The sequence below is a fragment of the Ambystoma mexicanum genome, chromosome 5p (genome assembly GCF_040938575.1).
Source record: "Ambystoma mexicanum isolate Mex_15411 chromosome 5p, UKY_AmexF1_1, whole genome shotgun sequence".
Lineage (NCBI taxonomy): Eukaryota > Metazoa > Chordata > Amphibia > Caudata > Ambystomatidae > Ambystoma > Ambystoma mexicanum.
Window position 1 is genome coordinate 512760815 of NC_090930.1, and position 144179 is coordinate 512904993.

Below are 144179 nucleotides of genomic sequence, written 5' to 3' on the forward strand. Positions count from 1 at the left end.
GGAAACAAACCTTTCAAAGGACATAGATTGACATTATACCGCTAATAGGACAGCCCAAGACAAACTTGATTTGACTCACTCTGCCACACACACTCATGCTCCACCTCCCCGACAGAGCGGGCGAGACGCGCGTCGACAAACACACTCACGCATACTCAATAATGCAGAGGACAATTGCATAGGGGTGGTGATAGGTATCAAAACATTTTCTTTTCTGGGTGACAGTGGGGCGACTAGGCCATGCATTATGGAAGAGAGATTTGTGACATCATGAGCAATGTGGATATGACCACCTTATTAACAGAGAAATCCATAACTTGTTAAACACCAGGCATACACATGTTGAAAGTAAGGAAGATTGTTTAAGCATAATGGGGGTGCACGGTACAGAGGGGGGTGCATAATGATAGCGCATCACAAGAGAGTACATTTAGCTACATTTTGAGCACACATCTTTCAGCGAGGAGACTGGGCTCATGAATACACGAATAACACAGAACAATTAAATGAGACACACAAGGTGGAAGAAGGTGCGCTTGAGGGGGGAGGCCTACATTTCATTGACAGTTCACCACGGGAGGAGAGAAATGGAGGTAAAGGGTGGATGATCCATGTTCCCAACAGAATGAATTTGGCGACACAATAACAGTGCAAGTGGTAATGCCACTAGCGCTTTTGAAAACAGCACTGGCACAAATGCGTTAGCCAACACACATAGGGAAAGAGGTCATTGCTGCACGAACTGGAGAATGATGGTTGTATTAAAATTTGAGAGCAGATAATGGGGGGAGAAATATATTGTTTAAATGTAACAGTAATTACAGTAGTGGAGTAATAAAGTACTAGACTAAATGAGTAATTAACAGAGTAGGTAGGGTTTAACAAGCGGACATGGGGTGGGATAGAGAGAATGGGAGTAAATTGTGAGGGTTGGGTTTGAAAGAAAAGAGGAAATAAATAAATAAATAACTAAATAAATACAAAGAGGGGGGAGAGACAGGTAGCGAATAATTGGTAGCGAATTTCATTAGTACCAGTTTAAAGTGCCTGCAGTTCACTGCGAGGCACGCCCTGAGAAGTGAGAGAGGAGCCATAGAAAAAAAAAAGATTTAAAAACCCTGCAATTATCTTAACTAAGTAACATGGTGCACTTAATTTAGAAACACAGCCACCCTATATGACAAATTTACCACCCTGATGTTTCCCTATTTAGCTTGTCAGTGCCTGATGCCCCACGGGACAAAGGCACGCACTATAAATAGCCTACAGCAAAAGCACAGTAAATATAAAGATCCAAAGGCCCATTTGTACACTAGCACCCAAATTGCATATATATGATCCAAGTGTGTAATGAGTATCTTCACATAAATTAAGTGCCTACCCATTTTCTGGGTACATTCTGAATTGTGTAATAATTTACAGTCAGACCGCCATTGAACGCCACCAGGTGGTGACAGGATGGTGCATAGGTGTACCATTGGCTCCTCCCACTAGGACACTGAATAGTGTGAGAGTAGTGAAGAGAGGTTAGGTCAAGAAATTGAAGAATATGTAAATTCTCAGGTCTCAAGCGCTTCCATTTCATTTCTCGCCAGATATAAAGGACCCAGGGCAGGCCTGAAGACAACGGACAACCAACACCCAATGGCTCTGGACTACAGTGGGACATTTTCCCCTCCTGACAGACTTTGTTAGAAGTGTAAGGCGTCAAGCCCTACAAAGCGGTGGCCACCCTGGCAACGAGGGAGCAACGATCAACAGGGCCAACGCAAGAGATTTTCATGAACTGCAAAATAGCACGAACACTCCCGAGTTAGGGAAACATGGCCATCCTATGGTCCAACGCACACTAGCAACTAGAATAGGGACTGACTCACGCATTCCCAAAGTTTAATTGAGGTCCATATTACATTTTGTGCACCTACAGCTGTAACACTGTTTTGTTTCTTCTCTTTTCCCCGCACATGCAGGTTGTTGCGTATGTATGCTGTTAGAAATGTGTAGGAAATTTCCTTAATGTTATCTTCCATTAGAAATTGTGAGGCCTACTGATTAAAACATCGTGTAGCATTCCCCACTAAATTGCCCACCCTATCAAGAACCTCAGACCCCTTAGAGCATGTTTCCCTGAAGTATATTTCCTTGCTTCCATTGAATAAACAACCCAAGATTTTCCCTACCCATATTGAGAAATTTTGAAAACACAAAATGTCCAGGGGGAGGTTTGATTTTTGCCCTTAGTGATTGTTTAGTTCGTGGAGCTTGAGGTTACTAACAAGTACTAACTATTAACGCCTTTCTTGCGATTTTCAGGCGGGCAACTTTATCATCTCATCAGCTGCAAGGACCCAGCAGCGTAAGTGGTTATGGGCACGCAAATAAGGACTTTTACCTTCACGATGGGACTATTAATGATGAACGAAATAATGGGGGTGGTAATTTGAAAATTATTTGTAATAGTGAGCATTACCGCTGTATCCCCTGCTAACATTCCCTAACCTAAGCAGGAAGAGTTACGGCGTCAGTGGGTGAGGAAAAGCTGCTGCTAAAGTAAGGAGAGTTAAGGGCAGACACAAAGGGAGTAAAACATACACATAACACACATATCAGAAGTGACCAACAACATGCACACATGTACAAAATTGGTAGGGACACCACTGGAGAGAGCTGTCCTGACTGTTCTTCAACATATGCCGGAAGAGAATTGATTACAACAGAAATTACTACAGCAGAGCACGACGCCCATGTATGACAAGGTGCGAAGAACATTGCATGGGAAGACAGCAACATTGAGATTGAAAAAAAAAAAGAAAAAAAAAGGGGGGTAATCCCTTATGAAAGATGATTACATAAAGCAGCTAATCGGAGAACAACTGTATGTGGAAAGTGACCAGAGAGAGAAGAAACAACGAGCAAATGCACAAGTGAGCAAGCTGCAAGAAAATAAATAAATAAATAAATAAATAAATAATAAAAGAAGAAAGAAAAACAAAAAGGGAGAAGAAAAAATAAAATAAAAGAGACAAAAATATGATAAGTGCCTAACGGAGTGAGAGAAAAGAGCAAAGATGGTCACTTGGGTGGAGAATGAAGAAGGACGTATACTGTTAAGGTACCAACGTTATGTTACCAGCACAACAGTGACAAGAAGTGGACAATAATTCTGGATGCGAGAAGGTCGAGAGAAGTTGCGAGATGAGAGCAGGAACATCACTGCTTATGGACTACTATTGAGCACATGCATCCAAAGATCAAGAGAAACCACCACTGAATTGGGGAGGAGAGTATTCATTGGTGCGCATCAGCATGCCCTTGTTGGTGATGACCAAGGAAGATGTGAAGAGTGACATATTCACCAAGATGGAAAACAACGGAAGAAGAGAAAAAGACAGAGGAGTAAAAAGAGGGGGGAATTACTTCTCGAGCGAGACGGAAGAATGATTGGGTGAAGTACCAGCATACCAAAGAATGATCAGCAAAAAACTGCATCTGAAAAGAGAAAGCAAAGAACTAGCTAGTGCTTGCATGGTAATGGAGGACATCATGACTGCCTGGTTAATTGAAGGTGATAACGGAAGGACTAGTACCGAGCACAGCATCATTGTGCAAGATAGAGATACATTGCAAGAGAACAACAGAAGAAGACATCGGAATGCAAATAAGAGACATGGTGAAAGGAAGAGCCGGACTAAGATAGCGGTGTGCAACATGGTTCCAGCAGTAATAAAGGTGGCCACTCCCTGTGATCAGAGGAAGTACGAAGGGAAGTGAGTGTGGTGGAACACAGAAGGAGAACACTCCTATATGTACTGTTCATCAACAACAATGCAGAAAATTATGGACACTTCAAGGAATTGACAAAGATATGCAGACCGGAAGGAGGTGAATGTTGCTTGGTGGTGTGGTCGACAAAGTCGACCAGAGGGGGGACTGAAGAGGGAAAATCGAGACCAAACCCATGCCCCCTCACCCCAAGCGCATATATAGAAGAACAGCAGGAAGAACAAGGAGCGCACTTATCATTTGAACCAGGCCCCAGCGCACCCATGGGTGACAAATATGCTGAAACACACCCACTTCACCAACAGTGCAACTTCCATGCTACATTAGAATCAATGCTGCAATATCAGAATCTACAAACATAAAAATCCCTGTTTAAAGGCTTGCAAATGCCTATATGAATTAACATGGTCTAATTGCACAGTGTAAAACCATGTTTCAGGAAAATTACAGCCAAGTTCATTTCCCTCACTGAACACTGGCTGCAGAAGCCTTCAGCAAAACATCCGACCTGCCAAGGCCGCACATTCAAGATAAGATTGCTGTCTGCAGACAGACATTTTTTAATTATCCACAAATGCGAATAAATCACGGCAACCCAGTGTGAAAGAAAGACATTTTTTCAAGGACTCGCACAACATTTGAAACATAAATTGTAACAAGAACGGCGCAGCCCAGCCAATCTGCGCCCAGAGCCCAGGTGCGAACTGCTTGTTCAGCCAAAAAGTTATGGGAACAAGGTCATATTGCAACAAGGTAGAATTAGGTAATGGGGGCTGGCACAGCTAAATCAACCCACTGACGCAAAAGGTTAATATCCAATTGTCAGTCTCCCTATAAGGGCTACATAGGTAACCTACCACTTAGCAGCCAATAGCAGGAGGAGATAGGTTTCTGGGAGCTGATCCAATTCTGTGAGGTCAGCCTGCAGTGTGATTACAAAGCTGGCTTGCAAGCCAGCCCCGGGGGAGACGGCGCCTGAACTCGCGATGTGCACGATGCTCTGTGTGTTTTTTCTTTTTTGCTGCCCAGAAATAAATGCGGTTTGAAACATGCTGCTGCCTGCTTGGGACTCTGTTGCATTTCTGGGGGCCATATGGGTGGTGTTGGGGTCTCCCATAGCTGGTGAGGGTATGGCTGCTGGCCCCCAACTGCCCTGGGGGGGTCCAGCTTCTCCCCAACAAAACGAAAGCAGTTCAGAGAGGAAACTGGAGTTTCAGTGGGCCCCAATGTTTGGTCCGCTCTCTTGTAGGCAGCTGATTTAATCTAAATCCCATATAAAGTGATCGATGTTTGCTACGAGGGAAACAAATCAAATGAAGATAGAGGTGGTCCTTTTTTCTCGTACATTTTGCATACTCTGTGTCGGAGGAATAGGATTTGATAGCGTCCATTATCACCAACCAGTCATGCTTAAAAGTTTCAATTTCACCCTTATTGGATGATTTAAAAGTTCCTCCTCTAAGGAGCTGATGAATACAATTAGATCCTACATCCTTTGAATGTATATGTTCATGGACTGTGAAAATGTATCTCTAGCCAATTAGCCCAAATCATAGTAAAGTGAATTTTCCAATGGCCTAATGTAGCTTGTAGAGATGTAAGTTCCAGCTCATGACGTATCAGCACATTGGGAATAGACAAAGCAAGATTGTGAACCTGCTTCCAAGGATGCTCCTGCAATACATTCAAATAGTTACACAGACCCAGAAGGGATAGGTCAAGCCCATAGAGTAGAAATGGTTCAATCTTCATGTGGTAATAACGTATGCTTGGAAGGATAGAGAATCTACACACTCTAGACAATAAACCTTTAATATCTGACATGAGTGGACGCAGCTTAACCTTCAGGGAATCCTTCCACATAGCTAGGGAAGAGGAGTTTGAAAGATTATACCCAAATACCTAATGAAGGAACACGCTCTATCCTCTCATATCCCAAGTCCCACATCATCACCTTAGGTTTGGGGCTGCTCGAAAGGACAACAATTTTAGATTTAGATCCATTTGCCTGAAGATTATTCTTTCCTGCATAGTGAAGGAATATATCTAATTTTCACTGCAGGCCAATAGGCGTATGATCGAAAAAAAATCAGATTGTCTGCTAATGCAAGCCAATGAAGCTTCAACTGTCATATCCTAGCAGGAAAGATGTTATCAGCATGCTACAAATTATCAATGTCAGTCAAATAGTCATTGAAAAGTGTGGGGGCTAAAATGCAACCCTGCTTAAGACCAACTTGAGAGGGGATGGATCTTGAGAGAGCACCTTCCCGCGTAAGACTGATTTTCATCAATGTATTCCTATGCAGGAGAACAATTAGTTGCAGCAATTTAGGAGGAACTCTGCAACTTAATAGTTTGAACCAGAGATTTTCACATACAACACAGTGTTGCAGGCATGATCCTTAGGAAGTTCCACCATGAAATCTAGACTCAAGGCATGCCATTAGCAATGGCCACCTGCAACAATGATTGAGTAGATGTATGGTCTTTTGTACACCTGGATGACCGGGTGTTTTATGATCATGGCACAACTGCAGCCCTTCTTGTTGCATAGAGTGCACGGGTAAAAGGATCCTATCTTAGTAGTACGGAATATTCTGAAAGAATTGGAGTACTTAATATTTGTTTTGTACTCCCTGTCTCTAGTCGTTGACAGTGTTTGGTGGGTACTTGGCACAGACAAATGACACGCTCAGGCAATACTATCATTACTGGTTCTTCGTCATGAGATGGTGTGTCCTCCTCAATAGAAATGCGTGATAAGGCATCAACCTTACCATGTCCAGAGCCTGGTCTGCAAGTGATAGGAAAGTCATGCTCTGCAAGGAAAATGTGCCGTTTTGCTAGTCTGGCACATGTACATTTCAGACCACTAAGGGCCAGTACGTTTTTGTGATCAATATAGACCACAAAAGGATGGTGTGGGCCGAGTAGTAAATGATGACATTCTTTAAGTGCATCCTTAATGGCTAGTAATTTATGTTCTGTAATGGTATCATTATGTTCAGCAGGATTTAATTTCCTTGAGTAGCAGGCAATCAGATGTAGCCAATTGGTAACCTCACATTTTTGTGACAGTATAGCACCTAGAGCATACGAAGAGGCATCAGTCTCCAATATATACTGTTTTTTAGCATCAGCTTGTACTAATACTGGACCAGTGGTAAATGCTAATTTCAGTTTCTCAAATGCTTTTGATGCTTCATTTTACATGTAAAACTTAATGTAGTTTGTGTCAGATTAGTGAGAGGGCGAGCTATTTCCAAAAATCCTTTTATGAACTTGCGCTAATAGTTTGCAAAACCTAAGAAACTCTGTAGACCTTTTAACAAGGTAGGTTGTGGCCATTCCAAGACTGCCTTAGCCTTCTTATTGTCCATGGATACACCTTGTGGGAATAGGAAACCCTAGATACTCCACTTTATTCTGGTGGAACTCACATTTTTCTGGTTTGACATATAATGTTTACTTCAAAAGGATATCAAGCACCCAAAGGTCATCGTCTCTTGTGTTCTGGTACTGTTTGTGAATATAGCAATATGTTGTCTAGGTATATCAACATGACTCTATCGCGTTTCTCAGAATATCTTGTTAATTAATAAAGAATTGAAATGTGTCTGGGGCATTACACAACCCGAACAGCATTACTTGAAATTCAAATAAGCTGTATCAGATGCGAAAGGCCATTTTCCACTCATCACCCTCCTTAATACGTACCAAATAATAGGAACCTCTAAGATCCAGTTTGGTATAGATCTGAGCGTGATGTACTTCTTCAATTAGCCCTGATATTAGGGGTAGCGGATATCAATTTTTTATGGTGATGTTGTTCAATGCACTATAAGCTATAGATGGTCTCAATTCTTTCAGAACCTTTCTTGGATACTACAAATAATGATAGTGATTTGGATCGGCGCATAACTCAGTTCTGTAAACATCTGTTCAAGTATTTCTGAGATAAATGTCTTCTTTCTCAGTGAGAGCATAAATACGCCCACAAGGTATTTGTTTTCCAGGTATAATGTCTATGGGGCAATCATAGATACAATGTGGAGGTAATATGGTTGCTTCTGTCTTACTGAATACTTTCTTGTATTGAACATAACATGGTGGAATTACAGTGTGTATGGCTGCTATATGTTGAATGAGATAAATAGCTCAGGAATAGTAGACATATATTTGTTTTTATTGCATACATGTGTCTGTAAATATTCAGGACAAAAAGTCAAGGATCTTTATACCCAGTCTACTATGGGGTTATGTAAAGTGAGCTAAGGGATACCTAATATGTTCCCGAATAAAGGAGCATCAATTAGAGCAAAGGCTATGGTTTCAAAGTGTTCCGCTTTACATACCATGTGCAGATCTGTTGTATTTTCCAGAAGAGGGCATGATGATAAATCAGTTCAATCCACTCCTTGTATAGGTTCTGGTGAAGGTTTGACTATAGTAGGTATGTTTAATGACCTGGCATATCGGATATCAATATAATTGCCTGTGGCTCCGGAATCCAATAACGATATGGGTAGTGTAACGTGAGGTACAGAAGCCTGTAAGGTGTTTACGAAATAGTGGGAACAGACAATGGAATCGTTCGTACCTTCAGTTCCCTTTAAGGGGGGCATCCATTTACCGACCTCCTAGAAGGACCTCTGCAACATAGACATAATCCTGTCGTCAGCTTTCTCTCTCTTAGTTGTGTGGACAAGGGACCCCAGATTCCTTCTATTTGCATGGGTTCCTCTGCATCATTACCAGGTCTTTTTTCAACTCAACTTTCATGGTAAAGAGGTCTCATGCTAGTAAGTTCTGGGATTCTACGTTCTACACGTCTGTCCATCATACGTTTATTCATTTGCAACACTAGGTTGAGAAATTCTAGGAAAGATTTAGGCATAGATGGTACCGTACATGTGTTCAAGTTCATCTGATTGAAACAGGCTTAGTATTGCTATTTGTCCCGATTTTTTTGTTTAAAATCCAGTAATTCCATGTCTACAGCCTGATGTATATTATGGGTGTCGAAAACCCTCCTTAGTGTTTTAGCTAATGCTTCAAAGTCGTAAAGTAACGGATCGTTGTTTCCCAAAAGGGGAGTAGCACAAGTAGCTGCAAACTCCACCTGGGTATGAGAGTAAAGGCGGCTTTGGATGCTGGATCGGTAAGTGCTGTGGTCCTACAATGAAAGTGTAATTTACATTGGTTTATGAAGTTTCTAAAGGTTTTTGGGTTCCCCATATGACGTTCAGGAGGAACTAAGGGGAATGGAATAAGAATCACAGGGTTAACCCCCCCTGCACCACCCATAGGAATAGGTTGGAGGGGCAGGGCACCAGCCCCATCGACATCTAGATCAGGTGCTGCATCAGGGAGTGGGTAATGGTGGGCTTGCATCTAATCCAAGCAGGTGTAAATAGCATTTAGATCAGTACACAAGGCTGTTAAGGTTTGCGTGATAGCTGCCACTGGGTCAGGGACTTGCACTATTGGGAAAAGGAAGACAGTCTCCTCAATTGTCCGGATTTGGAGGGCCACTGCTATTCTCCTCAATCCTCAATAGAGCCAGAATACCATTCCAACCATGTATGCACTTGTATTGAGAAATGGCTCTCCAAATGTGGGGAGGATATTTCCCCTTGCACCTTTTTTGCAGGAAGCGGAAACGATTAAGTGAAATATACTAGAATAGTGCAATTGTGTTATTATTTAGATGAAAGTACAGAGCATGAATTGTGGCCAACACTAACCTGTTGTTCTGAAGGTATGGATGGAAAGAACAGCAACACAAGTAGTTTGAATGTCGCATAGAGCTCTCTTGGAAGTATTGTGATGAAGCATCAATTGCAGTCCAAAAAACACCCCATACAATCTACAAGGAGAAAAAAGAAACAGAAAAATCCAAGACTGATACGAAAAGTGACAAGCAGGGACAAAAACAATCTAAGGAAAATCTATGAGGAAACAAACACAAGTAATCAAGTGCAGCTAACAGGAACCAAGTTCAGTCTGTAAAAAAAACAGAAAGATAACTAACGTTTAACTAGCAAAGTTGGCTTGATAAAGGACATAGGAAGTGTAACATTGAGGAGCACTGGAACAAATGCAGTTTTCACTAATAAACCGTTTGTTGGCTTGTGTCTACAGCGTGTAGAGTTGCATTGTGAGGAGACGAGCCTATGCCTGTCATCTTGTACTGAAGTTTTCTGGGAAATGTAGCTTTTATTTATGTTGTGAAAAGTCTCATCCTACGTCTGCCAATTTTCCCTTTCCACGGGGAAGCATTGATGGCCTTAATCCAAAAAGGGTAATCCTGGTAGGGATCCTGTGGCCTTGTATTCTGACACAATCACATGATCTTGTCAGTTTCTGAATTCCATAAGCTCCCTCTCTTCGCTGGATACTTCCCTGCCTCCTTCAAGTCAGCATCTGTCTTACCCCTATTGAGGAAACCTTCTTCTGATCCAAACATCCCAGCAAACTATCACCCAGTTGCTCTGCTTCGCCATTATTAAAAATATTGTTGAGTGGGTGGTCTGAAACCAGATCACTAAGTTACTTGAAGATAATGGCCTTGGAGATCCACTTCTGTTTGGCTTCCATGGTAGACACTCCACAGAGGCTGCACTCAAGAATGTATCCAACTATATCTCTATAATACTACCCATCCAAACTCTTGTATGCTCTTCTTTTGGACTTTTCTGGTGCTTTGATACAGTAAATCACTCCTCCATCCTCCTCATTCTCATTTGAAACCCAAGTACCTTGGGTTTCAAAAATCTGCTCTTGCCTGGATCACCTCAAACCTGAAACTTGCAAACCTCTGACCCCACACCTCTGACTGTAGGAGTTCCCCAAGGATCAGTGTTCCATATCTCTGCCCTAGGAAGACTTATCTCATCCTTTTGCTTTCAATATCACCTTTCCGCCAATAACACTCAAATATTTGTATCCTCTCCCTCCTTCACCTCAGTCATTTCAGAACAGATTGCAAATTGTCTCACTGTAATTCTTCACTGAGTGGCTCTCCGCTGCTTCATGCTGAACTCTTCAAAATCCAAGTCATCTTTCTCCCAGCTTCCAATGCTACTGCAGCTCTCCTATCTCCTTCCTGTCTGACCTTCTTGCTCCCTCACCCAAGAATTGCAATCTTGGGGTCCTTTTTGATAGCGATCCCTGATTGCAACAATTCATCACTATCATTGCATCTGTTGCTCATATTAACCTCCTTAACATTCGGAAAAAGTGTTCTTTTCCTACTAACCACTCTAGAAAAACTGTAATCTCCCCAATTGTGCTCAGCAAACTGGACTACTCCTCAAGCCTACTCCTTGGTCTTCTTTTCTACTCCTTCCTCTCTGCCTGCACTTTCTACAAACTATCCACATCATCAACCACTTCTACCTTCCAACAGCATTCTGGTTGGCTCTTAATATACAGCCACTTTTTTTCAAATTCCTTCTCCTAGTCTACAAAGCTATGAATGGTCTTGCTCCTCAGTACCTGTCTGAATTATCGATGTTGACCTCTTGTGCTTATACCATTAAGCACCATGTGCAGTTGTCAACTTTGGCAATAACTGTTCTAAGCCCTCACGAGGCCCCACTGATGGTTACCACCCGAGCCCACCCTAAAAGCCAGTTCTTCATGCTATAGAATAACAGCTGCAGGTGTACAATTAAACAGGAAACATGTTCACAGTAACTCTAAACAGACAAAATCTATGAAATATCCAATGCTGGACAAGGATAAGGCTGGACTTGAGCTCTGGCGGAGGTAGGACTGTGTTTTTAAATAACTATGGGTGACTCTAGAGAAATACCTATAAGATATCAAAGTTGATAGCCGTACATACTTATGAGACCAGTCCCATTGTTCGATCTTCCTTCTAAACAAAGCTTTTATGACCTCATACTTTGTTCCCATAAAATTGGGGTGCCATTCTATACTCTTGCATAGCTGATTATTCATGCGAGTAAACTCATCTCCACAGCATTTCCATTTAATCCCCCTATCAATCCCCACCATCAACAACAGTTGGATTTTAGGGTAAGAATTATCCTTTAGATGGAGCCCACCTTACATAGCAAGCAGCTGGCCCCTCAAGGATACCAAACCCAGCTCCAGTCTTAAGTATTCCACTGATGTATTATTTGTTAATTTCAGTTCCTGTTTCCAGAAGTATCCCTCAAGTCTATCCAGCCACCTCAGATCCATCATTAATAATGGCTATTGGCCATATAAGAGCAGGGCGCAAACACTTTGCTGCTAGAGGGTAAGTATCCCCTCCAATGAGTAAACGGATGTTGTTGTGCAAATCTTTCTATCATATTGGTCAGCCATCAACCTGTAGTCGTTTTGGCCTCAATTATATGAATGTAAGACAGGCTCGGGCTAATTTCAAGGCCCAAGTAAGGGTACTTACTGACATAAATTAAGTTTCCCAGGCTAGTAGTAAGGGTAGGGCTATTAACATTCTGGGCTGAGACCAACATAACCTTTGTTTTGGTCATGTTGAAGTCCTTTTCAGCAGCATATGGGACCATGACTTCAAACATATCCTTTATTCCACTATAGGTGTGGTTAAGAATAACTAAGTCATCAGCGGACAATATTCCCGGGATAGGAACTCCTCCTATTCTAGGGCAACATCCAAAACACAGCGGTAGATCTGCCAAATACAAGTTATACAACAGGGGAGCCAAAACAAAAACTTGTTTGACTCCCCTGTTAAGAGGGACTAGGGAGGTTGTAGTACCACAGTCATCTAGCCTTACACAACTCGTCTTGTTCTGATGCAGATCCTTCAAAATGCATAATAACCACCTTGGGCAGCCCCACCCCCCCAATTTGCTAATCATTTTGTACGACAAACACAGTTGAAAGCTGCCTGAAAGTCAATAAAAATGACATGCAATGCTGGACATCACTTGGACGCTGCACTACGGAACAATATATTTGATGTGTGTTAGCAGCCAAGATGTCAGATTGCTGCTAGGCACTGTCATTAACATCCTTCACATCCTTCAACAGTTCAATTTGAAATTAATTATCCACCATAACATGGCACACCAATGACACAGCTTTGTCTACTAAGTCCAAGCATAAGCAGAAATCATGAGAATTTCTACACTGAAAAATATCATCAGCAATTGCCTCCGGGGTCAGGGTGTTCTTCCTTAGGGTTAGGGTTAGGTACACCGAGTCGGGTGGTCCTCCCCCTTTTCATGTGTTTTGAGTGTGAGCACTCTAATTGATTCATTTGTTTTGCATCCCTTAGATGCACCTTGAATACCTACCTTCCTACAAAACCATTGTTGTTGTGTTACCTCCGTTAATTGCTGCCATTGAGCTGGACCAAGAAGGTCTCTCTGAGTAGGTTGCTCACCCTTTAAGCCCTCAATATCCAGAGGTAATGCATTAACGGTCTCCCCTTTGTTATGGTCAAGCTGAGGAGACAGCTGCCTCTTCTTTATCAGAAGCATGCTGTGGGGATGAAGACACCAGAGAGGGTGCAAACTCAGCACCACCCACTCACCTTACAAGTATGGTCAGAATGTCCCTGAAACATGGAATCTTCTGAGGTAACATTGCAATTATCATACTCAGATGAACTTAATTTAATCTCATCGAGGTCTCTTCCTATGTGCACTGGCAGCCACCACATCTGTTATTCGATTCCTGTGAGGTATAAAACGTCACACGTGCGGTGCCCAGTCATGTTGTCACCATCTCAGGGAATATAATGGTGCAGTATAAACACCACGATCCACTTATGCAACTCTCAGATACCAATCACGGAGTCCAGAAGAAGCAATGTACAATACTGAAAAAAACAGAAGGTAGGTAGCCAGACAAAGCAAAAGAAGGATGAAATTTGCTCCCGCCCAACGAGGTGAAAAACAAGCCCTCGAGACACTCAGGAGAGTGGAAGGTGACGAGGGCAGCTGAAGGGTCAGAGGAAAGAATGAAATATGCAATTGATCCATAGAGGTAAGTAACAGTACTGGGGAGACTCACAAACTACATAGTCCCATAGGCATACAAGACACACTAGGGGAGCTGCAAAACCATACAAGGCTCAGAACTACAATATTTCTATATTTCCAAAAGAAACCAGAAAAAAATGATTTCTACTAATCCTCTAGAGCTCCTCCAAATGCCACTCTTCAGACTGTGGGTAAGCTTGCAACATAACAACTTGGAGAAGGGAGGCATCAGCTGCAAAGGCAGCGTACAGCAGAATGATGAGAGGAAAGGACCTTCAAACGTGGGGCAGCATTTGGAACTCAGCAAGCCATCAACCGCACCCAGAAGGGCCACATCCCTTACCTACAGTTCCGGCATTGAGCATTGTTGGGTTTGATATTGTTGGGTTATCAGACCTCAATTAGGGTTCAAAAGTTATATCATTCTTAGTTATTGAGTAGTAATGAAATATCTGGAATGTGGATGAAATAAAAAGAGACAACATGGGAAATGTTCAATGTATTAGGTATTTTTTGGAAACATGACAGTGTTTCAACAATATATGCCTCCCTAAAAATTGGAACATCGGGCTGTAGGTGCTTTGTCAATTTGTATATAAAGTATTTGTATGAATTCTATATATCGGCAACCATCTACAAGCATCCCTTTAAATGATTGACAATTTTAAAATTGTATCTACACATCATTGATTACAGTTGCATGATGTTTCGTCCTTGTAATTTGTGCTACATGCCCTCCAGCTTTCTCTCTGAATATGTGGATAAAAAGCAAATAAGTTTTACTTGACGTATAGAGGTAACCAGAAGGTGTTCATTGTTAGAGTTTAATCCAAATACTTGTGGATCACCACGCAAGTTTGAAGATAGGTCACTCACCAGCTGTGCTGCAAATGCATTGTCTGCAAAGTTCTAGCCCCTCACCATTTCGGACAGGTTCAGCTCAAGCAGTAATATGAGCGAGAGAATCTCTTTAACGGATGCATTATGATGGCTATCCCAATTAATAGCCTCCTCCAAAGAAAGGTCATTGTGCAGAACAGACATTCAACTGCAGTTTTGACTGACACATTGTTAGAACTGCCCCATCTAGAGTGCTACTGTGTGTTTTACAGTAATCTGTGATGATACTTCACTGCTCACATAGCATGTCCAAAACATGTGAAGCACAGTCCTGCAGGTGGAGAAGAAGCAACTTGTGGCACACCTGCAAATGGCATAGTGCATCTTTAACACAGTAAATCCAGCTGAAATGTGAGATTATCTTCTGAGCAACAGTGACTATTTCTTGTACCTGGTGACCATTGATAATTAAGAGTGTAATCATAAGGTGACAGATGTGTTTAAATCAGGGGATATACATTTTCTTGATACTTCGGAAGGCAGCAAGGACATATAAGTCCACTTTCTCCTGTAACAAAGCCCAAAGGCCTTAGCTGCTGTGCCTCCATCTCCTTCACCTTCTCCCAGTATCAACATTCCCTGTGGTTCCTGCATGAATCCCTTGCCTGCTGAATGTTACCGGATGCTTAAGTGACTACACCTGCTCCCCCTTGCATTACTCTGGGCCCTTCCTGACTGGTAGAAGAAGGAAAGGCCACCCAGTGTTCTGTGATGGTCATGTACTCTAAGCTCTAACCATTGGCATACATATCCATGGTGAACTTGATTTATTTTGGCTCACAGACTTCAGGAGGACCCAAACCATTATAGCCATATCCTCATCAAACAATTCCATTACCACATTGTGAGTGAAAAAAGAGCAGCTAGACACATCCCAGCAGTGATCAGCTATTCCCACAGGCAGCTGGTATCCAAGGTTGTGCAAAAATGAGAAAGGCAATAGGTCTATTATCAACATTAAAGCCAGGTTAGCATGCTCGTGATATTTTTGTACACATCACACGCTTCCACAAAACTGGCCTGAGGCAATGAGCGATCACTGCAGGATATTGCATGGATAAGGGGTGATTGCTGTACTAATCAGTTACACAACTGCAGTCTTTTCAGGAGTAATTGGTCAGAATGCTGTTGGTAAGCTGTTTGTCTGATGGTATGATGAAGGATTCAATTCCGATCTGTTGTCATATCCACATGCCTGCACATAGATAAGACACCCAAGTTGGTCCATGCTGTCCCATAGCATAGCACACCGCTGTGGGGCAGACTTTGCAAGTGGCTTGTTGCTGTTTATTCTTGGTGAATAACTGCCACATGGCTACATCTCTGACTTTTGTTGTGAGATAACAACACACAAGCTGGGTTCATCTGGGTGCAATGGCTCTGGCAGGGGTGGTGGTGGTTTTGTTGATGAAGAAAAAAGAGGGTTTCTGCACCCATCTATTACAGCGCCACACATAGATTTATCTTTTTTGGTTAAGATTTATTAGGTAGCCCATAGTGAAGTGGTTTTGTTGATGCCACATAGTGAAGTGATGTACCTTCTGATCTGTGACACAGAGACTGTACACAGGTGGGTAATCTATCATTACTACAGCAGCCTCTATATTGGTGGGGTTATTTTCCTCATCCTAGGTATGGCATCAAACAGAAGTGTACATTCCTACCTGCACTCTGATGGATCACAATCTTTGTCTTCCTCATCACCCATGTCTTTGGGCCTCATTACGAGTTTGGAGGCAGCCATGGTGCTATTAGCACCATGGCTGCCTCCAAACCGGGCTCCATTACCGGGTTCCTGCAATGGGGACTTACTGGGTCATTCCAACATAGGGGGACCCGGTAAGTCCTCCTTGCAGGAACCATCCCCTTCCCATCTGAGCCCCCACAGGTCTCAATGGGAATGGGGAGGGAGGTAACAACGGGCACATTACAAGTGTCCCATTGTTACCTCTCTCTTCCCCTCGCGGGACCCGGAAAAGACGTCTGGTTTTACGAGACGTCTGATCAGGGTCCCGCAAAGGCAACCTCGTTATCAGCCCTGACGGAATGAAGGGGGCCAGCCCCATACTGACCCCCTTCCTTCCGTCAGCGCCAGGGTCGTAATGAGGCCCTTTGTCATCATAATATTTTCTAACATATCAATAGGTGGGAGAATTGGAATTGTAAGTCTCCTCCTACAATTTAACTACACTGTGTGTGAAGTCTACAGTAACACAACCAACACCTGCTAACTCCCTGGTGCAGTTTATGCTCAACTGAAGAAGATCCCTGTATTTGACCACCATTTTGCCTGGCCTTTCTCCCTTCAGTGACTATTTTGGAAGCAGGCAACACTCACATTGTGCCTTTTAGCCCATGTGCCATGCAGTAAATCCGGTCCAGGGGCTTACAGTTGCCTGCCATTTGCGTCAATAATTGCACAGAGAAGACCCAAATTATGCACTACTAGCAGGTGCAGCCGTGCTTCGCTCAGTAATTCCTACTTCAGTCCTAGTTTGAAGTTTATTTAATGAACTAAACCAATGCTTCTTTGTAGACAATATTGCTAGTATTTCCTGTAGGAGCTAGTGTGAATAAATTGTCTCTGTTTCCAATTCAAGGCTCTTTAAGCTGACCATGAATCCCATAAATTGGTTCAAGCTACTTTGAGTTGGAGCATTGAGATTGCGCAGCAACATTATTAATCCCTCCATTTTCCCATCAGTGCAGACCTACCATTTGCATACAATCACTGTTCTGAACATCCACCGATGCATGTACCAGCTGCACTGTCTACACTTCATTTCTGGGTTTCATACGATCACACGATTTCCTGTTCATCCAGGACCCTCAGATTACTGAGTTTGCTTTTGTTGTCACAAGACACAGCAAAATTATCAATTGTATGTATTGGTAGCCTAGTAACATTTCATTTTTTAGATTACATGTCTTGCTTGCCTAGAACCCTGTTGTTTCTTAAATTGCATTTTTGGTTTACTAGGGCACTTTGATTTCTTAAATTGCATTTTGGTCACCAAGTATCTTAGGGTCTCCATTTCATCCAGCACAATACTCCCTAACTACCATGCAACTGCCAGTCCTTCAATACACTAAGTTTCCATTCTTGGTCCCCTATCATCCTGCGATTTCTAAAATGTCAGTTCTTTGTCACTTATGACCCTCTGGTGTCGCCTATGAACTCACCATCACCCCTTGCCTTCTCGGCTCCTGCCAATCTGGCAATGTCTGAAATAGCATTTTGAGGTGCCCTATGATGCTGCGATTTGTTCAAATGCATTTTTGGTTTGCTGAGTACCATTTGATTTCTTAAATTGAATGTCTTTGTCTCCAAGTAATTTGTGATTGTATTTAATTTGTTTTTCTTTGTCACCTAGGACCACACGCACAATGTCTTAAATTGCATTTCATGGTCACCTGGGACTATGTTATTTCTTGAATTTCATTTCTTGGGTTGCCTAGGACCCTGGGATTTATTACATTGCAGGTGTTGTCCCCTAGTAATGTGTGGTTCCATCCCACAACCCCCAATCATTACTCACAATCCTGTTCCTCCTTCTTAATGCTCTTTCTCTCTCCTGGGGGCTCCATCCACACACTCTTTTCCCTTCCCCCACAGCTCCGCATTGATGGACTCCCTATCCCCAATTTTCCATCACCTCCCAAATTCCACTCGGACCACTTATCTCTCACCTATCACACCCATTCCGACCTTATCTATGGTACCCCATTACCTTTATTTTCTCCAACTACTACCACCTCTAGATCTGCTCTCCTGTAGTCCTCTCTCAGGTTCTGTGGGTTGCCTATTTCCTGTGCCTAAAACGCCTTTCTCACAAATCATTTTAATTCACATCAGCCCAAACTCTTGATAATGGCTATCACTGAAACGTGGTATACCCCCCGCCCCATGACACTGCCACCCTGGTAGCACTTCACATTGACTTTGCCCCTTTCTCTCGCTCCCCACATCCCTCCAAAAAGGTGGTGTTGTTTGTCTTATAATCAGCAAGGACACTCAATAATCACCTCTTCTTCTCTCTGATTCCACTCTCTCCTCCTTTGAGTATATCTCAGTATATCTCAGTCACTACCACCCAAATAACTATCCTCCCTATATACTGACCACTAGGCACCCTCTCCAACTTCTACCCTAAGCTTGACTTCTTACTTGAAATGGTCCCAGAAGAAGCTACTGTTTTCACAGTGGATGACCTCAACTTCTCCAGTATGACTAAGGACCAGCCTTTTCCAACTGCATTCATTCTCTTTCACAACTCACTAGTCATCCTGCATAACCCTCCAAAACACAGCCAAGGCAGAACTCTTGATTTCCCATTCCTTAATCCAATCCTGCTCCCCTCTGCTCTCGTAATTGGCTCCCACCCCACTGGCTGCTCTCTCTTTTGCTCAACTCTCTCTATTCATCTCCCACTCTCCCATCTCCTTGCCTCCTCTTTCACCAAATGTTAATTGTAGTACAACACCATGGAACCTTGACCAACTCACCATCGTGCTCCAAGCTCTCTTTCCTCCACTTGCACACTCCATAGAACTTGTCTTTACCAAATTAAAACTCCACTGTCTACCCACTCCAGCCTGCTCCTTCATCCCTCGTGCTTGGTCCCAAGCCATGGATCTCCTTCATAATCCTGCAGCTGAGGATAATAGTGCATTGCTGCTTACACTGCTTGTGCAAATACCAATATGTAACTCTTCTCACTGCCTACAAGTACACTTTACTGGCCATGACTACTGCTCTCAACACAGCCAAATCCCCCTAGTTCCCTAATCTTGTTTCCTCTGTCCACTTGCACAATTCCAAACTATCCATGGAAATTGAGCCCATGCTTTCCAACCCAGAACTGTTTCTTTTCCTCCTATCTCTCCACCAATGCCTTTTCCTTCTAATTCACTAAAATCACAAAAATATGGCGCTCTGCTCTCTTATCTTCACCGCACACTCCTCTCTATTTTGCTTGTCCCTCAACTTTGGCACTGAACTTCTAACCTTTCATTGATCTGCCAACCCACCACGCCCTATAATTGACCCCTTGCACCACACATTATTAATATCTAGAAGGTGTATACGAAATGAATGTGCGGGTAACAGAATCATCTGGGGGAAAATAAACATCAAGTTGGACGGCCGATTTGCATGAAAATATTGGCCAATGTACCCGATTGGATGATATCGACACTAACACAATTATTCATAAATACTCTAAAGCTGCACAACATTTGGTCGCCATTGGTAATAAGTGGGTGTACACTTATGCCGAGGTAATGGTCCCCAAAGTCATTATCGCTGAGTGAAAACAAGCATTGAGGGGACAGAAAGATAATGTTATGCCTGAAAATGATATGGCTAATATAGTAAAATGGGATCTAAAGCCCTTTTCTGAAAATATATGGACCAAACACCTGCAATATCTTTACTGTGGGGCCAAATATGGGGACTCAGATCAGAATTGGGGTTTGACATCGCTGATTGCCATGAAGAGAATAAGGCGCAGCTATTAAAGATGATTACTATGAATGACAACTCCGTTTTGGGCTATTTTGGGAATCTTATCGCTCAGTGAAATAAAAAGTGCAGAACTCTTGGTATCTTTTTTGACTCTTGCGGGCGATCCCATTAACAAATCAACTGGAAGGCTGATTTATCGCTGCATCTCTCCCAATTTAGGGCTCAGTTTAGGAAAAAAGTCCTTTCCTTGAGATTGGTTGATAAACACTGACTATATATATATATAAATATACATTTAAAAAAGTTTCTTTGGATACTGCAAGCAAAAATTCAATGACCTTGCCCCTGCACCTGATGTATTCCGCAGGAGTGATATTTCATTGAGGCGATTCTTAATGCCACTGCGTTTCAATCAGCTGTCTTGGTATATGGTAACTGGTCCCAGACAAAAGATTCCACGTAAAATGCAGGTTATGTCACTTGTCCTTAGAAACAACACGCCATCTGTTAAGGCAGTGTACAGGCATGGATATCCTGCCCACATGATTAACATGCTGCTGCTGCTGGACACGGAAGAGCATAGGGAGCACATTGTTTCCAGGAAATTTGTTACGCTTTCACGCATAGTTTGTGAATTAGTCGGACAACATCATGTGTATAATCGACAAAAATGAGGACAAAGTGTGCTCTTTTACATTGCCTTTTTAAGGTATCAGGTAATAATATCCCTATATATATATGGTTGCTGTGTATAATGTTGCTGGGAAAAAGTTGTGGCAACATCATATAGGTGACCATCTATATATAGGGACAGGAGGAGTGGAGGTTCAGGGGGTGTCCCTCCGCTCCCCTTGAAAAAAAAAGGGGTTGTGAGTTGCGGGGGTGTCCCCTGCATGTTCCATCTAATAATGTCCCTGGAAAAAATGGCAATTTTTCAGTGATTTTTTTGCATGTCGTTATTTTTGAGGGGACATTATTACTTGGAACCCTTTTTAACGATGTATGTACTATTTTCAGGGGCTAACTTGTAGAAACTGTGTGGGTTTCATTATTATATTTTAATACTTTTTAGGTATTCTTTTTTTAATTGGATGCCTCTGATCTATTGTTTATGTATTCACATGATTATTACATTATCATGTGTAATGATTTGATGTTTTACCAAATCCTACTAATAAAAAGAAATAATTGTTAAGGAATCTGCACCTGTCTCCTCCACTCACCTCTCCATCTTATTCAACTTCTCCCTCTCAACTGGCATCTTCTCAGCCTTTTATAAAACAGTGATAGGAACCAACCTCTGACCCCCACCAAGACTTCATTCTACGGATATGTCTCTCTCTTTCCCCACCACTCTAAAAATCCTTGAGTGGGCTGTCTTTCACTGCATAGTCGAATATATCGAGGGACACTCAGTGGCACATTCAAATCTGGATTCTGGCCCTAAACCTCCACTGAGACTGTGCTCTCCCGTGCCATTAACATCCTTACCACTGTTTACCACTCTCAGATCTCATACAGCTCATCCTACTATATCTTTCAGCTGCCTCTGACACTTTTTACCTCCTTGGGTTCAAGGACAGCCTTCTTATCTGGGTGTCCTCCTACATCTCTGACCACTCCTCCAACTCATTGCACTCCATTATCTTCTCCCCAACACATCTTTCCATGGGTGTTCCTCGAGGATCAGTAGAGTGCCTGGAGACAGTGGTGCACTAAAATCAGTCTGAGGCCCACTATGCTTTACACAATATATGTCCGCCGTTGGCAAACTATTCTCCTCCTTTAGCGTTAATTATCACATCTTCACTTATTGCACTCAGATATGTGTCTCCTTCCTTGCTTGTGTCACTACAGCCTGCAAGCACATAAGAAACTGCCTAACCACCATCCAGCACTGGATGTGTCTAAAATGGCTCATGCTAAACTATTCAAAGATAGAAGTCATCTTTCTCCTTTTCCCAAATATCAAACCCACTCTTCCCCTCTACCCCTCCATGCCCAACCTCCTCACCACTCTCCCGTGGCTTCAAACCTTGGGCTGCCCTTTGACAGCATTATGATATTCTACCAATGTATCATGGCCACTGCCCCAAACTCCTAAACATTAGAACAATCTGGCCGCATCTCACGCACCATTCAACTAAAACCTTTATTACTCCTCTTGCGCTCAACAAACTAGACTACTGCACACAAATACTTCTTGGTGTATCCCTCTGATATTTTGCTCTCCTCAACAAAGACCTCCACTTTGTTACATGCACCCTGTAAGGAACACATGGTGGCAACAGTAAAGACAGACACAAGTGATCATAGTTCAAGGGTGTTTATTGAACAATGAATGCAGGGTGGAAAAACTCCTAACCTAAACCTAAGTCTAAGATGGGAGCAAGCGTTGACCATCAAATGAAAAATAAGCCAGTCCTAGTGGCTTTGTGTCAAATAAAAGGGCCTATACGATAAAAAAAAAACTATTACCAATCCTTACAACTAATTACAGAAACAGTGTGGGATAGGGTTCCAATAAAGAAAGAAGTGTTCTCAAATCATAAGTCAGGATGGGGACAAGGTGGGACCCTGGAGCACAGCACACGCTCGAGCTTTCCCAGCACGAGCCGACAGTTCCGCATCAGTTGGGTTCTTTGAGGGACAATTCTTTTTTCAATAAAAAAGGGGGCTGATTCATGGAACATGTTCCTATGTGATTGCACCATTATTAAACTGTTCCATGAATCAGGCCCAAAGTATCTTCCCTTCAAAGCCTGATGTATCCAACAAACAAACAAACACAAAGTTCTGCTCCAGGTATACCTTGGGTGATGGTTTCACCCCTCGGTACCCCTATTTCAGCCGGAGACTCTTCATGGAATCGCATTCAACAGTTCCTTTTCAATGCACTTTGGGTGTCAACCTTCCACAACAGATCTCTCTCTTTCGGGCTCAGACCCGTTTCTTACTTTCATGAATCTTAATGTCTTTTTAAACAGCTCTTTGGGCTTCACCCCTTTTGTATTTGTAGTTGGTTATTTATAACACGCTTAATACCCAGAGGTTTCTATGCGCGGACCCGGGGATCGAACTGTTTTGCTCTGCGTTGTCTTGCTTCCAAGGCTAGTACATGGCCCCTCAGCTATCCTCCTGATACTTTTGTCGGCTCCTCGGCTGGGCTCAATTTCTCCATCCTTTACCACAAAATGTTCAAATACTAACATTCACCATGCAGGATTCACTTCACTTAGCTTTCGTAATCATCTGCCGGTCAAAGACTTCCGATGGCACCGAGGATTTTACAAGACCCCTGTATGACCACAAGATGATCCTCTCCTTCCTGCATCTTCTGTGCCATTATAGTTCCCATATCTGACGTTTCTGGATACTGCACTCTAAGCCCTTTCCAGGCTGCTGCTCTACAGTTATTAAATGGTGATCCATCATGAGTAGGGTTTTGCGCAGTAACACGTGTGTATCCGGCTCTCGACCAAATATCATCAGCCATTACCCCAAAAATAGCGGCTAGAAGACCTTTAATGTCTCCTATAGCTAACGTGTTTCCTCGTGTCATTTTCTCTAACTCGTGTTTCCATTTCCCAGCACTGGAAGTTAAACTCTGAAGTTTACATCTTAAATCATCCTTAGCCATTTATCACCATAGTATACACTGCAGCCTTTCTCTAGTAAATGAAACTGTGGGATCCCAAACTCACATTCATCCCCCATCATCTGTCTCTCGATAGCAGGGACAATGGTTCCACACCGCCTTCTTCCAGGTAGTGACCTTAGCCTGCTCACATAAGGTGGCAAGTCCCCCCTCTCACTATGGGGTCACCCTCTGGGTCGATCTAGCCGTGCCAGAGATTCTGATGTCCTAGATTTAGGTAGGTCTAGATTTGACCATCTCACTTCTCTGTCTGACGGAGAACATCCTTCAGGACCACATGCGTTATCTCTCTCCTCCCCATGGAAGGCTTCTCTGTCTTTGTCTGACATATCCTGTCCCCAACTCGTACGACTTCCCTCTTTTTCGTCTCTATACAAAGTTAGCCTGTCCAAAGACAACGTTCTATGCTCAAGGTTGTACAAAATTCCCTCATTGCTGTGCAACTGCTACCTTCAAGCCGATCAGCTTTTCCCTTTCCTTTCCATTCTTTCTTGGCCCTCATCTCATGATAGACCTTATCGATTGTATCCCCAGTGCTTCTCAAATCAAACTCATCCTCTAGATCTGTTCTAGACGGACCTGGTATTGGTTCATATGTTGGGAAGAATTCTTCTATGTCTTCCCATGCTACGACTGAATTAGGCTCCAATAATTATTTCTCTATGTGATTAATGTTGCGTACCCTCTGTTGTCTATTGCGTTCTATTTCTTCATCAAGTTCTTTTAGCTTCCTTGACTCTTCTCTTACCCTTTCCTCTTCCTGTCTTTTCACCTCTCTTCTCTTGTTTGCCCTATGCATCTCTTCATCTCTTCGTCTTTGAATTATTGTATCTCTTAATTTATGCTCTTCCTCTCTCTTTCTTTCTTGCTTGTCCCATTCTTCAATTAGCTTTTGTCTATTATCATACATTCTTTGTTTCTCTGTCCTTTCCTGCTTTTTCAGCTCTTCATTTTGACACAGCTGTTCGCGTATTTGTCTTTCCTATTTTTTAGCTTCATCTCCTTTCAATGGTTGCTATCGTTTTCAATCTTTTTTATCTTGTTTGTCTTGATCTTCCCTTTGCCTTACTTCCTCAATGCTCTTTCCATCAAGTTTGAGAAAAATCTGACCGCCCATCCATTTGTTCTGTATAAGTGCTACCTCTTCAGCCTTATCTTTCTCTCCTTTCCATCTCCTTATTTCCTGTCCTATATCTAAAGATGTACTTGGTCGATCACTTCTCTCCTTGTCCCTTCTCTCTTTGTCCCTTTTTACTTTAGGAATCACATCTCTTTCTGCAGTCTTTTCTGTACTCTCGTCGCTGCTATGAGCAGGCGACTCATATGCCGGATTGCTGTACCCTATTGCTGCCTTAAGCTCTCTCGATGGGTACACTCCGTCATCCTTCATACCATCGCCATTTACTTCAGGCGCGGCGGGGTACCAGAAGATTCCTCACCCCCCCTTTGCACTGGTTAAGCACCCAGTCTTCAGGACGTGGCTCTTCCCTATCCTCCTGGTACATTTTAGAGAGCTTTAAGCTTGCTAACCTCTTTTCTAACTTTTACCCTGTGTATGATGCATGAAAATATGCCATCATGTGTTGTAAAACTACCTTTGATAGTGGTCTTCCTTGTGGCGATGGCTTGAACATTTTATCTGCCGTGCCTTTAACCCATTCCGCACGGTACTGTTTAAGCTTGGGTGCGTGTTTTGGCAACTGCTTGCATAGATGCAGAAGCAGAGTAATATCCTCCATTTTGACTCATGACAGTTGACTGTCAATACTCACCGTTGGTTTACACTTTATGAATATGTTTTTTTTTAAAACACAATATGAGCGTGCACCAGCTGTCGCAGCTCCAAGCCATTTATATCATGTTCTATTTCAATCTACTTATTCACTAAACATCATCAATTCAACTAAACAAATAAATAATACATTTTCAAATCTCTGTGCTTTCTTTTCATGTCTCTTAAATGTTCACTATTTCTTCACCACATATATATCTAAAACACATCAAACAAACAGACCAACTGACAGACTTGGCCGGCCTACATATATCTCAGTCTACACTCCTCGTGACTATTTCTTCATTCATGCTCTTCGTGACTATCCTTGCCCCTAAAATACTCCTATGAAGTTTGAGTTGTTCCCTTTAGACAATCTTTAAATGTGTCCATAGTCTACATCATCCACTATAGAGACTCTGGATACGGCTCCTTCTGATAACTTGCTGTGACGCAGGACTCTGAGCTTAATCTAACTGTGACACTCCTCCTCTCACAGTTTCTTAATTGCTTGACACTCCTCGTCTCAAGTCAATTACTTAATAACTTGACGCTCATCATCTTGAGCTATTCCCCTATTAAATTGATGTTGGTAATCTCAAGTTGTTTACCCCAACCACCCTCTGTTACTTATTTCCCCTTATCACTCTCTCCACTCAACACCCATTCATGTTTTGCCACCTCACTCAGTCTACTCACCATTCGCGTTTTTAACTTCCGACTCTCGGTATCGTTGCCTCCTCAACCAGCCGCTTCAGCCTTCTGTCCACTCAGCATACTGTATAAATCGGGAGGGGATTCCATAGAAACCGAGGGACACGTCCCACTTGCACTTGCAAGATTATTTAAGCTAATTTCTGTCTATCTACAGGGAGCTTCACGTCCTTTCGGCTAAATGGTGGAGGACGTCTGATATTACTGGGACCCCAAAGATTACTAGGTCCACGGTTCTTTAACCATCATCTCCCTGCTACCACGTAAACCAGGATTATCGACCCAGCCCTTTAAGATGAGGTAGCAATGCTTTGAGATGGATGGGGATGGAGAAATACTCAAACATCAATAATCAAAATAACTCAGGAAGTTGGCACATCAAAATCGTTTTATTTGCAATTGTCTAAAACTGGGAGTACAGCAGACATCAATGTACGTCGCAAAGCATGATCTCTCAAAAAATCTTATAAAAAAAGCATCTTATTTAATAAAAACTCGTCATTACTGACCTCAACCTAAGTGGCAAACTACAAAAACCTATTGGGGAAAGTGATTGGGTCTACGGGAACATCTAGGTATACGTTTCATACTTGTCTAAGAGAGTGATAGGGTTTCTAGTATCAGGTGGGGCAACTAAGCCCTCCCCTCAAACAGGTCACTATGAACGTCATTAAATACATGACATCCCATTGGCTACACAAACTATAGGGCTCTTGACTATGTGGCCCTCTATAATTGGTTGGCACCCTTACATCTGTCAGTACTTTTCCACTTACGCCAGCAGCACGCAGGCTGACCTCCAGGTGCTGGTGGGTTTGTTTTGACCATAGCTTTCCACTAATTAGCAAATCATCTATAATCACCTCTTGTGGTCTGCACATCAATTAAGGCTTTGAACTCGGCCTTGGAAATGTTCCTTGCTCTGGAGAATACGATGGAGTATAGCATGCTCTGTCTCCCTGCGTAGGTGTGGTTCGTCACGATTACCCATTTTCAGCCATCCACGTGACTGAAGACCATGTTTGTAGCTACACTCTGATCATACCAGCCTAGAGCGGCCTTGTCTTCTTGGTGCTGATCCAGCCTCGCCCTTCTTTGATTCACCTCTGTAATTCAAGTGTTTTTCAACTGCAACATACTGGGAAAGGCATTCTTTTTTCTGGTCCAGCTCTGCTACAATGTGTGGCGGGTTCGTCCATAGGTCACACACTCTTATATATACATGTATGTTGGTTGCATGCCGCAATCTATTCACTACATAGCTAGACTTAAGAATACATTGTCTGCTTGTGTTTCTTTGCATCTGTAAATGTGTAAAATGACTTAATGTCTTCATCTTTTCTGTAGCATAAGCATCTTCATCTCAATCCCAAAATGTTGCTTATCTTGGATACTTTCTTGACGCCTATAGAATGTCTATGTTCTCTTACCTCGGCATCTCTTCTGGGTGCGTCAGTCTTGCTTCGTATGATGTCAGCAATCTGCTGTTTTGCAAGTTTTTCACACTTCTAGTATCTCATTCAAATGGCCATCATATTGTCGTGTATGTAGGTATGGTTTTCGCAATTAGAACCTTGCTTCCAGGATTCTTTTTGATATTGGTATCTTCACTGGTACTGCATGTGTTTCCCATTCTGGTTCCCAGCAAAAAGGCAAAATGGGTGCGATGCTTGAGGTGGGGATACTTATCTCCTTCGCTACACTATGGAGAATGATCTTAAATTAACTTTGTTGTCATAAGTGGCCTTATAGTGGCTGTGAGCTATTTCCATATGAGTGCACACTAAGTCTCGGACCATCTTCATATGTTCCTCGCATTCGGGTGGCTGTTTGTGAGATGGGAATAGGGGCCTCCTCTCGTTCTTCCCAGGTTTCTCAGAGCATGTCCAGGACATGTCTCGGCTCTCTTCCATAGAGTCATTCAAAGGGAGAGAAACCTGTGGAAGCTTGGGGAGTTTTCCTCACTGCAAATAGTGTACATGGGGTCATTTGGTCCCAGTCTTTCCATCCTTGTCTACCAGTTTTCTTGTAATGTGGAGTAGTTTGTTGACTTAGGCAGTTAGCTTACTCATAACAATCGAGCCCTGGTCTGTTAGTATTTCCTTTGGGAAACCGGCCCTAGAGAAATACAGTAGAAGATGTTTAAGGATCTGCGGGGTGATATTATTTCGCATTGGGAATGCCTCCGGATATCGCGTTACATAATCTACGAATACAATGACATATTTGTTGCCTTATCTGGAGGTTTCAAGTGGTCCAATTATGTCCATACCAATTCTTGAAAATGGGATTTCTATAATCGGCAACGGGTTTAGATGGGCTGGTGATGGAATGTGCGTAATGGTCTTTTGATATATTTTGCACGTTTGTACAAAGGTTTTTACATCAACATGGATACCTGGCCAGTAAAACTTTCCACCAATATGTTCCTGGGTTTTAGACTGTCCTAAATGCCCCCCAGTAAGGTGGGAATGTGCGATTTCTAATGCAAACATTCAATGGCTTTTGGGTATGGTAAATTGTGTTTTTACCATACCTTCTGGGGAGGTTTCTTTACAGTAAAGCAATCCTTGTTTTAGAAATAAAAAGGGACTCCCCTTCTGTAAGCCGCCATCTTCTGGAATGCTTGTAAAAACGCATCAGCGAGAACTGGATCATTTCACTGGGCGAAGGCTAGGTCGGGATAGATGGTGCGTTCCTCTTTCTTCCTTTTTTCAATATTAATTGGTTTGTCACCTTCCCCAGAGCCAAAGTTACCTCTTTCTGTTTTATCTGGTGCACTTTCTATAAACTGAGGAAAAAGAGATCTTTCTAAAATCCCCTGGGAAATTTGATCTCCCCGACATACCTCAAAAGGGATCTCGTCATGGTTTTGTAAAAGAACTTTCACGTCTCCCCTAAAGTCAAGATCAATGACGCGTGCTAAGATGTCTATACCAAATTTCCACGCTAGGCCAGATTTTGGGGCCAATCGAATATAACACCCCAGAGGGGGTATCAAAACCAAGTCAGTAGTAATCATTCCTCTTTTCCCAGGAGGAATGGCAGCTTCCCTACTTCTACGAATATCAATTGATATTGATACCTTGGTGGCAATGGAAGGGCTAGTATCTCTCTGACTAGGTTTTTGAAATTGTAGGGTTCCCCAATTAGTTTCAATTGTGTATAGGCGTGTTATAAATGCTATATCATATCATATCATATCATATCACATTGCTAGCACCATATGTAAGGAAATCATGGTGAAAACAGTAAAGAAAGACACAAGTGATCACAGTTCAATGGTGTTTATTGAACACTGAATGCAGGGTGGAAAAACGCCTAACCTAAACCTAAATATAAGATGGAAGAAAGCGTCAACCATCAAATGAAAAATAAGGCAGTCCTAGTGGCGTTGTGTCAAATAAAAGGGCCTATACAAAAAAGAAAGGACTGGCAATTCTTACAACAAATTACTGAAATAGTGTGGGATAGGGTTCCAATAAAGAAAGACGTGTTCTCAAATCATATTCAGGATGTGATTGCCAGGGGGTCTCACTTCCCCGCATTTTCAGCACGGGACAAGTTGGGACCTTGGAGCACAGCACACGCTCGAGCTTTCCCAGAATGAGCTGACAGTTCCGCATCAGTTGTTGGGTTCTTCAAGGGCCAAGACTCTTTTCAATAAACTAACTTTGAGGCCTGATGTAGCCACAAACAAACAAACACAATTTCTTTTTTGTTACATGTAGTTTTTTGCAAACTTTTATTACAACATTTTTTTAATTACATCACCATACTTAGTTAAATACACTTCTGGTTGTTGTTTCTTGCAACCATCAGCCTATGATTTTGTCAAGGAAATGTATTACTGAGCAGGTTAAATGTACCGAGCTCCCACTTAGAATGCGAGCCCAAAAATCATCCATATTGTCAGTTTTAGGCACAAATGTACTCAAATGTAGAGATCTTAAGTCCTTGAGCAATGGACATTCAATTAGTAGATGTTTAACCGATTCAGACTGTGATAAACAGTGCCTACAAGCATCGTCCTTTGCATTTTCGATGTGTCTCATGACCATCATTTGTTTCAATTTGTATGCATTTGTTTGTAATTGAAAGAAGCCATCACAATGGTATCTAGAAGGAAATTGTCGTAGATAATTAGGCATTTTGTCCACTTTATTCATTGTAGTGCCCAGATCTAAAGCTGTGGGTAGCTTTCCGTACTTACCGAGATTTTCAATCCATAGCCACTGTTTCCGTTTTTTTCTCGTAATTTGCGGATGTTCTAACTGCATGTCCTTCGAAATATTGGCTGCTTTCATACTAGCTTTCACCTTTTGAGACCAGGACAAAAGTAAACCTTCATACGGATGATTATCAGGAGGTGCAAGTATTTTAAACGCTGGTTCAGGATTAGAAATAGACATCTTTCTCAACAATGCCATCGACTTCCATATCAACACTCCATATAAACCGTCCAAGGCTAACTCGTGTCGTATTATAGTCATGGATAGATAATTCGGCAATCTCAGGACACGCCGCAAAAAAATTCCTTCAAGTTGAGGCCTGATCTTATGATCGATGTTCCATCCTGCTTCTACCCGAAATGTTATTGCAGGTACTACCTTCTGCAAGTAGAATGTGTGTATTGGGATTAGCGTGAATTTTCCAAACAGAGTCTGAATTCTGGATCATTGCAAAGCAAAGGTTCGAATTCGCTGGTATAGGTCTTTCACCCAGCTCCATTCTCGTATTGAAGTATTCACCATTATCCCAAGGTATCGGATTTCTACAACTTCATTGATCTTTTCCTTATCTAATTGCCACTTGAAGTTATTGTTTCTACTGCCCTTAGAGGGGCCAAACTTCATTATTTTTGTTTTTTTCACATTTATCCTTATGTCATTATTGGCCGTATAAATTTCCAGTTTTGTCAGGAGCCGCTATAGCCCTATTTGGGTGAGGTCAACCAAGACCAGGTCGTCAGCATATGTTGCACAACTTATATGGGTTCCATTGACTTTTTGGGGAAAACAGTTCACGTTGGCTAAAGCAATTGGAACATTGGCAATATATAACTTAAACAAGGCCGCTGCCAAGGGACTGCCCTGTTTCACTCCTTTATTTGTGTCAATGGCTTCCGATAGATCTCCCTTTTCATTTAGCCTGATTCTAACTGAAGTTTCTGAATGCAATGCCTTTATTGGCTGCAACAAGGCATCTGGACATTTCCATTTTTCCAGTTTCTGTCATAGCTTCTCCCGATTTATGGTATCAAATGCTTGTTGCATATCAATAAAGGCCAAGAAGAGGTTGTCCTTCTTCCTCAAGGCTTCCAACTTCAGCAGATTCACCAGCGCCAGATTGATCTCAGTGCAAACGCCCTTGGTAAATCCTGTTTGCCTTTCATCAGATGTATCCGTTTGCAAAGCCCAAGCTGACAATTCTTTTTGCAGAAACGTGGCAAACACCTTTCCGATCGTGCCCAGAAGGGCATTCGGGCGATAATTAGCAGGATCGTCCTGACTGCCCTTCTTGAGGATTGGCACTATTATCGCCTCAGTCCACAAGGCTGGTATTCTCCGTAGGTCCGCTCTCACCGAGAACAACTTCTCAATAAATATGGACCAGTCATGTTTATGCTCCTTCAACATCACATTTGTGATGCCGTCAGGCCCTGCAGCTCTTGAGTTCTTTAGCTTCATGATGGCATTGCAAATATGTTCCCTAGTCTCTATTATGTCAAAGCAGGTTTCATCTTGTACAATTTCCTTTATCATGGGCCTTGAAGTCGTTGAGATCACCTTCTGAAAATGCTTTAACCAATCGCCCTCAGCAACACCATTCACCAATGAAGCTGATTGATTTACGAATCCTCTATTCAAGATATACCATATCTCTCTTGTGTTGTTCGTTTTAATTAAATACAGCATCTCCTCCCCACGTTCTTGATCCCGCTGGTAGGAGAAAGCTTTCAACCAATTTCGATATCTTTGCTTTCTCTGTTTGATCAGTCTAGAAGCACCAGCACCAAAACATGATTTCAGGTCGCAAATATCTTTCTTAAACTGCTTCTTTTCCTTCTTTAGACTCCGGCTCCAGGTATGCTTATGTTCTTTGTCATTAGGTTGTTTCGGTGAATTTCCAACACTCAGGCATGGCAAAAGTGCAGAGTAGTTAGTCGGATCACAGATTTCTTTATTTGCAGTCTGCAAAACTGCAGTCAGTTTGGATATTTGTTTTGCTTTTAGCCTAAGCCTATTTTGCCCATAATTCACTTCCAAAGCTTGACTTGCGTCACCGGACAAAAATGTGCACCTTTACAACCACGACATTACCAGTAGGTGTTTTCAGTTGGTACAATGCACAGTTTGTTGATTTTATTCAACACATTTCCTGAGGTCCAAATATAGTCCAAGATCTTATCATGCCGCATATTATGCCAAGTGTAGTTTGGTGGTATGTCGCCATTTACATTTACATTTACCATACTACAGTCACGTGCTTCCATTTCATCATTCCATTGAGATCTTCTAGAGCAATGACAGTGTAAATCTCTAGTTTGGTCCTCTATTAGCTCCTTATTTTTGTCAAAACAGGAAATGTTCATGTCCCCACACACGATGATCGATAGATCTTGACAACTCCTTTGATTGTTATCGATTATCCTCATCACTGATGATATAAATAATTCAGCAGAGATCTTTACTGGATTCCAGTAGACATTAATAAGGAGCAAAATGTGCGCCTTAAGTTTTGGACCGATTGAATGTTGGAGCAGAGTTGATTGTACGTGAGTGTTTGGGTTATTTTCTTCGATTACTTCCCAGTTTGTTCCGGATTTCATCATTGTTATTAAACCGGAGAATGGTCGACCTCGAGCATTTTTCTCGGCCGGATTTATCAATGTTATATAACCATCCTTTGCCGGTGGTGATCGCATCCAAGTTTCCTGCAGACAAATGATAAAATTGTCAGTCAGGTCCACTGGAAAGTCATTGTATAAATGGCTAAAACCTCGAGTATTCCAGGAAATCAATGTTACTGGCACCTCATGTCCAGATTTCTCTAGCTAATGCTTCCTCATCTCATAATTGGAATTTCCATTCAGCGAATGGGGAAATGAGTCAATGTTCAGATGCTTCCGTATTTCGTCTCGTCACTGTTCGATGGAAACCTTGGGGCCGAAATTCTCATTTGCCCCAGCTGCGGTTTGGCTTACAGACATCTCCTGTTCAGAGATCTCGTAGCCCAAATACAATAGTTCATCTTTTGCAGCCATCAAGATCTTATGAACTGCTTGTGAATGTATGTGTTATACGAATAGCGATTAGCTCAGTTAGAGATATAAAGAATAACCCACTAACCTGTACATCCAGCTGTAACCGGGAAGGGCAAAGGTACTGACGACTGCGAAGGCTTCCCTATAAACCCAATCACTCCCTACCCGGATAGAACAACCAGGAGAAGAGATGACTGCGCCCCCAGGGAAACTCTCTATGGGAAAAAAACCCTGCGCGGAACTGAAGACACTGGTTCTGGGCTGGATTCAATGTCCTGGAATCTTGCGGGAACTGTGATGCTGAAGTATGAGTTTGGTCAGGAAGAGTTCTGTAAAATGGAGAAAGGGCAGATGAGAGAGGTGAAGGTCGGAAGACGAGAGTCCCACAGACACCCTGCGCCTACCTATATCTGCCTCGGATGTTCTAATGCAGACAAATTACGCTCTGTCTATCAAGGAACTTGGAAGGCTGAAGGGATGGAAGGAACACTGCTGGAAGGTACGGAAGAGGAGGATGGTTAGTAGAATAATAACAAGTAGTAGAATGGCGGGTCTAGGAACAGAGAAGAGAAAAATGACCGGAAAGTAAGTACCATAGAATGAAAGCAACAGCCGGGCACAAATACTAGATTCGGACAGAGGTCCGTAGATACGCTACAAGGGGTCTTGGCGGGTGGAGTCAAAGAATCCCTGAAATCTGGAAGATTCAATTCTAAAGCACACAAGAGGGAAAAGGGTTAGCAATTGAACACAAGTCAGAGAGTAAAGTTCCCAGGAGGCGATCACTTACGAAGCGTCTGGGCTAAGAGAGTAGCGACGCGCGGAGGCAAAGCAATCGGTTCCTTATATCCGGTCACATGACCCGCTGGCAGCGTCTGAGAAGTACGTGAAACAACTATGCCGGCACTCAAAGAATAGCAAGAAAGATACGCCACCATGCTGGGGGGATTCACAAATGCAGAACGGCACATCCTGCCGCGATGCCACAAGGACCCAAGTTTATAGCAGGATGTAACATTATGTGCAGCAGACCACAATCGACACGTTCTTCAGATATGTATTTAACTATGTGTATGTCTTCGGATCTAATGGTCCATAGCACCGGCACAGAGTGCAACATACACATGACATTTCCTCGATTCAAGTTAACGTCAATGTCATCACTAAACACATTTTCAATCCTTATTTTTTGTGTGAGAGGTTTCAACTCTCCTCGCAGTGTCTCTACAGCTGGATAGGATTTTTTCAAATTTTGAGCTGATGTTTGTTTCGGATTCAGTGACGCTAATGATTTATTTTTGGGGTCAGATACAATATTCGATTGTCGTTCTATTGTTTTCTTTTGCAGCACAACTGGAACTCTTTCTCCTTCCGGGTCCTCACCTTTTAGATTGTTATGAGATCCAGTTTTTACAGGCAGTTTATCCTCATGTGTTCTCTGTATTGGTATCGCAGGAATGCAAATAAGACCGTTGTGAGGCACAACTTGGGAACCCAAGCTACAGTCGTCTGCATCATCCTCAGAGTACGTAGACAGATTGCCTAAGTCCTCAATTAAATCCACTGAGGATGAGAAACTCTGATCAGAATCAATTCTCATTTGTTTCCTTGGATTTATTATAACTGATTTAGTAGATTTTCCAGCACCTTTGAAGGAGCTTTCCACTGTATTGTTTTTCTTAGATCCGTCAAATTTTTCTCTCACAAATAACTTTGGTTTAACTGGCGTAGTTAGCTTTATATACATTTCCTTGAGTTACTGGTCTGTTTTGTTGAAGTCGAGATATTTTTCTTTTTTTCCATTTTTTATTTTTGTGTGGTCAGTTGGTACAACTTGAGATTTTATTGTGCTCTGAATGATTGAGAGATTGTTTGCAGGGCCACTAAAGATCCCATAAGAAACTTTTGATAAGGAACAAGGCAATATTTCCGACAACTTCTCAGGAGGAATCACAAATGTCTGCTTCACGTATACCTTGGGTGATGGTTTCACCCTTGGGTACCCCTCTTCCGGGCATAGACACGTCACAAAATCATATTCATCAGTTGCTTTTCAATGCACTTTGGGTGTCAACTTTCCACCCCGGACCTCCCTCTTTCGGGCTTGGACCCCTTTTTTACTTTCACAAATCTTAAGGTCTTTTTAAACAGTTCTTCGGGCTTTGGCCCTTTTGTCAGCTTCCCTCGGCTGGGTTCACTCTCGCCAACCTTTACAACACACTGTTCATATACTAATGTTCACCATGTGGGTTTCACTTCCCTTAGCTTTCATAATCATTTGCCTGTCAAAGATCTTCAATGGTTCCCGGGATTTCACAACCCCTATATGACCACTTTGACCTCTTTTCACCTCTTCACAAGGACTTCTGGTTATAGTAGTCTTTCTACCATCGGGTAATTGCCCAGAGTAACCCAGCCACAGCAACCACATCGTGCCAGCCTCCTCTTTTGCTGGTTATCCCCCTCATTTAGCTTTTCAATGTTCAATTTAGCCGTTAGTGATTTATCGTTCAACACAGTTCAGTTTCTTATTGGCTTTTCCCTCGACTAGGCTGCGATGTAATGCTTGACTTTCTTCTCCTTTGAGTCAAGGTTGTACCACAGAGACCTGTGTCTCTCCCCGGCTTGGTTATCAGCAGAGGTGTGTCTCATGTACCGTAGACATCTGCTGCAACACACGCTGGCTATTGTTTGCAGACTTATGTTTCCCTCTATGGAGGTTTCATGGGCCTTGGCCGGAAAGGCCAAGGTCACTTCTCTTCTTATCACCCTCTCGATATTTACCATCTTTCACCTTCCCTTGAACTGCCATGCTGAGTTAGCGCTCACATCGTGTGGTCTGCCTTGCTCGTCCTGTGCTCTTGTGCTCTACCTTTTATCCCAGTGGGGAAGGAAAAGGGCTGTCAAACTGTAGGTGTGCGGAATTCTGTTCAATTGCCTGACTTTGCCTGACGCTTGTATTGGGACATGTCAGGTAAATGGCTGTGGTGTTAGTCTGTTGTCTTTCGTGTTGTGTGAAAGTGTTCATGTCAGAAAAGGGGGGGTAGAGGTTTGGAATATCCTATGTGATAGGATGGGGAACAGGTGTTGAAAGAATGGGGATACTGCGTCTCACCCGTCGGTGTCCCACTCCCACTCCCCAAGGACCCCTTTCCAAATGATCCTCCTTCACAGGTCCAACCCCAGGAACTGGATCCAATAGCTATGGCTGTGTCCTGGCCACTTGGATGACACATATCTGGGACTAGCTAGGGAGACAACTGCAGGATTCTCACAACCCTTCAATCATACCTATATTCTTCTCCACCTCTTTCCACCATCACCATGCTGGATGACTTTACATGCAAAATTGTGCTCTCTTTATTGCATCTCCTCAAAATATCCATCCAGGCTCTTTCCCCACACTAGCTCACTGCATTAATCTCACAGTACTATCCCTCTCAGGCACTGCACTTCTCATCTCTTCATTTGCTATCAGTCCCCTCTCCCTGCTGTGCCTACTCCCACTTTCAGTCGTTTTCCCTTCTTACCTCAGTCCACTGGAAAGCTCTCCCACGGCTATCAATATCATCTCTTCAGTAGAACTCTTCAAAACAAGTCTCAAAATATACCTAATAGCAATGGAAGGAACTTTCAATCCCCACCACTTTTCTGAATTAGCCGCTCAACCCAATTCACCTGCATTCTGCCCTCAGGGCTACTCTATGCAATTTTTACAACATGTTAATAAATGCCAGAGGCTGTCAATGTCAAAATTGTTATGTTGTCCTTCAGTATCTGCCCCTGGTTTATGTTTCTATTTTTAACCCTCCACCGCCCAGTATATGTCAATCAATATCAAGATTTACCTTGGGAGGGTAGCTCAGGGGCAACGTGATGGCCTTGGAAGCAAGATGACACAGAGAACCACAGGTGCGATCCCCTGGTCCACGCTTAGAAACCTCTGGGTATTAAGCACGTTATAAATAACCTATCATACCATATCAATACAGAAATACTCTTATGTTAGGGCACCATTCCCTATGACTGCCTATTGCTCTCTGTTATTGCCCCATTTTTAAGCCATTTCTGTTCAAAATGCTATCCTGTTCTTAAACAGATGCAAATACAAATGTTCCTCCCTGATCTTCTTCGGCTGCATCTGCACCTCTCCCTAATCTGTCTCACAGACGATGGATGAAATAAAATGTGAACGTTTCACTGTTGATCTTGGTGGATGAGTGACATCATGGTGCAATACCCTTGCATGTACCTCTAGTGGTTCCTATGCTCCTGAGCGATTTAGGACAAGGGTTTGGGACGAGTTGTATGCTCAGTTCAATTGTCTACATGCAATGTGACATCCCATTGCACACAGCAAGTGCAGGTGCGAAAACACAATGTACATGATTCACAGAGTGTTTTCCAATGGTGTTGTATCATCATAAAGCGCTTCTGGAATCAAGCCCATTGAGTGCATAGTTTCTTCCTGTCTCTTGATTGTATGGAAGCTGATAGCTTGATCTGTTGTGCTGTTCATTCAACTAATGCTATCTCCTTCCTAACTCTCAGAATGTCTGCTACTTCCTCCAACAGAAATCTCATGAGGCTGGCTCTTGCACAAGCTACCATCAGAAAGACCCTGCTCCTCCAGACCCTCCTCCTAAGTGGCTGGCCCCCTGTTTCGGAACGGCAAGTACAGGGTCACCCCCCTGGAAATATTAACGAACAGCGAAGAAACCAGGCCCAAGGACTTGAGCTTCAGTGAAAATGGCCTGGGGGGAAACATCATAGATCTGTTTTTTGTTGGAGAAAGCAGCAAAGGTTCGGAGAGTAGTGAGATACAAGTCAATTACCATCTTGTGAAGAGAGTGTAGGAAACATATGCCCTTTGGTGACATGTAGGAAGCAGAGCAGACAATCCCTGATTATGTGTGAAACTCAAGCTCATGTGATTTTTGTTGGAGAAAGAAGCAGACATTCAGGTATCTATGATAATTTGTTTGGCTCCTTTCCTAACTATAACCATATCTATTGATATTGATATTGATATTTTATTTGTATCACTCTCATACACAAGTGTTTCAGAGCATGGCGAGGCAAGGGAGAGGATCAAGGGAGAACTAAACAACGATTTTATTAGGCCCAGTGACATTGAGAACACGCAAATGCATGGGACTATACCCGTCATGGTTTTATGTCTTGTATATAAATAGAATACATTGTTCATATATATTTTTTTAAAACAATTACCCTTCATAACCCACTGCAGAAACAAGACAAAAAGTGTCTCGTTGGCAACTGAAACTGAGTTTAATGTTTATATTTGCCTCCATGTTGGACACACTTAAACCCTCATTATGTGGGGTGGGTAACAAAATAAAATGTCTGCAAATAGCAGTAATACAAAATCTCCCAGATAATGTATTCAATGCCTCTATGCATGCAGAGATTCATAATGGATGTCTTTACTGCACATGGCTGGCCTGAGTTACATTGTTTTTCTATGATTGGACCCAGTATTTTTGAGCTAAAAGAAAACAACCTAATTGATAGAAATTAAGGCATGATAGCGGAAAGGCTACAGTGGCCCTTAACACATTGACTAGTGCCTTTGCATTTCTTTTACTATACACATGCACAAGACTAGTATATCAACAGATTCACTGCAATAAGGGCATCACAGAGTTCTTAGATGCATGGAATTAATCTCTGCCCATCTCTATCAAATACAAGGGCCAATCCAGGATGTGACAAACCTCTGTATCTCGTATCAGTCAGGTTCCTCCCCCAGGTCTACTATAGACTGAACATTAGTCCTCTGATATATGATTACTTCTGATAAGAGCATTTAGGAAGTTGAACATGTACAAATCAGCTAGCCAGGTTTAACTTTTGTTGTGCAAACTATGAACCAGGAATCCTGACTCCTTTTGAGATCTAACTAACTGCTTGAATGCAGATTTGTTAGGAAAGATTCCTCTTTACTGCACCTTTTCTTCCATTTCTTTGGACCTCCAAACGTTTTGGTTTTTATTTTTGTATCTGACCTACACTCTTTACAGTGCAGTGAAGCCTTAGCTTTTGTTCAAATGTTATGGGGAAACTAACATGTCCTTCAAGCTGTTGGTACTGGGAAACATTGTTTACTCTTAGTTTAGTTACTTTTTACTACCTTTAGTTATTTCTTACCACTTGTGGTCATTTCTATCACTGTACAATGCATATTATAATGGAGTGCTATGATGTACACTTTTCGTTTTTGCCCTAGACTAACACTCAGAGGATGTTTGGTTACTCTAGTTCTGCTAAATGGACAAACTGGTGGCAGTAGAGACCTTTTACCATTTGTTGGTGCATTTCGTTTTAACATTCATACATCTACCGTGTTTGGCTACTGACTGTGGCTAGTGGTTAAACATGGCCATGCCACAAGATTTTTTGCTTGTCCTTTAGACATCTTGGCTTTTAGCCTTCTTCCTGTCCTCTGAGGTCAGGAAAATCCTTATACGACTTCTAATGCCTGGGAAAGCAGATGCTTTTGTCAGACTACTGGAGGCCTATGTGTGATTACTGCCAAGAAGTGGGCTGGGGCTTTCTGGTCCCAATCCACAAACTGGTGCCAGTGTGTCCGAGCGGAATGCATGTGTTTTGCTGCAAGTGGTCCTGAATTGACCACTGCTAGGGTGTGTGTTTCGGGAAGATCTGTCATTGGCCAGTGGGAGCTGTTCTCTTGTCTGGCTTTTAGGATAAGAAGAGGACCCCTGTACCCACTATGAAGAGATCCTGGAAGAAACTGAAGGACCCAAGATTCCTGTTCAGCTACAAGAATTGCAAAGAGACCATGGACCCTTCGGAAGCAGGCTTGTCGACCACATTTTCTGCTCCCCTAGTAGAGCACTGTCCAGTGGAAGATCTACACCAGTCCTACAAAGGAGCTACAACCCTTGGAGTGAAGGGAACATCCATTCTCAATGTCAGCTCAGAGTCCTATGAGGAAGAGCCTTCGGAAGTGCACAGGGACCACCCTGTGGCTGACCAGCTCTGAGTTTGTGCTACCATGCTGCAGACCTCACCATTCTGAGTTGAGGCCTGTAATTTGGTAATGTTCAGCTTGTGCAACAAAACTTACCTCTGCGAAATCACGTGGTCATAGCATCAAGGTGACCGGAGATAGAAGGGAAAGTCTGACCCATCATTTTGCGTAGCCGTGCACTGGTGGCCATCATCCAAAACTGCTTATTGCATCCATTCCTGTCCTGACAAGGGCCCTGCATCAGGTTCCGATGCATTCTTCAGCTGGGAGACCTTGCACCAGCATTTGACAGAAAGCTGCTTGAACCTGAAGCCCCTGGGAATCAAGGAGTAAAGCTGATGGCAGGAACAGCGACCTTTGACCTTCTTCAATCGACCTGCCACGTCCCGTGAAGAATCAGATTAGAGGGGGTGAGTTATAGCAATACTTACCTGAACCCCTTTATTCCCCGTTAAACGTTTGGTAACTTTTTGAAACATTTAGATTACTTTGGCCTTGTCATTGCTTGTTCACATGAGTTGGGAATACGTTTGTTAGTTAGGTTAACTCATTCCCTGACAGTTGGAACTGTTCACTGGACCCCAGAGACCCTGCCTTCATTTTGTTAGCGCTTCACAAAACTGTATGAATCTGTGTTGAACTTTTGGGCACAAGTCACCACACATTTTAAGGATGGATTTCTGAAGTAAGGATTAAATCTCTGTGGACTAGTAGTTCTAATACTAATCTGTACCTTCCTTTTCAGGGGTTTGATGTGTATTTTTGCCCTACTCCGGTAATTGTATGCATGTATCTAATTTTGAGTGATAAAATTACATGTTAGTAGTCATTTTTCACTGTGTTATTTGGCCATAAATTATGTTATGTTATGTTGATTTATACCACACACCCATACAACCCAAGGACATTCTCCAGGCACTCATGTGGCTCTGCAAGAAAGAGGATTAGGGTGGTTAGTGAGGGAAGAATGATAGGATAGGTCCAGAACCGGGAGAAACTGGAGTCTCTGCGTGTTGGCTTGCAGATGGTAGATTGCATGCACTGGCTTATTGTATCTGTACGGTTACGGTCCAATGACTGCGATATTTTCTGTGAGGCTGTTTGTTGTTTTGGGGTGTGTCTGTGTGTTTTATTTGAAGATTGCTGGCATTTAGGGTTCTGCGCACTGGCTTGTTTTATCGGTACAGGTAAAGTCTAATGCATGGGATGTTTCTATGTGACTGTTTCTTATGTGGGTGTGTGTGTTTGTGTTTTATATCTAGATTGGCAGGTGTTAAAGTTTGTGCGCACTGGCTTTTTGTGTTTTTACGGGTAAGGTCCAGTGTCTGGGTTTGTTTGGTCTAAGTGTGTGTTGCTTGTGTTGAATGTGTTTTAGTGTATACGTTGGCTAGCCCAGTGGGCATGTATAGTGTTTAGGTCGTGTCTTTGAGGAAGAAGCAAAGTGCTTTGGCTACTCGCAAAATTCTTCTATGTGGCTAATCTACACTGTCCTATCTGGTGTGACAAATGACTAATCTCCATAATTCTATCTAAATATGATGCATGGTTAAACTTCACAATTCTATCTAAGTGTGACGCATGGTTAATCTTCACAATTCTAACTAAGTGTGACGCATGCTTATTTTCACATTTCACTCCAAGTGTGACACGTACTAAGCTCCACAATTTGATCTAAGCAATGCATGGTTAAACCTCACAATTCTAAGTGTGATGCATGGCTAATCTTCACCTTTCAATCCAAGTGCGGCACGTACTAAACCCCAATATTATAAGTGTGGCTCATGGCTAAACTTCATAATTCTAAGTGTGATGCATGGTTAATTGCCATATTTCTATCTAAGTGTGGCGCATGGCTAAACTTCACAATTCTAGGTGTGGCACATTGTTAAACTTCACCTGACCAGAGAGTAAATTCCCAAATTGAAGGCATAACAGTAAATGTAAAACACCTGGATTTGAGGTATCTGGATAGGGGGAGAATGCCTATGTCTGGGACACAACAGTAAACTAAAACCACCTCGAGGTTGGTACACAGGAGTGATAGAAATAATATTTACTAGCTGGCTAATTTTGGTATGCCATGTTATGTAGGTAAGAATAGTGGCAGGGTTTTGTAATACAGTGATTGCTGTACTCCCCATTCAGACCAAACTTACCTTGTCAGTTGCTGCTGGTTGACGACTAGCTACTGGCTTCTCTTGGGAACACAGGCCGACACAGTCCGGAGCTGCTTCTTCAGGTGCTGCCCTTTGCCTCTGGCCCTTAGCTGTGGGCTGCGTGGGCAGAGCTGCCCTGGGGGGCACTGTTAAGAGGCTGCTCTGTCTGAGTAGGACCCAATCAGAGGAAGCGAAGGGGAGGCGGTGGGGCAGGAACGAGGTAGAGGGGAGGCCTGGAAAGGTGAACAAAGAAGGTGCATTGAAAGGGGAAAAAAGACTGAAACACAGCAGAAAGGAGAGAAAATTGAGTCAGGGCCTGGAAAGGGGGTGGGAGGAAAATAAAATGGCAGAAAAGACAAGATATTGAGGCAGATGCCTAGAAAAAGGGGTAATGGCTGAGAAAAAGGGAATAAAACTTCAGAAAGCACTGACAATGCAGGCAGGGGCCTGGAAAGCGGGTGAAAGGAGATAAAAAGCAGAACAACATGGCAGAAAGGACTGACAATGGAGGCAGAGGCCTGGAAAGGGGGTGAAAGCTGAGAAAAAGTGGAAAAAGCAGCAGAAAAGAGAGAAGCTGAAGGCAGAGAACAGGAAGGGGTACACTCACCTCACAGGGGCCAGGTTGCAAGATTGTAAAGAAGTATTTTTATATCTGTTTGTCTAAGTGTGTTCCTTAACTATTTCACTGTGTGGGCTCATTGTGGACCCCTTAAAAGCTCACCACCTCTCGAGAATTAGCCTAGACCACTCCCCTTGCTCCCTTGGTTTGGCTACAGCTCCCAGAGTTGTCTCTGTCACAATACTAGGTTGGCTTGCTATACATTTGCCCAGCAGGCGAGAGTATAGACAATCAGTCCTAACAACGTTTTATTTTCTCAAGCATTTTTAGAGTCTGGGAAGTGCTCAAATATTAGCTGAATTTCTTCTGACCTGGGTGAGAGCAACAATGTGGACTTGTGTGCCTTGCAGTGTCAGATTAATCTATTTGGAGTCCTTGGACTGCCCTGATAAAACCATGACTAGCCACGTACACAAAAAAGAGACTCAATCAGCCGCAGCCAACCATGCATTGTCTGTCAGGGAAGATCATTGTAAGTGCATGGCCAATTCCTGTGCTTATTTTCTCAAGGCATTATGCACAATATTCATGAACCTAACAGGCACAAAGTTTGGCCCAGCCATCGTTGATGCCTTACATTTTCAAACAGCTTTGTTGTCAATCGACTGCAGAGTATTTACATAACATTCCTGTGCAAGCGCCAAATTTGGTATTAGGTCCGTTACCCGTGATCTATTGATCACTGGACAAATGGACCAGAGCCGGCAAGCAGCCAGCCTCCTAAGCCACTCCCCTTGCCACACACAAGTGAGCACAGGGGATGACAGGCGGAGCCGTGCTGGAAGAGAGAAGTTGCAGGTGTTACAAATACGTGTCTGTGCCCATGTAGTTATGCGTGCATGTGAGTGCTTGTCTGTCTGACTGTGGAGGTTTCTGTGGACCTGGGCGGGCACACGTTTGTCGCATTGTAGCAGGGAGGGAGGGGGAACAAAGGGGAGTTCACTGGTGAAAAGCCTGATTGAAAATGGTCGGAGCGGGTGGCGGAGAGACTCACATGATGGTTCAGGGAGAAACCTTGCCGAAATTATCATAATGTCGGACATTGAAGGCCACACAAAACCGGCCTATAAAATCAACCTTTTTTCATTGTAGCGTTCATCAGTCGCCATTATGACATAGAACCCTAAATTTTAGAACCAAGAAGCTTGTCCTCTGATGAACGGGAAGACATTAACACTGGGGGGTAGATCAGTTGGCACCAGATAATAATCTGTACGACCCATACCATAATTAAGTTAGTCACTCAATTGTTCGAGCAACTCTACAAAGATAAGCTATGTTCCTTCCATTTGTTCTGTCACCCAGATGTGCTCTGTGACAGGTGACTGTAACATTAACAGTTTTAGTTTCTCTAGAAAGAATGTTAAGGCAATAACAAGTTTGAAGTTTGAGCCTACAGAAAACACATTCCACCAATCTTCGCCGTCTAGGGTCGGCCTCTTCTGAATTTTGAGACCCAAGAAAGCCGTTCTTAGACCTCTTAGATTTTCACAAAAGAGGACTAGATGTTTCAGTGTTTCTTTCTTTTTTTTACAGAATCTACAATCCTCCGAAGCCTCTTTAGCTTTACTTTGTATCTTTAGAATTGCTTTAGTTTTGTACAGGTTCATCCGAAATTTAAGATAAAAGAATCTTCTTTTGAAGCATGGAAATGTTTGAAGGTATTTTGGCAAGGTGTTATAAGCCCTTTCTTCCATCGCATTTTCGTCCATGCATCTGTGTGTTGCTCTTTGGTCTTGATTTTCACACCAATCTTGCTCCCACAGTTTTTTTTTGACAGCATTCGGGTTCTGAAGAAGTGTAGCTTGATCAGTTTGGAGCTGGGTAAGGATGTTCCTGCAAGATTGTTTCCACATTTGCAGAACAGATGCTTTAGTTGATCCATCATCACTTCGGAGGATTCTATATTGTGGTAAATCGTCTGCTCCCAAGACTTTCCTGTAGATAGACAGCATGTTCCACATTACCTTCGCATTGATAGACGTCAATCCAAGCTCATAACGGATGCAAGCTGTTGGTGTCCCCCTAGGCAATGATAGTACTTTTCCCCAGAATGAGTTCTCACACCAGGACCATGTCTCTGTCGGACATCCAAACATGGCTTCTACACCAAAAATCAAGGCCAGGATGACCTTTAGGTTGTAGAATGCAATGACAGGTTTCAATGTGAACTTCCTGTACTTTTTATTTAGTACGACTCCTTGTGCTGTTAATGAGTTACATTTCCGACGAATTTTCATGATCATATTTGCGTCTTGTATACTGGAATTTATGGTTACACCGAGATATTGGTTTCCTTTGCGAGGAATATAGATTGATTCTCCAATTTCCAGTTGAATTTTCCTTTGTTGTTAGCTCCAACTAGATTTTGCAATATCAGTATCTCAGATTTAGTTGGATTTATCTCAAGACCATTTGCATCAGTATACTCTTTGAGGGCTAATAATTTCCTCTGTAACCCAATCGGAGTCAGGTCCATGAGAACAATGTCATCAGCATATAGTAAGTAATCAATTTTTGTTCCATTCAATTTTGGTGCAAAAGGATCTAACTGTTTCGAACGCCATTCCGATGTCTGAGATAAAGGCATTGAACAAGGTGGCGCCAAGGGGACAGCCCTGCTTGACTCCTGGAGATGTTTTAATTTGATCAGTTAGAGATCCTTGTGCGTCTAGTCTGACTGTAATGGTGGTATCAGTATACAGTTGTTTAATTGCGGCAAGCAGGCGCCAGGGGCATCCCCATTTGTTGAGTTTGGACCATGATAGCTCACGGTCAATACCATCAAAGGCATGCGCCAGGTCCACAAAGGCCATATAAACTTTTGATTTTGTTCGAATCGCCTCCATTTTCATTAGGTTGATGATCATAATATTCAGCCCGCAACCAACTCCTTTTGAGAAGCCAGTTTGGCGATGATCGGCTAGACCTGCAACCTTTATCCACTGTGTCAATTTTGCTAATAGTTGGGTTGCAAAGATCTTTTCGACAACGTCCATAAGGGCGATGGGTCTATAATTTTTTGGATCTGTTCTCAGACCTTTCTTGAAAATGGGAATAATAATGGCACTTTTCCACGATGTATGGATTCTTTTTTCTTCAATGATGTTTTTAAATAAGATAAAGCAAAACTCGGCCCAGTCCTCAGGATGTAATTTCAATGAATAGTTTGTGAGGCCATCAGGGCTGGGGACTCTGGATGAACTTAGCCGTTTAATGTTATCGAAAATGTCCTCCTTCTCAATAGTGATGTTCCATGCTTCTGTTGGCTTTGGATCAGTATAGCGGCTATCCGTATTTTTGGTGAATAGGTTTGTAAAGTGTTCAAACCATGTCACTTCATTCACCATATTAATCTGAATTCATGGTTCATTCAGGAGCCATGTTTCTTGCAGGCAGATAATATGTAGAGGTTCAAGGCCTCCCAAGCTGTTGTTAAACAGGTGCACAAAGCCTCTTGTGTTCCATACACCAACCTGGAAGGTCGTAGATGTAATTTCTTGCTGGCATTATTGATACACTTTAGAATTTAGGGACTTTGCTACCCGATTCCAGCAGGTTTCATCCGCTTTACGCTCAGACTTGTTCTCAGTCGAGCTTTGTGAGTATTTTTCATTCTCGGTACAATCAAATGTAATTTTAATTTGTTTTTTAAATTGACCAGTGTCCCTGTCTTCCCTGGCCACATCTGGTCTATCTTCAAGTTCCTTTACGTTTGAGTTAGTTTTCAAGGTTTGAAGAGGTTTAGTAAATCTTTGGTCTTTAGCTTCTACAAATCTTTTAGAGATTTCGGGTTTAGTGATTTTGGCTTTAGAATAGGGAAACTCCCCCCACGGCTCTGATATCGCAAAGCCCAGATCGTCAAGGTCCAATGAGTGCTCAACGATTACATCTCTAATTGCACGAGAATAAATGTGCAATAGCACACGGTCAGTAATGTCTTCATGGATGAATTCAACCGTTTTGATGTCATTAGTTGTTACAGAACGAAGCCGAGGAAGATGATTCAGGAGTTGGAGCACATTGTATCTGTTTAGAATCAAGCCATCATTCGATTCGAACTTTCTTTCCAAAAGGACACAGAAATTAGATGTTATGTCCTGCCTTTTTTTTGTCAACGGTTTTTGTTCATCGAACGGTACTCTTTTGTCCTCTCTCCAATAGTCTTGAGCCTCTTCATAACGTGTTTGATCCCATTCTTTCGTTGATAGTATCGATTTCATACTCACTTCTTTTCCAGGACATAAATCTCGTGCATTTGTTTTTACACTTTGTTGTTTAATCTGGGCACAGGCAGATTTCTCATTAAAATGTAAATTTTCTGGAGCCCATCTTTCATCGAGGGTCACACACCTTTTTATTGTATGTGTTATGTCATCAGGAATCTGAAACTGAATTGAGGGTTTTTTCTCTTTTTCTGGTGTCTCTTCAACTATACAGATTCTTGATGATTTTATTTTATCTAGTGGATTGCTTTGATCTTCGTTACTGGTAGGCGACCCTGTCAACAGATTTTGTTCACTTTCGCTTTTTTGATTCAGAGCCAAGTCATCATCAATTGATTCGTAAGTTGATAAATTAGCAAGTTCTTCTATCATTCGATTGTCGTCCTCATCGTCACATTCATGTACCAAAGCTTGGGTTTCTTCATTCGTCTCCACTCCTCTTAGTTTTGTTGTCTGGATTCCCGGATCAGGGATCTTATCCGTAGATGGTGATTTATTTGAATCGGTTTGGATCGTCACATTCAAGGATTTAATGTTTCTTAGAAAATTATTCACATTTTTATTGTTTGCTTTCCTTTTATTTGGCATGTTTTTTGATTTCTTGGTCTGTTTTGTAGAGATTGTTTTAGTCGCTCCTTCTTTGGTTGAACTTTCTCTTCTAGTTTTATCAAAGATGGCAAATGTTTCGTTTTTCCCAGTGTGTTCGTGCGTTTGTTGCTGATTGCTGTTATCATCAGTTTCTGCCGTTCCCGTTTGGTGCTCGACATTTACGACAGAACCAGACACAATCGGGTCTGTCGTGCCCACGATCGCTTCAAGATCAATGACGTTCACCTCTGCTAGCGTCACTATGGGCTTTTCAAGATTATTTGCCTTATTATTTACAGCCTCGACACATGACAACTCAGTGTTAACTGATGGTGCAAGGATTGGATCAATTTCATGGGCTGTTTCTTCTACTCTTGGGCTCATTTGTATTTTGTGGTTTTGCGATCGTTGGTTAGTATATCTTCTTTCCACGTTACCCATAGTGACTCCATCCACAGCACGTAGCACACAATTTTCTTCATTTGTCGTTTGTTGATTTTTTAAAATCAGTATGGCCTCCCTTGCTAGTTCAGCTAAGAGGCGTTTATCATCTGCACTATTTTTTAATTGTTCTTTTATTTGCCCAACGAAGGCGTCGTTGTTTCTGGTATTATTTGCTGTTTGATTTTTCATTAATTTCTGCTCCAAGTCCATGTTTGTTAATTTTACATTTACAGACCCCATGAGTGAGATTTGATCTTTCAGACTCTCGCTCAGATGCTCATAGAGTATTATCAATGGAGCGACTGTAATTGTCAGTGCAGAGATGATATTAGGTCTCAACTGATTTATCACTTGTTCGACCAAATCATAACATTCAGTTTGTAGGCTGCTTCTTTCGTTTGCGCTGCTTAATCTGTTTTTGTTAAGAGTTGGATGTCTCCGTTTGTAGGGGCCTCTTGTTGATCTTTTGTACTCCAGGTCAGAAGAAGAGCCATCACTTGAATCAATTGAGTCAGATGGTATAGAATTCGATTTAAAGTGTTCTTGTATTTTCTGTTCAATGACTCTACTGTGTGTGGAGCATTGTTTCCTTTGAGTGCAATCACCAACTCTTGATCGCTTCTGTGAACAGGGAATAGGTGCTGCACTTGACGTTACTCTTCGCCTTTTGTTAGGGCGATAAATATTTTGTTGCGAACTTAGAGGATCTACTCTTTTGTCCTCTAATTTATCACAACTTACTCTGTTAGTTTCTTTGTGACTTAAGGAAGCTTTTGTATTTTCAACGTGACCAATTGTTTGTTTTTCATTGTTCATGGATGGCGAAGGAGTCATCCTTGCATTGAGAGTTTTAAGGTCTTCAAGTAGCTTGTCTGCCAGGAATAGCGAGTTTCGCCTTTCTTGCCGTATTTCACTTTGGGGGTTATGTTCTGGAAGCACATACTCCTGAGAGAGTTGATCAGTTTGCACTGTAAAAAGTTCAGGCTCAGGAATCCAGCTATCTTGTGTTAGGTTTTCAATTTGAGAAGTCCTCAGTGAGTCGGTTGAGTCATCGTTTTTTGAGCAAGAATCCGTGACTCCAGTCACTAGATTCGTTGTCTCTGGATTTAGACAATTTTCCTGCAGAGATTGATTAACATTTTTGTTTTTTTCTGAATTAGGTATGTTCTTGTCTTTATTGCCTTTCTGGATGACTCTCCATGCTAAAACTCTGAGTGAGGGAGGGGGGGCTGTGAGTGGTTTGGACACCAGCTTATATAGAGCATTAATGTCATTGCTAGCAATCGCCCGGTCGATTTTAACAATTGGGGCGGAATGTGTGCACAGTGACGTTTGCGCAGTGATTGAGGTGTTTACATTCCATATATGCTCAAAAGGGGTGTCATCAAGGTTATCGGGCAGGACGTTCCGGGCCCCGACAGAGGCTGGCATTTGTCTCTCCACACCCTCAGACTTCCCTACAGACGACAACGCCGAGCTGCAGACATCTCGAAGTGCGCCAGACGCGCACACGCACCGGCATCGGCAGGGATCCCCAGAGCCTCCCTTGGTCCGCCCACAGCAGCCCGCCGACGGCACTGGAGCCGTGACAGCAGGCGGAGCAAGCGGAGGACCAGTTGCACCGCGGACGTCGTCTCCGACAGGGGACACGGACACTGATATGGTAAGACAGGGGGGGGTAAGTACGGGTGCTTTATTATCCGTATTCGGAGAATCCAAGACGGACAAGTGATGCCCTCTGCCGTACCCGTACCCGGTCTGAGAGTCAGCATGCCGTTGTGATACGGGGACGTGAGCGCTATCACTATCGCAGTCACGGGCAGTGTAGGTATGAGTCAGGTTTACAACATCAAAAATGGAAGCCGCCCCATCCCCTCCCTCAGCACGTTCACATACCGTTTGGTCCTTGGAGTCCCTGGAATCCATTACGTCCGCGCACTGATCCGCTGTTGATGATGATGATAATATTATTTGACTGGGTGTGTGACAGTCTAATTGAGCGGGAGCAGAATGGAGCCTCCGTAACCTTTCTAGTGCATGGTGTTTTCTGCTTTGCCATGTCCATTGCTACAAAAGGCACCGGACTCTCCCGAACTCTCCCGAACACTCCCAAACACTCTGCGACGCTCCGCGTGGAAGTGAGGTTTTTATCACAATGCTCCTCCTCCTTTCACGAGTAGAGGTAGTAGGGTTACTGCACCACAGTCCAGCAGAGGGTCAGCCACATAGAACACTCCCAAACACTCCACGACGCTCCGCGTGCAAGTGAGGTTTTTATCACAATGCTCCTCCTCCTTTCACGAGTAGAGGTAGTAGAGTTACTGCACCACAGTCCAGCAGAGGGTCAGCCACATAGAACACTCCCAAACACTCTGCGACGCTCCGCGTGGAAGTGAGGTTTTTATCACAATGCTCCTCCTCCTTTCACGAGTAGAGGTAGTAGAGTTACTGCACCACAGTCCAGCAGAGGGTCAGCCACATAGAACACTCTCAAACACTCTGCAACGCTCTGCGTGGAAGTGAGGTTTTTATCACAATGCTCCTCCTCCTTTCACGAGTAGAGGTAGTAGAGTTACTGCACCACAGTCCAGCAGAGGGTCAGCCACATAGAACACTCCCAAAAATATCAAGTATCTCAATTCATCACGACAAAATCCACAAGCACTGGCTTTGCCTTGAATGTTTGCATACATAGGCCTCTTAACAAGTATGTTACAACAAGAACATGATTTTTTTATGTGGTTTGCAGCATATCATTAGCCCCTTATGCAAGAACTCCTAGGAGCCTGCTTGATACCAACGAGCTCACAAAAGCATGTCACTGTTTTTACCCACACAGTCCAATCCTTAAAGCACAATCACTTTGAGCACAATTCGGCATTCTCTGAACATCTTTATATGTGGCAGACCCACGTTTCACTATAGTATGCACTGCCACAGGCATATTTTGCTGTTGGCCAACTATTCCCTAAGTGGCCCCAACCGCGTCCTGCACACCCCTTCCGCCCGACCCCCCTGCTACATCCTGTATACCCACAGGAGTACCTAGAAAACGTGCATGAATGTCCAGCACAACGCCAGGAATGCATGGCAGAAGCAGGCGAGGAATGTCTTGGAAGTTTGGAAGGACCCTGCAGGCCTGCGCAAAGTTCTTTTGTCATTCTTTAAAGTCTTGTGGTGGAGGTGAATCCCTGAGGGACAGCACATCACTTGTTTTCTGTTGTTAAGCTATCTGTGGCAAGGCAATGCCATTTTTGTCCAACCCTCCCTCCCCTTTCTTCTAGTCATGGGCCCCCCCCACATCGTGCTCTAGGCCACCGACCTGCTATGAAGTAGAAATAGAAGAGATACTCCCTTCTTGTACGGCATGCTTACTGTGGTGACTGCAAAGACCTGGATGTTAATAACATCCTCGATCTATAGATCTACTGCTATAATAAACCTACTTATAATCCTGTATACCACAAACCTTCTGGTATGTTTTTGATTAATATTTTGCAGAGGTGTATAGGAAAATGTGTGCCAGGTATTGTTGTATTCTTTTTTGGATAGACCGTAAATTATTTATATATTGACCGATTTTCATTGGAGTTTTTGTTTCGGGCATTCCCCAGAACTGGGAAAAAATAGGGTGCACTCAACCTACCAAAAGTAACGCTAGCATTGTTAAAAATATATATATATATGCTCACATCTGTGTGTTAATAGACTAGAGTGGGCCTTGTAGAAATTGCAGGTTCGCCTTTGCTTCTCTACCAACTTAGTGTGACATCTGTTAAGGACCACAATGCATCCTGCACAGATGATTTCACTCAATGGAGGAGGATCTTGCCAATGGTGTTGCTAGTACACCATCTTGTGGCATTTGGCTATTCATTATATCCAATGTCATGTAATGCCCATTTTGTATGTTCAGAATGTTCTCTTGATCTCGGCTTTCAAATTGATTAATAATGCTCAATTAACTTCTGTAAGGGCCTTACGTCTGCGCATGCCCCATCAGCGAATTGTTAAGGGACTGAAATGACTATACGCACAGTGTAGGACTCTCTCCAACATATGATTCCCTAGATATGTATTGAATTGTGGAAAACAACAACACATACGAATGACATGGCGCACTAATTTTGTTATGCAAACAATGCACATGTGCTGGCATTAATGACTCGAAAATCTACACACTCGTAATCACAATTGGAGATTTTAAACCAGGGTTTAAGTGTATTAGTTCCTTTGGTTTAATAAATATACAGCAAACACATTTGGTAGCTAGCCGTAGGCAACTATAAAAGCATGCAATATATACCAAAACACAATAGAAGGACAAAAACACGTGGCTTTTCGGGATATTGTAGTGTAATTTGAATAGCTCTGCTGTATTAGTATTTCTTGTGCATAAAATTGTTTAGACAACGGTAAACCAGACTATAGCAGTTGCCCTTAATCTTAATACTGTTTTTGGACGATATTCTATCAGAGCCGACCCTGGTAAACCATCATGTTTGTAGTATAACTGTAAGAATTAAGGTTAAAGAAGCAGCAGCGTGACAAAGCCATCGGATGTTTCCCAGGGTAGAAAAAGGCAACCGCCCTGTGAAAGGACATCCATACATCGAAGACCTTTAAATCGCCAGCTACAATTTGAAAAATATAATTGCCACTGTTAGTAAGCTAGTAGATCCCACATAGATTAATTCTAGGGCTGGGGCAGCATAATTATCAGCTAGCATGTCTTCTCCACTCTCCAGTCCAATCACACCAAATCACTCATGCTAGCAACATGTGTACTACATAAGAAAAACACTCTCAAGATTTTGATGTTAAGGCCACTGGGTGGTAGGGGGTGAGAATGTCATTACTGACACTTCTCCCAGTGGCATACAGCCTTTCTGTGGTGCACCATCGAGTAGGAAACTCCTGTTCAGAGACACCCTGAGGACCTCTGTGGCTGGTAGCATCTCTGAGGGGTGTTCTAAGCGCCCTTCTGAAATATAAAGATTGCAATCTTGAATGTGAGTGGTATTTTCCTGCCTTGTTTTTGCATGGTTGACAACCTTGCTTTGGAAAACAAGCGTGTACACCTATATAGTAGTGTGCGACTATGTAGTAATTACAGGACCACAGAGAACGTGAGCCGACTGCCATCAGGTGAATCTTGTTTGGCAGCGCATAGTCCAATGCACGGTTAAGGCAGACTCTTGCCGGGTCTGCGAATGAATATTCATGGCTCCCTGGCCCTCTTTGACACCACGCAGTGCTGATTTTGCAGTTTGCGCTGATGATAAAGGTCACAGCGTGTGATGGAGTGTGGTAGAGGCCCGAGGGGGCACTGCAGAAATACAGTCACCTAACATTCAAATGCACTTTCGGCTTTCTCGTCTGTCAGGGATTCTCAGCGGATGTACATACAGAAACAAATAGAGAGCATAGATGTCAGCAGCTACTTACCTTTTTTTTTTTTTTACAAATGCATACATTTTCAATTTGCAATCACATGTGGTCGTTTAGTGGTATCTTGCTATCACCCAGGTATCATGTTATGTTATGTTGGGTATTTGTTAATCACTAGCACTGTTACATGAGTCAACAGAGTAGTGCACAAACAATTGTAATAAAGAACACATGCCTGGAATAGCAGGGTTGACTGCTCAATAAGGGGTGTAAGAGTTCCACCCTACCGCATCACTAACTCATTACAATAGGGACTTTGGTGGATTTGGGTGGAAACATAAACTGTGTACCGTGAAATAATTCTGCTGACGAACATTTACCTCTTGAGAACTTTGAGAACTCTGATGGACCATGTAAGGGAGGAAAGGTCATTTAGGCACCCTCCCTTCCATTCCCATCCCCGCATGCACACTATGCTCGTCCCATGGCTGGCCATGCGCCTCTGGCCAAGGGTTCCGGACAGCCTCGGGACGACACATACAGGTGCAACATCTGTAAGAAGTCTGATTACTGACTCCATTTTGTATGAGCACGGGCTCCATTTTGTAACTGCCCCAGCAGGCCTAACGGAAACGCAAGCCTGCAGGCCTGCACCTCTCCCCCCACTGCCTCCCCTCCAGTGTCTCTGTGACTGTCCTTTTCCCACAAAAAGCTCGGCTTGAAAGTTTACAAACAAAACATTGTATTTTGCGCCTTTCTGCCAACATCACTGCCCTGTAAATGAATGGGCCAAGGCCTGGTCTTGGAAAAAACCCATCCATCTCCACAAACCTGCTCCACACCCACAGATTCTACTCAAAGGATATACTACTCACACAACCTCTAACGTCACCCCTTATTTGATGTAACAGATGCCTACCCCACAACTGCATGCCACTCAGATTCACCCCTACCACTAATCCCACGTGTGACCATATATCCTTCATTGTACTAAATCCATAATAAATTAGCCTTCATGAGGTCTAAGGTATTGTGTGATAAATATCTTAGCTGATTGATTGTAGTAGATAACAGATTTGGGCCACAGCACCCTTGCCCCACAGTCTAGGCCAATTGCTGTTAACATAATGCGCACATAGCTATGATGTTAGAAGAAGCATGTGACAGAATGTAAATCTTGTGGCCCCAAGTGCGGTAACAACAAAAATTGTATATGCATATAAAAGCACAACTTTGATTTGAACCAACCTCCTCTTAGGGCATATGTAGAGATGGCATTTGTGAAATTCACTCAAGATTCAGTATGTGTATCTTCAAACTTATTGTCTTGCCCACTTCTCCTCTCAACGCTTTAGGGTTTCATGCACAGCGCGCACAAGGCCCCCACCTTTCCTCTCTCCTCATGATTATGCTGCTAGAGGCTCATTTCTCACGGATGTCTCAGTGTAGCAATGTGTCCTTTCATCCTTCCACTGGGTCCAGACTGAGCACTCACCCCCTTGCCCCATGACACAGATGACCCCTACATCTCTTACCTGACCAGTGACCAAAGTATAACATACAACATGTGAAATATATTGTCTGCTCCCCAACTGTCGAAATCCAATTTATTGTTATTGATTGCATGCTTCGAAGTAGTGTGTAGATTAGAGAGTTAGCATCAATCACCCCATCCAGAACCACATAATCTTCACCTTGCACCAACTAGCCCAGTGATGCACATGATGTCTGCCTTCCCACCAACCAGCCATCCAATCGCATGAGAGTGGCCCATAAATAAGACATACTGGACCTGCGGATCCACCAATCGAAATGTAACTTTTGTACTGTATATGTCTTGTCACTAATGACGCTGTTACCCTTTTAAATACCATGACAATGTAATGTTTGACAGAGTGCTCTCGGAGTATGTAGAGTCCCCTGCTTGCCCTATTTTGATTTAGATAAACGTTATCTCTTAACTTCACGCGCACTTGCTCCTCGTCTCATTCCCACTGCTCACTTTCAACCCCCCCAGCTTTCCCAAGCACACTGCTACAAAAGGCTCTGACACTTTTGCAGCCTAGGTGCAGATGGTAGAGGTGCACTTTGGATATGTGGACCACAACACAGTGTGTGATGTACTCAATTGCAGGGATTACACCAGCAGCCTTTCAGCAGCAACATGCTCTCCTTCACGCTAGCAAATTCCTGCCTGCCATAATCAGGGACGTCATTAATGGGTTACCAGAGGTTGTATCTGAGACCATTGAGGTCCCCCTCACGATCTCTGTGGTATCCCTTGAGACCTTTAAAAAATAAAACCAAAAAAAGGTTTTCTTTTTTTTTTGGTAATGCAAGCTCCTGGGCTGTGGCCAGCACTACGTGGCTCTTTAATTCTGGAGTGGCTGGCTTTCTTGTTCAGGACCATTAAACAAAAGAAGAAAAATAAGAACAGGAGTGCCACAAGTCTAACACTTTCAGCACTGACCCTAAATAAGAAAGAATAGAAATACCAAATAATGTGTCTTTTTGGAATTCTATACAATAATTGCTAGACTCATTTAAGGTTTATTTCAGGCACACTTCAGGGGGTGAGTCACTGATTTAGTCTGGTCTTAAAGGCCTCAACTGAGCCTTTGATCCTCCTGAGGTCGATAAACGAGTACCAACACAAGTTGGGTGATATTGGGTGTGTATTTTTTCTATATAAAGCGCTTAAGCATAAGTCCTATATGATAACACAACACTATCATTTGGTCATGGACGTCTGCTTGCATTCACAATAATTTGGTAATATGGGCCTATACACACTGATCTTAACGATACATATGGTGATCCATTCTTGTATGAAATGTACTTCACATTATAGTGATATCATAACCATATTTTTCATAGTGTACAATGCTATGTGATGCCACTTCTTGTTTTTTCAATGGGTGAAAGGTCGTTTTCCATCGCTTCTCGCGATATCACTTCGGGGTGGGGTCAAATGACATCACTTCCTGTGATGTCATCAGGGAGTCAAGGGTCGTGTGATATCACTTCCACTACCCCTGGCATTTTTGTGAAATGCTGTCCCTGGCCACAATCTGTGTCCAACTCATTAACCCGACGCCGTCCTCCAGACCCATACAGCCCAAGCAAGGGCAGCTCAGGTTTGAAGAAGTCAGTTTCCATTGCAGCCTATCATCACCACCATGGCTATCACTAGATACAGTACCATGACCCCAGCGCACGTTTCCTCAAAGGTAGGGGTCTGGCAATAGCTGCAATAATAGACAGAATGGCAGAGAACCATCATTGTGATCTTTGTATGTTATGTGTGCGTGTACGTACGCAGATGCTAGAGAGAGGGAAAGACATGTGGGTATGTGTGTGTGCGTGTATGTGCTTGTATGTGCACAGTTTTCTGCTGGAAATGTGCAGCCACATGTTAAATGTTCAGTGGGTATCATGAAACTGGCATGAAGCAATACTATTATGGGGACAGTGTGAAAGTGCATTACAATTTTCATAAAACAATGTAAAACTGTTAGGCACTTCCTAGGACCGATATGAAACTGACATGGGGAAATGTATTTGGGTCAATAAAAAATGGACATGTGGTGATTTTCCCGGGGAGAATGTGAAACTAGCATGGCACTGCAGGGGATAATGGTGAGCTAGAACATGACAATTGTATATGGGCAATGTGAAGCTAGCATGGGGATATTTTGGAGGGAAAGTTAGACTAGCATGCATCAAATGCAATCAAAACCGAAATTGAGTACTGGTCTGCACGTGTCAAAATCTGCACAGTGCCATGGCATTTTTCTGTTGCCACTTTGAGCTGATTTGTCATGTGGCATACTGTGCTTTACCCCGACATCCTGGAACATGTAATGCCACATTAGCAACAGACTGGGATATTTTAAAACCCCATGGTATTATTTATCAACCCCTTTATTAGGTTAACAACACTCACATACACTTTTCAAGTACTCTGTCAAGTGGTGACAACACCCTGACATAGCATTGTAATTCTGAACATATTTCTTGTTCTTATTCTTTTTGTATATTGCGGAGTAGCCTAAGATCAATAATGTGTTTTATAGCTCCAGGCACATAATTTAAAGCTGGTGTAAATACATACCGGATCTTGGAACATTATTTAAAGCTTATGCAATTTCTCCTTGCTAATAATTTATGTTTGCGTCACTACTTTTATGGTATTAAATGCCACAGTTTCGACACTGCTCCAATTTTATGGCACACATATGTCTACGTTGCTCCCAGTGTTTATGACGGGTGCACCTTTTCCTCTATTGCACACACTTGATTTGCTGTTGCAGAGAAATGCAACCTGGAACTGAACAGTCTTGGAATATCTCCTCTGGTCACGTTCAGAATGGTTTGTAAATAATATGCTTTTTATCGAACATCTTTGAAAAATTGTGCTGTTAACCTCATTGTTTGACCATCATATTAGTATATTTTTTGGGGAGAGTTCAAGCTCTCAAAACTCCTGTGATTGAGAAGAAGGTAATCATAATCTATGAGCCATTTCGGCCGTTATTGAAAACAATTCTTGGGGTGAAGATCCTACCTACCTCAGCCTGTTTGCTGGTGTGCCAATATAGAAAACGTGGTCTGTCAACATATTGAACAAAGGTTGGCACCCCTGCCCACATCCTGAGTGCTGCTTGGGATACATTTTTAAATCTAGCGATACCACCCAGCGTTGCACGGGTCTGTAGCTGACATGCACGTGGGGGCCTGCTATAGCCTTGTGTACGTTTTATTGTGTCATAACTTCCTATTTTTGAAAAATTGCAAGCATGGCAATCTCCCAAAATCACCTAAACTGATATGCAGGGCAAATGGGTGGGGTTGGTCAAGCTTCACTATCGCCAGTACACCCCAGACTGGTTTGCCGATCTCGGGCCAGAACCTCAGCCCACCAACTGTTATGGGGCTAGAACCAACGCTTCATCTGATAGCACAGGGTTGGACCCCACCCTGTGCAATGTGAATGGGTGGGGTTGGTCAGGTTTCACTATCATCAGTGCACCTCAGTCTAGTATGCCGACTTTGGGCAAAAACTTCAGCCCACCAACTGTTGTGGGGCTGGAGCCAACAATCGCAAAATTGTCAATCCCCCAAAATCGCTCATAATGAGAGCACAGGGTCGGACACTGCTTTGTGCAGGGCAAAAGGGGGGAGGGGTTGGTCAAATTTCATTATCGCCAGTAAACCCCAGACTGGTACGCCGACGTTCGGCTAAAATCTTAGCCCACCAACTGTTATGGGGCTGGAGTCAACCCCGAACATACAAACAAACTTTGCCAAATACATACATAGATTGAAAGTTCACTCGTTGCCACTGGCAAAGGCTATATGAAATCATTTGCTTTACCTTCTTGATACATCAGTGCTAGAGACTGTAAGGATAGAGGTTGTGAGCATTGGAATGGAAAAGTGTTTTGTCCGGTGGAGAGATGTGGAGTTATTGTCGAACAGGGGTCTCTTCAATTGTTTCTCGAAATTAATGAGGGTAGGAGTTATATGAAGTTTAATAAGGAGTAAAAATAGGGACTTATTATGAAGGATTACATTAAAGTTTCAGCTGCTGGGTTAAAAGCACACCACGCATCCTTTTCGTATACATTTACACCACTTTTACAACGGCAAATGTGTATTCATTGTCATTACTAACAATGTAACCCAAGTACATGATAAGTAGTTTCCTGTGTGAAATCGAAGGGCCACAAAGAATGCTATCAAATCTTTGCAGACAACTGCATTGCACAGATATAATTCTGAAAGAGAATTCCCTATTTTTTCAGATTTAGAAAACACATATATACACCATATCTCAGGGTAAATATAGTGTGCCACAAAACTGGATGAAAGTTGAAAATGACTTTTCATAGACTGTATACAAATATCGAAAGGTTATATTTCGGATCCTCACCCATATCCTTGCTGGAAACATTATAAGAAATTATAAATGTTGTGTTGTGTTACTGGGATCCTGCCCTCCATTGGCAAGTCCTGTGCACTGGCAAATTTGAATGTGCATGGGAGAGGGATGCGTTGGGATATTTGTTGAGATTGAAAAAGCAATACAGGGTTTCTGTTGCATTAATACATGCAGAACATAAGTAACCTGAGCTCTGGATGCTGGTCTGTTTTCATGTGTTCAGTGTTCAGAACGTAGAGGTCTTTGTGTCTGGATTGTAGAGGCATTTGTGTCTGGAGGGAAGTTGTGTGCCTGTGTGCTTGGATGAATTGCCCGGGGCTGTGGTAAATTGGTTGTAGTGGTGTAATGTTCTGCTGACTGATGTAAAATAGGAAGTGTGATGAATTAGCATGTGTGGGTGGCTAAGTGGGTATATATACTGTATGTGGGATCATATAATTTGAGTGTGCTAGTGTGGGTAGCAGTCAGGTGACATCTTGATGAGCAGGCTGATGGGTGGCACATCTAATGTTGACGCCAAATGTAGTAAATCATAGAATGGTTTAGCAATGCTTTAAAGGCAAAATCCAGCATTATAAATGTTTGCAAAGCAAGAACAAGGACTTTCAACCCCTTACAATTTCTGCAGCACCCCTACCACTGGCCACAACTCCCATTTCACGTTCTCACTTTGACACTTGAAAAGTCTCTCTTGTTCTATCTCTCTCACTCTCTCTCTCTGTCCCTCCCTCCCTATCTCTCTCTCTCTCTCTCTCTCTCTCTCTCTCTCTCTCCCTCTCTCTCTCTCTCTCTCTCTCTCATTCTCTCTCTCTCTCCCCCTCTCTTTCTCTCTCTTTCTTTCTTTCTCTCTCTCTTTGCCTCTCTCCATCACTCTTTCAAATAGATACATTGTACACCATTTGCTACAAGGGTCTTGATATTGGCAGATTAGGAGAGCAGACAATTTAGAGCCTCCACTAATTATCAGAATTAAAGTGATATGATATGACAAGTCATTGATAACGCAACTCAACACAAGTGTTTCTAGGCGCGAGTGCTAATGGTTCTGTGAGGAATTAACCCTTGGTTCAGACAAAGGACTGTCTGGGAGATTTATTTAGATTTTATTTTTTCCATGTATAAAGCACACAAAGCAGCCCATAGGCATCGATGCGCTGTTACAGTAGAGCTTACTTAGTTGCAAGAGAAAACATGGGTAATTACATGGTGTTGGCCTACTGGTTCGAATGTTACATGGGAACCAAGTAGACGCTTTTAGTCTACCCATGAAGTGAGTAATTAAACAGGACATTAGAATAGCAGATACAATAACACAGTGTTAGGCTTAGTGGTTCAATTGTTACAGGGAACCAAGTCAGACATGCATATGTATTTACATCAAATTAGCTTAACAGTACCTGTGTTAAGGTAAAAGAAAGAGGAAGCTCCGGTGGAGCTATTCATACCGGTTGGTGATGAAGGGGTGCTGGCGTGATTGACTTAGATGAAGAGTTTGGTGTTCTGTGCTTTGCAGCAGACAGCGTATGAGTTAAGTGGCGTGGGCAGCGCATTCCACTTCTTCGGTGCGCCTTCAGCTTTAGCTCTTTTGAAAGTGGGGATGATGATCCGGTTGGAGAGATGAGCATGTATGGGTCTTGAGGAGGTGACACGTGTAATTTATTCTGATAAGTAGGAAGTAGGGGGGCTGTGAGAGAAAGGCACTTATGAGTGATAGCCTTGGTTTTGAATAGGATGCACTCTTTAATTGGGAGCCAGTACGCATTCCTTCTTGCCTGGGTGAGATGCTCTCTTTTAGGAATGCTGAGCGCAGATGACACTACAAGGGGCTCAGTTCAACTATGTAAGCGTGTTATTTGTCATGCTGAGAATCATTCTCACCTCTGTATATTATTATTTGATTAAATGTAATGATCTGCATTGTAAGTGATTTCAATCCAGCACTCCAACTAAGTCAATGGGCCTCATAACAACTCAGGCGTTAAGGGTTAACGCCGTCGTTAACCCTTAACGCCTGATTCCGATTTTAACGGCTGCTTTTAGCAGCCGTTAAAATCCATGGCGCTAAACCGTCTTGGTGCTAATTACGGCAGCGTAATTTACGGTGGCGTAATTAGCGCCTTCCCCACTCCCATTATGCCCTATGGGGCAAAAATGGGAATGGGGAAGGGTAAAATGGGAAATGGGGATTTACCGCCCCACTCACCTTGGAATGGGGCGGTAAATCCGCCATCCACCATGGTGTAAACATAGTTTACACCATGGTGGTAAAGTTGGCGTACTTACCGCCAGGGTCGTAATGACCCCCAATGCCTAGTATGGGATGCCTAATGGAAACCCTTATTTATATATTTTTATGTCAAAAGTTTGTTTAATTCTGGATGATGTACCCTTATATAACGCCCCTCTCTTTGAATCCCCCCGGTCTCACTGCACCAAGAAATAGGTTTGTTTGGCAAATTAAAATATTTATTTGAAGAATTGAACAATATATAGATTATACTTTTATGAATATGAATAATAGCTGAATATCACACTTATGAATATGAACAATGATCAGCAATGGGTAATATTACAATATCAACAATCTCTTTAATCAATTAGGAGTAGAAATAGGAAGAATAATGTAGCAGAGAATACTTTGTATGGTTCAAGGAAATGCAATAATAGGAAAGAATGCAACACAGAAATAAAACTTGATATGAATTCAATCAAAAGACAATATGATCACTCTTTCCACCTGTTATTACTCAGTCCCCCCAGTATGCAATATGAAGAGGTGGAAGAGGGCACACAGGTTTCAGGAATAACTGATATGAAAGAATGCAGTTCAATCCCAATTCCCCCAGCAAGCTTAGAGAGACCAGGTATGCTTTAAAAACAGGTCAAAATGTTTTTGAATGTGATTTGCAATGAATGGGAAAATGCTAGAAAGGATTTTAATTTGCTGAATTGCATTCAGCTCTAGTGAGAGTTGCTTTGGATAGGTTCAGGTCAACACTAGCAATGATTATAGAATGATTAGCAGATGGAAAACAAAATTCAGAAGTTGAAAGCAAGAAATAGCTATTTTTACATAGAATGAAATTGAGCCAAATTGCAAATCGCTGCAACCTTTCCGCGTGCGGGAAACGCGACTACGGAAAAACTATAAGGAAAACATTTCGTTTCTAGGACACGCGGTTCAAAAGTTACAGAGGTTTTTGTGAAGGTAGATTTTTCAGAAACAGAATCAAGATTTCAAAAATGAAAGATTGCGCTTTAAAGATTAGGAACCAAGATGAACTTATACTAAGGGCCTGTGAAAGTACAAGATACCCAACGGTACAACCACCAGACCAGGGTGCCTTCCGCTTTGATCGTTGTGCGCCAGGACACTTTACTTTTTTTCAGAAAATATCAGCGCACAGATGATTATCGCTACAATTATCACAGACTATATAATGAGAAGAATTCAGGATGGACACAAGATTCTACAATGCAGTTCTATGGATTGAATAGGATTACCTTAAATAAGAGATGACTATGGACAGTTCTAGACTAAATACTCACTCCTATGGCTTTGGAATGGAATGGGCCCGTCAAAGATCTGGTCAAATATTTGGACTTCACTCACCACCTGACAGGTCTCAGGCACTGGGTTCTGCTCTCAGCAAGGCCCTCTGGTCTGCGCGGCCCCTTGGACTGGATCTGACAGGTTGGTTCTGGGTACAACTCTGCTCTATGGGTCTGAATCTTGGTTCTAGCACAAGATTCTTAGCTAGAACAGCAAAACAGCTCAGTGAGGCTGTTGGATTTTGTAGTGCCCCTTGGAAGTTTAGGGGTTCGAATCAGGTTGCAAAAGATTCTGAAGGCCAGCTGAGAAGAGTTCAGCTTTTGGGTTGGGGGCCTTTCTGCTTCAAAGTTCTAGAGTCTGGATTCTGGATCTATGTCTGGAGCCTGGATCTTCCTGCAGGGTGCTTCGCCAAGAAATCAGTTGATGAGTGGAAAGTGTGTGTCTGTGGGTCCTCAACAGTCCCTCTTTATCCATTTTCCAAAGTGGGTGGGGAGGCTGATTGTCTATGCCCAACCCTCTAAGGATCTGATAGGTAGAGGATTCCCTGTTCCCTGATTTGAGAAAGGAACAGTGTGTCATCATGTGTCAGAGTGATGCTGCCATTTACAACCTAGAGAAGAACCTTCCCTTTGCTTTTACTTAGAAAATCTATTTTTCCCCAAAATCATATTTCCCATATGTACAACTTGTTAATATTACATATACACATCACACATTAATTAAGGCACATCTCTGTTCAAGTCCCATGTTCCTATGAGTTACGGTTCACAAATGACAGTTTTTCGCGCTTTTGGTTGGTTACTCATTTTCGGATCTGTACAATTTTTTACATATACATGCACATACCACCTGGTTATAGTTCTGTAATTGTTCATGTTCCTAACATAAACACAATGGCTGGAATATGAATAATTTCCGGGGTTCAGTCTCAGAACATCGCACAGATTCCAGATTAGTCTTAAACTGTGAGCGATTTTAACAATCTCTAAGTTTCATATTTTTGTCAGTTCAGTACAATTTGCAATAAGCATTTTTCGAAAACATACATTTACTTCCACTTCAATCCACATTTTCAGTCTGGCCCGCCTCCAAAACTTGGCTCAGTCAGAGAGTCACATGGCTTGTCTTCCTGCCAGGGCAGTTTCTTTTGACGCCCCAAATTAGCATCTCAATTCAGCTCAAGGGAGCCCTTTGTCTGCACTCAGAGCAACAGGCCAGGATGCCCATCCAAAGAAAAGTTTCTTTCACACCAGCCTGCCAGTTTCATAGCAGAGAGCAGGGGGGATATTCCTTTGTTGAGTAAAAGGGTGTGGAATGTCTTTAAAGCTCAGTGTGGGAAACTTTAACTTTTAAACACAATGGGGGTCATTACGACCCAGGCGGTAAGTACGACAACTTTACTATGTTTACACCATGGTGGATGGTGTATTTACCGCCCCATTCCAAGGTGAGTGGGGCGGTAAATCCCCATTTCCCATTTTATCCTTCTCCATTCCCATTTCTGCCCCATAGGGCATAATGGGAGTGGGGAAGGCGCTAATTACGCCACCGTAAATTACGGTGGCGTAATTAGCACCAAGGCGGTTTAGCGCCATGGATTTTAACGGCTGCTAAAAGCAGCAGTTAAAATCGGAATCAGGCGTTAAGGGTTAACGACGGCGTTAACCCTTAACGCCTGAGTTGTAATGACGCCCAATGTTTGAAATTGTCTTATCCTAAAATATAACTTACATTTTTAACAAATAAATCAACCAATTTCTTATTTCAAGCCTCTTCAAAATATAGTTTTGAATTGTATCCACCTCTTAGGCTTCTGATAGCAAGTCTTTCTTTGGCATAGTTTGAGTTCAATGTACAACTTTAAACATGACAAGTTTTAAATCGCCAGCTTCTGACAGAGGTGAGTAATGGTATTACACCCATTTTTGACAGATTTCTTCAAAAGTGGACTTTGTTCTGATAACATATACTCCTGCTGAGATTATATTTATGAGGATTCCTGAAGTAGAATGATGTTCACCACCCAACAAGGAGGTTGGATCTTTTTGGGTGGTTTGTGAGCCATGATTTTTGCAATTTTGACAGCCAGGGAAAAACACATTTTTAAAACAGCTCTGTGTTTCTTTTGCAATGATTTTGCTCTGTGGGCAGCCAAATGATGGGTTTTCTCAGTAGTCTTCTGTGCTCACTGAGATAGGCAAAAGTGGATGCCGGCCTATTTTTCAGATTTTTACTGCACAATTTTGGGTGATTTTTAGTGAGCAGCATGCTTTCCGGCAGCCATTCTGATGTTTCTGCTGCAAGCAATGCACAGTATTGTTGCAGGAACTGGACCAGTGGGTTGAAACATCCCACAGCATTAAACCAGGACAGCTCGGAATTGTAACTTGCACTGAAAAAATATCAACTAATTCATGTAAAAAAGGAAAAGCAAAGTCACAGGAAAAACATGCAATTTTGTTGGATTTAATAAACACAATACAAAGTCATTTTGGGTAGTCTGATGAGTTATACAACTCGTTATTGTGTGTGCAAAGGTTAAGTACCACTTTTGAGTATTCATTATAGATCATTGCATGGATGACATTTCTGTTAACTGAATAATCTATTATTTGAATCTTATTACAAATAGAAGTCATTTAAAGTGAGTTTTCTGTTGCATGTGGATAATATATCTCATGTAGCTTTGACATCCTATGAACACAAACTCTGAACGTCATGTCACTGGGCACCACGTGTTTGTGCAGACGTCATTTATTTTTTAAACCAAGAATGCCCATGCCCCAATAGCAGTCACTTTGATAAAGGCGGGGAAGACTTAACATGCCCAGCAGTATTTACTTGAGAAAATTGGCCTGTTTCCAAAATAAATACAAAAAGAACGAAAACTTAAATCATTTGGGAGGTCACCATAGGTAGATTGATATTTGTATGTTAGACCAATTCAAATGACTTTTATAGAAGTAAAAGTTTACACAGATCCTAACCTTCAAACTTGGCAGAGCATTAAGGCCTCATGACCAACCTATCTGTGCATATTAAACATATGCCTTTTCTCCACAGAATGTCAATCTCAGCAGTTGTTCTCTATTCAGCAAAAAAAAATGTAATAATCATGCCAAATGATATATCATATATATCTTCATATTTGAATAACTGTGTTATGCATGCATTGACATACACACAATGTCATCTCTGGATTAGGAATGTGCTTGTGAATCTGAATACATTATTCTCATTCATATTAAGTATCCATTTAAATAATTATAACATCAAATTACAGTGGGGCATTTTAGCTACGGGAAGTTGGATAAGTAAGTGGAGCACTGGAGGGGAGGGTGTTTTCCCAGCTTTGTGGGGCAGCATCTGAAAGCACTGCATTTTTGAAATCTCTATTTAGGTCAGACAAACTCGACCAATCAATGAGGCCAAAAGATTGTGTCAAAATTCTTCCAATAGCCTGCAGTACACTCTGTTTGATGTTATTAACACTGAGCTTGGAGAATGAGGACTGTGATACTGAAGACACAAACTGCTAGTTTGTTAGGTTAATGCCTTAGTGAAGTCCTATTTAAAGTGTATTCCTTTTTGCTCTTCTTCTCAGCCTCCTACTGCAATATTTAATTTTCTATAAAATGGCTCCCATCAATAGGGCTTGGGAGTTTTCTCATATGTCTTGGCTTTTATTGTTCTTACAGTATTTTTTATGTGCTTGCAAATAGATAAGGGTTTAGCATCTACAGAGACTTCTCAGCTGCAGAAGTTCTTGGAAGATAACAAGATGCTTTAGGCCAGGTCACAGTACCGAGGCGGCCCTAGTGACAGTCTGGGACGACCTCCTCAAAGCTGGGGACTAGAGTGAGTTTAGCATGCTTGTCATGCTTGACCTGTTGCAGCATTCGACACAGTAATTTTTAAATGTGTTCATGGACTAGTGCCTTTGTATTTCATTTCTAAGCTCTCATCCTATTGCCCGACTCATACCTTACAATCAAACAGACAAGGATGATGATTGATAATCCTCACTTCCAGAACCTCTACGTGGGGAGACAGATGGTTTTCTGCCTTTGGTCCTCGTGTTTGGAACTCTCTCCCGCAATCTTTGCATGAGATCAAATCGTTGTCCAGTTTCTGAAAATTGTTGAAAACCTATTTGTTTGAATTAGAGCTTCTGGTTTTACTTAAGATAGCTACTTCTTGATCTTGCTAAATTAAAAGAATACACTTTTCACCTGCACCCAGATGCAGTACTACTAGGTTTCTACAGGGTATGTGCTTTATAAATGTACAAAACAATCAAATAAAATCATGGGAAATCTTGTTTATGGTTTGTATGGAACTTCAAAGTTAGTAAGGAGCAATATCTCTTTCTGCACAGTCCATTATTTGTTGCTCCTGTATGATGCATTTTTTATTTGAGGTTTGCCAAGTTTGAACAAATGCCCTTTCATTTTATGTATGACGTATTGTTTTTATTATAGTGTGTTTGCAAATAGATAAGGACACAGAACCCTTATATAGAAGTGTAGTGGGAAATGTTTTTAAAACTATACTGACTGAAGTATTTTAGTTGATTTTCCTTTATGCTGCCCTTTCCATCTGTGTTTTGTATAGTTTGCACAGACTGATTTGCATTTTATGAAGGAAGCATTGTTTTTTCTATCATGGGTTTGTGTTTTTCCTGCAAGTTTTAAAATTACACATTTTATATATTGCATGTACTTTTTATGTCCTGGGCTGAAATAAAAGACGATGATGATAATCACAATTAAAAGAAAAATTCCAGTTGCATTTTGATTCCTCATTCTAGATGGGAGGGCTAGCTCACCGCTGACACATCCCCTTTTGACAAAGAAAATTCAATGGGCCAATTGCAGCAAGGAGGATGACCCTATGCGGTGTGAGAAAATAAAGGGAATCTAGAACAGGCTCTGTTCAATTAAAACATGATGCATTACATTATGCTGCATGGGTGGAGTTTACTTTGTTTTTAAGCACAATCGCATAGAAGGAAAGAGAGTGGCGGTGAAAGCAGAAATTGAAGACATTCTGTCTGAAAAGAGAAATACTGATTTACATTCGTACTGGAAGTAGCTGATCATACATATCCTCAAAAAAGACCTCCAGATAAATGCACAAGCCTTTCTCAGCACAAAACCAGATTACCAAAAAGGGATTTTAGGAGCAGGAGGACACACTGAAAGGACGCACTCATCTGGCAGTCCTGATAGAAGCTGGTCGATGTCCCTACCTTCCCTTCACATTTGAAAGTCAAATCAAAAGTGAGTACAATGATCCCAGAATACTTAGGCACATGCCCCAATAATTCATTAAATACCAAGTCAAAATTAAAAATATTGGGGTGAGGGGCAGTTTACAAGATATGTCACAGAAAGAGTGAATATAATACGAGGTTTATGTGCTTTGCAGTTAATAACTAACCCCTGGTAGCTTTACCATTAAAAGGCTGTTCAACAAGAATTTGGAAGGCCTGAGACATCCTGATTTAAAATATGGAGTGACTAGCTTATTGATTGGTATCTGTCATCATAAATAAAGTAATTGAAATCTATTTCTTGATGAACAGATGGATCTGGGTTGAGACAGTGAACATGATTTCTTGAGATTATTGGCATAGCTAGGAGCTGCTGTTCCTCAATTACAAAGAGAAAAGCATTCCTGAACCTAAGCCTTTAAATGAATTGCAACCAATCGAATACCACAAAGATATCCATTTGTTTGTTTGTTTGTTTATTCATTTATATTGCGCACCGGACACAAGGGTATCAGGGAGCAGAGGTTACAAGAAGGTTCACAGCTTGGTTACACAGGCAAAAATACAAAAAGATATCAATAAAGGGAAGTGCAAACTAAACAGTGAAAGCAAACAGAGAAGAATACAATTGCAAGTCATACTGGTAAGAGGCAGCCAAAGGTTTATAGGACTGTGGGACGGGTGTCAGACCTTACTGATCATGGGCTTTAAACCAATTGATAAGTTTCTGCCTAAACTGTAGATATTGCTGATTTGCTTGTATAGTATGAGGAAGGGAATTCCACAGCTGAGCAGCTTTTATAGGAAAGCTACACCCCCCACCTTGGAAAATTTGGTTCTTGGGGCAGCGAGGCAGTTAGCATTTGCTGATCTAGTGGGCCTGGTGGAAGATGTTCTGCAAAATCTTTCACTAAGGTAGAGGAGGGCTGCGTTATTAAGGCATTTGTATGTGAGCGAGGCAGTTTTAAGCTGGATTTTGTCGCTCATAGAGAGCCAGTTATTTTGTCTTCTGATTTTGGAAATGTGATCTCTCCTAGAGATGCCCAAGGCAGCTCTGAGGGCATTGTTCTGGAGAGTTTGAATTCTCTCTGTGATGTATTTATTGGAGCCATGTAGAGAGAGTTGCAGTAGTCCAGTTTAGACAGTATGAGGTCTCTGGCAAGGGTGGTACAACTATCTTCAGAAAGAAATGCTTTGCATGCTCTAATGGGTTTGCATGTATATGCAGTCGTGGATGCCATAGAGTTGATTTGTTTGTGAATGAAAGGGTGGAGTCGAGGTAAAAACCTAAGGTTTTTACCTCTTTGGCGACCTTGATAGAGTTACCGTCAATTATGAAGGCGGTGTAGTCGGGTCCTAATTTCTGAAGGTTGAGGGTAGTGCCCGGGATGATGAGTTCAGTCTTTTCATCATTCAGGCATAAACCGCGAGCTGCCATCCATGCCTGGATGAAGACGTAGACCCTGTTCTCCAAGGCCAAATCCTTGTCGTAATCTCTGGAAAGTGGAAGGACTATCTGGCCATCATCTGCATAGTTAGAGTAGATGATACCAAGATGGTTCAGATTGTCGAAAAGAGGCTTGGTGAAGATGTTGTACAGGGTAGGTGAAACACGCGATCCCTGGGGTACTCCACAGGTGATGGGGGTGGGGTCTGCAGCAGCTGAGGGTGAGAAGACACTCATGGTCCTATTACTGAGAAATGATTCAATCCATGTAATGGCTTCCTTGGAAAAGTGCACAGCTGATTTCAAGTCCATACAAAGGACCTTGTGATTCACAAGGTAAAATGCGGCTGAGAGATCTAAAAGGAGAAGAAAGGCTGATTTCTCTTTATCCCTGAGTTCATCTATTTGAGCCTTGAGGTCGATTAAAGCAGTTTTTGTTCCATGTTGGGGGCGGAAACCTGATTGTCACACTCCTAGTAAGTGGTTGTATTCAAGGAATGTTTGGATTTGTAAATAAGTGACCTTATCTATTATTTTAGGGAGAAAGGGCACTGTAGTGATATGTCGATAGTTGGTAGGAATGGATGGGTCTAGCATTTTTTTTTTTCAAAAGGGGGAGTACCCAGGACTCTTCGACTTTATTTAGGATGGAGCCAGATGTAAAGGAGGCATTGATAAGCTTTGATATGAAGGGTGCCAAATCTCTAGCTGCGTCTTTGATAAGTTGAGCAGGGCATTGGTTGCCCTGGTAGTTATAAGGTTTAAGTGAAAGTATTCCTTTTTCCGTCTCAAGAATGGAGACTGTGGAGAAGTTGAAGCAAGTTAGGGGGTTGTGGGGGAACACAAGTGGGGGTATGGGGGGGCACGGCGGGAAGAGACACTTTTTTCGCAACTTTGTCTTGGAGGGAGGTTATTTTGTTGGCTAGAACAGACTGAATATTAGTACACCATATTTTGTCCTTCATAAAGGTTTCTTGTCCTCGGATAGGAGTTTCTAATTCTTTGAGAATTACAAAAAGTTCCTTCATGCTAGATTTAGCTTGTGATATTCGGTTGTTGTAAGAATCACGTTTTGCTGGACACATTTCTTTATTGTAGAGAGCTGATATCTTGTTAAGATTGGTTCTATTTTCTGGGGAAGGGAGTAGTCTCCAGGTTGTTTCACATCTTCATTTCTTCAAACATAAAGTTTTCAACTGTGGTGTAAACCAGGAGCTAAGGTGTGCTTTAGGTTTACTATGTCTCATTTTGAGAGGGGCAATGGAATCAAGAGATGCCATCATAATTTTATTGTATTCTGCAACTGGCATATTTGGGTCCATACTGTCCGGTAGGGTGTTGAGGGTTGAAAATATCAGAGGTATAAGAGTATACGTAGTGATATTCTTTTTATTCCTTGTTGCGGTTGGTGGGGCAATGATCACATTTTTAGGTCTTGGGTTGGTAGTGGCGAGTTTAAAGGACACTAGGTTGTGGTCAGTCCAGGTTTGAGAGGTGAGTGCAATAGTGGCATTGCAATTGTAGTCTGCCACCCAATCCAGAATTCTTCCTTTGTCATGGGTTGGTAAATTGACTTTCTGTGTCAATCCTAGTTCTGACAAGATGAGGGCCGTACTTGATGCGTGTATGTCAAGAGGGTCATTAAAGCCCAAGTTGAAGTCTCCTAACAGCAGAATTTGTGATGTGCTTTTTAAGTTTTCTGAGAGCATGGAGGATATGTCTTCCTCGAAGGACCCAATAGGGCCAAGAGGTCTGTTTAAGAGATGAATTTTCAGAGTTTGTGAGTTAGCGATGGGCAGTTTAACTGCGAAGGCCTTGCAGGAAGTAAAGGGAGGGGATGTGTCAACTCTTACAGACAGGCTAACTTTAGCGATAAGGACAATACCACCTCCTTGCATTTTGCATCTATCAGCCCTTAGGATGGTATAACCGTCCGGGACAGCTAGCATGATGGCTGGGACTGCTGCTTCATGTAGCCAGGTTTTGGTTATGGCCAGAAAATCATAGTTTTTGGACAAAACCAATTTGAATATCTCTATAGGGTGTGCTACTAGAGATCTGGCATTGAATAATGCTCCTTTAAGATCTGAGGTAAGGATGTCAAATGGTGATCGGGTTGCAGGGTTAGCCGTCCTACCTAGTGACTGTGTCGGTGCTGGAGTGTTTACTTTGGGAGTGCATTGGCGTATGTGAGTTATACCTATTTAGCTGAAGTACAGGGTTGGGGTATGTTTGTCACTAATAGTGGTAAGGGGATGAGCTAAATGTATTGTCTCGAGATGGTGTCTGGTGGAGGATCTGGTGAGGGGTTTGAATAATTTAGCTAATCGTGAGCGAATCCTAGTATTCCTGAGGGCTGTGTTGCAGGGCCTGGTGGGATAGGTAGGAGTTAGGCTGTTAGCGCTTCTTTGTGCTAGGGTACAAAGTGAGTTGGTAGGGTAGTGTAGTGGAAGCAAAACATTCTGGGTCATGGTGAAGTTGGTAAAACTTAAATGATAAGGCAAAGGAATATTAGGGGTTGACAAGAGTCTGGCTCGGAGTCCTGCCGTAAGTAAAGTGCCTAAGGCTACCAAAATACATGCAAAGGAAGTAATAATGTTAGCACAAGCTGTTGTAGGGGATGACGTGGATGCTTAAGGCATAGCCGTGTAAACGGCTGATCTAAAACAAAGAGGTAGATGCAGCTGACAATGGCAACCAGCTTAAATTGTGAACGGCAGTTCTAAAACAAAGCAGTAGATGCAGCTGACAATGGCAACAAGCTTAAATTGTGAACAGCAGTTCTAAAACAAAGCGGTAGATGCAGCTGACAATGGCAACAAGCTTAAATTGCAGTTTGGCAAGAGATATAGTGATATAGTAGGTACAGTGGATACAACTAGCACTGGCAACTGGCTTTGAAATATATTTTGGCAAGAAATACAGTGGATGCAGTACATACAAATAGCGATGGCAACTGGCTTATAGGTACAATAAGTGGCAGGTACAGTATATAGAGAAGGTCCAACTTCAAGTGGGAGCAGTACTTGTTTGTATACATGCCAAGCTGTTAATCATTAGCTGGCCATAGGTAGTATCCAACATTTTACATTAAAATTATCCCAAGAAACAGATAACCATATATTGGAGAAAATGTTGTTCACTCATTCCAATACTTGCCAATGATTTCACAGAACATTCAGTGGATTGTTTTGTTTTCTTGAAAGAGCTATCTTTTGTAACAAACAATCAATGTCAATGTGTTTGTCTACATGAAAGAGTATATTAAAAACATTTGCGAGACAACAGGAGGCAGGTTGTGTTTTCCTTTCTGTAGATATGCTGTCTGTGTTTATTATATATATTGTGGTTTACATCCACAGCACTGCAAGTTAAGAGACTGCTTTAAATTCCCTGTTTTTTTAAAATTTTAAATAAAACTAAATATTCTGATTAAAGCACACTGTTTCTTGTCCCAGATTTGAGAGTGTTTTTTTGCAATGGGGGAGTATTACATTAGTGTCATTCTTCCTTAAAGTGTATCCTTCAAAATAAATATGTTCACTAGATAGATGTCATAACAAATTCTAAGGTGCTATGCTCAGTACGTGTGGTGGGATTTTTACTCCTAAAGGCAATGACCACTAGCCAATGAATGGAGTTTTTCAAGAATTAGGAGATCGGGGTAAGGGTCAGAATCTCTGGTTGCTGTTTATCTTGCAAGGCTATCCGAGTGTACCAACCAAGTCTCTCACCCAGTGTACAGACACAGGTCCAACATGAATAACCTCATACTGGCCTTATTCAATGTGTATGGGGGCAGCTCCATAACCTCAGCTTCAGAATTTCCTGGGAGATCAATATGATGGGTCGGAGGAATGGTAAACAATGATGTTGTGTCTCCTCAAAGTGGCACACAAACCTCCTGCTTTACAAAGAAATGTCATGGTCACAGGAAGGGAACTAGAAGAATTCTGGTAGTGGAAGACAGGGGACTGAGATTGTAGGGGAGCTTAGCACTGTACCTTAGGAGTGTGGAAAGCTCTGTCTCAGGCATGTCATTTAGGGGTATCCAGGGGTCGCAATTGTGACCCCTGAGGTCTCCCTTGCTACCCCTGTGGTCTACCTTGCTACCCCAAAAAATAAAAATAAGAAAAGTGTATTTTAAAAAAAGATTTTTTTAATACAAGCTTCTGGGCTGTGGCCAGTGCAATGTGGATCTTTGCTTCTGGAGTAACTGGCTTTCTTGTTCAGGCCCCTTAAAAAAAATGAAAAAAAAGATCAGGGGTTCCACAAGTCCAACACTCTCAACAATGACACTTAATAAAAAAGAATAGGAATACCAAATAATGTGTCTTTCTGGTATTCTATACAATATTGCTAGACTCATTAAAGGTTTATTTCAGGCACACTTCAAGGTGTGAGTCATTGATTTAGTCTGTTCTTAAACACCTTAACTCAGCCTTTCATCCTTTCATTCTTCTGAGGTCGATAAATGAGTACCAACAGAGGTTGGGTGATATTGTATGTATATTTTGTCTATATAAAACGCTTAGCGCAAATGCTATATAATAACACATCATTATCATTTGGCCATGGACATCTGCTTGCATTCACAGTAATTTGGTAATATGGACCTATACACACTGATCTTAACAATACATATGGTGATCCAGTCTTTTATCAAATGTATATCACATTATAGTGATATCGTAACCATATTTTTGCTTTGTACTTAGGAACAATGATATGTGATATCACTTCTGGGAGGGGTCAAATGACATAATTTCCTGTGATATCATCAGAAGTCAAGGGTCGTGTGATGTCACTTCCGCTACCCCTGGCAGTTTGGTATAATGACGTCCCTGCTCTGTCTAAGGAGTAAACATATCAAAAGAACATGTTCAGTATTTGTTTATCTTATGTATATGTTGTCTTATCAGAGATAGAAAGAGTTTGGTACGGCTTATCAAGTCCAGGAGGTGTGAACTGCCCTCAAAAGGATTTTCCTGTAGTCCTGCAGGAATTGCCTCACCTATAAGCAGTTATTGGCTGCAAAAAGGGATGAAGGGGGATTTTCTGCCTTTCTGGTAAGTTTGACACCTTTGAGGTGCCATTTCTCAACAGTATATATTGCTGGTAATTACTACTTTCAACCTCCAAAATATCAATTTTTAGACATATTCAATGTTTATGTTATAGTGTGTCATGGCTGGCAGCAAATGTGGCATTTTTAGCACTGGAGTGATGTGGTTTATGCATGAGAGTTTGAGGAGAAGTCTGGCTGATCCATTCTGTATACGTTTCGGTTTCTTCAGTAGATAATTCGGCATTCCAAGGTATAGACTGTTGGCATAGTCTATCCTGGACATGATGAGGAAAATGATGGCCAGTGTTTTGTGCATGGAGAGGAATGGTAGAATCTTTTTGATCGTGTGCAGGTTTCAAGAAGCATTTTTTGATGATTGTGGTTCTAGGATAAGCTAGTTGTCCATTAGGATTCCAATGCTTTTGAATTTTCTGGATGGGATCGCCCGCTGTTTCTAGTTCTGTGGGCCATGGCTGGCTTCCCTGGTTTTTGGATATAATCATGATTTCTGTCTTGCCCTGGCTGACTTTGAGGATGTTTGTGTTCATGCATTCGTAGAGTTATTTGAGACAGTCTACTAGTGTTGTGTTCTCCTCTTGTTCATCTTCAATTTCGTAGCTGAATTGGGTGTCATCTGTGTAGTTGTAGCAGGTGAGGCCATGCCTGTCATGTACAAAACATCTCATGTGGAACAATTAGGCATCACAAACACTGCAGCAGTCAAGAATGATATGTTTCTTTCAATGCAAACCAGAATTTTACTTCCTGTCTGAATGCTCATAATTTCCCCCATAGTAGGTATGTTCAAACGAAATCTTTACAATATATCACTCCAACATGCATTTGGACATTTTCATAAATACAATGAAAGATGACCACCAACTCCTTGTTTTCCTGTGCTCCAGTTCCCTCAATAGCTTGTAAGTGCATACCACTGCCCTGATATCAGTCCAATCCATCCTCCAAAGTTTCTTTGTTAGAGAACAAGGGTTGTAAATAAAGTTTTCACTGTCATAGCCAAAGAGGGCTAGCAATGTCTTCCATTTTCTTAAGAGTTTGTTTAGGGCTCTATGATCATCCAATGAATAATACTATTTAAATCTATATACGGAGAATCTTCAGGTAGAACTAAGATTTTGGAATAGAGAAGAAGAACAAGTTACTTACCCCGAGTAACGTTCTTTCGACTGGATGTTCCACCCACGTATTACATATCTTTGATATTTCCAATATCCCAGCTTTGCTGCTTCAGAAAAGAAATTTCAGCAGGGGGGTGCTGTGCGCGATGCCTGTCGAGTCGATGTCCCTCTGCCTCTGTCTCAACGTCAACGTCACTGCAGGTATATGTAGCACGTGCAGGGTCTGTTAGCCTCAGTTCCATTTTTACAAATGGAGCATTACCTTGTTTTCGATGGTGACTCCCCCTAAGAGAGAGCATAAGCTGCAACAGCAAGGCAAATTCTACTGCGGGGTAGGTTGGGAAGGGCGATAACGAATATGTGGGAGGAACATCCAGTCGAAAGAACGTTACCTGGGGTAAGTAACTTGCTCTTTGAATGGATTGTGTCCTCCCACGTATTCCTAATCTTTGATACACTCCCAAAGCAGTTTTTACATAATTTGGGAGTGGGAGTCGAAATTAGTATGACATGACAATTTTATGGTTGTGTATGCACTGAATGCTTTTCCAAAAGCGGAATCTTGGCCCAAGTAGGAGTCTAAACTGTAATGTTTAGTAAAGGTGTGCACAGACGACCATGTGGCAGCCGCACATATATCCTTTATCAGAACTCCCCTCTGCAAGGCAGACAAAGTTGCAATGCCCTTGGTCGAATGAGCTCTTAGGTGATCTGGAGGATCGTTACCTGCCAGTTTGTAGCATTCCACTATTTTTAGAATAATCCATCTGGATATAGTTTGCTTTGTAATGGCCAGTCCAAGTTTCTGACATGAATAGTTCACAAACAACTGGTCATCTTGTCGTAAGTTTGCCAATCCGGAAATGTAAAAGCTCAGTGCATGTCTAGGGTCAAGCCTGTGAAGTCTTTCCTCTTCCTTCCCAGGATGTGGTGGAGGATAAAAAGAAGGTAACGTTATCTTCTGAGTAATATGAAACCCAGAGACAATTTTGGGGAGAAAATTAGGCTTCACCTTAAGTACCACTCTGTCTTTATAAATGACAGTATGAGGAGGCTTGAAGGATAAAGCCTGTAGCTCACTCACCCTTCAGACTGATGTAATTGCCACTATAAAGATGGTTTTCAGAGTTAGCAGTCTTAAGGGACAAGAGTGTAAAGGCTCAAAAGGAGCTCCCACCAAAAAGTTTAACACAAGTTGAGATCCCATAGTGGGACTTGAAACGGTACCGGAGGGAAACCATTAGTTAGTCCTTTTAGGAATTGTACTATTAGAGGAATCTTAAAATAAGAGACTTCCTCCAAAGTGTACCTAGAAATAGAAAGCGCTGCCTGATATCCCTTGATGGTACCAATCTGGAGCCCCAGATTTGCCAGATGTAATAGAAAGGATAACACCATCTGTGTATTACATGAAAAAGGGTCAACATTCTTATCTCTACACCAGCTGCAGAACTTATTCCAGTGGCAGCGGTACAAAGATTTGGTTGCTGGCCTTGTGGCCAAAAGCAAAATCCTCATTACGTGGTCCGTGGGTTCCCAATCTTTGTATCTCAGCCTCTCAGAAATCATGTGTGAAGGCTGAGAGTCCTGATATCTGGATGGAGAACCTGACTCTCCTCTCGCAAGAGAATGTCTTCTCTTTGAGGAAGACATATCGGAGGGCATGTGGACATGTCCAGATGGTCTGGGTGCCATGTCCTCCTGGCCCAATCTGGGGCAACTAGGATCGTGGATTTCCTGAACTTTCTCAACCTCCTGATCATGTGAGAAATTACGGGAATTGGAGGAAACTCAGTGCATGTCTAGGCTCAAGCCTGTGAAGTCTTTGCTCTTCCTTCCCAGGATGTGGTGGAGGATATAAAAAAAAGGTAATGTTATCTTCTGAGTAATATGAAACTCAGAGACAATTTTATGGAGAAAATTAGGCTTCCCCTTCAGTACCACTTTGTCTTTATAAAAGAAAGTATGAGGAGGCTTGAAGGATAAAGCCTGTAGCTCACTCACACTTCAGGCTGATATAATTGCCACTATAAAGACAGTTTTCAGAGATAGCAGTCTTAAGCAACAAGAGTGTAAAGTCTCGAAAGGAGCTCCCACCAAAAAGTGTAACACTAAGTTGAGATCCCATAGTGGGACTTGAAACGGTACCGGAGGGAAAACATTAGTTAGTCCCTTTAGGAATTGTACTATTAGATGAATCTTAAAATAAGAGACTTCCTCCAAAGTGTGCCTAGAAATAGAAAGTGCTGCCTGATTTCTCTTGATGGTACCAATCTGGAGCCCCAGATTTGCCAGATGTAATAGAAAGGATAACACCATCTGTGTATTACATGAAAAAGGGCCAACATTCTTATCTCTACACCAGCTGCAGAACTTATTCCAGCGGCAGCGGTACAAAGATTTGGTTGCTGGCCTTGTGGCCAAAAGCAAAATCTTCATTACGTGGTCCAGGAGTCCCCAATCTTTGTATATCAGCCTCTCAGAAATCATGTGTGAAGGCTGAGAGTCCTGCTATCCGGATGGAGAACCTGACCCTCCTCTCGCAAGAGAATGTCTTCTCTTTGAGGAAGGCATATCGGAGGGCATGTGGACATGTCCAGAAGGTCCGGGTACCATGTCCTCCTGGCCCAATCTGGGGCAACTAGGATCATGGATTTCCTGAACCTTCCCAACCTCCTGATCATGTGAGAAATGACGGGGATTGGAGGGAATGCGTACAGGAGAGGAAATTCCCAGTCCACCACAAACACGTCTCCTAGAACCCCTCTTGGAAAAAATTCCCTTGAGCAGTACAGTTTGCACTTCTGTTTGGCACCGGCCATGAACAGATCCACTTCAGGGGCTCTCCAAAGGGTGAAGATCTCTTGGAGGACTTTTTGAGCTGGCTCCCACCCGTGGAAGACTGTGCTCTGCCTGCTCAGAGCATCCGCTGTTGTGTTCTTCTCTACGGCTAGGTGAACTGCCAACAGAAAGATTCCTTCTTGTATTGCCCAGAACCAGAGCTATATTGCCTCTCTGTATAGTGGTAGTGACCTTACATCTCCTAATTTGTTGAGGTAGTACATGGCCACTGTGTTGTCCGTCATTATCAGGACATTCTTTCCCTGTACAGAGGGCAGAAAGGCCTTCAGTGCTAATCGTATTGCCCTTAGCTCTAAAAGGTTTGATATGCAGTTTGTACTCCGATGGCTACAAACGACCGCTGATTGTCAAATCCTTAGTATGGGAGTGAGGGGTCCATCACTACTGTTATCTCCGGCTATGGTTGCAAAAAATGGTTCTCCTTTCACAATGTTCTCCCGACAGGCCCACATCTGAAGATCCAATCAGACTCTGTTTGGGATTTGTAGGAGATCTAACATCCTTCCTGAGAATTGTGACCACTGGGTCCTGAGAGTCGCCTGGAAAGATCTCATTCTTAGGAGAGCTTCTGGCACCAGAAAAATGCAGGATGCCATGAGGCAGAGCAACCTCAGAAAATGGACGGCCAGTAGATGCTGGGCATTCTGGAATTTGGTCACCATCTGCAGAATGTCTTGAGCCCTCACCTCTGGTGGGAAGGCTTTTGCCAGGGATGCATCCAGGACTGCTCCGATTAATTGGAGTCTTTGTGATGGTATCATGTGGGACTTCTTGAAGTTGAGGGAGAAGCCCAGCCTGTGAAGTGAGTGATAGGTGGAGCTGAGATGTTCCAGTGCCTGTTCTGGGGAACTGGCCTTGATCAGACAATCATCCAGGTAGGGGTAGACGTGAATCCCACCTCTGCTGAGACTCACTGCCACAACCACCATTAGCTTGGTGAAAACCCTTGGGGTGAGACCAGCTCAAATGGCAGAACTCGAAACTGATAATGAGAACCGCCAATGGCGAACCCCAGGTACTGTCTGTGCTTGTGATGGATCGGCACATAAAAGTAAGCATCCTGAAGGTCCAATGATACCATCCAATCCTGAAGCTGTAGGCCCTGAAGGATTTGAGAAAGAGTAACCATCTTGAACTTGTCCTTCCTGAGGAACTTGTTTAAGTCTCTTAAGTCCAAGATGGGTCTCAATCCGCTGCCCTTCTTCGGTATAAAAAACAAATGGGGAGTACCAACTCTTGTTCCTCTCCGCTACAGGTACTGGTTCTATAGCACCTTTCCCTAGCAGGGTTAAAATCTCCTGCACAAGGAGGTGATCTGGAACCCTCAAAGAGTTGTTCGTAGATGGATGACTCTGAGGTTTTTGTAGGAAAGGTAGGCAGTAGCCTTGGGCAACTGTTTCCATTGCTCAAGCATCTGAAGTAATATCCTGCCATTCTGTCAGAAGCCATGACAACCTGGCTCCAACTGCAGTCTTGTGAACGAAGACCTCAGAGAGGTTTTGGAGCGGCTGACGCAGTGGCTGAAGGTGAGGTAGCTGCTGCTGTTGCGGTCTTAGTACTTCTTCCCTGTCCACCACAGGGGAATTGTCTTTGTCCTCTTTGAGCTGGCTGTCCTCTGCCTCTTCCAAATGTGGAGTAATGGTGAAAAGACCTACCACTCCAGGGTGTACCTGTGGGGCAGTTTGGAGTTTGTTTTATTACAGCTCCAAGGGATTTGGCCACCACCTTTGAAGTTTGCAGCTTCTCCAAACTCTCATCAGCTTTGTTTCCAAATAAATGCGTGCCGTCAAAGGGCATGTTGAGAAGACTGGATTGTACGCCAGTGACAAATCCCGAATTTCGCAACCAGGCAAATATGCACATCACTGTACTAGCCGCCATAGCTCTGCTGATACTATCAACAGAGTTGCGACCAGTTTGGAGGGATTCACACATTGTGTCTTTCTCATCCTTGACAATGTTAAGGAAATCGTCTCGCTCCTCCCCTTCGGGGATATGGTCAGCCGCCATAGAAATGCACTCCTAAAGGGTGTGTGTACCTCGCTAGCCTGCACGTAGCACTGGTGACCTAAAGGCCATACTGCCGGATGAAAAAAACGTTTTGGCCATGGCGTCATAACGTTTGTCGTCTCTATCCTTAGGTATTGTGGGATAGGCATTTTGCCTACTTGTGGAGGTGGCTTCCTGAACTACTAGGCTTTCTGTTGTTGGGTGCTTGGAGAGGTATAAAGGGTCAGAGCTAGAAACTCTGTACTTAGCTGTCAGCGTTTTATTTACAGCTGGAATAACCTCTGGAGCCTCCCAGTTAGAAGCCGCTCCAATATGTCTGTAAGATCATCCTGTTCAAAAACAGGTTTAGGTCTTGACCACCCCATGTATTCCGTGACCCTTAACATTAGCTGCCTATATGTTACTTTAGCTTGGCACCAGGGTCTGCTTTTCCAAATTCATCCTCAGGAGATGTGTCAATTCCTAGCCCCATGAAGGCATTCTTGTAAGTTCTTTATACTTGAATCCTCTGATACCAGTTCCTCAGACACTGATGATGTTCCATATTGTAACACAAAAGGCCTTTCATCAGAGGATTCCTCTGCATCTTCATAAATAGTTGAACTACCTAGTTGAAATAGGTAGTTGAAGAATTCTGAACGTGGTAAAGGGTATAAGCCTTCTCAACCGCATTTGACATTACATTTGTTGTTGCAGGTGCCAAAATTGTTGAAATTGTCAATTGACAATTGTGTCAATGACTTTGACGGTTGCGTCGATGGCATTGTTCATAGAGTCGATGGCTTCAACACATGTGGTGTCGAGGAGGTCAACACCCGCTGCATCAATATCTTCTCCACAGTTATCGGCGCTGATGGCGTCGATGACACAGTTTTCGGTCCTGTCTCAATCAAGTCCCTCGATCGTCAACGGTTTAGCTTTCAAGGTGATTTTTTTCCTGACTCGAGGGATGGGATCGCTCTCGAGGAGACTTGGCCGCCGGGTCCGACGGCACGCGGCTTTTGTGCTTCCGAGGTCTTTCGACTGGTGCATTGTCTTTCGTTGCATTAGAGGGGGGATTTTGGGGCCTTAACTGCTGTGAGCTTCCCACTACGCTGTCTTAGTTCTTTGGCTGTCATAGAAAGGTGGTCATCGCATTCCAAAGATGGATGGGTTGACCCCCAGGCACCACAGACATATCCTGTGAGGGCCCGTCACCTACATCTTTGCTCTGCAGTCTTGCCATTTTTTGAAGCCGGATCGAGTTGTGGACGACGCCAAAGATGAAGCCATTTCCTGTCAGAACTCGAGATAAGTGAAGATGTTTTCAAAGATATTCCTCTGAGGAATAAGGCATACCGCAACCGAAGATGTAAGCGCAGAAAAACTGAACTGTGGCCAACAGGTACTGCGTGTGCTACATATACCTGCGGTGATGTCTACGTCGAGACGCAGGCCTCTGAGGGACATCAAATCGCCAGGCATCGATCCAAAGTGCCCGCTGTTGAGCATTTTTTCCGAAACAGCAAAGCTGGGATATTGGAAATATCTAAGATAAGGAATACGTGGGAGGACACAATCCATTCCAAAAAAATTTTACTGGACCCACACCCTTAATGAAAGTAGTCCCAACTCATATCTGACAGCGCAAGCAGGACCACAGTTGGGCAATTATAAGACTTTCCTCTATAAGGCACCCCCCAAAGTCACCAGCATGTACAATTGATCTAGGTGCCATAGCTCCAAATCATAGATTGCACTTGGAATCATATTTTGGTAGTAAAATTTAACTGAAATAATTGACGAAAAATGACATAATCTAGCACTTTAGTGATTTATTTGAGCCCAGAAAAGAAACATTTTAGATTTCAGCAAAAAACATAGGGCCTCATTATAAGTGTGCCGGTCCGGTAACAACGGTGCCGGTAAGTTACCGGCACCGTTGTTACCGGACTGGCATACTTCGTGTTCTCCGAGCAGGTGCCTTTCAGCCCGCCAGGTCTTACCTGGCGGACACAGCAGCACCCGCTCGCAGACCTTGTTGGTAGCACCGGTACCATTGATGAATGGTGCTGGTGCTACCATCCTCCCCATTCCCATTGGGTCCAATGGTACTCAAATGGGAATGGGGAATCATTTTTTCCGGTGCCCGGCAATGAGGAATTACCAGGACCACCGGGGCTGTAATGCCCCAGTAAGTCCCAATTGCCGGGCGGCGGGAAAAAAATGACATAATGAGGCCCATAGTTTTTTCAAATTTGATTGATTGAAAATTCGGTAGCATAGTCTTACCTTCAATTTAGTCTCTTCTACCATCCAATTGTACAATCTTGGTTTTAGAGTTTATAACTAGCACATTTGTCTGCATAAAAACATAAAATGTATTAATCAAATGTTGTCAACCAACTGCAGAGAGATTAAGGAGAACATTGTCATTGGCATATGGAAGCCATTGAATATTTAACTGACCCACTCTAGGGGGGAAGTTGTGTAAGTACACAAGTGCATTACCTACATCTGAGATATTGAAATTAAATAGGAAAGGTGCCAGGATGCACCCTTACCTCAACAATCTTTGCTTGATCTTTTTTGACAAGGAGCCCCGGTTATTTAGTCTACTCCTAATACAGGTATCAGAATGAATGTATATAAGAACATTCAGCAATCCTGAGAGAAGCCCCCATGCTGCCAATTTCTCCCATAGATGGTAGCCGTTGACATAATTGAATGCTGCCGACAAACCGGTACTGGATTTGTAAATATCTACAACGTTCTTAATCCTATTTCAGGTCAGAAACCATTCAAGCATATTCCACTTGTCTTCTGAGACATTTCGTTGACTTATTTCAATAGCTCTTTGAGTAGAATTGGTGCAGAATAAAAGCAGCTGTGCAATGCCAAACTCATACATACATGCAAAAATCTAGGGCAGGATTGGTGCTTGATCCAGATGAGGTTCTCTGTGGGCCAATTCAGAGGTTCAGTTCATTTGCATAGTCATGCCATACGCATATACTCATGTATTACATACATCCATTCAAAAGAAACGGAGATAGACATTGCGCACAAAATGGCTTACATCAGTGTTGGGCTGCAGTGAAATGAGGAAGCACTTCACACGCAATCTAAAGTGCGTGTGAATTAGCACAGATGTATTCTGACATGCGTTTTTGGATTGGGTTGGAGATCAGATGAGAGCCTACACCCCTGCTGCTGGTGTGAGCATCAAAGTAGCCAAAGAATGCATCCATTCTATGACAAGACTGGAGGCGAGCATTATGCTTCATCTTCATTTATTTCTACTCTTCAGCAGTTCAACAAAACACTTAAAAAACCATGAAAAATGTAAACAAAACTTTTCTTTTTTTTTTCAAACTACAAAATCCATGAATCTCTGTAGTCCATGCTCTTTCCACCAGTCACAATCCACTTCCTGTGCTTGGACTCCTCTTCTTCTTTTACTGCTCTTCAAGCAGATAAGTAGCATTTCTTCCCTCTCCGTTTGTTAGTGAAAGAATTGACTGAGTGTGAGCGGAAGATTAGCTAGAAAAGTATATATAGTAGACATACACGTAAGAGTGATTGACTTAGAGCGTTTTTATTAAAAAAAAAAATGTATATCATTTTTCATATGGGGTTTTCGCCTTGATTTAGCGCGTTTTCGCAAGCAGCTTTAGGCGTGGTGCGGTCTTTAGTTACCGCAAGGATTAGTCAGGAAAACCCTTACGTTTTCTCCTATCAAGCAGGAGATTACTCGCAGGCTAACGGCCCCGTGTCGTAAGACCGACACCCCAGGGGCTCCATCAGCCTCGCGAGCTACGCGGCACAGCTCGCGACCGCACTCACGAGGGTGGCCCCCACCTTTGTGTGGGAGGAGTTAGCCTTCGCGAGGGAACAGCGTGCCGGAATTCAGCCCCTCGCGTGAGCGGGCTGTGGCTGCGTGAGCCCATACGGAGCTCCATACTCTGGAGGAGTAGCCCCCACCCTTGGAGGGGCGGAGCATTAGCGCGAAGGCATCCGCGCATCGAAATTCATCGCATTAGCGCGACAACAGTGTAAGAATACACGTATTTCAGAATTCTCATATGAGCCGAAGACATTCCGACCTTAGGTACTTTGAGTAGCAGCAGTGGTCATAACGATCGCACGACGGAGTGGCAGGAGATCACTCAATGAGATAGCAGCACTCGTGCTAAGGATCAGCAGATCACAGGACCACAAGTCCCCCACACTGCTGAGCAGATTGATGCTGCAAGAAAGTACACTTCCCTGAAGAAAGTCAGTGTACAGATAAAGGTGCAGCCACATAAAAAAAAAAAAAAGGGATACGAATCCCAAATAGTCACCAGTAAGAAGGAGCAGTGGGCGTGCTAAGACACCTGACACAGGCATTTTAGGCACACAGCACAGTACAGAAATGTCCGAATTTGAGTGGAGCGAGGAGGAACAGCCTCAGGACCTCGCGGACAGTTTTAAGAAAGTGCTGGGAAGCTCCCTGGTTGACGCAGTGGCAGAGGGCGTCAGACCCCTCCAGGAGAGGTTGGAGACTTTGGAAGCCTTGCTTTTGCAGCCTAGTAACAGCACCAAGATCTTGAAGCGCACGCCCGCAGATCCCGTGAAGGAGGGACAAAAGGGGAGTACACTAGCCCTCAAGAGGAAAGCCTCTGACGACCCCCGGGGCTCTTTGGAAGAGGTATTATTAAAGACCTCAGAGGTGCCTGACGCTTTCTCTAAGCTGAAAGATGCTTATCTACGAAAGCAGGCTGTGCCGAACCTCACAACCACTAATCCAGGGGATGACAACAATGGAGAAGACCCAGGCTCGGAAGAGGAGCCAATGGAAGATCAGGCCTCACAGGATGAGGAGGAGGCCGAGGAGGACGACTGGGCGCGTCCCAGCGAGGGTAAAAAGCTGCGGAAGGAGAAGCACCTCCTAGAATCGCAAGACGACATGTTCGACCCGGACAGCATTCGCAATCCGAGATCCACCGAGTGGCAACCGTCCCCTCGAGTGGCACAATATATGGCAGCAAGGCTGCGCAAACCCCTGGACAAGGAGGTGAGACAACGCCTATGGGCAGAGTGCCCACGCCCAGACCTGCTGGGAAAGATAGCGGAGGCACCCGAGCTCGACCCGAAAATGTTGACCTTTGTGTCAAAGACAAGTAAGGACCCCCGCAAGGGCATTGATAGATCCTGGAAAAGCTGCCAGGAAAAGGTATTAGACTTAACAGGACCCCTAGCCAAAATAATGGACCTCGCAGAAAGGGCAAAGGATACTGGAGAAGAGGTTGACCCAGAGGCCTTAGCAGGGTGGGCCCAGAGAGCAGTCTGCCTGCTCGGGAACGCGAATTGTGCCATCGCATCAGAAAGAAGAAAGGGTCTCCTACTCAAGATAGATTCAAAGCTCAGCGATTTGTCATCATATGAAGCGGGTGAAGGAGCCCAAGGACTCCTCTTCGGAGAGACCTTTGGAAAGGAGATGGGACGTTTCGTCGGAACATATGCTTCATTAGAAAAAGCACAAGCGTCTATCCGGAAAATATTCCCCAGTAGAGTTTTTGGAGGGACCGGCCGCGGCAGGGGTCGCGCAGCCGGTCGAAACCAAGGAGGCAGAAGACCCCAGAACACCAGGGTGCAATACTGGGAGAACAGAGGCCAAGACACTTTCTTTCCGGCCAGGGGAAGATTCCCGAGAGGCCATAGGTCCAGAGGAGCAGGACGAGGTCAAGGTTTTACACCAGGTGAGAGCGATACAGTATCCCCCAGTAGGGGGGAGGACGCGCAGGTTTTTAGAGAATTAGCGCAAGCTTTCAAGCGATTCTTGGATATTGCAGACCGTCAGAGGTCTACAGCTATATTTCATAGAGGCCCCGGTTCAGCGGTGCAGACCGCAGAGGCAAAGACTAGCGCAAGCGGAACAGGTGTGTCTAGACAGCGAGATAGCGCAGCTAGCCACCAAACAAGCGATAGAGAAGTGCGACATACCACCGAGGTTTGTGAGCAATATGTTCCTGGTCCACAGGAAGGAGAAGGTACGCCCGGTAATAAATCTCAAAGAGCTGAACGGCTGGATTATATATCGGCACTTCAAGATGGAGGGCGTCCATCAGCTCAGAGACTCCCTAAGAGAGGGGGACTGGCTGACGCGTTTAGACCTGAAAGACGCTTACCTTACGATACCTGTGTTCAGAGAATGCAGAACATTCCTAGCTTTTCGCTGGCAAGAACAATTCTGGCAATTCAGGACAATGCCATTCGGTCTTGCTTCTGCACCCTGGGCTTTCACGAAGTTGATGAAGCCAGTAGCAGCAGCTATCAGAGAGAAGGGCGTCAGGCTGATTATTTACCTAGACGATCTCTTACTCATGGCAGAGGACCGAGAAGTACTAGTGTACCAGACGGAATGGGTTCAGAACCTTCTGACCTCACTGGGATTCCTAGTGAACACAGAAAAGTCAGACACTACACCTGCGCAAAGACTACACTTCCTAGGATTCGTACTAGACACCAGGAAGGCGACTCTGGAACTTCCAGCTCGGAAGACGAGAGATATCAAGAGAGAGATCAGAGTATGCTTAGAGAAGAAGCAAGTATCTCTCAGGACGTTAGCGAGAATAGTGGGGCTATTAGAGGCTTCTATCCAGGCCATTTTTCCTGGTCCCCTGCACTATCGTGCACTGCAGCGATTGAAAATAAAGCATCTGTAGCAAGGTCTGAAGTACCATCAACTAGTTCCCCTAGATCAAGACTCCATTACAGAGCTAAAATGGTGGTTAAAGAATATGGATGCTTGGAATGGGCGAGCCATATTTGGAGACAAGCCGGATCTGATCATAGAATCGGATGCCAGTTGGAAAGGTTGGGGGGCCAGATGCGGGGTCTCTACAGACCGGAGGCAAGTGGAGCGAAGAGGAACTTCAGTTACACATAAACTGTCTGGAACTCCTAGCAGGATCGTTCGCGATCAAGGCCTTCACGAAAGAAAGAGTAAAATCTTGTGTCCTGCTGAAGATGGACAATATCCCAGCAGTGCGATACATCAACCGCTTAGGCGGCATGAGATCCAAGATGCTGGCAGAGCTAGCAAAAGACCTGTGGCATTTTTGCCTCCAGTCAGGAACATCAGTGACAGCAGAATACCTGCCAGGATCACTGAACGAAGTAGCGGATTGGAACTCTCGATACCTGACGGACTCCAGCGACTGGAAACTGGATCCGACAGTGTTTCAGAGACTGAACGCGAGATGGGGTCCATTACAGATGGACCTTTTTGCCTCCCGACTAAATGCGCAGAGGAGCCTCTACTACAGCTGGAGGCTGGACCCGGGAGCTCAAGGAACTGACGTGTTCCTTCAAGAGTGGATAGGAGGACCACACTACGCTTTTCCCCCATTCATGATGTTGAGCAGAGTGCTGGCGAAATGCTGGAGGGAGAAAGCGGAGCTAGTATTAGTAGCGCCTTTGTGGAGATCGCAGGTGTTGTTTCCCACTTTAATGGAACTAGTAATGGACATACCCAGAGTTCTCCCCGAAGGAGAGCGACTCCTCACGGACCCAGCTGGATCGTGTCATCCTCTGAGAGTTAGAGGGACACTCCCGTTAGTCGCGTGCAGGATATGAGGAAGCGTTGGGCGCTGCCAGGAATTTCTTCGCAGGCTGCTCAGCTAATCGCTGAATCCTGGGCTCCTTCCACTCGGAGGAGCTATGATGCAGCTTGGGCAAAATGGACAAGCTGGTGTAAGAACAGAAGTGTTCATCCCGTTTCAGCACCTGTAGTGGAGATTTTGAATTTCCTAGCAAGTTTGTTGCAGAACGGGAGAGCCTTCCGTACGATAGGAGTATACAGATCGGCAATTTTGGCAGGTCATCTCCCGATAGAAGGCGCCCCAGCAGGGGAACATCCTGCAGTAGTGAGGCTCATTAGAGGAGCAAGATTTAAGGTGCCCCCGGAGCCTAGGTATGATACAACGTGGGACGTTGCGGCAGTGCTGAACCTGCTATCAGGTTGGCCAGCTGATAAGTACCTCTCGCTCAAGCAGTTATCAGGCAAACTAGCTATGCTGTTATGTTTAATTTCCTGCAAGCGAGTATCAGATGTAAGAGCTCTGGAGATTAACAGACGGTCCTTTGGACCGGAGGGAGTCACTTTCTCCATTGTCAGAAGGACCAAGTCAGGGACCTCTACGGTCCATTATCCGTACTTCTCGAACAATCCAAAATGGTGCGTAGCGCGATGCATTAAGGAATACGAGGGTAGAACTGCGGAGAATAGGGCGGCAAGTACGACCCAGTTACTAATAGCACGAAGGAAGCCCTACCATGTGGTAGCAGCAGCTACCATCGCGAGATGGGTCAAGGAAATAATGCAAGCAGCTGGTGTGCATGTGACCGTGTATGGTGCTCATTCTGTGAGAGGGGCAATGGCCTCGTCAGCCGCGAGAGCGGGAGTACCCTTAAGTGAGATAATGCTAGCAGCAGACTGGTCCAGCGAACGTACATTTAAAGAGTTTTACTTTAAGCCAGTAGAGGGTTTGGCTAGTACGTTGTTAGGGAAGCTTTGAACAAGCATAATGCTCGCCTCCAGTCTTATCATAGAATGAAGATTACCCCTGCTAGCTGCGCAGGGAGTATTAATTCTATTAAAGACTAAGGAGGCGAGCATTAAATTCCCACCCGAGTATTGTACTGTGTATAAAATGTCAATGCATTAGATGAGCTAGTACACTACGTACGCACCACCCTAAGATCTCCTATTATGTTTTTTCTTTATAGGAAAAGATCAGAAGAATAACTGAGGACAGTGGCGTTGCTGACAGTTGCAGGAAACCAGAAATGCCCCGGTAGTTGAGTTAAAGGTTCAGAAGAGATTTCGCACCGTTGGCGAGGATTAATTAAGAACATGAGGACGATCAGAGCAAGTAAAAGCAGAGGAGGAGTCCTAGCACAGGAAGTGGATTGTGACTGGTGGAAAGAGCATGGACTACAGAGATTCATGGATTTTGTAGTTTGAAAAAAAAAAAAAAAAGTTTTGTTTACATTTTTCATGGTTTTTTAAGTGTTTTGTTGAACTGCTGAAGAGTAGAAATAAATGAAAATGAAGCATAATGCTCGCCTCCTTAGTCTTTAATAGAATTAATACTCCCAGCGCAGCTAGCAGAGGTAATCTTCATTATAAAACATGAGGGAAAAGAAAGACCGAAATAGGTGGATATTTTCTGCATAAATGTAGAAAGGCCCACATCATGGGGAAGGGGAAAGAGAAAATGCTAGGTCACCTATTAAAATGGGGAATGACACTTAAGACTCTGAGGCGAAAAGGGGTGAACACTGAGAAGTGGAAAGGAATGCAGTGTGAAGAGGCCCTTATGGTGTAAGCATAGAAGAAACAATAAGGTATATAGTACACAAATCCAATATGTGTAGTCTAGGGAAAGAGTTGTACACAAGTATGCAAGAGAAAAAGTGGATGAAAGTTTGAGTCTGGAAAAAGTAAGAAAGCTGTGGGTTAAATAACTTTGGATGGTCAATGGACATTTAAACAAAGAAAAGGCATGATCTAGGGAGACCTCTGGGGGGATTGCTGGTGTTATGAGTGTGTAAAGATATCAGAGGCTGGCATGGAAGTTGGCTTGTTCTGCAAGATTGGTTAATGGTCCGTATATGATTGCCAGAATTACATATAAAACACCTTTCCGCAGATGTTTATTCACCAGACAGACCAGCCTTATTGTGTCATCTATTTGCACCTCGGCACTCACAGTCTCGCTTTCACAGAATAAAAAACAGTTGTGCAATGCCAAAACTCTGGATGAGGTTCTCTGTGGGCTGATGTAGAGAATGTTATCATATATATGTGTGCTCATGGTCTGTAATTTAATGGGTTAGACATATCATACTTTAAAAAATATATATTCTATATGGGCAATGTGCCAGGTTGCAGGAAATGAGACAGAAAAGATGAATTGGTAAAGCAGAACAGTGAGTATCACTGCCAACATTGTAACAGAATGTGTCATTATGTGGTTAGTCAGACCGACAGTTCAAGGTGCAGTGAATTCTTAGATTGTCTGATCAATTGCTCTGCTTCCACATAAGCAATATGTAAAATCCATTTTGATTACTCAATGGATGTGGGAGGTGGAACATTAATTCTAGGGTTAGAACACATTTTCACAATGTGAAATCCATGCATCCTTCAATAAAGGATTGGTCTGCAAATACAACTGGTTACCCAGTTACTTATTCAACAATAACCAAAAGATTGACTTTTCAAACAGAATTTGTGACATAAACTGCCATTTTTGGATTTGTGATTAATGATTAATTTCTTATAATCCTTCTCCTCCATAGGGTGGCCCCTTACTATTAGATTTTGTCAGAATTCTGATGTTACAAAGAAATGGGTTTTTTATGATGGACTAAATCATCGTACACATTTATTTTACTGTAGAGCTTAGAATGATCATTGTACCCATTTAGGTTACTGCAGGGCTAAGATTTATGGTTTCTCAGCTGATGATTGAGCACTTTCAACATTGATTCTTTGATTCATGTTTTGAAGAAAGTAGGAGCCAACCGATTGACTTCCTTCCACGTTGTGAAGAGAGCCACATCTTTTGAACACTCTGTTGTTGAATTTAGCTACTTTTCTTGGATGCTAACTGATATGATTACTTCTTGTTGATGAAGTAATCGGTCTCGGGAGGATAGCTCAAGGACAACGCGCTCGCCTTGGAAACAAGACGACGCGGAGCAACGCATACTTGATCCGCGGGTCGACGCTTAGAAACCTCTTGGTATTAAGCGTTTTAAAAATAACCAATTATAAATAATACAATTATGAGAGGTACAAAACTACTCTGTAGAGCTTGTATCTCAAACCACATATCGACGGAGGCCTGGAGCCAGTAATGGTCATTTCCAGTTGCCTCAATGACTTTTAGATGCTGACAACATTCAAACACCTTAAGAAAAGTGAAGAAATAGTCAACAAAGGAGATCTTCACATCATTGTGCCCTGTCAGGTTTGCCAGGATATCACCAGTAACATTTCAGTTCAATTTGTGCATGCCCCATATTCGAAGAAATTATACCCATCTTAAGCTAGTCTTACTAATTACCTTCATTTTGTTCATATAACCATTATTTACAAGGTTTCGCTTTGTTTCCGTTTAGTACATATTCAGATCCTCTGCTAATAGAATTTGGCCCTGATGTCTCTGTCCATATGATGTAGAAAATAATCCTGCTAGGTGCTACAGAAAGAGATCAAGAATAATTTGGATCTATATTCAGTAAACATTAATTAGTAGTATTTCACCACATCTCTTTGATTATTTTTGGTTCAGTTCTTCTAAAAAAAAAACCCATGCAAGGATCACGCCATAACCTGACACTTCTTCAAATTATGTATTTATAGCAATTAAGAGACCCCTGAGGGTAATCCCCTTGGCCCACAACAGGCTGCCTGTAGAAAAACAATAATGGTAACTCCCTCAACCACACCTCCTGTAGCTTGATAATGGCATATGTTTTAAAATCTGGATATACAGTTGAGGGACTTGTGATTCTTTGAATTATATGATAAACGTTGCAGACATTCTTCGTTACGGACGTTTCACACTGAGTCTACTATTAACATCTTCTGATTGCAGGACTGAGAGCAACAAAATCCAATCCATACTCGTGTTTCTCAGCAAAATAAATTGGATTGTCCTTTTTCTAGGGTTGTTGCTATGACATAAAAAGGGGATTCCTGTAGGTAGCTGATTGGTAGGCAGACTTTGTTTCAGGGACTGAAAAAAAGGAGTATGTGCTCAAATGAAGTGAGCTTGTTCTGTGGGATGAAATATCTTGTATCACAATGTCAGGCAATTACTGTTTTCGTCAAGTAGCTTTGTTGCTACAATTCACTATTGTAAATAGACAAAAACAATGACTGCTTGACTATTATTCATAAATTTCACCACCTCAACATCTTTGTGTCTAAATTCCTTAAACTTGGTATTTCATAAATCAGTGACATGACGTTCAATCTGTTCACTCTGTTAAAAACAGTCGATGAATCACTAGATAGAAGAAATACCAAAGGGTCTATAGAGCAATTGACTGATACCAGTTATCCTATCTAGAGCTGGTGTCTTCCTTACACATTGGGCTATAGATTTGATGGTTACATGAAAATCCTGAAAAGGATCTCATCTACTACGAATACTATCAGGGGTATCCAGGGATCCCACCAGATTGTTCCATCTCCGGTAAGTGGGAGAGAATCATTCTCTGGTAAGTGGGATAAAGACAACCCTCCATCAATGTTTGTAGATTTGGCCTTTCCAAAAAATGGGGCGATGAAACCCTTACAGACTTAATAGCATCCCTGAAACATTGTTTCTTCTTTTATATAATTGTATTATTATTACTCCTTTTTTCTGGCTGCCCAATTCTTTATTCAACAATAACCAAAAGATTGCTTTTTCCAACACAATTTGCTAAATAAACTGACATTTTTGGATTTATGATTTATGATCCATTTCTTATAATCCTGCTTCAAGGTCAAAGCCTCTCTTCTAAAGGGTGGCCCCCTGATATTAGATTTTGTCAGAATTCTGATGTTAGAAAGTAATTGCTTTTTGTATGATGTACTAAATCATCGTACACATTTATTTTACTGTAGGGCTTTGAATTATCATTGTACACATTTATTTTACTGCAGGGCTAAGAAATATGGTTTCTCAGCTGATGATTGGGCACTATCAACATTGATTCTTTGATTAATATGATGAAGAAAGTAGGAGTCGACCAATTGACTCTTTCCATGTTGGGAAGAGCCCCACACGTTTTGGCCACTCCTTTGTTGAATTTAGCTACTTTTCTTGGATGCTAACTGAAATGAGTACTTCTTGCTGATGAAGTAATCAGTCCCAAGAGGATAGCTCAGGGGCACCTCTGAGGATAAGTCATTCTGAACACATCAGTCAGTTATAATGTTGCCTTTTTTGAGGACTTATATTGGGATGGAGCTGTTTTTTTTCTGATTTTCAATGTTTTCCTTAAGTTAGATCACATGTTTCAGAGATATATGGGCCTTGCTGACGTGGGCCGGCTTCTGCCTGCCGGCTCACGGGATAGGCTGCTTAAGGTAGCATGGAGGCCAATCGGTAGCCCACAATGTAGATTGGGCCTGGTTAGGTGGAATAAGGCAAGGCCATGCGGCGGGCAGCCATCTTGGTAGGTGTGTCCTTCCACTTGGCAGGCAATGGAGCCACCTGACCACGAAGTGCAAAAACACACCAGCACAGGCCAACTGAGCCTAAATACAGGTGGCAAGGTGCTATTAAGCACAGCAAGGCACTAATAGAAATATTTGGAGGGTAGTCAGATCGAATTGCGATTGAAGCTGCGTTTTTTCATGCGCATTCATCAGTGCGCTTACCGCGGGCGTGGATGGCGTCAGTTAGGATCTCCAGCGTTGGCCACTGCTCCTGCAGTGGTCTGGGGAGCTCCTGCTTCATAGAAGGCTACACACAGAAGATTATTCCACCTAACCAGGCCCAATCTACATTGTGGGCTACCGATTGGCCTCCAGGCTACCCTAAGCAGCCTATCCCATGAGCCGTCAGGCAGAAGCCGGCCCACATCAGCAAGGCCCAGGGAGACAAGGCCCTCACCTGTCCATAGCCTGTCACCAGCCATCCATGCCATTTGCCAGACCCCCTGGTCATTGTTGGCCTTCCCCCGAACAAGGGTTCTCAAGGTAACTTTTATACTCAACACTTTATTGTTCTCTACCCTTCCTCCATAATGTGCTGCTGAAAGACATTGAAGTCCACACTAACTCTTTGAAACCATAGCAGGTCCAAGACACTACATCGTGCACATATATTGGGCCTCATTCCGAGTATGGCGGTAAGGGATACCGGTCACCGTTAACGAGACCGGTGCCGGTAATCCCTTACCGCCACATTCCGAGTTCCCTTTGCGCCCTCGTCCTTAACGCCTGCTAGGACGAGGGCGCAAAGGGGCTTATTAGCCAATAACGGTGACCGTAAAGTACGGTCACCGTTATTTGCAGTTTCCCCATTCCCATTGAGTCCTATGGGGTCTCATTTGGGAATGGGGAAGAGCCCTGGGGAATGGAAAATTACTGCCCTGGTCAACTCGGAATAGGGCGGTAATTTCCCATTCCACCAGGGCGGTGCCGGTACGGGTCCGGTGCCGACCAAGGCGCTACTACCGCCATTGGTTAGCGCCGGACTTGGAATGAGGCCCATTAAATCCAAATGTAACGCCTACCATTGACTTCTAAACATACCGTCACCCTGTACTGCCTTTCACCGACTGCCACCAATTGCCATCAGACTAAAAGTTAAATGCATATTGCCTATATTGGAATGCGCTACTCTGAGGTATCAATTATCGTATGTATTGCATGCTGTATGTATTGCATTCATCTACTGACTTGTATTCTACTCCAGCCCATCCTTCCTGAGAACTTTAATACTACCCTGCGTTACTTATCCCCCTGCCTACTTCCTGATTACAGTATTAGGGTAGACTCAGACTGCACTTCGTGCCCGTTCACTGCGGGCCGATGCTAATGTATCCCGACCGAACATCCGAAGCCGTGCATTGTCCTTCATCCCCGGCAATTGTTCCTTTGTCACCCCTGGCATCTGTGTCTGGTATGCCCTATCCTAAACGCATGTCAACTGCGTCTGCACTACTACTGCCTATTACTGCTGGCGTGCGCCACCAACCGCTCCGAACCAACTGTGCCTGAGCATAAAAATATTACTGTGATTGAGTGTTATGCAATGTATCCTCCCCATAACTAGATTATATCTATATTGCCTAATTCTACCCGCTGGCGATTGTGCACATATGATATTCTTATTACTTACCGCCTTATTTGTGCTACCTGGGTGACTGATTAGACATTTATGCTGTCACATTGTATTGTTACAACCCACCTGATGGTGCTCACACTACCCATTAAGTTTCCAGTGCCCTATATACTATATACTGTACTTACTTGCTACCTACTGAGTTATAATAACCTGTGATGCTCTTTCTTAATTGCCTATTGGACACTCATATGGTGTTTATATAACTTTACTGTGTTTACATACTGTTCCATCCTGTAGGATTGTACGTATATTGAATCTGAGAACAGGTACGACACACATCCCCTCCACTTGTCACCTATTTTATCACGGCCTGCCTGAACTGCATCACCATCCCAATAGTCTGACAACTCTACCTTTATAGCCAGGATATTCTGCCCCAGTTCCTAATGTTCTACCGTCACTCTCCTTAGACCTTTGTCAAGACGCTTAGTTACTGCATACCTCCACTTGCTAAACATGCTACAACTGCATATTAGGTACATGGCAATAGTAGCCATTTTACTCTGCCTATCCAGTACCTCAGAACACTGTGAGTTGTGGCTCTTTCCCCACGAGGCTGGTCAAGATTCACCTATCCTGCCAAAAATGACAGCTAACAACTTCAGCATCACCTATCCCAACCACCTCAGTACCATAGGCCTAAGAACCCTTGCAACATACCCATGTACCACTATTGATAGAAACCGTAAACTCCGCGCCAGACTATCTAAACTGCATGAACCACTTACGAGGTCCTTACCCCCAACTAACAAAAGGACAAACTGTCCTCTCAGTACGAAGCCCTTTAATTCTAACCAACCCACCTTTGGGCTTGTTTCTAGCACCAATGCCATCCAGTACAAGTCACAGAAAGCTAAGCCTATTGACCAGCACACACTCACTCCCATCCAGGTCACAGCTAAAACAGAGGCTCCCGCCCTCAAAGGAGCACTCCTAAATGGGAGATCACTCGTTGCCCATGCCACAGACATTTCTGACCTAATTGTGGAAAATAATTTGGACTTCCTCGCCATAACTGAGTCCTGGCTACACAATGCCGCAGGACCCTCGCTTATGTTAGCCATCCCTGATGGTTATATGATATCTAGACAAGATAGAGATGGAACCCGAGGCGGAGACATCGCCATCATATCTAAAGTAAGTCTCTCACTGAGACTAGCCCCCCCACAAACTCTGCAATCTTGTGAAATCCTCAGGGCTAAACTCCCCTTATCTAACTCTCAGTCACTTACTATCCACCTAATTTACAGACCTCTAGGTCCACTTGGGACATTCGAGGAGGATATGTACAGCATACTAACCAACAACCTTAAAACAACTACCCAAATACTACTACTAGGCGACTTTAACCCAGGTTACAATGACCCTGCATAAAAGCATGCCCACGAAATAGCCAGTATTATTACTGCATTAGGATTGTCACAAAAAATGAACAAACCTACCCATATCAAGGGGAGTACTTTAGACTGGGTAGCCGAGTACAACTGTACAGCTACCATCACTTCCATCCTGCCACTAGCGTGGACAGATCACTCCCTTGTGTCCTTCACTCTATCTACTACTAGAGCACCCCCTATAGCACCCCACACTGCCCCACCCTGCCCAACTAGAAACAGAAAGAATATCACAATGGATAAAGTGATCCCTGCCATTCTCCCTACACTAAACTTATTGCCTGACAATCTAGACCCTGATTCATTGGTCCATGAATACAACAAAATTATGCTAACCACATTGGACAAGATTGCACCACTCAAACTGAGATCAAGCAAACCTAAAGCCCACCTCAATAAATGGTTCACTCCACAACTAAAAGACCTACGCCTCCTAAAAAGAAAATCTGACTCTACCTGTAGACTATGCCGTCCAATGAAAACAAAGGTATTCTAGCTAAAATCTCCATGGAATACAAAAATGAAATCTATCTGGCCAAACAAAACTCATATAATGAACACATTGCCAACTCCAATTCAAGTATGAGGGAACTCTTCACTATACTAAAAGAGCTAGAGTCTCTGATTCCCATACCTGACATCTGCATCAAAAATAAAACTTGGTGTACAGATATTCAAAATGCTCTAGCCAATTAAGTAAAGACACTTCAAAACAAAATAAACAAAAAAAAAGACTCCCTGAACTTACACCACCCCCTTATCACCCCTTTATTTATTTATTTATTTACATTTATAAAGCGCTCACTCACCCCTTGCCCTAGTGACACGCCCATTGCCCAGGTCTCTAGATTCTCCTTCACTAAAACCTCTGTCTTAGAGGTAGAAAAAATGATCTTATCTCTTAAACCTTCCAACTGTAAAGGTGGCCACTGGCCAGTTCAAATTATAAAAGACGCCACCAGAGACTTATCCCCATTCATATCCAAATTGATCAATGCCTTCTTCACCTGTGGCACCATCCCCTCCTGGGTACTACCCTTCCCAAAGAAACAAACCCTAGACCCATTCATACCTACAAATTACCGACCCATCACAAGGGTACCTTTCCTCCTCAAAATACTAGATAAAGTCGCATATACACAGATCCAGAAATATCTTGAATTACATAAGCTCCTGGTAGTAAGACAATCAGGCTTTCGCCCACTTCATAGGATGGAAACTGACCTTTTTGATTTAAAAATGCAGATCGATGAGTTGAGAGATAGAGGTAAGACAGCCCGCCTCCTACTTTTAGATCTCTCAGCTGCATTTGATCTTGTGGATCATAAGGCCCTGTGCATTCATCTGGATTCTGCAGCTCACTTTTCCACAGAAGCTATCAAATGGATCAAATCATTCTTGAGTGACAGAACCATGAGGGTCTTCTCACCATCAGCAGGAGTGGACCCCGTCCCCATCACATGTGGTGTACCCCAGGGCTCCTGTATCTCCCATACCCTGTATAACATATTCACCAAACATTTGTTCGATGATCTGGACCTTCTGGGTATCACCTACACTAACTATGCAGATGATACACAGATTTTCCTCCCTCTTTCTGGGGATTATGGAAAGGATTTGGCGCTGGTGAACAGGGTATATCTCATCATCCAGGCATGGATGGTCACACACGGACTATGCCTGAATGATGAGAAGACAGAGTTGAGAATCCTGGGTACCCAGTCTAACCTTAACAAACTAGACCATGAATATTCATAAGTTACCATAGATGGAAATATCATCAAAGTAACCAAGGAGGTATAAACCCTTGGCTTCTATCTCGATTCGACTATGTCTTTCGACAAACAAGTGAAATCACTGGCTTCCATGACTGCCTACATGTGTAAGCTTATCAGGGCAGATAAACCATTCCTTTCTAATGACAGCTTTATGATCTTGGCCAGAGCACTAGCATTATCGAGACTAGATTATTGTAATGTTCTACATAGTGGCTCCAACAAAGCCATCATCCAAAGGTTACAAACTCTTCAGAATAACGCCCTAAGATCTGCATTAGGCATCAACAAAAGAGAACATATCTCTGCCATTAAAAGGCATTATAAATGGCTCTCCACCCGCAATAAAATCATGCTAAAAACTGTCTCCCTGACTCACAAAGCATTAAATAATGCTGCCCCAAGCTACCTCTCAGATAGACTAAATAGAAAAACGACCCTCAGACCAACTAGAGCTGGTAATACCAATTGTCTTGTGGTTCTGAGATTTAGACTTACCAAGAATAGCAGTAGTAATAGTTTCCCGGTGAAGGTGGCTAAACTATGGAATTCCCTGCCAAACAAGCTCAGAGTAGACCAAGCATATTTACACTTTAGAAAAAACTACATCAACCTGCTCAACTAGACAGATCAGTAATTTGTACTATCTTTAGCTATACTGTATTTGCCTACCTTGTAAATACACTGCTATCTTGTAAATAGACTGTAAATATCTTGTAAATACTCTGCTTCTTGAACCCAACTTGGTTTAAGGTGTACTCCTGGCTCACCTTCGTTCTGTAGCCATATTTGTAATTATATTGTATATTCTGTCTTGATTGTAATTCTATAACCTATTTGTAAACTTGTAAGCTGTGTATTTCCATATTGCTGCACCCTGTTACCGTTGGGTTTGCTGCGCATTAGAAATTAATAAACAAACAAACAAACAAACAAACATATGAGGTGGGACGTGTTCCATAGGTTGCGGATCCATGGGAAATAACGTCCTCAATTAGTATAAGTGCTTCTTTGTGTAAAACAAATTAAGTGTCCTAGGAATTAATGTGATCTCTTTCCACTATTACAGGATTTGCATGCTCTGACTGTCTAGTTAAAGGAAATTATTGGTTTATATAAGGCTCCTTATTATTTCAGTAGTCAAGCCTCTGTTCATTCTCTGCAAGACCAGAGGTTTGCAGTTTTAATTCTCAGCTAATAATTTAATAAAGTTTTACCAGGAAGTTCAGTACCAAGTTCAGGGGTGAGATCGAAGTAGACCACAGTTTTTTGGCTTCTGCAAAGACTCCAGCATGTCACATAAGGATTGCTTATCAGAAAAATGTGTCGATGATAAAGAAGCATTGGAGTGAACAGTCAGTTCTTCATAAAATATCGAAAGGGGTTTCAGATTGCTAGCTCCTGGTTTGAGATTGAGTTTGTGCTACAATCTGACCTTCTGAATCCCGAAATTCACTCATTAGTAATTGAGGACTTCGGCACCAAAATGTTCAAAATATACATGTAACCTGAGGCATGTAAAGGCATGTAAAGGTTCCAGAGGGATTACATGTATTTTGGCAGTAGTGCATGCACCTGGAGTTTCCAGTATTGGGATTGGAGAGTCAATGCCAATTGTGGTATCCAAGCTCTTTGGCAAACAATAATTAGCAATCGTAGAGGGGATCAAGCCCTTAGTAGTATTAGCAACCTCTATCAGGTGATTTTCCTCAATTGGTTCCATGTTCAAAGTTTGAGTCATAGAAGCCTCTCCCAGGGGCAAAGAGGATCCCATGAGCTCCCTAGGGTTCTTACTCTCCAGATTCTGTATGTAACTGTGCAGATTGTACATATGACTCATGGGCATAATGAAGGTTCTACCAGATGCAGAATGCTAAAGAGAAAGGGAACAAAAAGGAATGCAAAATGGCTCTGCTTCACTGAGCTCACTGCTCCAACTGCATCAACTGCATTTGGCGGTGTGCTTCATCTGATGCGGTGGTTTGTATTATCACCACTCCTCCAATAGTCTTTAGGACTGGGGAGCTTGATGACAAACAAACAGGTCCAACCAGCATCAACAGCAAGTAGACATGCATTCCCGCAAGGCTGAGGTTAATAACCCTCATCACTGTACAACTGAAAATACATAATACATAATAAATACCAGCCGCAGAAAAATATGTTTATATTTCTGGGTGGGCAGGATCAAAATATTAGCAGTGGCTGCAAGTAATTGATCTATATTTCAGTGACCACATCAATCACTAACTGCAAGGAAAAAGACTTGTATTTGTAGGCAGGAGAACATTACATGGTATTTATTACTGTAAATGTGTATATTATGTTCAGTGGCAATATTGAATACTAGTTGTAGAGAGAAAAGTCTTCGATTTTATTTTAGGTAGGAGAATATTATATTCCCTTGCAGTGAGGGACTACATAACATTTAGTTGACCGACAAAATAGTAGTTGTTGCGAACATTTCTAACATTTCTTGGAAAGCACGAGATTGGACTTATTAGCTGTAAATGACTGCATTGTATATAAGTATCAATACCATATACTAGTTGCAGAGAAAACAACTATTTCTTTGTAGTGATGTGGAAATTATATTCAATGGAGGTAACTGTGCGCATGCTCTGTTAGTGGCCATAGCCAATTACTTGTTGCAGAGAATAGTGCTGATATTTCTTGATAGGCAGGAGATTGCATCCTGTGTCTGTAGCCAAATGTGTTTGTCTTTTAGTGGCCATGCCAAATACTACTTGTAGAGAAAGGTCTTATATTTCTTTGTATGCAGGCAGAGATTATTATATTCTGTGGCTGTAGGTTACTGCACAATTGTTCAGTGGCCTGAGCAAATTCGAGTTGCTTGGAAGTTGTGAATAACCAATGTTAGAATTCTTTTGAAGTGAGAGAATGTGCTCAGGGCATGTAACCGAATGGCCAACATGCCATTTAATTTAGCTATGGAGAAGTGACATTTCTGAGTTTGAAAATGTATGGAGCATCAATAAGTGACAAGCAAAGAATCCCTGGTACAGAGGTGGAAGCAGAGCAACTGATCAAATCTACAAATCAGTTGAGAGCAGCACATGCAGTAGTGCAGATAGTGGGTTGACCAAGGCATCTTTTACCACTAGTCATATCCACTGATGATAATGATGATGAATATGATATGACAGGGCAAAGCTGTACTTAACGCTCTTTATACATGATCTTTCAAAGACAGCCTGTCAGAACTGAAGGTGCACAACATCAGTGGTTGACAGCCACAGCACAAAAACTTGCACCACTCCTTTCCCTGCCATAAGAACATTGGAGTATATATACCTTGTCGCACTGAGTCCACAGATGAGATGTTCTTAACACTACAGAACAATGAATAACACCATCTAACCACATATCTGTGTCCTGAGAAAAGTTGGTTACTTCATCTTTTCATTGAAATTAATGAGACGCCAGAAACAGGACTGGGATGAACCCAGACAACATCCACTGCAGCCCTATCACCACTCATAACAGGTTGCCAGGACACCACTCTGCCCCGTATGAGCTTGTTGCTCGTTTTAGGCCTTCACACTAGTGGTGGAATGACTGCAGTGGGATTGAATGACTAATTATTTATATTGTTGATGTTTTTGCTACTGCTATGTTCTTCCTATTTTATGACCACAGTATGTCCAGAGAGCCACCTTCTAACAGGACACACAGTTGTGCCCCAGAAAATTGTTTGTCACTTCACCATATGAAAAATGTAATGCAGCAAATTTAGATTTTTCCTACTTCGGGCCCTGCTATTCATGAATACCCACCACCTGGAAACATGTTGTGTGAGTTCCAAGTGCAATTATTTGTTGTGGTGTATTTTCATTTTACAAGAACTGCTTTCTAGGGCTTTTAAAAATAAATAAAAGCAAGCAGTTTAACAGTTGCTTTTGGAAACACACAGTAAACCGCAGGCCATCAATGACAAGAAGAGGGCAAATGTAAAGAGGTAATCACAACAGGTTGTGTAATATTAACCTCTTCATAGATTTTCTTTTTTACTTCTACTTTGTTTGGCCCAACTAATACTGTCGTTGAATTCAGTCATGGTTTAATAAATTTTCCATACATCTCAACCATGTACAATACAAATGATAATTTCTTATATCCATAACAGAAGATGAAATAACAGATGGGACTGCTTTTAGCTGGCAGAATTGTGAATGCTGCTGATGAACATGGAAATATGTCCAGTAAGGACACATGGAACATGATTCATAGAATTTCTGATATCTGGGGATTTTGTGTGGTGGTATTCCAGTAATTTATGTTTGCAGGTCATAACCATGAGAGCCACCCTATGCCCCATCAATTTCTTTCTGATGTGGATTAACTCCAATGGATCCCCCTTTTCAATGTTGCAGTTAGTGGTGCAACTAAGCAGCTTCTGTATCTCACTGTGACCCTCTTGCATAGTTAGAAAGCCACCTTTGTAGTATGTGTGGCCTACTCTTCCAGCTGCAAGGGAAACTACTCTTTCCCAATAATCTTGCTCACTACACAGCTGGTCAAATACTGGGTGTGTTAGGGCTGGTGCATATGCTCTCTCCATGAATGCCCCTGACTGATGATCATGTGGAAACACAGGCAGAGTGTGCCAACATTATTCATTCTTTGGTCCCTCTGTGTCTGCCCAAATAGTGTCATATTCACAGGGTGGTGGTGATTGTGATGGTAACACATTTCATATGCAGAATGAAGATTGCATGTGTAAAGAGCACTGCAGGAAATACACAGCATTGTATAACTGTACAGTTGCAGCAACGCAAGTAGACTAAGTGATCATAAAGGCTGCTTATAAGTAGTGAAGAGACTGCAGGCGGTGCTGCCATTTTATAGAATCTGGACATCCGTGTCACACATTTAGTAAGCTCAGACCTGTGAAGAAAGAAGGATCAGAGAACTGTGTTGCAGTAAGAAAACAGCCAAAGATTGAGCAAAGGCCTGTGTCGTGGCTACCCATTCAAGGGCACACATGCCTATTGACCCCTATACAAGGGGCTCTTGGAAGGGATCCAGGACCCCTCATGGAGCCCGATGGGTGCTGTCCTGGCACCTCTGGGGCGCCAGGCTCATGAGAAGGGTCCAACCATGTGGAGCAGCAACTCTCGCCTGTTACCAGGCCAGACCTGCACGTGCCTTGTACATTAGGTGTGGCAGGACCTGCCCAGCACCTTCTATCGGGTGAGGCAGGGCGTGTCCAATGGGCATGGCTAAACAGCCCAAGGCTATTTAAACCCCGCCCATACATGGATGGAGGCTTCGCATTACAGCAACGTGACACTCACCATGATCCTTACCCACTAGAGAACCTGATGAGCAGCAGCTTACCTTCTGACACAGAGCCAAACTCTTCTGCAGGAACGAAGACCTGGAAACCAGCAAATACTCAGATCTGACAACTAGCCACGACTGCTACGCTGCAAAGAGAGAAAAGGAGAAAGGTTAGCATATTGAGACACATGCAGTGCCCAAACCACCCACGCTGCCTGCAAATACTCACCACTGGAATAGACATCTCGCCGCTACCGCTATGCTGGAAAAGCAGAAGGGAGACAGGTTAGCACATCGAAGACACATGCAGTGCTCAAACCACTCACGCACTCACGTGCAGCTCTACATACATGTACTCATGTCTTCTGCATACCGCAATGCCATCATCTGCCTACTGCGGTGTCACTCCTCTTCATCGCGTCGACCCCCTGCATACTGCACAGCGATCTCAAAGTCGCAGCAACACCTGGGGAAGGAAAGAAAGACAATATTAACACACGGACAATATCCAATCATAAAAAACAACACGAAAGTAGACTAGGCGAATAAAAGTAAAAGAAGCAGAAACCGACAGGACTAAGCCACAGCTGGCCTGGGCAGTCATCATCAACGACCAGTGAGGTAACTGGTCCAACGAAGAATTGCGCCCCTGCATGAACAGCAGGACAGAGAGTTCATCTGTACAAAATATCAGGTGAGCCATCCTGCCCAACCATCCAGAAAGGGGTACGAACTGGTGGGGGCAGGAGAGGGTGTCACAACCCTAAATTTGCCCACAACTCATCATCCTTTCCCTATTTCCTGGGAACAGTTCCGAGGGAGGTTATCCAGAGCTACCAGAGCAAGGAAGGGAACCCGGAGAAGACCGTCCATCTGAGTGAAGAAGCCCAGTGCCCAAAGCCTCTGCAGAGACAAGGTAAGCCTAACAGCCTGAAATAGCTGTCTGGTCTGGTGTCAAGGTATGGTGTGTCCAAGAACTAGTTATCTATCCTTGAAGAACAGTGAACTTGAAGGGTGAATCAGCCCTTGTTAAGGTTAAAGAAAGAACACCATGAGTGCCAAGATTATTAATTCAAGACAATTAAATGCTGCAAAACAGGCCAAAATGTGGTCTCCAGTCATGTGAGTCAAGGATGGAAATAGGAGTTGGGCGTGCAGACCAGAACTATGATAAGAATGTGCCTATACTCCCTTTTATTCCCAGGAGCAAGGATATTTTGCAAGGACAAGTTCAAAGACAATCCAAATGGCAGACAGCATGCGCAATGAGAGATGTTGGGCTAATTGGGTGGGGAGTCAAGTCCACCCATTAACACCTGGAGTACCTGCTTACGTGCTGCTAGTGAGCCAATGTTCCAGAAGGGTACAAGCATGCCAACCAATTGTATAGGGCCATATAGCAAAGGGCCTTATAGTTTGAGAGCCAATGATGTACCATGTATCTAGTAACTGATGAAGATGACCTGCACTAGGGGTGGGTATGAATTGTCCACCTGACTCTAGGGACCCAATCACGGCCCATTCCCTTATAGAAAGTATACTTAGATGTTCCCCTTAAGCCAATCACAACCCCCATATGTTTTTTTTAGTTTGCCACATAGTAGGACATCACGTATGATGAGTTATTTCTGTAAAAGTATAATTTTTTATGAAATGCATTGAGAGAACTTAAGTGAACATCTGTTGATGTCCATTGTAACTTCCTGTTTTAGACAATTGAAAATAAAATAGTTGGGGGAGACTTTTTGTCAACTTCCTTAGTCGGTATTATTATTTGGTGTAAGAGACATTCTGCATCCCATCCTGAGTATGGCATGTTACTTATTTAAGGACCCCCTAAGGTTCACATGGTAGCAGAGGATGGTTTTACGCAAGATCCATCAACGTGTTGACTTCAGAGCTTCAGACGATTGGATAGCCTCCGCCATCTAGCCAAAAGATCGCTGGGTTTTCTGTGGAGAGTGGACAAATTGAAAACTTGCAAGTAAAATCGAGACGGTGGGCAGGGTCCCTCTTTGACTAAATCCCTACCTCATTTCCACAGGTGCTTCCTGGGCGGAAGGCAAAAGTGGTTGATTAGAGGAGGATACGATACTGAGGGCTTCATGCTGAATGAGCAAATGGTGAGTAGACTAAGGGGAATGGAAACTAAGGGGATGCGGTTGTGATCATTTAAAAAAGTAACAAAAGTAACGAGTAACGGGAGTAACGGGAAATATTGTGAGAAAAGATAGAGAGATAAAGAGATGAAAAGGCCTCAGAGTCTTAACCGAAGGGATTTTAGAAGAGGTTGTATCACACTTCAATCGGAGTAAACTAGGCTACGTGCAGGACAGGTCCACATAAGGTGACAATCTAAACTCTGTAAATCAAAATATTGATAGGGGCAGAGAGTAAGGGCGATCACTAAGGTTTTTATGTAAAGAGTTGACTTACCTGTCTGTTGATTTATTTGAGTTGAATTAAGGTGTCTTGGAGCAACACAAACTGTTGTATGTGAGCTTAGACAAGGTTAAAAAGAGGTTAAAAAGATATACTACCTATCTGAGCGGTGATTGTTGGAGAGCGCTCATATTTGTTGTTTTTATAAAGGTATTTTGTAAACACTGGTAAGTACTGATAATCATTTGAGACTCGTCTCGGTGGGAGACATTACTCCTCTGATGCACTTATGTAAGACATTGCCAAAAAACATGCCCATGCTCAAACAGTATAGTGCGGAATGGGTTAAAAGCACAGCAGATGTTCATGCTATGGATCGCTGTCAAAAGCAGTATTGCAACACATGACCACATATTTGGAAACAGGGAAAGCCATGCATTTCTGAAAAGAGGACATCGATAGGAATCCGCAGAGGTCTGCCTTGTGCAAATTTCCCCAGTTTTTATCAGCCAAAATCCCCGACAAAATGTGATATTTGGTGGGAAAAAAAGACAATGTTCACTTTGTCTTGGGTTCTGGGTAATAAATTCTGGCCCGCTTCGCGCAAGTCAGACCTCTGCGGATTCCCACGGGTGTCATCTTTTCAGAAATGCATAGGGTTCCCTGTTTTCCCTGGTGGTTTGGACACCCTAGGCCCAAATCTGTAGGATGTGAGCATGAGCAGAATTCCTGAAATGATGCTGTGCAGAAAGACTTGGGGTTGCCCGTGTTTTAGGCTTGGCGCCTCGGTAGGTGCACCCACACATGTAGGTACCGTTTTCATCGGGACACCTGTGGGAACGTGGGACGGTAGGCCATGTGTTGTTGCCGGCGTGTTTCGGTGGGTGAGCCGAGTGAAATACTTGGAAAATTATTTTTTTTCACCACATTTCGGAATTTGCCAGGGTATCTGGGTACTAAATTCTGGGCCGATTTGTGCAAGTCAGACCTCTGTGGCTTCCCACGGGTGTCCTCTTTTCAGAAATGCATGTGGTTTTCTGTTTTCCTTGGTGACTTGGACACCATAGGTCCATATCTTCAAGTTGTGCCCGTCTTGAAAAATCGTGAAATTCAGCTGTCGTAAAAGACTTGGGGTTAGGGGTCTTTTAGGCTTTCCCCTTGGCGCCCAAGTAGGTGCACCCACACATGTGAGGTACTGTTTTCATCGGGACACCAGTGTGAACGTGGGACAGTAGGCCATGTGTTGTTGGCAGTGTGTTTCGGTGGGTGGCCAGAGCGAAATGTCTGAGAATTGTCTTTATTTCCAGCCAATTTCAGAGATATTTCCCTCTGTCCACTCACCGAAACACGTCACCAACAACAGATGTCACACCTTCCTGCGTTCCGAAAGGTGTCCTAACGAAAATGGTAGCTCACATGTGTTAGTGCACCTACCGAGGGGCAAAAGGAAAAGGGTAACCCACTGGTAACCCCAAGCCTTTGGGCAAAGCACATTTTGTTTGTGTGGGCAACCTACAGATTTGGGCCTATGGTGTTGAAGCCAGCAAGGAAAACAGGGAACCCCATGCATTTACCGAAAGAGGACACCCATGTTTTAGGCTTTCCTAAAATGCACACAAATTCTGGGCGGCTTCGTGCAAGTCAGACCTCATGGGTGTCCTCTTTTGGTAAATGCATGGGGTTCCCTGTTTTTTTCTTGCTGGCTTCGACACCCTAGGCCCAAATCTGTAGGTTGCCCACACAAACAAAATGTACTGTGCCGAAAGGCTTGGGCTTATCAGTGGGTTACCCTTTTCTTTTTGCCCCCCGGTAGGTGCACCCACACATGTGAGGAACCGTTTTCGTTGGCACACCTGTGGGAACGCGGGAAGGTATGACATCTGTTGTTGGTGGCGTGTTTCGGTGAGTGGACAGAGGGTAATGTCTCTGAAATTGGATGGAAATCAAGCCAATTTTCAGACATTTTGCTCTGGCCTCCCACCGAAACACACCGCCAACAACACATGGCCTACCTTCCCGCGTCCCCACACATGTTCCGACGAAAACGGTACTGCTATGTGTTGGTGCACCTACCTGGGATGCAAAAGGAAAAGGGTAACTCACTGGTAACCCCAAGCCTTTCTGCACAGCACATTTTGTTCATGTGGGCAACCTACAGATTTGGGCCTAGGGTATCGAAGCCAGCAAGGAAAACAGGGAACCCCATGCATTTCCTAAAAGAGGACATTGATGGGAATCCGCAGAGGTCTGCCTTGTGGGCTGCCCTAGTTTTTATTAGCCACAATCCCCAACAAAGTGCGTTGTTTGGTGGGAAAAAAACACAATGGTCACTTTGTCTGGGGTTCTGGGTAATAAATTCTGGTCTGCTTCGCGCAAGTCAGACCTCTGCGGATTCCCACAGGTGTCATCTTTTCGGAAATGCATAGGGTTCCCTGTCTTCCTTGGTGGCTTGGACACTCTAGACCCAAATCTGTAGGATGTGAGCATGAGCAGAATTCCTGAAATGATGCTGTGCAGAAAGACTTGGGGTTGCCCGTGTTTTAGGCTTTCCCCTTGGCGCCAAGGTAGGTGCACCCACACATGTGAGGTACCGTTTTCATTGGGACATCGTGGGAACGTGGGACGGTAGGCCATGTGTTGTTGGCTGCGTGTTTTGGTGGGTGAACCGAGTGAAATGTGTAGAAAATGTTTTTTTTTGCCACATTTTGGACTTTGACAGGGTTTCTGGGTAATAAATTCTTGGTCGATTTGCGCAAGTCAGACCTCTGCGGATTCCCATGGGTGTCATCTTTTCAGAAATGCATTGGGTTCATTGTTTTACTTGGTGGCTTGAACACTCGAGGCCCATATCTGTATGATGTGTCTGTCTGGAAAATTTGTGAAATTCAGCTGTCGGAAAAGACTTGGGGTTCTGGGTGTTTTCGGCTTTCCCCTTGGTGCCCAGGTAGGTGCACCATCACATGTGAGGTACCGTTTTCATCGGGACACCTGAGGAAACGCAGCACGGTAGGCCATGTGTTGTTGGAAGCTTGTTTCGGTGGGTGAGCTGAATGAAATGTGCAGAAAATTGGGTTTTTTTACAACATTTTGGACTTTGCCAGGGTTTCTGGGTAATACATTCTGGGCCGATTTGCACAAGTCATACCTCTGTGGATTCCCACGGGTGTCTTCCATTCTCGAAATGCATGGAGTTCCTTGTTTTCCTTGGTGGCTTGGATGGTGTGCCTGTCGGGAAAAATCGTGAAATTCAGCTGTCGGAAAAGACTTGGGGTTAGGGCTGTTTTCGGCTTTCCCCTTGGCACCCAGGTAGGTGCACCCACACATGTGAGGTACTGTTTTCATTGGGACACCAGTGGGAACATGGGACAGTAGGCAATGTGTTGCTGGCAGCGTGTTTCGGTGGGTGAGCCGAATGAGATGTGTGGAAAATGGATTTTTTTCGCCACATTTCTGACTTTGCCAGGGTTTCTGGGTAATAAGTTCTCGGCCGATTTGCACAGGTCAGATCTCTGCAGATTCCCACATGTGTGCTCTTTTCGGAAATGCATGGGGTTCCCTGTTTTCCTTGGTGGCTTGGACACCCAAGGCCCATATGTTCATGTTGTGCCCGTCTTACAAAATCATGAAATTCAGCTGTCGGTAAAGACTTGGGATTAGGGGTCTTTTAGGCTTTCCCCTTGGCGCCCAGGTAGGTGCACCCACACATGTGAGGTACTGTTTTCATCGGGACACCAGTGTGAACGTGGGACAGTAGGCCATGTGTTGTTGGCAGTGTGTTTCGGTGGGTGGCCAGAGCGAAATGTCTGAGAATTGTCTTTATTTCCAGCTAATTTCAGAGATATTTCCCTCTGTCCACTCACCGACACACGTCGCCAACAACAGATGTCATACCTTCCTGCATTCCGAAAGGTGTCCTGACGAAAATGGTACCTCACATGTGTTAGTGCACCTACCGAGGGGCAAAAGGAAAAGGGTAACCCACTGGTAACCCCAAGCCTTTCGGCACAGCCCATTTTGTTTGTGTGGGCAACCTACAGATTTGGGCCTATGGTGTTGAAGCCAGCAAGGAAAACAGTGAACCCCATGCATTTCCCAAAAGAGGACACCCGTGGGAATGCACACAAATTCTGGGCCGCTTCGTGCAAGTCAGACCTCATGGGTGTCCTCTTTTGGTAAATGCATGGGGTTCCCTGTTTTTTCCTTGCTGGCTTCGACACCCTAGGCCCAAATCTGTAGGTTGCCCACACAAACAAAATGTGCTGTACCGAAAGGCTTGGGCTTATCAGTGGGTTACCCTTTCTTTTTGCCCCCCGGTAGGTGCACCCACACATGTGAGGAACCGTTTTCGTTGGCACACCTGTGGGAACGCGGGAAGGTATGACATCTGTTGTTGGTGACATGTTTCGGTGAGTGGACAGAGGGAAATGTCTCTGAAATTGGATGGAAATCAAGCCAATTTTCAGACAATTTTCTCTGGCCTCCCACCGAAACACACCCAACAACACATGGCCTACCTTCCCGCGTCCCCACACATGTTCCGACGAAAACAGTACTGCTATGTGTTGGTGCACCTACCTGGGATGCAAAAGGAAAAGGGTAACTCACTGGTAACCCCAAGCCTTTCTGCACAGCACATTTTGTTCATGTGGGCAACCTACAGATTTGGGCCTAGGGTATCGAAGCCAGCAAGGAAAACAGGGAACCCCATGCATTTCCGAAAAGAGGACATTGATGGGAATCCGCAGAGGTCTGCCTTGTGGGCTGCCCTAGTTTTTATTAGCCACAATCCCCAACAAAGTGCGTTGTTTGGTGGGAAAAAAACACAATGGTCTCTTTGTCTGGGGTTCTGGGTAATAAATTCTGGTCTGCTTCGCGCAAGTCAGACCTCTGCGGATTCCCACAGGTGTCCTTTACTCAGAAATTCATGGGGTTCCCTATTTTCCTTGGTGGCTTGAACACCCGAGGCCCATATCTGTATTGTGTGCCCTTCTGGAAAAATCGTGAAATTCAGCTATAGGAAAAGACTTGGGGTTAGTGGTGTTTTTGGCTTTCCCCTTGACGCCCAGGTACGTGCACCCACCCATGTGAGGTACCATTTTTATCGAGACACCTCTCAACTCTGGGAACGTGGGACGGTAGGCCATGTGTTGTTGGCAGCGTGTTTCGGTGGGTGAGCCGAATGAGATGTGCGGAAAATGGGTTTTTTTCGCCACATTTCCGACTTTGCCAGGGTTTCTGGGTAATAAATTCTTGGCCGATTTGTGCAAGTCAGACCTCTGCGGATTCCCACGGTATCCTCTTTTCCGAAATGCATGGGGTTCCCTGTTTTCCTTGGTGGCTTGAACACTCGAGGCCCATATCTGTATGGTTTGCCCGTCTGGGAAATTTGTGAAATTCAGCTGTCGGAAAAGACTTGGGGTTAGAGGTGTTTTTGGCTTTCCCCTTGGCGCCCAGGTAGGTGCACCAACACATGTGAGGTGCAGTTTTCATCGGAATACCTGAGGGAACGCAGGACGGTAGGCCATGTCTTGTTTGCAGCATGTTTCGGTGGGTGAGCCGAGCAAAATGTGCAGAAAATTGTTTTTTTTGTCCACATTTCAGACTTTGCCAGTGTTTCTGGGTAATAAATTCTGGGCCCATTTGCGCAAGTCAGACCTCCGCCGATTCCAACGGGTGTCCTCTATTCGGAAATTCATGGGGTTCCCTATTTTCCTTGGTGGCTTGAATACCCGAGGCCCATATCTGTATAGTGTGCCTGTCTGGAAAAATCGTGAAATTCAGCCTTCGGAAAAAACTTGGGGTAAGGGGTGTTTTCGGCTTTCCCTTTGGTGCCCAGGTAGGTGCACCCACACATGTGAAGTACCATTTTCATCGGGACACCTGGGGGAACGCAGCACGGTAGGCCATGTGTTGTTGGCAGCTAGTTTGGTGGGTGAGCTGAGTGAAATGTGCAGAAAAATTGTTTTTTTTGCCACATTTCGGATTTTGCCGGGTTTTCTTGGTAATAAATTCTGGGCCGATTTGCGCAAGTTAGACCTCTGCGGATTCCCACATGTGTCCTCTTTTCTGAAATGCATGGGGTTTGTTGTTTTCCTTGGTGGCTTGGACATCCAAGGCCCATAGCTGTATGGTGTGCCCGTCTGGAAAAATCGTGAAATTCAGCAGTCATAAAAGACTTGGGGTTAGGCGTATTTTCAGCTTTCCCCTTGGTGCCCAGGTAGGTGCACCCACACATGTGAGGTACCGTTTTCATCGGGACACGTATGGGAACGCTGGAAAGTATGACATTTGTTGTGTTTTTGTGGTTTACATAACATTTCGACCCATTTGCTGGTGCCCTTTGTCACACACCCCTTTCATTTCCCAAATGTGCCCTAGATTTAGTTGCTGCTTTAGGCACCATACACTTTTGTAACCTGCACAAGTCACCTACTCTTGAAAAGTTCTTCCTGTGCTCTTTCAAAAAATATATGTTTACTGTTCCTCACCACATTGGTTTTCCTGATTTACACATTCTAAGTACGTCTGTTCAGGCCGTAAGCATAAAACTACTGTGCACCATGGCTCAGTGTTTGGCTTGTGGTATTGCTTGTTTTGTGAAACACTACAGAAAATGTGTGCTTTCCTAACTGCAAGAGTCGGGGGAATGTAGCGGAGCCTTGGATTTCTCAAAATGCATAGAAGCCATTGCTGTACCAAGCCAACCATGTCCACCACATACCTTTTTTTTGGTAATTTTCCCGCATTTTTCCCCTACCTAGTTGTTGCCCGACCTGCGCAAATCACTCCTTCCTAAACTTGGAATTTTGTCTACTTTTCAGAAATGTTTGCCTTTCTGTCCTCCAATTTGGCTTTCCTACCCTTTTCTTCCATTCAGTCCATGCATGTCCAATTGGCAAAAATGTCCAAAATCGCCTACCTCTCACAAAACGGTGGATAACCACATCAAAATAATTTATTTTTGTTTCCACTCAACCTGCTCTTAAAAGCCAGGAAATTGGGGAACTAAGCACAGCAAACCATTTGTTCCTAGCTCTTAAAAAAACACAACCTTCTTTGTACATCATTGTATTGGAATTTTTTGAAAAAACACAAACTGTTCAAATGTTTTGGTTATTTTCTTTCACCCCCCTACAGCAACCTAGGATTCCTGGGTGGCGTTACGACCGCCTACATGTGGGGAAAAAAGGGGGTACATTTGGCCAAGATAGCTCATGTAACAAAACAGTTATCAGGCATTGAATGGTGACATACCTAATTCACCAACAAAATGCCTTGGCACTGGGGGGAAAAACCCATAGCACTTAAAGGGTTAAAGGAACTGAAAGCGGTGACGGGGTACAGTAATCCAATATACAATCCATCTGCTTATAGCAGTGACAATAGTCCAGAGGAGAGTAAGAGAAAAGAGGAGATATTTAAGATCTTACAGGACAAAGAGGGGAAAAGTGAGCGATCAAATGTATCGACAGAAATAGAACGAGTGATTAAGAGATGGAAAGGAGAAAAGGCTAAAGCTGATGTAACGCTTATACAGAATGAATGGATGGAGGACAGATATTGCTCAAGCTAAATGGGAAAAGCATAGAGGAAGTAAGGCAGAGAGAAGATCAAGACCAAAAGGATAGAAAAGACATGGAACGAGAAAAGAGATTAAAGGAAGATGAGCATAAAGGCAAGAGCAGACAGCAGCGAGAACAGATGTATCAGGAGGAGCAACAAAAGAAAGAGGAAAGGGCAGATGAGCAAAGGATTCATGACAACAGGCAGCGAGCAATAGAAGAACGTGATAGGCAAGAAAGGAAAAGAGAAGAGGAGGAAGTGCAGAAGTGAAAGACAAAAAAATACAATGACAAAGAGAAGAGGAAGAAAGGAGAGCGTGGGCAAGGAGAGAGGACATAAGACAGGAAGAGGAGAGAGTTGGATGGGAGGCGAGAAAGCGAGGACAACTAGGTTAGGAACTAGAACGTAAGAGAAGACAGCGAGAGCGTGATATTAACCTCATTCAAAAGGAACTAATGCATCCAAGTCCAGTAATACAATGGTACAGTATAGAGGAGTTGCTCCCATTACAGGGAGCAATGTCATGGCCATCTAGAATAGCCTAAGAAGAGAACCTTGACATAGGAAGCATTGGAGATAGGATCGATAAGGCCTATCAAGAATTAAGGGAAGGTAGTAAATCAGGAAGCCGAAGGAAGAGAGATCCAACCCTAGCATTGCAAACACAAAGTGAAGCAGAAAATCCATTCAGCCTCGAGCATAGAGCCTTATCCTTAAGCAGACGGATCTCAGATAAGGGTGAAGGGGATGAGAGTTACATTAGTTGGGGACTAGATATGTCAGATGAAGAAAGCAAATCCTACTGTGCAGAAGAGGGAGGAGGTACACGTGCTCCTGAGGGAAGCCTGCAGATGGACTAGGAAGTAAGATGGTTTGATCTAGAGCAACCTAATAATAGAACGCCATATCCCATAGCATATCCATGGCATCCCAAAGGACAATGGTATAGTGAGAAGGAAGAATCACCGCCATATGTGAGTAGGTTGAGATCATTGCCAGGGAGGAGGCGGTCAGGAACCACTGTCCCTACTATGGATTGGCAGACAATGGGAGCCGATTGTGGGTTAGGCTTTACGCAGTTTCCCTTATTGGACAAAGGGGAAGCAAGACCACAGTATATTCCATGACCACAGATGGACAAGGATAATTTAAGATGTGAACTCCTGAGTTTGACATCGGGTTCAGGAAAATAGATTCATGAATTGGAAAAATGACAGGAGGAAACATTCTAGCCATAGGGGACATTAAGGGTCTCTTAGCAGCTGTCTTTCAGGAAAGAGCTGATGACATTTGGAAGAGAGCAGGCTATTTGAGTGTGACAGCACAGAACACAGCACACAATGGAGCACTGTTTAATAATTGTAGAGCAGATGTCTGGAGGGCTCTCATGGTACAGTATCCTGAAATGTCAGACATGGGTGCAATCATGACACATAAGATGAAAGAAGGCGAAGATCCTCTTGCTTACATTCAGGACATTCAAGAGTGCTGGACTCTTGAAATAAGGAAACCGTGGGGAAAACAGTGATGTTATTTTACCAGATTATATGTCAAGGGTTCCCCAACCAAGTACTGAGACCAATGAAAGCAAGTGGGGATGGAAGCAAAGCCATAGACAGAAATACAGTTGACAATAGTGCGTCACTGTCAGCTGTTGCAGGAGAAAAACAAGAAGAGAGAGGAGGCTAGGAAACTTGAGGAAGCTAAACTAGTTCAGACGAAATTGTCAAAACATACCATATAAGGGGTGTTATTAAGAAGCAGAGAAGGACCAGGAGTACAGTAAGCAGTGGGTACATTGCAGGCGAATAATCAGCGCCCAATGTACCAAGGAGGCAATGGGTTTGTACCACAAGGTAGATGAGCGGGATACAGAGGAAGGGGTGGATTCCAAAACAATCAAAAGGGTTTTCAGAACACACAGAATGAGAATCAGAATTTGCAAGGAGGGTTCAACCAAAGGGGACTAATTAGAAGGGCTCCTCCCGTATGTTGCACTTCTGGGATGACAGGGTACATTGTGCACATATGTGGGAGCCATGAGTATGTACAGAATGGTCAATTCTCAAGAACAGCTTCTCCTCCAGCATATAGCTCACAAGCTAGGGAAGGGTTTGCCCAAGATCAGACAGTGTATCAGACACAGATGCCGCAAATGCAACAGGCACAGCAACCACAGCCATCACAAATTAATCCAGTGCAAGGGCAGTCGCAGAATGCCCCTATGCAGTTAAAGACACTGGAAATGAAAACACTGGGCAATTATTGACACCTAGAATAGGGAGTGTCATTGTGGTGGGAGGAAATCCTTTCACAGGTAAAGGGGTATGCATGTATCCACAATAGGACAGCTCACAGGGCGCCTTAATGTGTTCAGTACTATCAGTGACACCAGACCCCCAAGCGGAACCAAGGGTCGATGTGACTATAGGAGGCAAATAATTTTAGGTAGACACTAGGGCTACTTGTTCATGTATATGAGAGGGAAAATATCCAATGTGTGGAATTGCCACAAATGTTCAAGGGTTCTCTGTAGCTACAAGTCAAGTTTATTTTATTGATGAATTACCGGTCTCTATAGGAGAGTGTGATATGTCTGTTCCATTAGTGTATTCCCAACAGACCACAGTTAACATTTTGGGAAGAGATTTCATGACAAAACTCAACATGACGATTTCTTTTACTGACAAAGGGATAGTTTGTTCCACTCCTGGAATAGATTACATGAATATGGGCGAATTCATATTGGCATTCACGGGGCAGATGGATCTGCAAGGCTTTACAAAAGAGACAGAGGTTTTTATTTATGGGGTGTGCATTCTGTTGACATGGCTACCTGGCTTAGTGGGATTGAGTATACCTGAGTATATCTGATGAATTTTCGTTCAGACCACAGATTTCCATCGACAAAGAGGGGGGACAGATGATCCCTCTAGAATTAGATGCAGCCACAGTATGAGGGGAAATGGCAATGTCCGAAGGAACGAAGGAACGGATGACGAGGGTAGACAATGGAGAACAATGATAGCTATTGAAGAAGGGCGTAGGTTGAATGACGTCACTGACAATTTCATGTTTAGAGATGACCCAACAGGAGATGAAGAAGTGTTCTTTATGAGCATCAAATATTGGATTAGAAAAGAGAAAAGGGAGATCCCAGAGCAAATGGCAATAATGCAGCAGCGCCCAGCATTTTTTGACAAAGACTTGGAGAAAGTGCCAAGCACCTTATGGACTAAAGGCCGCTATGACGTTGGCCTATTGAAGGGGAACGGAGCTGAAACCACAAGCACATTTTACCTCGAGTAAGACAGTGCCCAATGTCTAGAGAGGTGGATGATGATATTTTTAAGACTATCTCAGCATTGATGGAACAAGGTATTCTGGTACCATCAGAATCATTGTGCAACACTGCGGTGTATCCTGTGAATAAAATCAAAGGTAGGGTCATGGATATTCATACAGGACATGAGACCGATTAATCAGATTGAAGATGCAGAGTTTCCTTCAGTTCCTAAACCGGTGATGGTACTATGCAGTATCCCAGTAAAGTTTGATATTTCACTGTGATCGATTTGAAAAATGAGTTTCTCTCAATCCCGTTGCAAAATGACTCACAAGATTTGACTTCATTTACGTTGCACCAGACTCGTCTGAAACACACTTGGCTGCCCCAAAGGTACTGTGAGTCTCCATCGATCGTTAACAGGGTCCTACAGATGGACTTAGGCAATTTTGATTTGAAGAGTGCTCTGATACAGTACGTAGATGACATTTTAATTTGCAGCACCATAGAAGATGAGGGCAGGAAGGACTCGATTCAGTTATTGACTATCCTAGCAGACAAAGGATACAATGTAAACAAAGAGAAGCTACAGTACTGTCAAGAAGAGGTAGTATACATAGGCCAGTTGATTTCACACGAGAGAAAGAAAGTGACAACTGAAAGAGCTGAGATGATTATGAAAACGTCAAAACTGCACACAGTAAAACAGATGCAATGATTTTTTGGACTATGTAATTATGTGAGAGCCTGGGTGTTTGACTACAGTTCGTACACAAGACCCCTTTTGCAGGCTTTAAAGAAAGCACATGCAATTGAGGATAAAATAGAATGGACTGGGGAAATAGAGGGAGGTTTTGAAGAGTTGAAGAAAGCAATTTTTACAGCTCCTGTTTTAGGAACTCCCAATTATGCTGAGGAGTTTTTCTTATTTTCGCATACAAAATTAATGACTTCAGTGATTACACAGAGGACCACATTGGGGTACAGGCCTCTCGCGTATTATAGTGACTTTCCTTGCAAGCAGTCATTGACAGCTGCTGTGTTTGCAATTGAGAAATCTACAAACATTGTAATGGGCTGCTCTATGATTCTTTTGTGGAACATGATTTGTTTGCCATATTAGAGAAAGCCAAAGGTACATTGACAACACAGAGAGCTTCTGCTTACAAAGTGATAATTTCGAACCCAGTGATTAAAATTGTCAGATGTAAAATAGTGAACCCTGCCACCTTTGTAACTGAGCCAGTGGCAGAGGGCGAGCATGTGCATGATCATGCAAATAATGTAGAGTTTTATGCATAAAGGAAAAGGCATTGGCAGGAGGGGAAATTCTCTTTATTGATGGTCCTTCAAAAATTGATCATACAAGTGGAGAAAGGCATTCTGGCACAGCTGTAGTGAAGCACAGAGAAAATGGCGAGCTTGAAGTTGTAGCAAGTGCAAGACTACTGTCTCACTTTTCGGCGCAAGCTGTATAATTGGTGGCGTTTATTGTCACTCTCGAGAATCATGAAGGGCAGCAAGTGACAGTGTACAGTTACTCAGCCTGTGTGACATCAACCATACATGCAGGGCTAGCATGTTGGAAAAGGAGTGGCTACCTCTGAGCGGATGGCATTCCAGTGCAGCACGCATCCTTATTGAACAGGCTTATAAAGGCACTACAACTCCCAGTAGCCATAGCGATAGTTAAATGTGCAGCGCATACTAAGTGAACTGACTTTATTTCTTGTGAGAACGAATCCGCAGATGCAGACGCCAAAAGGGTTGCATATTCACCAGATATTTCATGTAAAGGAGAAAGTAGTCATGATTATGGTAATATAAGAAGGATTTAATCCTTTACAGAGAACCTAATTAATGGAAATTCAGGGAAGTGCACCACAGGAAGAGCAGGAATTGTGGAAGTGAAGGGGGTATTCTTTTTTAGCTCCCACTGAAGCATTATGACAACAGGACAAAACCGGAAAGTCAGTGATTCCAGTAGCCTTATTAAGGGTAGCAATTGAACAGCTGCACTACCCTGAGCATATAACTAGGTAAAGTCTTGCTGCAACAATTGCGGAAGAATGGTTTATTCCAAATTTGTTAGAATACGCCGCATTTTATGTAGTAAACTGCATCGTATGTCAAAAGTTTACCGCTCGGCATACAATGCGAATGATTACAGGAGTAATTCCTCAACTGAATGGTCCTTTTCAGCATTTGCATATTGACTATGTAAATATGCTGCAAGTATGTAGTGGATACAGGTATCTGATAGTGGTGGTGTGTCCCTTCTCAATGTGGATTGAAGCAGGTCCATGTACACACCCTGACGTCACTTGTACAGCAAAGTTTTTAGTACGTGAAGTCTTTCCAAGATGGGTAGTTTATGAAGTGCTGTGATCCGATAATGAGCCACATTTTGTCAATTAAATGTTTGAATGGATAGAATTATTGTTGAGTATTAAGCACAAGTTTTTTCTTCTACCTATCTCCCGCAAGTGAACAGTGTTTGGGAGAGACTCAACAGCCTCCTTAAAGAAAGGATTGCCAAGCTCAAGCTGACGCTGAAAAAGGGATGTCTATATTGCCTTCCATTAGCTTTATATGCCCTAAGGAATCAGCCTGGTTTGGAACATCACCTCATACCCCACAAATTAGTGACAGGAAGGTGAATGAGAATGCCCTTAACTCATCCATCCTGGAGTACAAGTGATGCCCAGAGTACAGAAAAATGTGAGGAAATGAGTTACGTGATTATTTGACATGTATGACCGCTAGTATCTCTCTCATTTTAGAGCAACTCAAGCGCCAGGGGGGTTGGTCTCAGAACACAGATGAAAACCATTCAGCAACCGGATCTTCTGAATTTTTATCAGCACAAAGACTCTTTGCTGGCGATATCGTGCTGATTAAAAACTTCACTAGGAAGTGGCACGAGCCAAGGTTTGATGGCCCGTTTATTATAGAGAATGTTACTCCCTCAGCAGTAAAAGTTCAAGGCAGACAAGAATGGATTCACCTTAATGATGTCAAGCTATACAGCGGCGAGGAAACAGCACCCCAGCCATTGATCCAGAAGTAAGACAAAAAGAAGAATTTCAGCGTGTGCAGACTTGATCGATGACAAAGAAGAAGATGATAAGGCTACAAACTCACTAATAAATGCAGATTTGCATTTGGACTGTGGCTCCCCTTGGACACTCCTTATTGATATTATGCAGGTGTGCAACTCTTTTGCTTGAGTCACAAGAATCTTTGAAAATTAATTTTAGCAAAATGCTGATATATCATGATTATGCCTAAACAACAACACTTAGTTAATGATTGAAACATGAACAGTACCCCGATTAGTTTCTTACTGAATATTTGTTTGGCTGAATTTATGGTTCTCCCTGAAAGTGATATGCATCGTCTTGTGTTTGTGCACAACCCCCTGTAGGCTTTTCTTAGTTTGCCACATAGAATGACATCACGTATGCTTTTGCTATAAAAGTATATTTTTTTATTAAATGCATTGAGAGAAGGTAAGCAAACATCCTATGATGTCCTTTGTAACTCCCTGTTTTAGACAATAGAAATTAAAACAGTCAGGAGAGACATTTTGGGAACTTCCTGAGTCAATCTTATTATTTGGTGTAAGGGCTATTCTGCATCCCATCCAGAGTATGACGTGTTACTGATTTAAGGACCCCGTAGGTTTCATTCTTTAATTTAATACAGCAGTCTGGCGCTTTCAAGTGTTCATGGGCCATGGTAATGTAGTCAGTTTTGTTTAATAGGACTTCATTACTTCTATCTGCCTCTGATGTCAAGATTGTCATCTTTTCTGAATGTTTGTTGGGCTCTCCATTAAATGGAAATTTAAATTGCACTTTCTCCTATTGTGATTTGAGGATTTTGCACTTGGCCTGAATATAGGCATACTCAATGACAGTTACAAAATTGATCGCCCAATGAAGCACTATTTATGAACTGGGAATCCACATATTTATGCTGATATATTTTCTATGACAAGCGTGATAAAAATAATGGGTCACCAAATTAGGTATTGTAACAGACTTTGAGTACAATATTTGAGGAACAGGACTACTTATTTATGCATTGTTGCTCATATCTTTCACATCAACAATGTTTTACTTTACTAGTACATGGGTGATTGATAGACTACCTATATTAAAAATATACTCTTAAACACAGGAGTTGATTGCATGAGTCCTGCATGAGTCTTGGGATAATGTTTATTTTGTCAGTTTTAGTATGTAAAAAGGTTTGTAAATGATTTCCAAGCAGTTTGCACTTGACATATACTCACACAGTTTAGTCACAAACCAGAGACGCACCACCAGGCATTCAAAACCTGTTCACTTCAACATCCAAGCATAGCTTCTCACTCAGGGAGGCAAACTACACACATTTGACTATGAGAGGCGGAAGTTCAGGTTGGAAGGCCCATTTTGGGGGTGTGACTGGGCATGATTTGTGCATGGTCTTTTCCCTTTTGAAATTGCATGGCAGACTGAAAAACTGTGGTCAGGCGGGCTGCAGTTGTCACTTTTCTGTTTTACACATTAGACAAGTTAGACAAATCCAGATCTCCCCTGAAATCCAAAATCTCATTTGTCAAAATCTGAAACTGGATAATTATTCAATGTCATCTTAACACTGATTTGCTAAGTCCCAAAGAATGTAAATCCTTGATTGTATAATTCAAAAGAAATACTTTCAACTAAATAATACCAGTGACATTCCCTGGTTATGATGTGGAATGCAAGGCCACATATATGTGTTTGTGATGGAATAACAAAGTGTGGAAGCAGGGGGCTCCAAAATATCTTAGATGTATAAAAAATATGGAATTAGATTATATGCAAACACCCTTTGCAGAAACAATATAAGGCCTCACTAGCACTGAAGTGAGTATAATACAATTGAGCCTTCACAGAGCATCCAGTATTCTGTTAAATGACCATAATACATTTTTTGGAGGGGCCAAGAAAGCAGTCACACAATTATAATTTAAGTTGTTCTTTTATAACACGCTTAATATCAGCTAGTGGTTGCTAAGCGCGCGATCAGGGTTTGAGTGTGGTGCACTGCAGTGTCCTGCTTCTAAGACAAACGTGTTGCCCGTGAGCTATCCCTCCTCACCACAACTCACCTTATATCTAGAAACTAGAAAACAGAATAATAAGATTTCCGCCCTACTTGTGGGAAACAGAACCATAGTTAAAGTCCAGAATCTAGTGAGCTTTCGCAAACTATTACAAACTCTTATATTCTCCTCAAACACATACGCTCACAAGTCAAATAGACCCCAGCTGCAAAGCATCACACATTCTAACCAAAATAATATTTCACCAACTGACTTTATCCACTTAGGATAGGAGAATACTTTAGATAAAAAATTAAGCTAGCCATTACATAATTGAAACAGGCAGAGGCACTGTGTCGTGGCAGACTCCCCTTAGACTTTTTCATATGTTTATGGTCCTCATTGCCCTCAAACCTTAAGCTTTCTTTGTGTCCTACAGCTCTGAACTAATACTGCTTCTTGTAGACAATGATCATTTCAATCTTGTAAGAAAAGAGACCCCATTGAGTCTATCCCTTTGAAGAAACAATCTGGAAAGTACTAGGATTGGTCTAATTTAAAGTAATGTATCACAATAGAGTAATATAATTGTTAATAATAATTTCATATTTTGTCTATGGTAGCTGTTTGCGATCGACTCCTCACAATCTTAATAGGCATTATTATTACACAATGTATTTTATTGTGATGCAATGGAACTGTGATTTCAGGTTCCCAATGATCTCTGAACAATCCTACAGGCACGAATGTTAATGTTCTCTTTAGTAGATATTAGAAATGGAATATTTTTCTGAGTTTAAGGCTCTTAGGGACTTATTCGTATTAAGCTGGAGAATCTTTCAGAATGCACATGACAACACCTGACTTTGTGGGCCAGAACCACGTTACCATATTCCTAGGATCGATTACATATGTAGTGTGAGGCCTGGAATGCCACAGTCCCAAAGTTACCATGTCTGTCACCTTTTCATGTGGTGAATCTGGATCAAGTTCCACCATATACACAGATCAATAATAATGTCCCCAATAGAAAACAAGGCAGGCATCAATACCATTTATCCCTGTGGAGTGTGCATGCTTATTAGCATGGGAAAAACATTCAGCCAAACTCAAAAAATAGAAAGGCACCCAGAAAGAAACTGTGTGTTGTGCAAAACCAAGGAACCAGGCACAGTTGTGGACTAGGGAATTCCTAACAGGAGGAACCCTTACTTACAAGTGCACTCACATCAGTGATACTGTAAAGATCAAGTGAACAGCCTAAAAGCACATAGGCCACGCAAATTCCAAAGATTATAATGAAGCCACACAAAGGACTGAAGAACCAAAGTGCTTCAACAACTAGTCACCAAAGCGAGATCCAAAAAGTAGAGGGGGAATTTTCAAATCCCTAATCTTGGTATTCTTTCTCAAATAAAAAATCAGGAAAGCACCCTCATGGGTCCAGTCATCTGTTGATCACTTGGCTCATGACAAATGGATTTAGAAGTGACAGTATGGGGTCAACAAACAGATTCAGAGCCCATTGAAATAGGTGAAGAACATTATTCATATCAGCTGCTACTACCAAAATGACAATGAGGTGACTTGAAGGCGAAAGTACCCAACACCATTTGGAACCATTGAGTAGTACTCAAGGAGAAGGCTTACATTTTTGTTTCCATTTATTTCTCATGCCTGGTTAGTTACCCTTATATTTACCTGGGCAAAATATTATAACCTCTATAGTTCCAAAGCCTGGATGATGCAAGACATGGTTTGATCAAGATGAGAACTCTGGAGAATATGAGGTATGTCCATCCCCTCAGGACCCACCCTTAGGCCTTCATGAGAGCAACACCCAGTGTCCTGATAAGTGCCAATGGGAACATCCGGTCCTCAGGAAACCCCAGCCAATGTTCTAGTTAAGGATTCTGAGGAGTTGCTCAACTTCAATTCAGGCACAAGAGTGCTAAGATGGTCTGATAATACAGGGGCGAATATCTCTCAGGTGAATGCTCCCTATGACTCGAAGGAGTAACCAATGACCTGGATTACCCACATAGAGTCTCACTTCAACCAAGAAGATATAGAACATTAGCCAGCAGGAATAATGAGGTTCATCATGATATTTTCTATTACCCCAGACACAATCGTTTATAGCGGCAAACCACACATTAGCATAAGCAAAGCATATTGGATAAAACATAATCCTACGTTGCCCATTGGCTAACACCTATACCAACATCTAAACATCTCATATATAATTCATTACCCCACTGGTCAGGCATATCTGGAAACAACCCTTTACAAAATGACCTAATTGTGCAGTCAGCATAAATCATTGTGATGTGCTTGGTCCACTGCATTCAGGTACTTTGTTGCAACAATGGACTCTCCTTATTGGCCAGGGTCACGATGGCCAAATGTGATGTGCATTCCCCCGAGAAGACCCAATTAGGGAGCTAGAGTGAATAATGAGGTCAACCCTGCCTGGTAATACAATGGCTTCCTCATAAAACCAGCCAATTTGGTACTCTACATTGGCTTCTTCAACCTTGTATCTGTACTCTTTTGGCATCACCTTTTGCGACTCCCATCTGAGGACACATTGCACCCCAAACAGGCCTCCTAGTCTATCTCTCTTGGGAACCAGGTACTTTATAAAAAAACACAGTCCTTGGCAGTAAGACAACGTCAAACCGGTTCCTCGCTACTGTTTGTGTGCTTCAAATAAGGCTTCAATGTGGCACTTATGTTGTTCCAGATGTGGAGCGGATGTTGACCTGGGATCGAGCTGAAGATTGTTGTGGATTTTGAGTGCCACCATGGTTGCTGGAGACTTAATGCACAGTTTGAGGTGGGTGATCCAATTGGCCGGTTGAGGGTCACCAGTGTTGGTTGGCGGTCGATGAATATCAGCAACAACAATGCTGTTGGTTTGGAAGGTGGTCTAAAGCGGCATTCAATGAAGTGTGGATTGGGAGGGCTACCAGAGCCAGCTCGTCAGTCATTTCAATTGTGAAGATGTTGATGACTGGATGTGCAGTTAATGTCGGGTGGTCTGGTGCAGCGTTTGAAATCACAGTACAATGAGGGCTCGTAGATTCTGGTTGACTGTCGATGGAGATTAGCAACGAAGACGTTGGCGATTTGAAAAGTGGTTTGCAGGTCTCAGGTGTAGTGATGAGCTTCAAGTTTCAGCTGAGGCAGCAAAGTGCTCTGCTGGAGCACTGCAGCAGTGATCTGGTTTGAGTGTGCAGTACTGCAGCTTGAAGATCGGTGGAGTGCCAAACTCAGCTACAGTGCGTACTGTAGGTTAGACAGGGTCAAACAGTCTCGAATAACGGCTCACAGCAGCTTGATGCTGAAAATATAGGGATTCAGGCTGCAGGTTGTTGCGAGTCCCAATCCAGGGACTCAAGGATAAGATTATTCCTTGTTCTCGGCGTCCGAACATAAGAGAGGCTGGCCCACACCTACAAGAGCCCTCCTATGCAGTAACATCCTGGGTACCAGTTTGGCTGTCTGCGAGGCAGGTCTTGCTCCAGCAGCATGTAACCCCAAATGACCCCTGGAATGGGTAGGGAGGAGCAATCATCTCTGCATTTAACACTCAGTCTTCACTGCCAGCAGAGGGCTTTGCAGATTGAACTCTCCCAACCAAGGTCAGATGAATTCTACCTTAAGTGTTTGTCCAAAAATGAATCAAAGAAGGTGTGGGAGTCTCCCCCTTTTATAGGCAAGAGCCCACAGGTGATTGGACTATAGCAGACTGCTTTAAGGTGCGGAATCCCTGTCTGTGAGGCATGTGGTCTGTGCCTTCTAACATCATACACAGAGTGGTTTGTGGTAATGAAAGCGGAGTGGACAGTAAGGAAAGAGAGAATATATAAAGAAACAAGATGGCAGAATATTACTCCAACTTTGCTGAACTCTCTTTGTGTACACAAACTATGCCCCCTTCCCATTTCAATTGCATCAAAGACCCTTTTGTTATGCAGCAGTCTGGTGTGAAGCTAGTCCTTTTGGTATTGGTTTGCCCATGGATTCCTGTTTCCCATGAAAGCTCGTGATCAGAATCTTTGCTGATGTAGATAGGTGTTATCAGACCTCACAAAGGATCAAAGTAGATTCTCAGCCATTTAGTATCCTGCCTTGTTTGCTGGCAGGGTCAGGCTGTCTGACCAGAATACACATAATCCTTCCCCAGCTGGACTGAGCTCACTGTGCAGGCACATGTATGATATCAATTTGATGTGTCTGCTTCTACTTATGTGAATTACTATCCACCATATCCTAAACCCAGACATGGCTTTATGTTTAAATACTAAACAGCTACCAGCATAACAATTCCTCATGAGTAAGTGGTTTAGGAAAAGAGGTGCAGACTTTAAATGCAGCCTCTGGGCTGAATTGACTTGGCTGTCAGAGCAGCAGTCAAAGTGGCACCTGTACCCCTTGGATCTGCTCTGTGCCACAGGAGAGCAGGTGCTGCAGATCGAGATATTGATTCATCAGGACACAGGTGTACACTATGCCTTTGGCATGGAATTTGTGAATGGGAGATCTGGTTAGCAGATCACCCTTTCTGATATGGTAGTACCTGCATTTTATTAATTAATACATATAAAAAAAGACAAGGCTTCTACACCCTTTTTGATAGGGAAATCCTTCCCACCAACATTAAGGGTAGACCAAACAGAATCACTAGACATTGAGATAGAGGAAGAATATCCAGGTGAACAACAGATGAAACACTGTCCGGGTATCCAAAATGGAAACCGGATTAATAAAATGCTTAGGGGCTATACCCCCAAAGAAGCAGACCCTCTCATGTGGCTCCACTCATTGGAGAATAAGTGTGAGATAGGCCTAACTCATGGGAGCAACCTATCCTGTAAGGAGAAGCAAAGACATTACATGCCAGAGTGTGCCAGGAAAATAGGTATAGATAAAACAGGTATAGATAGAAATAGTGCTGTTATTACCTATTTCCTCTGAGGCTAGATGAGAGAGAGAGACGCGCGCGCGTGTGCATGCTGTCTGCTTCCTCTATTTCACCTTTAGTATACCTATAAATTAATGGGACCATTCATGAAGAATGATTGTAGGGGAGAAGTTAATCTTCTAAATTCAGATCATTGCACATAGTTGAGGCATTGCTTACTTACGACAGTGATAAGCTTCCTCATTCCCAGTGCCAGTATGTTTCTTAAATTAAATAAAAGTTGTGATTTGTTTTTCTGTGTACAGGTTGGTTCCTCATGTATCTTATAGTGACGTGACATCCAGTGTAAAATTTTGTAAACAATTCGACAAACGGTTCTTCACCCAAGTAAATCACTGCCAGTTGGAGAACTGTCACATTTATAGCCATGTTATGCCTATTGCACATTTGGAAACTTCACATTTTATGCACACATATCTCTCTAGCCGTATTCTATTGAGCTTTTGATAAGAAGTCAGTTCCATAGCTACCCCTTCCACTCAGTTTCACAGATCAGATTGTTGAAGCAGCTCACCAGGAGGCAGCAACTTTTCGTTATAACGCTATGTGGGAACATAACGTTGCACATTTATCTCCATGGTTTTGGCAAATATAAATATCCCACATTTGACTGCACCATCCAACCTGTGTGTTTAAATATATGGGTTGACCAGGAAAGATTTTCATTTATTTTAATCAACAAATCCCTCTGTGACATATACTCAGTGTAGGTTTTAGAAGTATAATTTCATTTCTCGCCATCAGAAATCAACATTGTTTATGGTTTAAAACAAACCTTTACAAAATTAAACAAGTTACAGATTAAAATGAAAAAATAAAAATTTACAAAATTACAAGTCAGTTTTCAAATTCAATCAATATTACAAATTCAGATACATCTAAAATTTCTCAAAACAACCATTCCTCGATAAGAACAAGACATAACAATAACATACAAACGAAACAATACAATACAATATCCTTGTCCAATTAAAGCCTAAGTATCCCAAAATAGACTAAACCCTAGTTTCTGTAAGCAGTTTGTACTGCAGAGATAAAGTTGAATCCAGAGGTCCTAAAAATCTTGTCAAACATAGTATCAACCGTTGGCTTGAACCTTCCATACACTTTCTCCACAAGGATTCTTTCCAAGTAACAGAGTCATTATACAGCCCAAAGGATAAATTTCTTTGGGAGTCAAAAGATGGACAAACATGGTAAGGTGTTTCAAGGTTTCAAGCACTTTCCCTTGTTCACAAAAGCGACAGTTACCCGTAGGTTTGTTACGACTGAACTGAGCCCACAGAAGCAGCCTTTCATTTGTGATTAATTGATTCAGTTTAAACCTCATATACAGCTTTCTTGCATTATTACACGGGAGAACATTTCCAAATAATGCGCATGGTCTCCAAGTTTTCTGGTGAATTTGGCATATTCATAATGGGCATCATTACGACCCAGGCGGTAAATTACCGCCTGGGCCGTGACTTTACCACCATGGCGTAAACTATGTTTACGCCATGGTGGTAGGCGGACTTACCGCCCCATTCCGAGGTCGGCGGGGCGGTAAGTCCCCAATCCCCATTTACCCTTCCCCATTCCCATTTTTGCCCCATAGGGCATAATGGGAGTGGGGAAGGCGTTAATTACGCCACCGTAAATTACGGTGGCGTAATTAACTCCATGGTCCCTTAGCGCCATGGATTTTAACACCTGCTAAAAGCAGGTGTTAAATCCGCCATGGCGCTAAGGGACCTCGTACTCAGGCGGTAAGGGTCGGCGCTGTTTACGCCGCCGTAAACCCCTTACCGCTTGAGTCGTAATGAGGCCCAATACATTTTACTTTTACCAATTTGATCCACCATAACACACCAAAAATATTTTTGAAATTTCTTTTTACAAGCTGGGATTCCTATTATTAGATCATCCTTGTCGATCATGGTCTCATTTAGTATTTTGTCCATTTTATCTTTATATTTTACGATGGAGGGTACATCCTCCTCATTCAATAATTGTGCCAAGTCCTGGTATACATTTTTTTTTGGTGGAGCCAATAGTTTGACATAGTTGTTGAGTCGTCGCATATACCATTTAACAGATACTGGTAAAATCCCAACTTCGTGGCAAATCATCATATTCGGTATAGACATAGCCATCCCCAGAACTTGCTTCCATAATTTTCCCTGTGTACAATCCAAAAAGTCCTCTATCTCAAATATACAAATATCTAAGATATACAAGAGTATTGGTTCTACCTTTAGTAAGTAGAACTGTATTAAAAGGTCCAAAGAAAATTTACAATATCAATATCTATGATAGATAATTTTCATTTGGGAAGTAAGTGGTTTAACTTTATTTTTAATCATCTCTTTCCACATTTCTATAGAGTAGGAATCGGAGAGCTGATAGCCTAAATAAAGCATCATCTTAGCTTTTGGGATAATACACTCATTAAGCAACCAGGTAAATTTGGTAGTTTTCTTTTTCCCATCAGCAATCACAATAATAAACGATTTCAGTGTGTTTACTTGAAGGTTGTTTTTATAGGCATACGATTGAAAAGCTGTCAATTTGGCCTGTAAGCCAAACGGGGTGAGATCCATAAACAAGAGATCGTCAGCGAAAGCAAGCCAGTTAATTACCAAACTGCCCAATTTCACTGGAAATGATACAACATCGGCCCAAGCTATTTCAGGATCAGCCAGATATAAGTTAAACAACACTGCAGCCAAATTACAGCCCTGTTTAAGGCCGATTTCTGTGGGTATTTTGTCAGTTAGGGCTCCTTCTTTAGTTGATCTAATTCGGTTGGTGGTATTTTGATGGAGAAGTGCTAAAATGGCCACCAAATACATCGGGAAACCATAAGCAGCCATTTTTTCCCAAAGAACTGCACGAATGATTGAATCAAAAGCAGCTGTTAAATCCAAGGCCGCCATATAAATCGGTCCGATATGTTTCCCCTTGGTTTGGGCATATAGATGTGCTAATATAAAGGCATTAAGAGAGCACCCCACTTGTTTACGAAAGCCCACCTGATATTTAGGCAAAACATCTAGTCGATCTATAATTTGTAAAATGGATTCCAACAGTAAATAGGTAAAGATCTTTACTGATGCATCCATCAGTGCAATAAGTCTAAAATTATTCGGATCATCCCAACTCCCCTTTTTACAAATGGGGATGATATTCGCCGAACACCAGGAAGGTGGGATGCAGCCTGTCAAATAGACACTATCAAATTTGTTTTCAAGAATTCCTGCCCAGAGCAGGGGATCCTCCTTTATCAAACATGGTGGGATACCATTGGGACCTGGGGCCCGAGAGGGCTTAATCTTACCAATCGCTCGAATAATGTTGTCCAAGACCCAGGGGGATTTTTTTAAAATCATGCTGTGATAGTTCGTGGTACCGATATTGGCAAATCGTGGGGGAAGGGTAAATTTAGCTTGTATATATGTGACCCAGGTAGTAGCAGATACAGCTGCTTCTTTCACTGACAAAAGCTCCTGTCAGCAATCGTAAGGCAGACCATACTTATTGAGAATCATGTTTTAGGAGATAAGATAGCATATTCTGGTTATCAGCTATCAATAACTCATATTTCATAGTTTTAAGCCTATTACGGTATCTCTGATTAATTTTCGCTTTTAACATCGCATATCTGTCCCCCATTAGATATGGAGGGCCAAGACTACGTATGTGCTTACGTTTCTCTTTTCGAAGATTTGCTATTGTTGAATTAAATATATGGTGATGAGACAGTGTTTTACTGTATTGATTTGTAGACATTAGATACCGAACATGAGTCTGTATTCTGCATCTATTATTCCATTCAACAATGGGACAATCCCTACCAGCTCTGACCTCTGGAAAATATATGTTAGTATCATGTCTCAATCGATCCATCATTCTCGAACATAATCTGCCATTCCAACGTAAACAGATTTTTGGCCGATCTAAAGCAATTGTGGTTAAAGCCAAGTCTTTAGCATATTGTCGGGGCAAAAATGTCAGATTAAGGAGTAGGGCCATGTGATCACCCAAAACTGGATCACATATATCTAGTGATGCTACATCTGCCAAAAGATTAGTAGAAACAAAGAAATAATCACACATGGAGAATGCCTTACCTGGAACCCAAGTATATCTATAGTGGTCGAGGTTGGGGATTACCAGTTGGATATCCCATGCAAGAAAATAATCAACCCACTTCATCCCCAAATTCATAGAAGGGGTAAACGAACGGGAATTAATACAATTAGGTGGTGTGAAACATGAAGCATTAAAATCCCCCCAACAATTATAGGAATACCTGGATCATTGGATATGACATCAACAAGAATTCTATCTAATACCTCATGTAAATCACACTGTGCTATATGAACTTGATTCCAATACAAACAAATGACCACCAGTGTGCCACTACCACGTCCTATACCTCTTAGTTTTACTACTATTATGGAATAATCAGCGAAGACCAATTCAGAGGAGATTCTACTGGCCTTATCAATGAGGACCGCAAGGCCAGCAGATGGACGTCCTAGTGAGCCTTTAATGGCGGGTTGGACGTGGGTACAATACCCTGGGATATCAAAATGGAACAAATTCATGGATTCTTGAATCAAAATGATCTCAGGGCGAGCTTCAGGTTCCACTCGAGATGCCCAGAGCCTGAAATTTTTCCCCTCCCCTCCCCTTACTCTATTTGTTAGCCGTGTTCTGAAAATTCGAAAAATCAGGGGTGGAGGCTCAGTTGACTTAATGCCAGAGCAAGCCATCGCTAAGGTCATAAATTGCTTAAAAAGTTCCTCATTCAATGGGGCTGGGAAAGCTCCCTCATTTAACCCCATTTGCGCTGTCTGCTTAGCGACTGTTTTTTCAACAAAGAGTTTCACTAGATCTTCATATGGAAATATGAAAGGGGTTAAACCTATCAATTCGAAATCGGTTCTTTGAGCCCAAATCATCCTCATGATGATATGCGAGTGATAACCACAGATCATCCTATTATTGTTATTGGAAGATAATCTGACCCAATCGATATCGTCAGATCTGATAGTTCTCAATGCTGGTATAGCCTGGAAAGCTTTCAAGATAGCAGATCGATTTAGGCTCATTTTCCCATTTGATGGTTCATTAGATTCCCAACCCATAATAGATGGCATCTCTGGAGAGAGCTGTAAATCCGCATCCTCTGGGAGTATATCAGTGGGGACTTCTGCCCCATTGATTTCTCCACCATGGTTCTCAAGAGTCAGGGAGTCAGCTAAGCCACTCACATGCAAAGGAGCCCGGGGACCACCTTGAGGTTCTTTAGTATCAATTTTAGATGCTAGTTTTTGAGCTAGTTTTCTATGCTCATTCAACGGTCCAGCACTGCTTCCTCCCTTCATGTGCGAGGCTTTCTTGATTTTCATGTTAGGGAAGACGTTCAACAGATTCGATTGCTTAAAGTTAGCAAATTCCAAATTTGTATCTTGTTGTACTGCTTCTATTGTATCACCTAGGATACCCGGTTTCAAATTGGCATGCATTTCAATGTTATGAGCACACAATCCCTTAGGCTTCAAACCGGTAGAATCACAAGACTCAGGTAAATTCAATAATTCCTTGGATTCTGGATTAAGTTGCTCCAAGTCAATGACCTGATCTTCAGGTATCATGGGGATGCACGGCTTCTTATTGGCCTCAATTAAGGCATTTGCTTTCAAGAAGTCATTTTTTGTTTTTTTGTTGGCCGCTTTACTATTTTTTTCTTGATGGAATTTCCTTTTTTGGGCTCTTGCAGCCATTTTTCTCTGCTTCCTAGTCATGACACCGCCAATCGGAACTTGGGAATCAATGGGAGAGGGTAAAATGGACATAGAGGGCCCGTTGTGATATAGTTCACCTTCAAGCTCTATTAGATTGGTGAGGTCAGACGGGTTACTAGTGAATTCACTCCCCTCAATGTGTTCCCCCCTCCGTTCCCCCCATTTCTCGAAGGATGCGATCTGCAGGAGGCAATTCACACGGAAGGTCACTAAAGCAATTTGTCAACTGCTGTATAGCCAACACATTGGCTGAGATAGCGTGAGACAGCTTCTGGATCATTGGCTCAATCACTACTTTAGGATCAATTTTGGGGACAGCTGTAATGGCGGCAAAGGACGGTTTACTCTCCCCTGCCATCCTTGGATCTGCCAAGGTATGCGAGGCCTGATGTATGCCCTCAATACAAGGTTTCATTGCCTCTAATTTCAAATCTGGCAGGGTCATTTGATTAACAGTCGAGTGGGCCACCTTCTTTATATCCTTACCCATTACACCCGCATCGCAAGCAAATAGAAAACCTTCTATCCTGCTAATCTTTGACAAAACATCAACTAATACACCTTTTAGTATACCTATTTCACCATGGGTTTGTTCATGTCCCTTGTCTAGCAAATTTAATAGTCTAGTCATTACCGGAAAATCAGTAGCCATAGACTCATTACGTGATTTCTGTTGCTCAATTACATTGTGAGTGCCAAAGTGTCTAACATTTGGATTCTGTGATGCAGAGAACATTGCAATGTCATGTTCCGACAAAGAGAGTACATCTATAGGGTCAATATTAATTTTTGTGTCAGTGGGGGAACTAGATTTAACTTTATTATAGTCCCTTCCCATCAATTTGTTAGGGCACGTAATAGCTGTCCCACTCATACTTTGAGATTGGCCATCTACGTTGTTAAATAGATGGACATTTTCTATGCCGAATCTTGAGTGAGTAACGGGGGTGGAGGGAGCCTTGGAGAACCTCATACGATTCCCCAATGCAGCCTCTATGCCAGGTGGTATTGTAGAGACATCCGCTAATTTGATATTACTTGAAGTTCCTCCAACAAGAGCCGGTACGCTCATGTTGACGAGGGACTTTGAAGTCATCGAAGGAGATTGGTTATACAATATCTCCTTGCAATCATTAAGGTCATTGATTTTAAAGGTAACCACGCTCTCTACAAAATCGGTAGGTCCCATATCACAAACCCCAATCGAATGATGGATAATGGGGGCATTCTCTAACAAAAGCATCTTTGACATGACTTTGGAACATGAGTTGCGGGGGGGACCTACACACAGAGAGACATCAATCATAGATAACCCCATATTAGCACTAGCAGATAGAGAAACCCCCTTTATAGACTCATTAATAGTATTACCTGAATCATTGCTAAATTCAAGTAAGGTGTCACGAAGTCTCCGCCCACTGCGTAGGCCGTTAACCATATTTTTAAGTTTCCTATACTCTCGTGTGCCCAAGATACAGGAGACCTTCCAACACACACGTAGAAATAATACAGTATATCAAATCACTATAAATCACCTCTAACCAGCCCAGCCCGTGTCACCTCAAACAGTCCAAGAGTCGGTGCACTTATGAATGCACTTCCGGGATGCGCGCGCGCGGATGCGCGTGCACTCGGAAGATATGGACTGCGGGAACTCGTTGGTGGGCGTGGGCTGGGAGAGACCAATGAAAAACCTGAAACAAAGGAAAGAATCCTTTTGAAATGTGAGGAAGAAGGGAGCGTAACAAACTCACTGTCTCCCGACAGTATCCCAGCACAACACAACACCACCCAGCATGGGGGGGCCCCGTGCAACACAACACCACACAGAATCAAAACACACGTCCCCTGTAATTACTTGTGGGCGTGCAAGGAACCACGTCACAGCAGCAGTCCAACAAGGCGCGTTTCGTGGAGCGTAGTGTTTCCTCTTGTCGACGGGCACTTTGAAATAGTTCAGCAATGAGGATTCTGGCAGCAAACCAGGAGATAAGAAGCAAAGAGGGCAGACAGTCCAACAGTCGGTGCACTTACAAATGCACTTCCGGGATGCGCGCGCGCGGATGCGCGTGCACTCGGAAAATATGGACTGCGGGAACTCGTTGGTGGGCGTGGGCTGGGAGAGACCAAAGAAAACACCTGAAACAAAGGAAAGAATCCTTTTCAAATGTGAGGAAGAAGGGAGCGTAACAAACTCACTGTCTCCCGACAGTATCCCAGCACAACACAACACCACCCAGCATGGGGTGGCCCCCGTGCAACGCAACACCACACAGAATCAAAACACACGTCCCCTGTAATTACTTGTGGGCGTGCAAGGCACCACGTCACAGCAGCAGTCCAACAAGCCACGTTTCGTGGAGCGTAGTGTTTCCTCTTGTCGACGGGCACTTTGAAATAGTCCAGCAATGAGGATTCCGGCAGCAAACCAGGAGATAAGAAGCAAAGAGGGCAGACAGTCCAACAGTCGGTGCACTTACGAATGCACTTCCGGGATGCGCATTACAGTACATCTGTGTACAGTAAAATAGTAAGATGCAATTCCAATTTGATACATCAGGCATAGCCCCTACTAGTACCTTACCTGGCAAGTTTAAATATAGTTCAAACAGTAATGGTGACAGCATGTGATCCTCAAGATAAAGCAATAGCATAAGTGCGTTCTGCCAGAATTTTAAAACTAACCTGGGCATGGTTCCCAATGTGTATTTTTATAGAGGGCAACATGGAATGTATTTTACTCTCTAGTCAAAGATCTCTTTTATTTAAGGTGGAAAATTATACTTTGTACAGCTGATCAGATTATTAATTATTTTTATGTATAATTGTGCAACATATTACAGTCAACCTATAACAAAATAATGAAAACATTATACAACATAATACATAAAAAAACTAAAACAGTCAATAGCTCTTACATGAATATTGAATCAAATCTAGCAAGTAGTCACTTGCATTTCATAGAATACTAGCATTTATACGGTTACCTCCTTAAAAATATAAAAAATCTTTTTAGAACAAGTTACAAGACTTATTATCAGCAATAATTGGATCCCTTTTAAAAATCTATAACAGAGATTGTCCTAGTTGATTGCATCAATAAGATGAACAAATTACCCAAAATAAAACTTCCACCAAAAGGATGTACGGATAATTTAAGCAAAGGCGATATACACGTTCCAAAGACCTGAGTAGTCAGCAAAGCCAAAAACAATCTTTCCCCATGGAATGTTGTAGACCCTAACCTGTCGCATGTGTAAAATGTGTTATAAAGGGAAGATCATGTAGTAATCCATGATCCCTGGGTTAGGAAATTGCTCAATATGAGTCAGAATTGTGCCAGATTGGGGAATGGTTCTACCATGAGGAATAATGTACTTAATATCAATTAACTATGGCTCCAAACATAAATACACATATTTTGTTTAAGCACTTCCATAAAAGCATCACCGCAGGAATCAGGGTCAGTATTAACACTTCACAGGTTTTTATAAATGTTGAAATACCCAAGATTATCTATGAGTAAACGCTTTATTACTGAAAATATGAAGCAATTAGTTCAGCGTTAAGGATTTTCACATAAAGTGAACCTTTCTGCATTTGGCTATGTATAAGGGGGAACTTATACCAAATTCTATTATGGGTGCTACACAGGTTGACCATCAGGGTTGACTCGATAAAGACCTCCAGACATTTCTCACCAATTCCTTCCACATATTTTCAGGAAGAGGTTTCACACTATATAAACATCACAGGTATACCTATTTGTTCCACACATAGGCAATGCATCAGTAGTAAAATAAAGCGAACCTACTTGTTGTTACATCTATTTATCTTAGTTATTAATAGCATGCCGTATACTTTAATCTTATACTTTCTTATAAGGCTTAGATGTTATGGTGTAAGCAAGCTGGTTTGTTTCGGATATTTCTTCCAGAGACTTACCTCCTACCTTCCAAGTAAACTGATTGTTTTAAATAGTAAATGACATGATTTTAGTGTTTTCAGCATTCATAATAACATCAGTAATCTGAGCATATTCTGCTGCCATGTCTAGCAAGTTATGTAACCCAATTGGTGTCAGGTTGCCCAATATTACATCATCTGCCTATGTCATATCAGAGATGTACAGATTAAAAAGACACATTGCCAATATGCACTCTTATTTTATACCCATAGTAATTTAAATGTGCAGAGTTAGCAAACCCTGCACATCCAGGCAAACTTGCATTGTTGTTTGTTGTTGCAAAAGAATAATCAGTTGTAAACTGGTTTCCAGTGTCTGTTCTTTAAACAATGTCAATAAATCCAGTAATTGATGTACCCATGCCCTTTCTGGACCCTGCCTTAAACTTTGTTATACAGGCTCAGTTAACCGACTAATTTTCCAGATGATGTAAAATAACGGATGCAAGGTCTGTACTAACAACAACTGATAGAGATATAGGGCTGTACTATTTGGGGTCAATTCTATTCCCCTTTTTAAAGATAGGAACAGAAAGGGCATGATTCCATGAATCTGGGATCTTACCAATAGCTATTATCCTGAAAACAGCACCTATTGCAGTTCTACCCATAACAGCAGTTCAACTTTCAGAATAACATTGGCTAAAACATTGGGCCATGTGCCCTAGATTTTTAAACTGCAGGATTATATTTCTAATCATTTGCTCTGAAAAATGTCCATCTAAATTTGGTAGTGAAACAAGTTATATTGCTATAAGGCTGTAGCTTAAAATTGTGTTCCAAGTACTCACACCATATGTTATAAGTAATCCAGTCAGGGGACCACTAAATGAGACATGTTTCCCATTATGTAGTATAGTTCCCTTCTCTCTTGTCCACAGTGTCAATCGTGTTTTATAGATTTTCTAAAGTTAAGAAACGTCAAACTTGCCTGGTAAAGTAATTCAACGGGCTCCATGTATGGGTTTATTGCTCAAGCAGTGTTAGTGTATTACTTACCTGTGGTGTTTCATTGCTTAAGATTGTGGGTCCCTGTACGAGTTTGGTGGTATCTGGGCAATAAATCTGCCCAGATACAACCAAACTGTATTATCATTACCGCCACTTGGTCCGAAAGCATTACAGCTGGATTACAAATGGTGGAAACGGTTGTAAATCCCCATTCCATTTGCCGGTATTACCAGCACTGGTAATACCGGTGTTTGCCGGTAAGGTGCCTGACTTACCTCGTCCCCTTAGCACCACTGGCAAACTTGCAGTTTGCTGGTGCAGTAACATGCCAGTAAATGTTATTACCGGGACGTTATTGCCACACCAGCCACTTCTAATGGGGTCCTTTCTCTAAGGTCTAAATAAATGACTATATTTTTACACATGAGTGCTCTGTCTTTCACACTTCCTAAGTTTAAGCCTTTTCCTACCCGTTTTCCTATTCAACTGCTCTAGATGCACTCCAGTTTATTAACCCTTCCATAAATATCCTAAATCAGATTCCAGCAATTATCTCCCACCTCTCTTAAATATGGCTGAGACTTTATAGGAGCTCCAGCCATGTGTACCCCTCTAAGACATGTGCTTTCATTTTTGGTAACACTTATAAAACCTTCGTCTGAAGTTTGTTCTGGTTGAATCACTTGAAATTAGGGTCTATCAAGGATTGTGTCGGAAGTTATGTACAGGTCTATTGATGAGTCATAGGTGCAGGATGGTATTTGTGCAATAACGTTCTTAATAAAGAAATACGCAGATGTGGCTAGTGGTTCAAGAATGGAGTGTATCCCTAAAACAAGTGATCTCCCTGGTGGGTCCACTATGTTAGTGAGTACATTAAATAATGCATACAATACAGAGATGATAGGGCAAGTATCACTCTGAAATGCACATGCATTTGCACTGATCTGATCATGAGATACCTTTTCTTCCACAATCGATCAGATCTCTGCCCGTGGTTCTTGTGTGGGGCATTTCTCACTAGATGAAGAAAATAAAACCTGTTCTCCAGTAGGCAAAAACATTGTGCTCATATTTGATTGTACCCATAAGCTGAATGACACCACCTTCATCACCCACTTCTACAGTTCTTGACAAAATCATTACTCAGATTATGAAGAGCTGTTCACTGGATACCATTACAAGTATTTGTTCTAAACCACTGTTTGGATTCAAGAACTGAAAAGCTTACATTTTCAAATGTTTTTTCAGTGCACATTCTCTCTAATGGACATAAGCATTGAGATACAGACCCGAAACCTGTAAAATACACCATTCTGGAAGTCTTATTGTAAACTGACTTTCTTAAGGAAGACAAACAGGTATAGTCTGAGTTCAAAGTAGTCAAGTGGTCAAGTCAAGTCAAGTAGTAAGAGCAACAAAATCCTTTTGCACATAACATACACTTCAGACAGCATCTGTGAGGAAAGATTATAGATGGGCAATGATCTGTCTGGACCCTCGGATGCGTGGTTGGCTTCTCCTGCACCATTGAGTCTCCATATTGCTTGGAGGAAATTCCCCCACTCTTCGTTTGACTTGCTGCATCTCTGCAGAAGAAAACGTGTTTTAACAATTACTTTCAAAGTAACCAGAACTTTATGACCAAGCAATTTGTTCTCATTCACATCTACTACCACAAGATCAATCTGAAATGTTACATACTGGCCCTCATTACAAGTCGCGCCGTTAACCCATAACGCCTGATTCACACTTTAACGCCTGCTTTTTGCATGCGTTAAAGTCCAAGGCGCTAAGCGACCTTGGTGCTAATTACAGCACCGTAATTTACAGTGCCATAATTAGCGCCTTCCCCATCCCCATTATGCCCTATGGGGCATAAATGGGAAAGGGGAAGGGCAAATGGTGAATGGGGAATTACCGCCCCACTCACCTTGGAATGGGGCGGTAATTCCGCCATCCATCACGGCGGAATATGGCATTCAGCGATATGCTTACTATTCCTTTTCTACTTTCCGGTTTTACATTATTTGGATTTGTGCACTTAAGGGTAATTATTTATATCTGCATTACCTCTTGCTTACATACCAGAGTTAGAGATTTTGTGAATTAGTAGGAATCTTTCACTTCCAACGTCTGTAGCCTACTTGTGCCTTTTACTTGCCAATTATAGATATTGGCTATGTTTACTGAATACTTATACTGATGATCTAACGTTGTCAAGCTTACAGGATAGGGACCACTATATGGCCCTGCATATCTTTAAACATAGTTTCTTGGGTTTATCAAAGAGTGTATTATCAATGACAACACATACGAGAACATGTTGAATCTTTTCGCCTTTATTGATGGGGGTGAGGACCGCCTTAGGCGCAACATGGGAGACTGATATTTCAGTTGAAAATGGAGAGTATGGTATATAAAAATTGTAATTTGTGTCTACATAAAAGTTTCTGAACCAATGTTTTCTCATTGTATTAAGAGTCCAACTCTGGCTTTATGAAGAAGAGGAGATCCTCCTCGAAACATGTCGCTAATTGATTTGGACTTCACTTTTTCTTCAATTTTGGTGTCATCTATTGATACTGTCTTGTTTCTTTGTTCTGTAAATAACTTTGTTTTGAGAAAAAATTCTTTTTGAAACAGCATTGCTCTGATTTAAATATTTTTTGTCACACATTTCTTTGTTTGCTTACATTTGTCATAAATTAGTATTCATAAAATGTTTACAGCTTTATTTAAATAACAGTATTGGTCTTGTCCAAACATTTGAAAGTGTGTAGGGGACGGGAGGATTCCTAGGTTGAATCCTCTTCCTTTTCACAGTGCGCAGGGAGTTTAACACGCGATTTTGCTTGGTGAGCGGGGTAAGTGTATTCCTGGGGTGCGTGGGGAGTACCACATGCGAATTGGCAGAGTGGGTCCTCCCAGGTGTGCCCTCTCCCTCCTCCCCAGGCCCTGCAGGCAGCCCACACCACAGGGGACTACCCTGTAGCCCTGGCCATGGCCCGCAGGCAGCCCATACACCCTGGCCATGGCCTGCAGGCAGCCCACACTTCAGGGGACTACCCTGCACCCCTGGCCATGCCACGCAGGCAGCCCATACACCCTGGGAATGTCCCGCAGACAGCCCACATGGCACCATGCACTACTGAGCCCTGACTCATATCCCCATGCACCCCCACCCACCCAGCATTGATGGGCATATGCCAGCAGGCCCCGACTCATGTCCCCCTGCACCCCCACACCCCCAGCATTGACAGGCACCTGCCAGCAGACCCCGACTCATGTCCCCTGCACCCCCACCCCCCCAGCATTGACGGGCACCAGCCAGCAGGCCCCGACTCATGCCTGACTGCTCCCCCACCCCCCAGCATTGACGGGCACCTGCCAGCAGGCCCCGACTCACGTCCCCCTGAACCCCAACCCCCCAGCATTGTCAGGCACCTGCCAGCAGGCCCCGACTCATGTCCCCCCAACACATCATCACGATCCACAATCATGGGCCTTATGGCCACCCAAATCACACCCCACGCCACCCCTGTCCAAACACCCTGCCAAGTATTCCATCCACCCCACATAGAAATGCCCATTACATGATGCAACCCAAATGGCAAGCATGCACATCAACACATGTCCGTCACACACACACAATGGGTGCAAGTGAATGAGAAAACCCACATTGTGACATGCATGAAACCAATGAGAGAATACCACACATTGAAGTATGAAACAAAAATGTATTGAACACAAAAGCAAGGGGATTAAATCAAATCACACAATAATGGACATAATAAAGAAAATGCAGCATGTTCCAAAAAAATGAAATAAGAAATATGAAAGCAGAATCCAAATAAATCCAAATGAAAATGGGTCCAAAGTGTCTGTCCAGCAAACCAAATCCAAAGAAAAAAAATAAGAATAATCTATTGCTCCATGGTGAACAAAAAAGAGAATGATGAGAAATGCAGTCTTCAACTATATACAAAGAACAAATCCAGGGTCCATAAACCCAACTATTGAAAGGAAACCTACAAAACATCCTACCTAATGAAGAACTATCTACAAAAAGGTGGCACATAGTCCAAGCGCCCCAAATGAAAGAAAAACATAAATGAAACACTATTTAACTATATACAATGGCTGTGGGCAAGTCCTACGGCTCACTAGTTGATTTCCCGGGCCAGGGCATCATTAAACTCCTGTTCAACGTCTGGAGGTGGGCCTGTTCCCTGGCCTCGAGGTCTCGGAGGGATAACACCATGTCCACCTCCAACTCCCTGCGAATACCCTCAAGGCACTCAGCCCGCCTCAGCACCCTGCACGTGGAGTTCTCTGCCCTGACCATAGTGAGACGTGCCTCCTCCGCCCGCCGCCGCTCCGCATATATCCGCTGGACCAACTGCTGCCACACAGAAGACACTCCCATTCCAGGGTCCTCCTGCCCTCCGGCCGATGCCTGCCCCTCTGATGTTAATGGCCACAAGCCATGATGCCTCCCACGTTGAGCCGGTCGCTGCCTCTGCCGCAAATGCTTCTGCCAGCATGACGGCATCCAGGCTGATGGAATCCACCAGCGCTGTCGTGCACGTGCCCTGCCCGTTGATGCTGGCACATCCTCCATCTGCTGGGGTCCAGTTGCTGGGGTATCCACCCCCGCTGGACCTCCGACTCACAACTGTGGCAGGGATGGGATCTCCACCGAGCTGGCTGCGTTGGTCGGGGCAGATCCACAGGGACCCCTGGTGTCATCTGGCCTGGAAGATGGCATGGAGAACGACTGGCGCATAGTCTCTACAGAGGAGAAGAGGGCCACCAGGGTGCCCGACACATGTACGAAACCCCTGACCATGGCCCCTCCCAAGTGGGCCACGTTGGCACGCAGCTCTTTGTGATGACGTGCGTGCTCCCCCCAGGAAGCACGCACGTCATCACGAATGTCACCGTACGCAAAGCGACAGCAATCAGGATGGTCTCCATATGGTCACAGGTCACCTCATCCGCAGGTAGACGAGTGTCAGGTGACGTGGACCTCCCCCCTACCTGCGGACGGGCCTGGGATGGGGCATCCCTGCCGGTGCATGGTGGTGCAGTCACAGTGTCAGGGACAGTGACATGCACAAGCCCCTCCACAGAGACCTGTGCTGCCTCCTGCCCCTGGACTGCACCACTTGAACCAGTGGTACCACCCCCACCAGGCCCCATGTGCAGCTCAGTAGCGGCCTCCTCCTCCTCTGTGCAAACCACCAACCTGGATGGCTCCACACTCTCTTCTGCCGTTGCAAGCCCCTGTGGGGGATCACCCACCCCTTCCGCTGCAGCTGTAGTGGCAGACGCGGCACCAGTCCCCTCGCTCCCGGATGATGGTAATTCCTGGGAGGGTGACTGGACCTTGCGTCACCTGCCGGTGGAGGCTTCCCCGCCGCTTTGCTCCACCGCGCCGTCTCCTTCACTCTTCTTCTCTTCTTCACTCGCCGCTGTGTATAGGGAGACATAGAACACAAGCATCAGGGTACTCT